The 132,690-nt window shown below is 40.8% G+C and overlaps 2 protein-coding genes and 1 pseudogene across 2 annotated transcripts; 2 read left to right on the top strand and 1 right to left on the bottom strand.

The window, feature by feature from the left end:
- The first annotated feature begins 64,328 nt into the window (after positions 1-64,328).
- TBPL2 (TATA-box binding protein like 2) lies at positions 64,329-90,642 on the top strand. The gene is made up of 7 exons (XM_030320224.1): positions 64,329-64,631; positions 67,537-67,997; positions 68,847-68,934; positions 71,576-71,667; positions 77,874-78,041; positions 82,586-82,680; positions 90,566-90,642. The coding sequence occupies exons 1-7, from the start codon at positions 64,329-64,331 to the stop codon at positions 90,640-90,642; spliced, it is 1,284 nt and encodes a 427-aa protein (XP_030176084.1).
- On the bottom strand, positions 66,780-67,210 carry LOC115517236 (annotated as a pseudogene).
- A 1,809-nt stretch (positions 90,643-92,451) lies between the features above and the next one.
- Positions 92,452-132,004, top strand: ATG14 (autophagy related 14). Its single transcript, XM_030319171.2, has 10 exons — positions 92,452-92,674; positions 105,940-106,002; positions 107,589-107,631; positions 110,021-110,102; positions 114,358-114,595; positions 118,172-118,401; positions 120,070-120,187; positions 121,561-121,651; positions 121,729-121,814; positions 129,030-132,004. Exons 1-10 carry the CDS (start codon positions 92,454-92,456, stop codon positions 129,334-129,336), a joined length of 1,479 nt encoding a protein of 492 aa, XP_030175031.1. The 5' UTR covers positions 92,452-92,453; the 3' UTR covers positions 129,337-132,004.
- Positions 132,005-132,690: the final 686 nt, after the last annotated feature.

Genomic DNA, 132,690 nt, shown 5'->3' with positions numbered 1-132,690 from the left:
GCACAATGCATTTGAAAGTTATTCACGTTGTGTATATCAATAGTTCACTCCTTTGTGTGGTATTCCATTGTGTGGGTATTCTTTTCCTGTGGCTGCTGTAACAAATTACCATGGACTTGGTGGCTTAAAGCAAACAAATGTACTCTCCCATATCTCTGGAGTCCACAAGTCTGAAATCAGTATCCCTGGGCCTAAGTCAAGGGGGAGGCAGGCCCTTTGGAGGCTTCAGGGAAGAAGACTTGCCTGGCCTCTTCCAGCCCCAGGTGGCTTCTAGCAATCCGTGGTTTATGGCCACATCACTCCAGTCTCTGGTTTTGTGGTTGCGGTACCTTTTCTTAGGTCTATCTGGAGTCAAATCTCCTTTCGCCTCTCTCTTATGAGAATACACTGAATCCCCCCATCTCAAGACACTTAATCACATCTGCAGTTCTCTTTTTGCTATATAAGGTAACATTCAGAAGGTCCACATTTTAGGACATGGATATCCTGAGGGGTGCCATTATTCAACCTTTGACACATGGTTATGCCACAAATTATCTATTCAGTTGCCCATTCGAGGACATTTAGGTCATTTCCAGTTTGGGACAATTAAAACTAAAGCTGCTATAAATATTTGCATGAAGGGTTTTGTGGGAACATAGGTTTTCATTTTTCTTGGGTAAATACCTAAAAGTGGGATTGCTGAGTCAAATCTTAATAGATGTTCAAGTTTATAAGAAACGGTCAAATTACTTCCAAAGTGGTTGTACCATTTCACATTCCCACCAGCAGTATGTGAGAGTTCCAATTCCTCCACTTCTTATCAGCACTTGGTATTGTCAGTTTTCCTGATTTTAGTCATTCTAGTAGGTGTTTAATTGTATTTCCTTGTGGTTTTAATTTGTACTTCCCTAATGACAGTGATGATGAGCATTTTTTCATGTGTTGAAATGTTAACGTTACATCATTTCATGCCCTCTCTCTGTTGGCTGCATTTTTACTTAGCTCTCTAAGTGTACTTTAGTAATGATGTAGAAATAATTAACCACTTAATAGGCAAAAATCTTAGAATTATTAACGCTTCATGAAATTAAAACTACCGAGTAATTTTCAGTGTAGAGGAATAGTAACCATCAAAGTGAATCAATACAGCAACCAAAAGCAAGCAACTGACCACAAAATGGGCAGAAGTCTGAAATAGATATTTTTCCAAAGAAGACATACAAGAGAGGTAACTGTGCTGCAGGTGGGCCGGGTGGGGGGACAGGGGACAAAACAAAAAAGAAAAGAAAAAAATAAGACATAGAGATGTCCAACAAGAACATGAAGAGATGTTCAATATCACTAATTATTGGGAAATGCAAATCAAAACCACAATGAAATATCATCTTGCACCCATTAGAATGGCTATTATCAAAAAGACAAGAAATAACTAGTGTTGGAGAAGATCTAGAGAAAAAGAAACCCTTGCAGATTGTATGTGGAATTGTAAATTGGTACAGTCACCATGGAAAATGGTATGGAGATTCTCCAAAAATTTAAGATTAGAACTACTGTATGATCCAGCAATTCCACTACTGAGTATCCAAAGAATAAGAAAACACTAATTCAAAAAGACACATACTCCCCTATGTTCACTGCAACATCATTTACAATAGCCAAGATATGGAAACTATATACACACACGCACACGCACACGCGTGCGCGCACGCGCGCACACACACACACACACACACACACACACACACACAATGGAATACTACTCAGGCATAAAAAAGAATGGGATCTTGCCTTTTGCAACAACATGGATGGAGCTTGAGGGTATTAGGCTAAGTGAAAAAAAGTCAGGAGGAGAAACACAAATATTGTATGATTTCATTCACATGTGGAATCTTAAAAACAACAAAAATGAACAAACAAAGCAAAACAAACTCAGATATAGAGAACAGATTGCTGGTTGGACAAAAGGGATAAAGTGAATCAATTGTAGGGTGATGGATGATAGCTAGACTTTTGGGGTGACCGTTTTGTAGTACATACAAATACTGAATAATAATGTTGTATCCCTGAAACGTACATAATTTTTTTAACTGAGTCAATACAATATTCACAAAATATACCCAAGGTGCATGGTTAGTAGGAGATGATTAGCAAGATGATTGATAAAGAGCATGTCTATATGGAGTTTTTTTCATCTTTATGAACCCGTTTGCATTAAGAATCTATAGTGACTAAAATAATTCAGGAGTGTTTCCTTTGAAAAAGTGGGTGTGATATGATGCATCTACCTCAGGAAGTCCATATAATTAGGTCTTCAGGGCATGCATGGATGTGAAGTCTAACAAATAAATTTGCTTTAAAGTAAGTTTCTTAACCTGGGAAAGACTTCCTCTGAAACTGCCAGAAACTCCAAATATCATCAGGGCCTGCTGAGGGACCTGGATAATAATAAGAGCCATTTGAACACAAATCAATCTTCTATGGAATGCCAAAACTCTCATTGACTAGTTCATGCATAAAATATGCATTCATGTTTCCAGTAGCTTCAGGATAAATATCCTGTGCCAGAGAAATAAAAGAGACAAGGCAACTACTTCAGGAGGCTTGGAAGATAGGGGAAGTGAAGATCTCAGTACAAAGGACTCAAATGTAGAATTGCATTCTCTTTAAAGAATTACGAGAGTAGTTAGTTAGCAAGAATAGTAGAGGAAATGGTGTCCCAGTATCCTGGTCACATATGTTAGTGAGAATAATAATTACAATAACTATCTTTTATTACATGATTACATGTTTACACCATTATGCCAGACACTATTGTAAATACTTGGCATAAATTGATTCATTTAGTCCTTACAACCACCCTAAGAGTAGATATTATCTTCACCTCCTTATAGGAATGAGGCAACTGATACATAAAGAGGCAAGGTCACGATGAAGGATTAATAGTCAAATGAAGGTAGATAGTCTCCATTACATCAGATGACAGCTGTCCAGGAGATGATACTGTGTCTCCTGAGCCTGGATGATGACCAGACTGACCTGTAGAGCTTTTTGAAATTATGATTCTCACGCCCCAGCCCCAGAGTTCTAGTTAATTGTTCTGGAACCTGCATTGCTTTTCAGGTTTCCCAGGCGATTCTGAGCATTAGCTGAGTTACCAATATCGAGTCAGTTTCCCATTGGTAATTTAGCAATGCCTTTTTGCTGGTTTCAAACCACTCAGCAGAGAGATCATACACTTTCCAAGGATCGTTATTAAGTTCCTCATCATGGTGATGAGGGTTTAAGACAGCACATATTCCAGATCTTAGATAAGTACTTTGTCAAAGACAGGCTACTATTTTCTTTTAAAAGTTTGAAATACTATGAGTAAAAGTCAGTATTTGTATTTGACTTTCACATCATACTTCTCATATCTGAGCTCATATTCATTGAAAATTTATTTTCAGTGTTATCCATATTATACATCTATAATTTGTTCCTATGGTAAGACTCATATTCTCATATTTATTCTCATGTTATGTTTCTATCCCAGACCTTGAACCCCTGACCTGAATATCAAATGGCATACTGGATGTTTCTTCCTGGACAAAGAGGCTCTGATTGAACTTGCCTGAAACAGATCTCTATACACCACACCCCAACCAAACCTGTTGCTTCTTCTGCATTCCCTTTCTTGGCAATTGGCCCCACCACCTGCTCAGTAATGCAAGCCAGATGCTAGGAGTCACTTGGACTCTACTCTGTCACCCACTTGCCATGACCAACAATCACCTACATCTCATGGCCTCTCCATTCCCCTTGCCACTGTGTCACTTTGTGTCCTATCACCTCTTGCCTGTACACAGCAGTGGTCTTCCAGCTCCCTATCTTGGGGCTACCTTTCTGCTTTCTCTTTTTCTTTCTTTTTATCGGACAAAGTGTATACTTTTGGATCCAAGCTTACATTTTTTTCAAGTTTATTTATTTATTTTGAGAGAGAGAGAGCGAGCGAGCAGGGAAATAGCAGAGAGAGAGGGAGAGAGAGAATCCCAAGCAGGCTTCACATTGCCAGTGCAGAGCCTGACTTGGGGCTCAAACTCAGGAACTGTGAGGTCATGACCTGAGCTGAAACCAAGAGTCTGATGCTTAACCGACTGAGCCACCCAGGCACCCCCAAGTTTAAATTTTTTTAATGTTATATGTCTGAGTACAGAGAATAAGCAACTGTGTTCTGACTACTAATTTTATCCAAATCTCAACATTGTCATATTTTCCCTTTTATTTAGAGAAATGAAGATACACAGCTACAGATATAGATATAAATGTAGCCATAAATACAGATACCTAAGCCCACCTTCATTAGCCTGCCCCCATGCCCAAGTCCCTCCTTCACTAGCACATGTCATGAATTGGCTATAGTCATGTATACTTTATGCTTTCTCTAGATATTTATGAACTGATAAACAATTTAGAGCTTTGCTCTGTAGGATTTTAACATTTACTAAAATGACCTCATGCTATATATTCTCTCTGCAGCTCGCTTATTTCACTAGATTTTATTTTTCCTTCCTGTTGACACATGTTGCCCTAATTCATTCACTTTAACTAGCATATGGTATACATTCTGTGACTACACCACAATTTATTTATTTATTCTCTGTTGAAGGCCGTTTAGGAATTTTGCTGCTGCAAACAGTGCAGCACGGCTGTCTTTGAACAGATGTTTGAGAAGCTCTCTAGGCTATATTCTCAGGAGTGGCATTACTTTCCTGCTCTCCTGAGCTAGGGAGACAAATCGTTTCCTGCCTCCCTTTCTGTAATCTACACTGCTGCCGGAGTGATTTTTCTGAAATGCAAATCTGCACACCCGCCATTCCTCGATAAGACTTTCAAGGCTCCCATATCCTGGCCCTGCCTCCTTCGCCAGCCTTCTCTCCCACTCCCCACCCGAGATGCCCAGCCAGGCTCCCTCAGAATGACTCTCCGCTTCCCCTCTCCCACCCCCTTGCCCAATCTTCTCTCTTTCTAAGACGGCCCCATCCTTACCCCAGACCCTCCGTCTTTCCTACCAGGAAATAATCTACTTGCTCTTCAAGGTCGCCAACTCACTGAAACCTTTCCTCACCTGCCAGTGGTCACCGGTTTGAATCCCAGTTCCTCTACTTACTAACTCGGGTAAATCTTTCAACTTCCCTGAGCTCAGTTTTCTCATCTACCAAATGAAGATAATAATGCCTACCTCATATGCCTACCCTCAAATCTGATCCTCAATATAGAGCATTTCATTCATATAGTCCTTGACAATAAATGTTTTCTTCTGTTCATTTGTCTAAGTATTTTTTAGAATTATTTCTTTTTGTTGCTGTTATTTATTTTTGACATAGATGCCCCCTCCCACCCCCAACTACTAGCACTCTGGGAACATGTCTAATTCACATTTATATCACCACCAGCACAGGGCCTGGTATAGAAAAGGCACACAATAGGAACACCTAGGTGGCTTAGTCAGTTAAACGTCTGACTCTTGGTTTCAGCTCAGGTCATGATCTCACGGTTCATGAGTTCAAACCCCACATCATGCTCCATGCTGTCAGTGCAGAGTCTTCTTGGGATTCTCTCTCCCCACCCCCCGGCCCTCCCCTGCTTGTACTCTCTCTCTCTCTCTCTCTCTCCCTCTCCCCCCCTCTCTCTCAAAATAAATAAACTTTAAAAATGAAAAAAAAAGAAAAGGGACACAATTTTTTAATATTTATTTTGAGAGAGAGACAGAGAGAGCGTGAGTGGGAGAGGGTCAGAGAGAGAGAGAATCCCAAGCACGTTCCATGCTCTCAGTGTAGAGCCCTACCCAGGGCTTGATCCCATGAAGCATGAGATCATGACCCGAAAAATCTAGAGCCGGACACTTAACTGACTAAACCACCCAAGAATCCCAGCACACAATAAATGTTAAGTGAATAAATAAATGAGCCTTTGGGCTCTCAGAGCTGCTAGAAACAAACAAACAAACAAAAAGATGTTTAATACTTTGTCATACATGGTATCTTATTTCCACCGAAAAATGCAAACTCTCATGACATAATTTTTGTTTTCCTTTCACTACCAAAGCTTTTTACAAAAGCTTCCTGCCCCATTTCCTAACGTTGGTAATGATTTATGCAAGCTGATCGGTAAATAGTATTAAAAGAATTTATTTTGTCACTTGGTTGTTGCCCAGGGAAAGGGTTTGCTATAAAAGAAAACAAAACCCCCAAAGCGTCATGGTTCCTTTGGTTTTGTTGCTTACTTACAATCTTATTGAGGCATGAATTAGTACCGAGAATTAAAATTAAAAAAAAAAAAAAGACAGTTTCCGAAAGCCACAGTTCTGTGAATGTAAATTCAACATTAGATAATACAAATACAGATGCTTCTGACCTAGAAGGGAGAGTGACTGGAAAGGAGGTATGGGGACAAGGAGATGACACTATTTCCACTTCCTTCCTCTGTCTCAAACTTCTTCAGCACTTAGAAATACGCCTCACAATGGGGTCCCCTAGGGCTTCTCAAACATTCTGTACGGCCAAGACCAGCATCTTCCCTTGGTTTCTGCTCAGTTGCCCTGCCCTGGCTGTGCTGCTGTCTTCCCACATACAGTGGCTCGCTCTGCATCCCTGGGTAGTGGGAGCTCCTTCCTCAAGCTGGTTCCTATTCTCCGCATACCCTACACCACCCCTCACAGTCATCCTGCCTCATAGAGACAGCTCTCCTGAAGCAGATTGCCACTCTAACTTCTGAAATTCAAATTTAATTAGACATCCTGTTTTAAAAAATTTTTTTTAACGTTTATTTATTTTTGAGACAGAGAGAGACAGAGCATGAACAGGGGAGGGGCAGAGAGAGAGGGAGACACAGAATCCGAAACAGGCTCCAGGCTCTGAGCTGTCAGCACAGAGCCCGACGCGGAGCTCAAACTCACGGACCGTGAGATTATGACCTGAGCCGAAGTCCGACGCTTAACCAACCAAGCCATCCAGGCGCCCCAGACGTCCTGTTTTTAATTGCTAATTCTGGTAACCCTAAACTGAGGGAGATCTCTTAGTCCCAATAAATCCTACCCCAGCCCTAGGGTAGACCCAGTTCTAAATCACTCAGGATCTTCTCACCCCACCCCCTTGGTTCATGATTGGTCTCATATTGGTTAACTATCCAGTTATGATCAGTGAGATGAGGGTAAATCTACTGAGAAGAAATGCCTTATGAGAAAACCCTATACTTTTTCCTCTTCTTTCTGCTTTGAAAACAACAATCAGAGGTATAATAGTCATCTTTTCAGTAAGAGTCAACAAACATAAGGAAAAAGAATCACCAAATCCAGTGGTTCTCAAAGTGTGAGGTCCTCCAAGGACCTCAGGTTCCAGGCCCTTTCAGGGGATTCTCAAGGTCATCTCTTTTCCAACTACATACCTGTGTGAGACCAGATTTCCCTCCTACACTACAATCAAATGACCGACAAATTGGCTGCAGAAGATCAGAGAAGCTACTTGTTCTTTATTAAGCCAGAGATTAAAGAAATTTGCAAAACAATGCAAATCTTCTGGCTGATTTTCTTTTTGTTTTGAAAGTATAGTTATTTTTCATAAAAAAATATGTCGGTATGTAATGGGCTTATCATTATTTTCAAATGAATTAGTAAGTAACTTTTTTAATTCATAAGTTCTCTTTCATGGTAAATATCAAGATACAACCCACATAGACAAAAGCCTTTTGGGGAGCTTCAATAATTAAAAAATATTTTTTTAATGTTTATTTATTTTTGAGAGAGATAGAGTGCAAGCAGGGGAGGGGCAGAGAAGGAGGGAGACACAGAATCCGAAACAGGCTTCAGGCTCTGAGTCGTCAGCACAGAGTCTGATGTGGGGTTCAAACCCATGAACCATGAGATCATGACCTGAGCCAAAGGTGGACGCTTAACCATCTGAGTCACCTAGGTGCCTCATTAATTTTTAATAATGTAAAGAGGTTCTGGACCCAAAGTCTGATGTCCAGACCCAACAGTGGTCCAACAACGACATACGCTGCTCAGCCAATGTCATTAGCCATAAACCTCTGGATTTTTTACAGTGAGGAAATGAACCCCTATTTGTTTGACTCCTCTAATAAGGAGCTGATCACAACTTCAAATGATTTATGAGCTAACTCAATAATGAGTAGTCATTGATGAGGCATTATTTAAAACTGATCAATTGAAAAGACAGTTTTAATCACTCATGGTTATTGATTAGTAATAAAATGAGGTAATAAAACAACAAGGTCACAATCATGTAAAATATGATTTACAGAAAGAAAGACCTGGAAAAATAGAAACCTTTCAAAGGCAAAAAAGGGTAACTGTAGAAGATTGGCCTCAGGATTTTCACTGACAGTTTCCCCACCTCCAGGGAATATCTCTGTAATAAATAAATATTCAGTATTTACATTAAATACATAGTATGAAACACAGAATAATAAAACAAAGCATGTATCCCATAGTCCTGACCTAAGGAATTTACCTTGAAGGCTTTTAAGATCTTATTTAGATTCTTTGATCTTGAAGCTTCTTAATTATGGTTAGTACCTTTGTGCTCTTTTTTCAATTGCATTTGACTCTCTGAGCTCCTTAATTTTGACACATAATAATTACCTTATTCTTGTAAAATACCTGTGACTTCTCTTAAGCTCTCACCCTTTACACCTGTACCTTTGTTCACTGAGTATCCATTTACACAGTATTAGCAACACTTAAGTGTTGCCAAATAGTTACATGAAATATTCTTGATTCTTCTCCATTTTAAGAACAAAGGTATAACTTCCTGTCACTTCAACAACAGCCCCCCCAAAAAAGAAAAAAGAAAGCAAATACCTATAGTGCACATGCAGTTAGCACTATTAAAGTTAATGTAAGATATAAATCTGGTCTCTATTTTCATGAAACTACTCATTAAGGTTTTTGGGCATAGAGAGAAGGATAAAAAATCTTGCGTTCAGCATTGCTATGCTTTCAAAAAACAGCTAACAGTACAAAATTCTGCCTTAGGCCATTAAACTGATAGAAGTAAACCACTGTCAATGTGTTTTTACAGCTCCGTGTTTGTTCTGGAAGGAACATACAACTATTGCATTCGAACTCTGCAAATGCTTACAGGTAAAATGTGGCAAATCTGGCATTATGTGAAAAATGGTTGACTAGCTTTTTCTATTCAGAAAGCTCTATAGTCTTCAAGGACTGGGTTTGGGGTTTTTTTTTAATGTTTATTTTTGAGGAGAGAGAGAGAGAGAGAGAGAGAGAGAGAGAGATTGGCAGAGAGAGAGGAAGACACAAACTGAAGCAGGCTTCAGGTTCCAGGCTGTCAGCACAGAGCCCAACGCGGGGCTCGAACCCAGGAACCATGAGATCATGACTTGAACTGAAGTCAGGCACTTGACCAACTGAGCCACCCAGGCACAACCTCCCCCCCGCCTTTTTTTCTTCAAGGACTGGCTTTAAAAGAGGAATTAATGGCTGCCTTTATTTCGCATTCTAAACGAATTTTCATAGAGAAGTCACACATCTTCCCATGTACTAATAACAAAGTTTGGCAAAGCTGGACTTTTAAAAACTTGTCTCTTTTAAAAATTGCAGTAAAATACACATAACAAAACTTATCATCTCAACCATTTTTGAGTGTGCAGTTTAGCAGTGTTAAGTATATTCATGTTGTTGTGCGACCAATCTCCTGAACTTTTGCATCTTACAAAACTGAAACTCTACACTCATCGAACAATAACAACCCGTTTTCCCCTTCCCCCAAGCCTCTAGCAACCACCATTCTGCTTTCTAGGAGTTTGATTATTCTAGATACCTCACAGAAACAAAATCATACATTACAATTTTGTGACTTGGTTTTTTTTAGCATAATGTCCTCAGGGTTCATGCACATCGTAGTATGTGTCCGAATTTCTTTCCATTTAAAAAACTTCAATCTGGGGCGCCTGGGTGGCGCAGTCGGTTGAGCGTCCGACTTCAGCCAGGTCACGATCTCGCGGTCCGTGAGTTAGAGCCCCGCTTCGGGCTCTGGGCTGATGGCTCAGAGCCTGGAGCCTGTTTCCGATTCTGTGTCTCCCTCTCTCTCTGCCCCTCCCCCGTTCATGCTCTGTCTCTCTCTGTCCCAAAAATAAATAAACGTTGAAAAAAAAAAATAAAAAAATAAAAAACTTCAATCTTATATTGTATTGTTGTAAAGCCCTATTTCGGGCTACTTTGGCATCAATGAGAAGGAAGAGAGAAACACTGTTTTGAAGCAGTGTTCTCGTAATCAACTTTTAAGTAAACTATGCAAATATGTACATGTACAGGGTATGTGTGTCTACATTATAATGAACACTTACCGAATAATGAAGTAAAGAGATATTCAGAAGCAACCTTTAAAACTTTATATATTTTTTGAAGATCTAATTGGCTTTATTAAACAATGGATGAATCGGACAGCACTTCATCTGGCAAGTGAGAGGCACTCCCCAAACTTTAATACTTTAAATAATGCAAGGATTTGTTATGTGGAGAGGAGAGACACTAAAAACCTGAAGCATCCCATCACAGACATGTCCCATCACCTCCCCAAAAGGGCAGTATAGAGACTGTGTTTTTTCTGCCCATAGGTGGCCAACCAAGAATGAAGGTCTTGGTACCCCTGCTTCCTCTACAGACTTCCTTTTCTGTAAAGTTTATATGGAGGAGAGTGGTCTCAGGGTTCCAACAGAGTTATTAAGGGACACCTGTGTTTCCAAAACTTATCAGCAATTCATAGCTTTGTGCATAATTAGTCCATTAGCCTGTTCAGGATATGAAAAAGAAAATTCATCAGTTGATCAATTATGAATTGTTAGATTGAATTCTGTGCAATTGCCAATATTTTACTATTTTGACATACAAAAACAGCCCTTCCACATCATTCAGCTTAATAAAATCCTACTTCTTATTTTCTTCATCTATCAGAGAATTAATGAAAAATGCGTGTTATTGTAAAATAAAAATCATAACTAAGCAACAGAATCAGGACACCTGGTTTGCATCCTGGCTCTGTCTCTTTGTGGATGTGTGGACTTGGGCAGTCCTAACCTTCCTGGGCCTACTCACAGGTAAAATGCAGGTAAGAATTCCACTCTCCGAGGGTGGGGAGGTGAGATAAGATACTTCAAGTGCTTTTTTTTTTTCTTTTTTTTTTTTTTTGCTTTTTTTTTTTTAGAGAGAGAAAGAGAGCGAAAGCAGGGGAGAGGGACAGAGGGAGAGAGAGAGAGAATCTCAGTCTCCAAGCTCACAGTGGAGCCAAGGTGGGGCTCGATCCCATGACCCTGGTGGGATCATGACCTGAGCCGAAATCAAGAGTCTGATGCTCAACTGAGTGAGGCACCCAAGATACTTCAAGTGCTTAGCAGAGTGCCTGGCACTTAGTAAGCTCTCAATTACTGCTATGATAGCAACAAAAATTTAAAAAGTTTCACAGATGATGGCTTCTATAAGGTAAGGTAATTTTGAATATGAGGACTGGACTCCATTTTGCTACTCTAAGCGGAGAGACTCTGAAATCGCCGCAAAGCACAGCAACGACCACAAAACTCGCAGTGAGTTCCCAGCACATACCCCAGCATCTATGGCTCTCCTTTCTGGAGCACATGTCCTCCAGAGATGGAAGTGCAGAATGGCCTCTCAATGCTGATTTTTGTGTACTTCCGTGAGAGAATGGCCTAGACTATAAGGACGAAATGACTCTCAGTTGCGGTTTTTCAGCTTTCTGCCTCTCTGGAAATCAGCTGGCTTCTGCTTGCTCCATTTACTGTGTACCAGCCAATACAAAATGAAATGCTCATGTTGTAATTTAAAAATTAAGCATATCCCAGAGGATAGCCACGCGGGATGCACATCAGTATTTTAACAAATGATCTGCGAGTCCAATCACAGGAATGGTTTAGAATTAATCTGCTCCTCACTCCTCAAAGGCCTCAAGCCCTCTCAGAAGTCAGAACTTGTCAAATGAGGAAATGAAGAAACTGCATCACATTCAGCTAACTGCTTCATTTGTGGTATAGGGCAGGGCTACATTTTCTCACTGAGGCCCTTTGTGTTAGCTTAGCACTCATATTAGTATATTACAGGACTATGGAGGCAGGGTGCCACAGTCATTAAGGGGAAGAGTCTCTCTAATGGGCCTGGGTTTGATTTGGCCTCGCCACTTACTAGCTGTGTGATGCTTTGCGAGTTATTTGACCTTTCTCTGCCTCTATTTCCTTAGCTGTAAATTAGAGAAAATAATGGAACCTATCTCATTATTGGCTGTTGGCAGGATGAAATGACTATATTCAAAGCACTTAGAAAAGTACTGACAAACAGCAAGTATATTACAGGTGTTTACTCCTATTGTTGCTTCTTTCTCATTTACACTTTTAATGTGGAGACAGATCCAGCTATATATAATGTAAATTTTTAATCTTTCTTTTTTTTTTTTTTTTTAAGTAGGCTTCAGGCCCAGTGCAGAGCCCAACATGGGGTTTGAACTCACGACCCTAAGATCAAGACCTGAACTGAGATCAAGAGTCGGATGCTTGGGGCACCTGGGTGACTCAGTCAGTTAAGTGTCCAACTCTTGATTTCAGCTCAGGTCATGATCTCACGGTCCTGGGATAGAGCTCCACCTGCAGTGCACAGTTTGTTTAAGATTCTCTCTCCCTCTTCCTCTGCCCCTCCCCCACTCACATTCTCCCTCTCTCTCTCTGTCAAAAAAATAAAAAAGACAAAGAATTTCATTCCTTTTTACAATTTTTTTAAAAATGTTTATTTATTTTTGAGAGAAAGAGAGACAGAGCATGAGTGGGGCAGGAGCAGAGAGAGAGGGAGACACAGAATCCAAAGCAGGCTCCGGGCTGTCAGCACAGAGCCAGACGTGGGGCTGCAACTCGCGAACCATGATATCATGATCTGAGCTGAAGTCAGACACTTAACTGACTGAGCCACCCAGGCGCCCCAGAATTTCATTCCTTTTTATGGCTAAATAATATTCCATTGAGTGTATGTACCATATTTTGTTCATTCATCTCTTGATGGATGTTTACATTAATTAATTCCATCTTTTGGCTATTGTGAATACTACTGCGTTAAACATTGATGTACAAGTATCTGTTTGAGTACTTGTGTCAATTGTTTGGAGTGTCTGCCTAGAAGAAGTGTAATTCCTGGGCTATGCGGTAATTGTATATTTCATTTTTTGAGGAGCTGCCTGCCATACTGGTTTCCACAGTGGCTATAATACAATTTTACCTTCCTGCCAACAATGCATAAGTGTTCCAATTTCTCCACATCTTTGCCGACACTTATTATTTTCTTCTTTAAAAAATGTTTATAACATGGGGCACTTGGGTGGCTCAGTCAGTTAAGTGTCCGACTTCAGGTCAGATGATAATCTCACGGTCTGTGAGTTCAAGCCCCATGTGGGGCTCTGTGCTGACAGCTCAGAGCCTGGAGCCTGCTTTGGAGTCTGTGTGTGTCTCTCTCTCTCTCTGCACCTCCCCTGCTCACACTCTGTCTCTCTCGCTCTCTCAAAAATAAATAAACATTAATAAAATAAAATTAAAAATAAATTTTTAACAGCCATCCATTAGGATGTGAAGTGGCATGTCTTTGTAGTTTTGGTTTGCATTTTCCTAATGATTGCTGACGTTGAGCATCTTTTCATGTGCTTATTGGCCATTTGTATATCTTCTTTGGTAATTTTTTACATACAGATTTCCTAAGTATTACCCCTAAGTAATATTAATGAGATTTAATCTATTACCATACAATAAGTTCCTTTTACTATGCCTACTACACCATATGTTTGCCTGGCATAGTTAATAACAACCCCAGCAAGGTGCTGTATTCTATTCCTCACTCAGCCAATTATGGTTGAGATGGCCAAGATGACAATGGTAAGGAAGTCTCTTGAGTGGAGGGAGTCAAAAGGGGAATTTTCCGGGCGGCCCAAGACTGAAACTTGTTCTCTTCCTGCTGAAACTCTTCCAGTTGCCATAGCCCTTGCAGAAGGCGATTGATGGCTGCCAGAATTCAGGGGCATTTCCTGGCAGCTGTAGCAAGGGTTTTGCAGAATTAGAGTCACATATATTATAACAAGAGCCTTAAAAATACAGTTCTTGGATATGCTGCACTTTAAATCTGCACTCTGAGCCATTTCACACAGGGGAAAAAAGGATTCCCTGCAAGGAGGGCTGCTGCTCTGACAATAGAAAGTGATGCAATCATCACTGGATACAGAACAGATCTGAAGACAGGTACAGGCAGATCTGAAGACAAACAGACAAGAGAATGGCTCAGAACCAAGGCAGATACATTTCCCTTAGCCACAGCTGCCTTAAGGTCTCACCAATATCTAAAGGATAAAGGACTCCAGATTAATTTCTTCATAAATTTATTTATCAAATATGAACATGCACCTACTATGTGACAGATGCTGTTTTAGGCTCACAGTGGTGAACAAAACAATTCCTTAAAATCTTAGCCCTTACATTTTATTGGAAGAGGTAGAAAATAAATGAGCAAAAATATATGCTTGAGGGCGCCTGGGTGGCTCAGTCAGTTGAGCATCTGACTTCAGTTCGGGTCATGATCTCACGGTCCATAAGTCCCAGCCCCGCATCAGGCTCTGTGCTGACAGCTAGGAGCCTGGAGCCTGCTTCAGATTCTGTGTCTCCCTCTCTCTCTCTCTGCCCCTGCCCACTCATGCTCTGTGTCTCTCTCTCAAAAATAAATAAACGTTAAAAAAAATGGAAAAAAAAGGGTGTGAGGGCGATCTGGCTGCGACATCTGTCACCCCATTGATCGCCAGGGTTGATTCGGCTAATCTGGCTGGCTAGGCGGGTGTCCCCTTCCTCCCTCACCGCTCCATGTGCGTCCCTCCCGAAGCTGCGCGCTGGGTCGAAGAGGACGACCTTCCCCGACAGAGGAGGACCGTTCTTCGGTCAAGGGTATACGAGTAGCTGTGCTCCCCTGCTAGAACCTCCAAACAAGCTCTCAAGGTCCATTTGTAGGAGAACGTAGGGTAGTCAAGCTTCCAAGAAAAAAAAAAGAAAAAGAAAAAGAAAAAAAAAAAACCATATGTTTCAGCTGGAGATAAGTACTATGCAGAAAATAGAAAAAATTAGAGTCATATTTAATTATATCTGTAAATTACAACTCTATACATACTGTATAGTTATACCTAAGCTATATACGCACATAGATTATTTCATAATATGGGATTCACTAATCTCAACTAATCTTCCTCTTATCTTTCAGAGCCCTAACTAAAGAATGTCTACAAGTATTAAAGAGAATAATCTGAACCCAAAAGAGCCAGCCTATGCCCACAACATGCGTGCCAAGCAAGCAACCCTCTCAGAATGGAGCCTGATATGAAAAATAATCAAGTAGAAGATGCACTGCTAAGTGAGAAAGGAACAATTTGAAAATAAAAGAGTCGGTTAAACGTCTGACTTTAGCTCAGATCATGATCTCATGGTTCGAGCCCCATGCTGGGCTCAGTGCTGACAACTCAGAGCCTGGACCCTGCTTTGGATTCTGTGTCTCCCTCTCTCTCTGCCCCTCCCTTGCTTACACTCTCTCTGTCTCTCAAAAATAAACATTAAAAAATTTTTTTTTAAATAGTAAAAAAGAAAATAAAAGAGTCAAGGGGTTCCTGGGTGGCTCAGTTGGTTAAGCATCCAACTGTGGCTCCGGTCATGATCTCACGGTTCTGTGGGTCTGAGCCCGGTGTAGGGCTCTGTGCTGACAGCTCAGAGCCTGGAACCTGCTTTGGATTCTATGTCTCCCTCTCTCTCTGCCCCTCCCCTGCTTATGCTCTGTCTCTTTCTCTCTCAAAAATAAATAAACATTTTTAAAAAAGAAAATAAAAGAGCCAAGAAAATGAGAAGACTAGCCATTGACAGGGAGAAAATATTTGCAAAAGACACATCTGATAAAGGGCTATTATCCAAAATGTACAAAGAATTCTTAAAACCCAACAATAAGAAAACAAACAGCCTGATTTTAAAAATTAACAAAAGACCTTACCAGACACCCTACCAAAGAAGATATACCAATGGCAAGTAAGCTTATGAAAAGATGCTCCACATCATGTCATCAGAGAAATGTAAATTAAAACAACAATGAGATATCACTACTGTGTAGGAAAAACTCAATTCTCTTCCTGTGTGTCTGTTTTCCTCTCATACTACTGCCACACTCACAACACTGACATCAGGTGTGTATGGGGGGGGGGTGTTTTCCCAGCTAGGCAATTCTCTGTGACACCAGCTGAAAGTCCTACAATTGAACTCAAATATGACACTATTTCTCTGGAAACAACATCAGCTCCCACAGCACCACCTCCCCCCAACTTCAGATTCCAATTGCCAAGATTGGATTTTCACCTGTGCTTCTGATCCATTGGCTATAGACCAGAGGTTCTCGCCACTCCCTCTTTGGGTTCAATTAGCTTGCTAGAGCAGTTCACGGAACTCAGGAAAAAACTTTCTTACTGTTTGCCAGTTTATTATAAGAGGATATGATAAAGGATACAGATGAACATCCAGGTGGAAGAGATTCATAGGTTAAGGAATGTGGGAAGGGGAGTGGAATGTCTTCTTGGGGTACCACTCTATTCACACCTCCGTGTGTTCACCATCCTGGAAGCTCTTTGACCCACACACTTTTGGGGTTTTTATGGAGGCTTCCCCACTTAGGCATGATTGGTCATTAACTCCATTTCCAGCCCTTCTCTCCTCTCTGCACAATTGGGGATTGGGCTGAAAATCACAATCTTCTAATATGGCTTGACCTTTCTGGCGACCAGCTCCCTTCCAGAAACCCACCAAGAGTTGCCTCACTAGAACAAAAGATGCTCCTATCACCCAGGAAACGCCAAGGGATTTAGAAGGCTAGTATCAGGAATGGGGATAAAAGAGCAAATATTAGAACAAAAAGTGCTCCTAGTGCTCTTATTACTTAGGAAATTACAAGGGTTTTCAAAGCTCGGTGCCAGGAACTGGCATGTATATATATACATATGCATATATACATGTGTGTATATATATACATATATGCATATATGTGTGTGTGTGTGTGTGTGTGTGTGTGTATTCCCTCCCCATTAGATCCCAACTATATACCTATCAGGATGGCCAAAATCCAAAACACTGACAGCACCAAATGCTGTCAAGGATGTGAGCAACAGGAACAGAAATCTAGTGGGAATGAAAAAATAGTACAGCTACTTTGGGAGATAGTTTGGCAGTTTCTTACAAAACTAAACATACTCTTACCATAAGATCCAGCAATCGCATTCCTTGGTATTTACCCAAATGAACTGAAAAACTTATGTCCACACAAAAATCTGCACATGGATGTTTATAGCAGCTTTTTTCATAATTGCTGAAACTTGGAAGCAACCAAGATGTTCTTTACCAGGTGAGTGGATAAATAAACTGGTGCGTCCAAACAATGGGACATTATTCAGTGCTAAAAAAAAAAAAAAAAAAAAAAGAGCTATCAAGCCTTAAAAAGACATGGAGAAAACTTAAATGCATATCACTAAGTGAAAGAAGCCGATCTGAAAAGACTACATACTGTATGATTCCAACTCTCTGACATTCCGGAAAAGGCAAAACTAAGGAGAGAATAAAAAGATCAGTGATTGGCAGGGGTTAGGGGAAAGGGAGGGATAAATAAGCAGATAAATAAGGGGAAAAAGCCAGAGGATTTTTTAGGGCAATGAAACTATTCCATATGTATGCACTACAATGGTGCATACATATCATTACACATTTGTCAAAACCTGTAGAATGTGCAACACCAAGAGTGAACCCTGATGTAACCCTGGGTGATAATGATGTATAAATGTAGGTTCGTCAATTGTAACAAATGTGCCACTTCAGTGGGGGATGTTGATAGTGAGGGAGGTTATGGGACAGGAGGGAAGAGGTGTATGGGAACTCTCAGTACTTTCCACTCAATTTTGCCATGAACCTGAATTTGCTCTAAAAAATAAAGTTTGCTAATAAATAACAACGACAACACAGTGCCTGAATTCCTGGCCAGCATAAATAGAACATTTGAGATTTCCCCAGAAATGCACTCCTGAATACGCTGACAAAGAACTCAGAGAGAGAGGCAAATAATGTGTTTAATTGATTGGCAACAAGGATCATACAATAATGAATATCCTCTGCCACTCTCTGTGCAGCGAAGACTGTTCTAAAAGCTTTACATTAAGTCTTCATGAACAGCCGATGAGGTAGATAGTCACATAGCAATTATCTAAAGTAAAATTTCACTTAAAAACCAGTACTGAGATTGAGTAACACACTGTTGTTAAGGATGGAAGAAACAGACACTGCCATGCCTAATAGGCTCCACTTTCCCAGAAGGCTGTTTGACACTATACGATCAATCTTTCACACCCCTTGACCCAACAGGTCTTGTTCTAAGAATGAATCTTACTAATATACTCACACTTAATTACAAAGGATATGTGTATAAGGATATTCATTGTAGCGCTATTTATAGTAGACAAACTGTATATACCTATCAAAATGGCTAAGATAAAAACAACTGACCATACGAAATGCAGGCGAGCATGCATGTATTGTTGGTGAAGAAACAGAGTGGTATAGTCACTTTGGAAACCAGGTGGAGAATTGCTCACTAAGTCAAACATAAACTTGCATAGAACCCAGTAATCCCACTTCGACATGTTTACCGAGAGAAAAAAAACATGTCCACGTAAACATCAGCATGCAATAATAGCAAATTTATTCATAATTACCCCAAACTGGAAATAACCCAATGTCTTATGATTGGTGAATGGATTAAAAAAACTGGTATATCCATACAATGGAATATAACTCGGTAATAAAAGGAACCAACCATTGATACATGCACAGATAAGTCTCAGTTGTGTTGTGCTCAATGAAATAAATCAGACTCAAAGGCTACACCCTAAATGATTCCATTTATGTGATATTTTGGAAAAGGCAAAATATAACAACAGAAAGCAGATGAGTGGTTGCCAGGGACTGGGGATGAATGCAGGGGACTGTCTACAAAGCTGCCCTAAGGAGCTTCTAGAGTGATGAAACTCTGATACATCTACCATAGTGTTGTGAACATAAAAGGGAAAATTCACTGCATGTATTACCTCAATCATCTTGACTTTAAAAAAAAAATACTGGAAATATCAATATCATCAGTGAGGGATTAAGTAAATTATGGTATAGACATAAATAAAAGATTGTGGCCCTTCTAAAGAAGACAGAGTTCTAAACATATATGTAAATAATTACCAAGGTGGGTAGATTAGAAATGTTTAAAAGCACAGTCCAGTAGACAGTGTAGTATGTTACTAATAGCTTAAAGAAAGGGGAAAAACTAAGGGTACCTGGGTGGCCCAGTCAGTTAAGGGTCTGACTCTTGATTTCAGCTCAGGTCATAATCTCACTGTTCGTGGGATTGAGTCCCACGTTGGGCTCTGTGCTGACAGTGCGGAACCTGCTTGGGATTCTCTCTCTCCTTCTCTCTGCCCCTCCCCCATTCATTCTCTCTCACTCTCTCTCTCTCTCTCTAAAAATAAATAAACATTTTTTAAAAAGAAAGGGAAAAACTAAGGTTCTGTTTGCATATAGGTAGGATACCTCTGAAAAGATATATAGGAAAGTACACACAAAAATTGCCCCTGGAGAGGAGGACTGGGTAACCAGAAGTCAGTGGTCAGACAGGGACTTATTTTTTAATCCATAGACTAATTTAAAGTTTTTTCTTATGTGCATGAAAAGTTTAAATTTAAATTAATTTTTTTTTTTTTTATTTACTATGCACCACCCAGCTGAGTGCACGTGCAGCTTGATGGTGCCTCCTCTTGGCCCCATTGAGTATTTCTTTCTTATTGCCTGGGGCCTCTCTGGGACACACTCCAGAAGCTACCTGTAGGAGTCCTCTCAACCATGCTGGCATGCTTCATTCTGGAAATGTGAGGGACTTAACACGGCCCCAGATGAAGGAGTGGTGGGAGCCAGTGAATCATCCACATCTGCGGTAGACATTTCTGAGGCATGGTCCACAGAATTCTGTAGCGGGTCTCTACTGGGATTGAGCCCCAGTCGCCCCGAGTAGGAACCAGCTCACTAACTCACCATTGCATTGGTTTTATCTCCTACCTTACTTATTTCATTCTTAGAAGAAACTCCCCTCCCCACTCCAGCTTCCTGGAATTCTTCCCCAGATGAACTACTTGCATGCAAAATATGTAAATAAATCATACACATGGAATAATCTCACATTTGTTTTAAATTATAATTAGAATTCGCTAATCTTCGCATCTGCATAGAGAGAAGAAAATTAACAGACTTGGCAGATTTGCCATGTGGTTCAGATTGAAGGCTCTGGAGTCAGGGTGGCTGGTTTGAATCCTAGCTCTGGCATCTTCTGGCTGTGACCATGAACAAGTTAACCTCTCTATACTTCCACTCCTTTATCTGTAAAATGGGGAGACTAATAGCATTTCTCTCACATGACTGTCTGAGTGTTACACCTGAAGATGCATGTAAATCACTTAGAGCTCAATAAACAAACACATAAATAAGCAAATACATGTTAGTTAATACGATTTTCCATTTTCTTAAGGAAGGCAGTCATTAAGGAGACTATATATGTCTGCAATACAAATATTTTATAGCATGAACATTTTTTATAATTAAAAAAAATTTTTTTTTAATTATAAAAAATTTTTTATAATTAAAAAAAACACTTAAAGAGTAGGGAGGGGCTATGCAAAGTGTATTCCTGTTTGGGTTTCCCCTCTGTTCTAACCTTTGCTGCTCAAAAATTGGCCTGCAGAAGAGCTGCAGCTTTTCCAGGAGCTTGTTAGAAGTGTGGAATTTAGGAGCGTCTGGGTAGCTCAGTGGGTTAAGCATCCGACTCTGAGTTTCAGCTCAGGGCATGATCTCACAGTTCGTGAGTTCAAGCCCTGCATGGGAGGGGCAGAGATAACCTGTGTCTGGTAGACCCTTTCTTGCCTTCGTCGCCCCCTTTCTCTTGCGTTTGGGATCTCTGTCTCTCTCTCTTTGCCTCTCTCTCTCTCTCTTCTTTCTCTTTCTCTCTCTCTCTCTCTCAAAAATAAATAAATAAACATAAAAAAAAAAAAAGAAACGTAGAATTCAGAACACAGCCCAGACCTCCTAATCAGAAGCTACTCATGACCCAGGTTATTTGGCCCAAGTTATTTGAAGCATAGCAACATTCTCTATGACCCTGTGACCACAAAAGAGTCAAACCATGATTTTACTACATGGAATTCACATTATTTAACAAATTATGAGATGAAATAACACCTTATTTAGTTCTCTCTCTCTCTCTCGCTCTCTCTCTTTTCTTTTTTTTTAACACAAGCTGGGCTTACAGCCTATATTTATCTTCAAATAAAATGTTGAGGGGCACCTGGGTGGCTCAGTTGATTAAGCATCCAACTCTTGATCTCAGCTTGGGTCTTAATCTCAGGATCGTGAGTTCAATCTCCATGTTGGGCTCCACGCTGGTGGAGCCTACTAATTAACTAACTAACTAACTAAATGAATGAATAAATAAAATGTTGAACCAAATAATAGCTTTGAAATTAGAAACAGTATCATTGTTTAGACCTATAGATGTTTTAACTCTTACTGGATATCATTTTTCCAAAATTTTATTTTTCTGACTGAATTAACTTTTAGAAACTCTAAAATGGGGGTGCCTGGGTGGCTCAGTCAGCTGAGTGTCTAACTCTTGATTTCGACTCAGGTCATGATCTCATGGTTTGTGAGTTCAAGCCCCTCATCAGGGTCTGTGCTGACAACACAGAGCCTACTTGACATTCTCTCTCTCTCTCCTCACTCTCTCTCTGCCCCCCTCTTGCTCTCTCTATCTCTCAAAAAATAAATAAATAATTTAAAAATATATTAAAAATAAAATAAAAAAAAAGAAACTCTAGAACATATTTTGGTGATCATTTTAAGTTCATTGCATAGAAGTTACCAGAATTCAAATGTTCTTGAAAGTCAACAATCATCCCAATAAAATTTTCATTTCCATTTTATATAAAATTATGTTGAATACGTAATGTTTCTATTTTTATTTTAAAAATATATTTTGAATGTAGATGTGTGTTTGTAGGTGAGTATACTGTGTTCACCATGTGAAAAAGTCTTGTAAGATGTATGTTTTAAACTTGGCCCCCAAGGGACTCCTGGGTGGCTCTGTCAGTTAAGCATCCAACTTTAGTTCAGGTCACAATCTCACGGTTCGTGGGTTCGAGCCCTGCATCGGGCTCTGAGCTGACAGCTCAGAGTCTAGAGCCTGCTTCAGATTCTGTGTCTCCCTCTCTCTCTGCCCCTCCCCTGCTCACACTCTCTCTGTCCCTCAAAAATGAATAAACATAAAAATTTTTTAAATAGGTAAATAAACTTGACCCCCAAATCTTTGTTATTTTTCCCATTGATGGTGGGGTCCCCTTTCTCTTGAATCTGGGTGAGCTTATGGTTGTTTTGACCAATAGAATATGGAAGAAGTGACACTATGTGGATTCTGAAGTTAACTCATAAATAGTCATGGATCTTCTGCCTGGTTGTCTTAGAATGCTCACTCTCCAGAAGTTCACTCTTTTTCTAAAAAATTTTTTATTTATTTTAAGTAGGCTCCATACCCAATGTGGGGCTCAAACTCACAACCCTGAGATCAAGAGTCACATGCTCCACTAACTTAAGCCAGCCAGGCACCCCCAGAAGTTTTCTCTTCTCAGAACCCACTACTATGCTGTGAAAAGCCCAAACCACACACACACATAGCAAGGAGGTTGAATTTCGATGCACAGACTCCAGTCAGAACCCCAGCCAAGTCCAGCCTCCAGTCCCAGCACAATCAGCAGACCTGTGACTGAAGAAGTCACCAGATGACTCCAGTCCCTGCTAGTGAGTCACCAGCAGTTCTCTCAGCTGAGGCCCAGGAGCAGAGACAGCCACTCCACAGTCCTCTGTCTGAATTCCTGAATTCTACACAGAATCCACATTCATCATAAAACGTTTTATGCCACTAGGTTTGGAGTGGATAATTATATGCAGAATAAACAACTAAACAACAGATGACTAAATGCCAAAGTATAACAATGGGATTGAGATAGCTTTCTTCTTTATATTTTCAACTTCTCTGTGTATGTATGTGTACATATATATATATATATATATAGGCCAAACAGTGTTTTATAAAGAATCTCAGGAATAATTACAGAAATACTCAGAGGCCTGCTCTCTCCAAGTTTGCCTTCAGCTCCTTATTCAAGGTCTCTATCCAAGAGAAATTCCAGAAAGAAAACTCCAAAGAGAAACTCTGAAACTCCAAACTAAGAATGGAAAAACGTGAAGATCAATCATTGGATTGCATAAATGACCTCGAAGTTGTTGTTTTTACCCACATTGAATTTACTTTCTCTTTTCTTAAAAATCCAAATGATAAAGTTTATTTCTTCCCAATTTTGAAGAATACCTAAGAGTTGTTGAGATGAGTGATTCCTACTGCTCAGATAGCAAGAAGAAAATTACAAACGTACGTTTGGCATAGTAAAGGCCACCAATTAATTACACAAACAAGTTGGAACAAGCTCAAATTATGTGAAGAATGTGTACAAGCCCATAAACTGACTTTAATTACTACCCAAACTATGCAAAGGGGGGAATTAGTGGATCAGGTTTGAAGCAAGAGCTTGGTAGGTTTTTTATATTTAAAAATAACTTACACTTGGTAAGTCCTTAACAATTTAAAGATCACTTTCAGATAGGCCATCACGGTAAGCCTCCCAACAACCCCAGTATTAGGAGCGACATTTTAGAAACTTTTAGAAACTGGGAGTGGCCCGAGGTTATATAGCAAGTAAATGGCAGCAGTTATCAAACTCGAGTAATCTGACTCCAGGGAAGAAAACGCTTTTCATCAGATTTTCCTGTGAACACACTCTTCTTTCCACAGCATCTCCAGATGTAGGAATCCACCAACGGGGAAGGGAATATTTTCTGCTTCCCAGTGTGTGGGCAGAAATTAAAACCCCATGTATTGTAAGTCAGTCAGGGTCCCAGTCAAAAGTATAAGAAGATGACTTTGGCTGATTTAAGAAACGAAATCTATTGAAAGACATTGGGCATCTCCTGGACAATTTGGGATCTATACTCATACTGGCACAGCAACCATAACACTGCAACTCATACCCCATCCCACTGACACTGGACACTGGACATTGTTGCCAGAGACACTATTCCTGTACTCCTAAAGGCTGCCAGACAACATTCTGCTGGATTCCTTCTTCACACCATTGTTTTCGTTTCAAAGTCTGGGGTGAGTGTCCTGATTGATTGGTGCGGTGCCTCTGCTCTGGCTGCAAGAGGCTCAAAAAGGGCACTTCTGGGATTTTCAGCTTCTAGAGTGAAAGCCTGACTCTGCCTCACAAGGATGCAGATTTGTCTGTCACAGGAAGTTCAGAGGATGGAAAGACAAAAGAAATCAGTGGCCTCTGCCCATGGTGAGGACCTCCTATTCCCTTCAGAAGGAAATTGGAGTTGGTGTGGATTTTGCATCCAAGTGAACCTGCTAACACTTTGTTTGTGCAAACAATGACTAGATAATAAATTAATGGCTATGTGATTTCATTTTCTTTCTTTTTTTTAATTTAAAAGAAGACTTTTTAATGCTTAATTATTTTTGCATTAGAGAAAGAGATAGAGTGCAAGCGGGGGAGGGGCAGAGAGAGAGGGAGACACAGAATCCCAAGCAGGCTCCAGGCTCTGAGCTGTCAGCACAGAGCCCGACACAAGGCTGGAACCCACGAACCGTGAGATCATGACCTGAGCTGAAGTCGGACACTTAACCGATGGAGCCACCCAGGCTCCCCTAATTTTTTTTTTAATTTGAGTGAGAAAGAGAGATCGAGTGAATGAGCAGGGGAGACGGGCAGAGGGAGAGAGAAAGAAAGAGAGAGAATTTTAAGCAGTCTCCAGGCTCAGCATGGAGCTTGACACAGTCTTGATCCCACAACCCTGGGTTCATAACCTGAGCTGAAATCAAGAGTCGGATGTTCAACCAACTGAACCACCCAGGAGCCCCAACATGATTTTATTTTCAATGGACAAATAATAACATGTCAGTTTTAAAAATGTTTTAAGATGTTTACTTATTTATTTTGAGAAAGAGCATGCACAAGCAGAGGAGGAGCAGAGAGAGAAGGATACAGAGAATCCCAAGTTGGCTCCAAACTGTCAGCACAGAGCAGTCATGGAGCTTAATCCCATGAGCCATGATCATGACCTGAGCCGAAACCAAGAGTAAGCTGCTGAACCCTCTGAGTCATCCACACACCCCTTAACGTGTAATTTAAAAAATTTTTTTAAGTTTATTTATTTATTTTGAGACAGACAGAGATGGCTCAGGTGAGGGAGGGGCAGAGAGGGGCAGAGAGAGACATAGAGAGACAGAGAGAGACAGAGAAAGAGAGAGAGAGAATCCCAAACAGGCTCCATGCTGCCAGCACAGAGCCCGATGTGGGAGTCAAACCCATGAAACCGCGACATCACAAGCTGAGCTGAAACCAAGAGTCCAATGCTCAACCAACTGAGCCATCCAAGCACCCCAACGTGTAATTTTTTAAACATCATCCATCAGGCATCTTCAGGGGCAGGTTTACTATATAAAGGTAAAGAAGGATAAGCTTTGAGGCTCTAACAGGGGCCCTTTCCAAAGTCTTATACTTAATTCCGTTTTTGCAATTTTGTATTCTTAAAAAGAAACCTACAAATTGTATAAGCTTCTGGCCTGACAAAACTTGGATCCGCCTCCAAGAACTCTACTAGGTACTTTATGTACATTAGCTCTAATCTGCACAACTACACAAGGTAGGTAATAAGGTTAAACAATTTATCACCATTTGTGATCACCTGCACACACACACACACACACACACCCTCTTTTTTAAAGAGGTCCCTTTGTTTTTTTTTTTTTTAAAGAGGGAGGTTCCTTTGTTTGCCAAGGTTGTCCAGTTCAACTATATTTCCCAGCCTCCCTTGCAGTTACGTGGCTCAACTAGCTTTTGCTGCATAACAAATAACCCTAAAACTTGGCAGCTTAAAATAATGTGGCACACATGGAGAGGCACCACTCAGATTCTTCTCCAAGTGAAGACTCACTGCTTGACAGGAAGAAGTAGAGTTACCTGGCAACTTTCAAACAGTCATTCTCATCTCAGGTTGGTACCGATCCAGTGACAGAGCAAGGCTGTGGTCCAGCCATTTCAATCCAGTTCGAGACTTGGCTAATGGACAATCTTTACTTTGGAACTCCTTGATGGAGATGTGTCAGGAACATCACGCTCTGATGGCCGCCCCCAGCCAAACCCTGCTTCCTACCCTTTCCCTCTCACAGGCATTTTGTATGTCAATTTCATCTCAGCATCTGCTTCCTAGAGAACCCAACTTTCAGCAACCATTTACTGAGTTCGTAATTCTGTGGGCCATCAGTTTGGGCCAGGGTCAGCTGGGAGGGCTCATCGCTGTTCCACATGGTCTATCGTCCTTCAGCCGGGCTGGTTGGACTCACTCACTTGTTCACATGGCAGCTGGAGAAGATTACAAAGGAGAAATAGAACCCTTGAAGTCTAGGCTCTGACGGCTTCAATAATACCAAATCTACCAGAAAAATAAGTCACAAGTCCAAGCTAGATTCAAGAGGAACAGAAATAAACTCTACCTCTTGATCAGAGGAACTGCAGAGTCACACATTCATGCAGAATGATGAATTGTAGACAATTTGCAAACTGCCACGTTTGGTGTAGTCAAGTGATTAAGCTGTCACCAGTAAATGTTAGCAGAAATGAAATGTGCAAGACTAGGTCTTCCGACACAGAGCTCTCCCTCCTCCACATTCTCTTCTCCTTTCCCTCCAACTGGAATCCATCCGATTTTATTACGCATGGCATGTGATATCAATGCAGAGCAAAGTATTAGGAAGAACCTGGGTTCTTGAATATCCTGCCCTGCTGAACAGGATCATTTACATCCTAGCTGTTAAGGGACAGAGATGGGGTAGGGGGAGGTGCACAGACAGACAGACAGATAGAGAGGCAACTTTTAGACCACTGCATTGGAGTATCTTGTGAATACCCCAACTAATGCATACGAAAATTGATGTAGGCACTGAAATGTGGTGGAAAGTAAAAATGTTTAGGATTTCTTTCAGAGAGCCTTACTGTATGTTGTGTAACATAATCCCCTTATTCTTTCCTAAGTAACCTTCATTCAAGGTCTTCATTACTTTTCAATGCAGATTTTCACTCTCCCACCCCAATAAATGTCAACCTACTGACCTTAAGAAAGCCCAGGTCAATGAACAATGACTATTTGCACTTTTACTCCGTTTTCAGTCAGGGACACTGAAGTTACACAGCAAATAGCTGCTAAAAACAGTATTCCAATATTGACTTATGAGATCTCAAACCCACTTCCCACCTGAACAGTTATTAGCTTTATTTTTCCCTTGTAAGTATAACAGAGGTTTTATTTTCTGTGTTGTCATCTTTAGAGTGGGTAGAGAAGCCTCTCATTCTGTCCAATGCCAGGTAGTGGTCCACAGGGATGCATTACAGAAATGTGGCCAGGTCTCCAAGACTAATATTCTCTTTGGAGAAGGAGATGTAAGAGAACTCAGCCAAGCATCCTCTTGCCAAAATTACTCTTAGATAAAATTATGACTCACTTGGAATCTTTATTAATTAATTCAATGAGGGAACAGCCAGACTGATGCCATCTATGCAGTATGACAAAGGTGGTTCATGCTTCAGCCACAGATCAGAAAAGGAATAAAAGCAGGTTTAAAAGTAGCAAAATACTTTAGCAGTCTCTCAGTCTTTTGCCGGGGTCTTCACTTCTGCCCAAAACTGTAATATATTTAACAGTATTTGCATATCCCTTTGAGCAATATATTTATGTGCGTGTGTATGTGTGTGTGTGTGTGTGTGTGTGTGTGCATACATGCAAAGGATTATCTGGAAAATATAACATTTTATAACTGTACTACTAGCTCAAGATTTAGTATCTTATACTTTTCTGCAACTGAGCAGGAGGGAAAAAAAATCTAATGCCTGGCACTAAATTTTGCTTTCCAGTTCCCAATAACAGTTTTAAATCTCAGGGCTTAAACAGCAAGGGATTCAAAAAGAAATTTATATGCATAATTAACTACATAACTGATTACACTTGCCTGAATATCACTTGATTGGTTTAGTGTTTCTTGAGTGTAAGTTTCCAAGCAATAGTACGTTTGGTGAATTGGAACAGGAATAAATAATGATAAGGAGTTTACCGACGGCTAAATAAAAATAAGATTTTGCAAACATCTTCATATAATTCAAAACTATGTCCACAGGAGTAACTCTGTTGTATATTTCACGTAAAACATTCCAAGTTACAATGCTGTTGGAATTTCGCCCAGGCAAATACTGAAAGTTAGTGGCTCTTCACTAAAACTTGAAGCTGGGAGGAGCTTCACACAGCATCTAGTCCAGCTCGTTGTCGTATTAAAGATGAAGCAGCTGACTCCCAGAGAGGATTATCAATGATTTCAAGATTATTATCTTTTTGCCCACCTTTATAAATCATCCCTCTATCCTTAGTGCGTGTATTTGAGCATTTTCCTAATTAAGTATTGATATAAAGAAGAAGTGAAATGAACACTAGATGCAAAAATGATCTCAGAATCATAAATAAAACTATCTCCCTATATTGTTAAGAGTATTTAATACAACGTTCTTTCCACATACAGGGTATTATCTCTGCCTGGCACGTAGTGGAGTCTCCGTATCATTTGAATCAGCAAATTCTTCCAGCCTAAAGACAAAAGCAAAGAAAAACAAATTCACCCAGCATCCACCTGCGGGTTCCTTGTGGAGAGCTCTTTCTTTCCACCCCACCTGCTGCTGTTCTGCAAGTCTCCATCTGAACGTCGCTCCCCAGGAAAGCCTTTGCCTCCCTCAATCTCCAGTCACAAAACTGGGGTATTTGTAGTTGTACTTATTCTTCACAGCCTCGATCAGAATTTCAACTTGAATTATGCATGTAAATATACATTTCATGGGTCTTTTTCCCGCAAAATCAAAAATTTCTTATCCTTTACCATTGTACCTCTAATCCCTGGCACTCACGTTGCTTCATAATAATGTCTCTGTAAACCTGTGCCCAATATGTGAATAAAAGAATGAGTGCATGAGCAAATGAACAAGCAAACACCATGTGGCAAAATCACATTTGGCTAGACAGACCTACAAGAGAATATACAATTTGTCTTTCCTTGAGTTGTTTAAAATGAGATAGGGAAGGAAGTAAAGAAACCAATCATGACAGACACCTGAAACTCAAGAGTTCCAGCTCAGAGGAAAATACAGGCAAAATTATAGCAAGGACATAAAGTCGTGTCAAAGAAACATATTCAGGAAAATGGCTATGGCAGTACTTTTAAATATGGTAAACCTGCCATTTCCCACAATAAACAGGAGCAGTTGACCCTTCAAGCAGCCCCAACGGTACTGAAGTAGCAACAGCATCTTGCCCATGAACACATCTTGCACATCTGTTCCCTGAATGCACAAAGGGTAGTCAGTCTTACGCACGCTTTTCTTCATCCTTCTGTGTTGGCAACTGTTATGTAAGGATTGAGGAGGGGACAAGGACCGTCTTACCACAATTTTAAAATGAGATTCAAGAGTCTTAAGGCAAAATGTTCTTGAAAATCCTTCATAGCGACTCAACCTTCTCATTGAACAACCAGCCAAAACGAACTCAAATTCATGGCTGTCTCTATCAAAATAAGTGAGGCAAGAAATTAGAACTAGCTGTTCAAAATGAAGTCAAAAGCTTCAAAAGCAAAAAGGAGGGATGTCTGGGTGGCTCAGTTGGTTGAACATCTGACTTCAGCTCAGGTCATGATCTCACGGTTCGGTTCGTGAGTTCGAGTCCTGCATCAGCTCACTGCTGTCAGTGCCAAAGCTGTCCCACCCCCTCTCTGCTCCTCCCCCGCTCTTCCTCTCTTTCTCTCTCTCTCAAAAATGAACATTTTTTAAAAAAGCAAAAAGGAGATGTAAACCTAAAATTAAAGGCTGTGACATTAAACAAAGAAAGCAAAAATGGGCTATACTTTCATGAATTATAAAAAGAAACTAAAGTAAGTGGCATACAATGGTTTATGTACACTGTTTAACATGCATCTTGCAACTGGAAGAATCACGTTCCAAGGAAGAAACATGTACCAAATGAAGCTTTTAGCATCAAAGCCCAAAGCAGATTCATTATAGCAAGGTTTCTGGACACAAGGATCAAAGACAGAATCCCCAAAGAAGGAAGGTTTAGGGGACTCCTTATATGAATAAAATGAGTATATCACAAGAGACATAAAATTAAAAAGATGAATATGGTAGTGATAACCTTCTGAGGAATGTGATATAGTGGAAAAAGTTTGGCTGTCAATGCTCAAGGTACTTAGTGTAGTGAAATTAAGAGGGAAGAGGAAAAACCAAAATGAAACAACTGGCAAGGAGGCAAAATGAAACCGAATGTACCTGAGTAGTCACTATAGCTATATTTGGGTCTACATGATACCTCTGGGCTTCTGGCTTAAGTTTCATGAAAACCCCGTGGATAAAGATCTTGATTCAGAAACATGACATTCCTTCATGGCTGAAAGTTGATTTGTGCGTGTGTTTTCCAATGCTTTGTAAGCCATCGAGCATTTACTGACCTAGGATAGATAGCCAAAAAGATAATCTTCTAAAAAGGTAATTTATTGGGGAGCCGTCCATTAAGCATCGAACCCTTGATTTCAGCTCAGGTCATGATCTCACTGTTTGTGGGTTCAAGCCTTGCGTTGAGATTCTCTCTCCCTCTCTCTCTGCCCCCTCCAACCTCACTCATGCATACATTTGCACGCATGTGCACTCTCTCTAAAAAAAAACAAAACATTTTTTTAAAGGTAATTTACCTTTCTTGAGATTCAAATTTAGAAGTCCCCATTCCTAATACTTTGATTCAGAAAAAATAACAGTATCTAACAATAAACCAATAGTTTAGTTAGAAGAAATTGTTTCAGAATTTTAAATGCTTAGAGTGGAACAATAGTGGTTTAGACCAGTGCTCCTCAAACTATCTGTGATAAGGATTTCTCTAATCTGTTGCAGATTGATACTTTTGTAAAATACAAAAAAAAAAAAAATTAGAAAAATAAAATGAGAAACAAAAACATACTACCCATAAGAGAAACATCAGACAAATCTCAATTAAGGGACATTCTGTAAATAACTGACCGGTTCTCCTCAAAACTATCAAGGCCATCAAAAATAAGAAAAGTCTGAAAAACTGTCACAGCCAATAAGAGCCTGAAGAGGCATGACAACTAAATGTAATGTGGCATCCTGGATGGCATTCTGGAACACAAGAAGGACCAACAAAACAGAAAAAGTTCAGACTAGGGAAATCTGAATAAAATATGGAGTTTATTAACAATGATATATCAATATTTGTTCATTAATTGTAACACATGTACCACACTAAAGTTATGATGTTAATAATAGGTAAACTGAGATGGAAATGCTCTGTACTACTTCATAATTTTTCTGTAAATCTAAAACTGTTCTAAAATAAAAGATACATTTAAATTTTTAAAAATCCAGAGACATGCAAAGTACAAGCTCCCCAATTTTTAAGTTATTACATTCAACAGACATAAAACTACTCTGTTGAATCTCCAAGTGCTGTAAAAAGTTTCTAAATTCTTACTCTCAATTTGTGGACTTATTTCCTTATAGACTGATAATGAACAGTTCATGGACTGGCACTAGCCTAATATGGACCACACTTTGAGCAGCACTGGTCTAGACCAGTGCTTCCCAAATACCATGGTGGAATTTTCACGGGGTATACAGTTAATGAGAAAAACTAGGATAATGAATTAATTTGTCCATAATGCTAATATAATTTGAGGTAGAAGATCATCTCATACCCTGAGATTATCTCCTTTTCACATATTTAGGGTTCTACTGTTCCCACATATTTGTGCGTGTTTGTGTGCGTGTGTGCACGCGTGCACATGCACGCAAAACAATGGAGAGAGTAGGGGTTAGTTGTTTTTGTTTGGATCCCTTTGACAACCGATTATTGAAGAGTGGCCAAAACAATACACATAGTTATCATTTTTCATAAAAGAAGCCTGCACTTAAAGGACTTCCAAGGTTGAGAAATCCAGGCGCTATGATCCCAACACAATTCCTTTCATCTTTGCACTGTGCTTTCCTCAGTGTGTTGTCTGTTCCTTTACACTGGTTTTCCTCATGGTCCCAAGACGGCTGCCATAGTTCGTCCATGAGAACAACATGTTCAAAAAAAAAGGCTGCCAGTGATGATTTACAGTGAAACTAAAGAAGCTTAAGCTTTAGAACCCTTCACTTCCACAGGATCTTTCAAAGGCCCTGGAAAACACCCTTGGAATGCCATCACATGATAATATATTTTTGTAAGCTATAAAAAAGCAAAACAGTGTTATGAACTTTTTCTTAAAGACGGCCCCCCAAATTGTATAAATTTCAAGCCCTATAAGCTGGATCCTACCCTAAAGAGCATTTTTTCCTTCCTGTATCTCTCTTTTTAAGAGTAAAAAAAATCTTGGGGTGCCTGAGTGGCTCAGTAGCTTGAGCATCCCACTCTTGAGTTTGGCTCAGGTCATGGTCCTAAGGTCCTGAGATCAAGCCCCGCCTCCAGCTCTGCACTGCCTGTGGAGCCTGCTTAGGATTCTCTCTCTCTCTCTCTCTCTCTCTCTCTCTCTGCCCCTCTCCCCTGCTTGCTCTCTCTCTCTCTCTCTCTCTCTCTCAAAAAAAAAAAAAATCTTTCCCAGAACTTCTGTGTTATATCTCATTGGCTAAGACTAAGCCAAGTCTCACTCATAGACAAATCATTGACAAAGGTTGAGGTTATATAATCAGCCTATACTAATCAAGATTCACTTCTTCCTTCAGGGGAGGAGCCCAATTTAACTTGAAGCTGCTGGCTATGAGATACCTGAACAAAATTGGGATCCTGAAAACAAGGAGGAGAAGCATGAGTAACTTTTGTGGTTTCTTCAGAGTTTTCCCAGTCAGAGCTCTTTTTCATGCAACTTTCTTCACCTGAGAAATCATGTCTTACATCTGTGAACTCCTTACTCCTTCTATAGCCCCCAGAAACCTGGGGATTTCTCTGGCAATCTCTGCAAGGCCCTTGTCATCCCTCGAGGATATTCTGTCAGATAGTGTGTGAGATAGGTACCCATACCTCTTTCTCTTTTTTCACATCTATGTCTTGGGAAACATGCAGTCAGTCTTGGCTCCATTAAACTTTTATTCACAACTAGTCAGCTCCACCATCATCCTTTAGATTTCTGGAACACAGTTTGTCTCACTAGCCTTGGGTTGAGAGGCATCCATCCACTAGCTCTGCTCTTTGGTAGCAGTTGGGGAATGCCCATCATAACTCTTTCTCAACCTGTCTATACTCTGTGTGGGTGAAGTGTTGAAGAGCCATTTAACCCTGTGCTAGGCTCCACTATTTCAGTATAAATTAATCAAACTAAATAAAATTAAAAATTCTGTCACACTAGCCATATGTCATGTTCTCAATAGCGACATGTGACTAGTGGCCACCACAGTGGAAAGCACAGACAGAACATTTTCATCATTATAGAAGGTTCTATTGGCTCTTGAACACAAACTTTAAAGTGTCTGCATGGTGGTCTCAGAATTTTTGGTATCTGAAACTCATCATACCTTAAGGCCTCAACAAAACCTAACAAACTTCCACATACACTTAAAATGTGAGACATATTAATTAATTAAATATAGCTTTGTTGTGAATCTTGTTTCATGCATAATAATCATTGTATTCTTAAAATTGTAAATACGTTACAAGGACTACTTCTATCAGTTTATTTCAGCAATCACACACGTGCACGCACACACACACCCTACTTTTCCATTTCTCTGGAGAGCTCTGACTAATACAAGCTCCCTGGGTGACCTCTGGGAAGGTAGACCCCATGCCCTGCTGTACAGCATTTGTCCAGGTCTGGAAGTGACAGGATGAACCAGGATTCCCAGGCACAAGGCGGGGTTGGTCTGGAGGCAGGATAGCAGCACGGAGAGTGACTCAACTTTCAGTGAGAGGCTAGTCAGACCCAAGAAGCAGAACCAAGTGGGCCACAATGAAGTTGGGTGGCTTTGGCTGTGGCTAAGGTAAAATAAGTAACCGAGGGTTCTCATGTGACATCTAAGGAAATCTCAGGAGGAGCAAAACGTATGTCTGATAATGACCCTAACTAACTTCAGGTGTTAAGTCAAGTAGCCAGATTTTCAATGTTGAGAATAAAATAGCAGGATTTCTTTTAGAAGACTGAATTATATACAATTGGCTCACCTGCTAAAGCCTTAAATGTTCACTAACTCTCGATGATTCTTCAGACCTTTAGGAGATAAATCAACGATGTATTATTTGGCATATTGTAACTCATATTCAAAAGCTGCAACAGGGACACCTGGGTGGCTCGGTCAGTTAAGCATCCGGCTTCGCCTCAGGTCATGATCTCGTGGATCACAAGTTCAAGCCCCTCGTCAGGCTCTGTGATGACAGCTCAGAGCCTGGAGCCTGCTTCAGGTTCTGTGTCTCCCTCTCTCTCTGCTCCTCCCCCGCTCACACTCTCTCTCACTCAAAAATACATAAACTTTTTTTAAATTAAAAAAGTTGCAACAGTGAAACCATCACTTTCAGATTCTACCGTGACCAAAGAATGAACAAAGAATCCATTTACCCTCTCTCTTAATCCAATACATTCAAATTTCATTTTTTTGCATGTGAAATGCTACAGTGTTAGCATCTGAGGCAGTCCTAAAAATAGTTTTCTATTTCTACATGACAGACCACTCCAAAACCTAAAGGCGCAAAACAACAATAATCAGCTGGGGCTGGCCCTGGGACACCTGGGTTCTCCACATGGCCAGTTTAAGAAGGAGCATTTCAAAGGGATAGACGTGGAAGCTAAAAGGCTTCGTTAGGCCTAGGATCACATTCTTCTGTCTAAACCAAGTCATAGGCCACCCCAGATTTAGTATGGTAGGCAGAATTTCAAGATGCCTCCTATGATCTCTGCCTCTGGGATTGCTCCCGTGCTGATGTTACATGGAAACATAACACCATTTGTTACACGGCAAAGGGATTTGATTAAGCTCACTAATCAATTGACCTGAAGATAGAGCTATTATCCAGGTGGGCCTGACCTAATCACATAATCCCTTTAAAAGCAGAGATTTTTCTCTGGCTGACAGCAGCAGGGCCTGTCAGAGAGATCGGAAGTGTGAGCGCAGTTCCACGAAGGGGAGGTTCTCCATTGCTGAGGTGGTGGGGACACATTACAAGGACCTGAGGGTGGCATCTAGGAGCTAAGAGTGGTCCCTAGACAATAGCTGGTAAGACAGGGGGATGTCAGTCCCGCAACCAGAATGAAATAAATTCTGCCAACATCCCAGAATTGGGAGATGGGAAATGGATCTTTCTCTGGTCAAACCAGAGAGGATACAGCTGGCCCCACCTTGATTTCAGCCCTGCGAGACTCAGAGCAGAGGCCCCAGCTGAAATGCTCAGGACTATTGACACAAGAAAACTGGGAGATAATAAATGTGTGTTGTTTTAAGCTGCAGTTTGTGGTAATTTGTTACACAGCAAGAGAAAACTAATACAGAGGGGACAGAGGTTAGAACAGAGCTCACCTCCTGAGGAGAGCAGGGGCAAAGATTACCGCAAATGGCTGTGAGATGGAGATGCTGTTGTTTGAGAGCAGGGGGTCCACGTCAATCCAGATAATAGCTAGGATTATCTGAAATAAAAACCAACACCCACTGCTATTCTCGGCCACCTATGGTTGTGAGTTTGGGTTTTCTAATTGAGTGGAAATAGAGAAGAAACCAATGTGACCAAGAGCTCAAGTTATCCATTGTCATGCTGGCTTGACAAAAATTGTGTACAACAGAAACCCTCTCACACATATGAAATGATCACCATACATTTTGAATATTATTTTTTATTAGCGAGCAATCCTTAAAAATTTTTCACCTGAAATGTTCAGTCAACAAGCGTGCCAAACACTGATAAGGGGCCCAAGGAGGCGTAAAGTGTAAGAAAAACTGCCTTATGCATGTCTATAAAATAATCACAGAGAAAATGGTCTCATGTAGCATTATGAATTTTAAGATTTTAAATATCAACTCACTGCTGAGGGTCCTTAAAGCCAGAGGCTTTGCCGTACCAATAGCTAATATATCTCACAAGAGCTTAATACTCATTCACAGCGAGGTTATGCATTCATTAAAGGCAATTAGAGACACAAGTCATCGCCATTATATTTATTCTCCTAGAGATCTCAAATGGCATTCATGTGCCAAAATCTAAAAACATACCCTGCCACTAAATGCATAAGGTCAATAGGTAATTCATAGAAATTAGAATAAAAAATCTCTATCCCTAAAATTCACAGAAAATTGGCTTTGGGGATGGGCATAATGATCAGAATAATGATTGACATGCATTGAGTGTTTACTGAGTTCTACGAGCCATGCTAAGCACGTAATTCTGCTCTAACCTCATTACAGGCACACCTTGTTTTCTTGTGCTTCGCTGTTTCGCACTCCACAGATACTGCATTTTGGAAGATTTGTTGCAACTCTGCACCGAGTAAGTTATCAGCATCATTTTTCCAAATGCATGTGCTCACTTTGTGTCTCTGTTCAACTCTTTGGTAATTCGCATAGTATTTCAAACTTTTTCACTCTTATATTTGTTATGGTGATCTGCAACCAGTGATTCTGACTCACTGAAAGCTCAGATAATGATTAGCATTTTTTTTCTTTAGCAATGAAGTATTTTTTAATTTAGGTATATACGTTGTCTTTCTTGACATCCCGTTGCACACTTAATAGACTACAGTATAATGTAAACAGTTTTTATATGCGCTGGGAAACCAAAACATTCATTTGAGTCTCTTTATTGCTACATTTACTTTATCTGTGGTGGTCTGGAACTGAACCTGGAACATCTCCCAGGAACGTCTGTACTACTGTCTTAGTTTTAGTCCATTCTGGCCCTTTTAACAGAAATACCATAGACTGGGTAGCTTATAAACAACAGAAATTTTGTTCTCACGGTTGTGGAGGCTACAAGTCTGAGATGAGAGTGCTATGCACAAGGTCAAGTTCTGGTGACTCCCCCCTCGTGGGTTGCAGACTGCTGACTTCTAGTTGTACCCTCACATGGCAGAGAGCAGAGACAGAAAGCAAGCTCTCCCATGACTCTTCTGAGGGCACTAATCCTCTGTTAGATGACCTCATCTAGCAACCTCCTACAGGCCTCATTTCCTAATACCATCACATTACGGGGTAGGGTTTCAACATAGGAATTTGACGGGGATGAAAACATTCAGTCCACAACAACTACCCTGAACTATAGGAATCATTGTTCCCAGTTAACTGATGAGAAATATGAGCAAAAGACATTGAGTAACTTGCCCTGGGCCCGTGATGGTGCTGTAGTTCTGAGTATGTGCAGGAAAGATTCCATGGTCTGTTGGAAACAAAGGGCCTCCAGAAAGGGCTGGAAGTGATGCCTCCATTGGAAGTAAAAAGATAAACTCAGAGAAGGGAGAAAATAGGCAAATCAGCAAGAATTCTGCAATTGTGATTCATAGACATCTGGGGTAGAGATCATTTACCTGATCATGAAAGAAAAGGACAGCTCCTGGAACGTCAGCAAGTGCGTCAGAGGTCACAGTGAGATTAGTGAAATGACTTTTCAGGCATCAAAAACTAACAGGCAGATTTTCACATCTAAACTTGAACAGCAAGCAGAACAGAGAGAAAAAGAGGGCTGAGTTTACAGTTTATTTCAATTAAATATATTGCTCTTAAATTCTATCATAAAGATTGCATTTCAGATTTCAGTTCTCTTGAATTCAGAGAGGAGGGGTTATACTAACTCAGTCATAGACGTAAGATTGTTTAAATGAAACAATTGGGGCAAATTTATACTGATAGGGGAAAATACAAGAATTTCTCCCCATCTGTAATTCCTAGGGATGCTGAAACCAAACCTTGCTATGGCTGATGCAAGAACATACTCTCAGAAGACTGATGGAAAGTTCCAAATGTAGCACAAGGGATGGCCACCTTTTTTTTTAAGTGTTTTTTTAATGTTTATTTATTTATTTTAGAGAGAGAGAGATCACGTACACCTGTACATGAGAGGGGGTGGGGCAGAGAAAGAGGGAGAAAGAATCCCAAGCAGGCTCCACGTGGAGCCTGATGCAGGGCTCAGTCTCATGACTGTGGGATCATGACCTGAGCTGAAACCAAAAGTCACACACTTAATGGACTGAGTCACCCAGGAGCTCCAGATGGCCACTTTTATTAGCAAAGATGAAAAAGAGAATTTAAAACAGAGTTCTATTGAACTTTTATCACCTGGGGTAAGTTCAGTTATGTCAGCTGACCTAGACAGAGCTCACCATAAACTCAACAGTTACCTTAAATTGGCTACATTTGTTTATATAAATATTTAATGGATGAGATCACAAAATACTTTGCTGATATATTCTGCTACCTACCACAAGCTTCTGAAATTAATCATTTAGTAAATCCCACAGAATTAATAAGTGTTTCTGTTCATTCAGTTCTCTAGAAGAGTTTGCACTTAATGTTTGTTAGAGGTTGTCCTCAATATTATCTGAACCTGTTGTTTTCTTTTTGAGAATTTCATTTAAAATAAAAAAATCCATACGTTTCAAGGAATCCTCATGGGTTTTTTTGTTTGTTTGTCTGTTGTTGCTGTTTTTAGTTAACTTTGGTAAATTCATTTTTTGTAGGCATTTGTTTTTATTTGTTTTAAAATTTGTCATGAAGTGTTTTTCCTGAATTTCCTTCTAATCACTATATTTCCTTGGGTTGTATCCCATTTATTATTCCCAATATGGTGTTTTGTGTACGCTCTTGCTCTTTTAAAGTTTATTTATTTTGAGAGAGAGAGAGTGAGGAAAGGGCAGAGAGAGAGGGAGAGAGAGAATCCCACAGAGCCTGATGCAGTGCTTGAACTCATGAACCATGAGATCATGACCTGAGCCGAAACCAAGAGTCAGATATTTAACTGACTGAGCCACCAAGGTGTCCCTTTCTCTTTTTTTAAACCAATTTTCCAGAGGTATATTAATTTTATTAGGTATTTCAAAATTTTGCACTTCTTAATCCTTTTTAAACTTAGCTTTCTATTTCATTAATTTCTACTCTATTCCTGATTACTTCCATACCTCTACTATTACTGGGTTTATTCTATCATTACTTTTATAACTTTTCAAATAGCTTCTTAATTTATTAGTTTTTGGTCTTTTGGCTTTTTTAAATTATCAATTTAAAACTATAAAATTTCCCTCTATTCATTGCTGTACCCGAGTCTCCAAAATTGTTATATGTAGCATTTGTTTTTATTTTTCACTTCTACATTTTTTTCAATTTCCCATTATGATTTCCTCTTTGACCTGTGAATTATTTAGAAGTACATTTAAAATTTGCTAGCATATAGGATTTTCAGGGTCATATTTTTACAAAGTGATCTGAATTTTAATTGCGTTGTGGTCAAAAATAGTGGTTCCAATTCTTTAAGATGTATTACTACTTGAATTGTGGACCATTAAGTAGTCAAATTTCATAAGGTTCTGTGTGGCATGAAAAGAATGTGCATTCTCCAACTGTGTTATGGGGTTTTATATATGTCCATTAGATTGAGCTTGTTAATTGTCTTATTCAAAACTTATCTTTACAGATATTTTCATCTACTGTGTCTATTTATTACTGGGTAAGTGAGCTAAAATCTCCCGCTATAATAGGGGATTTATCTATTTCTTTTTGTAGTTCTATTCATTTTTGACTTATATATTGCAAAGCTGTGTTATTAAGTGCATATAAATTTAGAATTGATATAAACATCCTTCTGGTTAATTTATGCATGTGTGTAATATATATTATATACATACATACATACATACATATGAATGCATATACATAGTCACACACATATATGTACTTGTGGTAGCCAGCTTCCAAGATAACCCTTATGATCCCTCCCTTCTGGTATTCACACCCTGTGTAGTCCCTTCCCACACTAAACCAGGATTTATCTACATGACCAACCAAATATAGAAGTAATAGTACATCATTTCTGAAATTAAATTGTGAAAGAATGTGGTTTCCATTTTGGATGCTCTCTTATTCTCGCTCTCTTTCTTTCTCTTTTTCTCACATCTCATTCTCTGTGGGGAGCATTCTGCCATGTGCTACCAGCCTTATGGAGAGACTCACGTGGGAGGAAACTGAAGCCTCCAGTGAATAGTCAGCAAAGAACTGAGACCCGCCAGCAATCATGACAGTGAGTTTAGGATGGGATTCTCCAGCCCCACTCAAGCCTTGAGATGATTGCAACCTCATGGGACGCTCTGATCTAAAACCTCCCATGTAAAGCATTCCTGGATTCCTAATGTCATCTTTAGACAGGGAAATACTACAATTCCAAACAAGCATCATGAAAAATACTTGCCAACCCCTTTCAAATTTGAACAGAAATGATGGTGAACACTGACAGCCTTGCACCTCAGGCAACATATATGTACTTCTGAGAATAAATGATAGTTTCAAAGAGTCTTTAATTAAAGCACCAAGATGGAGGGATATGAGGAACCCATGGGAGAAGCAGTAAGTGCCCTTAGGGAGACACAAATTCTGCACTGAAAAGCTATCCCTGAGGTGGGATAGCTGAAGGAGAAACCCTGATAGCAATAATTTGTATTATCTATAATCTTGTCTGGTAGCTGAGAGAGAGTTTAAGAGATTTTCCAGAGGTGGTTTAAGGGACTTACTATATACCGTACTACCCTCCTGAATGCCAAATATGAAGAGTATATGAATGCCTAGGAAAGAGGAAGTCATCGTTATAGGAAGCTGAAGACTGCCCAACTTCACTGTTCACTTCATACCTCAACTAGCTTCTCCCTGTTGGTATCAGAAATAAACCATCCAGGGGCCCCTGGGTGGCTCAGTTGGTTAAGCATCCGACTTCGGCTCAGGTCATGTTCTCACTGTTTGTGAGTTTGAGCCCCACATCGGGCTCTCTGTTGTCAGCATAGAGCCTGCTTCAGATCCTCTGTCCCCTCTTACTGCCCCTCCTCTGCTCATTCTCTCTCAAAAATAAATAAACATTAAAAATATTTTTAACAAAGAAATAAACCATCCAGGCTTTATGCATACATACTGTAGGAAGAAAGTAAAAAAGAATAAAAGAATGTAATCAACCTACAGATAAAGAATATAGATGTAAGAGGAATTATCCAAGATAATAGGAACAGTTCAAAAAACAATAAAGGTAAAAGGCAAGTCAGACAGCCTTGAGGGGAGCAGAGCCCGGGGAAAACACTGGAATAGGTATAGAAAACCATGACTAAAAACACTACATGAGAAATGAAAATGGAAATAACACAATCAAAAACACAGTAAAGGACATAATTGACAGACTTTTTCAAAACCCCAGAAAGATATGGGAAGGGGCAATGATACAAAATATATTGGAAATGATAGACACTGAAGTCAAAGGAGATCTAACAGACACATAATTGATATTCCTGAAGAATAAAACCAAATGAGTTTTTAATTTTTTCCCCAAAAAGTGACAGGAGAAAATTATTCCAAAATAAAGGTTTGAATCTTCGGACAAAAAGCCATAACATGACCTAGGATGCCCAAACCAAAATATATCCTAAAGAAAGGAAAAAGACCAATCTCAACAGAGAAAAGCAAAAGTTATATACAAAGCAAAAAAGAAAAAGTTACACACAAGAGAGAAAAATATGGTGGGCCTCAGACACACCACAAAATCATCTACTTCAGAAGACAGTAGAACAATGCCTAGAGGGTTCTGCAGCAAAATGTGACCTAGAAATTTGTATTCAGCACATTTGCTCTTCATACAAAGGCAAAAGATAGACACTCTCCAGCATGAGAGAACTTAAACAAAACAACACCTACATGCTCTTCTTGAGAAAGAAAAAAAAAATGTTGATGACAAAATTCAGTCATCCAAGAGAGGGCAGAATCAAAACAAAGCCTTCATAAATAAAGGGGCCCATGTAAAATGACTGGTAGTGAGTATAGACTCTGATGACAGACTATGTGGTCTTGAATCACATCTCTTTGTGACCTAGGATAAGTTATTTAAGTTCTCTGTACGTGAGTCTCCTCATTGTAAAATGGGAACAATAGTCTGATTTAAGTCCTAGGGTTTTCTAAGACTTCATTTGGCCCATGTATGTAATGTACTTAGAACAGTGCCGGGTACAGAAAAAGAGCCATGAGCTCTTTTATGTATAAGCTAGTATTTGATTTTAGACATAAGGCTAAACAACCATGAGGGCTGTTGCTACAAATCAGAATGTTGGGTGTCTTACAGAATTCCTGAGAAGGCTGCAATGTTAACAATGTTAACAGCTTCATGGCTAAGAACATTCAGAAGAATGCAAGTCTGGTCTGGTGACGACAGGCCCATTGCAGCAGCCAAGCACCAGAAGCTGTAGCTTATGACCCCAACACGCCTGGCACTGGACACTGAAAGCCACCACTGGCACTGCTACCCCTGGTTCTCCTGGAACTTGATCTGACTGTGATAACCACCAGAGAGTGCATCTGATTGGTAAGCCTTGTGAAAATTAATGAAAGGAAACCCCAGTTAGAACAGATTTGGGAGGCCGGCGCGGGGCGCTTTCACTCTCAGCACTGGTCCATTACAAATCAAACACGAAGAGATGCACTTCTATGTGAGTGCTACTCTACTATCCCAGCGGGAGGAAGGAAAGTTTCTTCCTCACCCTGGCAACAGCCCCGCCAATGAGAGACAGTCACAGCTCAGCCAATGAGAAGCCACTATACTTAGAACTCTAGTTTACCCCAATACATTTTTTGTTTGTACCAGCCTTCCCAACTACCCGCATCTCCTGTATAAAAGAGCTTTTTTCTCTATTGTTGTATGGGCTTTCCCAGCTTGCTTATCTCCGGTTGCAATTCTCTGCTATTCTTGGATAAACCCATTTTTGCTAGTAAAATAAACTGTTTTATTTTCAAGGTTAAAAGTTTATTTTCAAAGTGGCATCAATAACATGTCCATACCTGAGGTGCAAGAGAAAATGGGAGGTAAGTATCTGTACTTTTAACTTTGTAGAGGCAAGTGGGCTCTGTCTTCTACCCAGAGTCATGTGGAAGAGAATTCCCCAAGCAACCTGAAAGAATGATATGTCTCCTCTACAGTAAAATAAGAATAACACTTGGATTAAGAACATGCCAAAAAAAAAAAAAAAAAAAAGAGAGAGAGAGAGAGAGAGAAAGAAAGAAAGAACATTCAGGTGTGCCTGGATGGCTCAGTCAATTGAGCATTGGACTCTCAATTTCTGCTCGGCTCATGATCTCAGGGTCGTGGGATCAAGCCCTGCATTGGCTCCATGCTGAGTGTGGAACCTGCTTGGGATTCTCTCTCTCTATTCCTCTGCCCGTCACCCGTGCTCATGTGCTCTCTTTCACGCTAAAAAAAAAAAAAAAAAAAAAAAAAAAAAAAAAAAAGCATGTGAAGGATATACAGAACACCTGGGAGCAAATGCTCTGCAACTGTGGCCAAGTTAATTAAGCTCTAGGAGCCTCAGTTTCATTTGTAAATGGAGATAATAATAGTACCACTCTCAGTGCTGTCGTGAAGATTAAATGATTTAATTCATTAAATGAGTTAATTCAAGTGCTCAGTAAATGTTAGATATTAAAGGAATTAGTTTTCTTCTTTACATTCCACTCCTTCACTGCCCAATATCAACATACACCTTTTTTCACATACTTGTAGTCCCCAAAGTGTTCTTACCTAACAAAATTAAAGTATCCTTATGGAAACAAAAATATATTCACTCCTTCTTTAAAGTCTCAGAGCCTAAACCATTGCCAGGTCCAGTTTTAAGTCTAGGATGTCTGGGAGATATCTATTTCTCTTTTGTTCCATCACAGCCCTTATTAATAGCCTATAGCATGCAAACTAAAATTTAAAGTTAACTGCCTCCCATTTGCCCTATATGTACCTGTAAGGGGAAAGTGGAGAAGAAAGGGAAATTGAAGTACATAAACATATCCATGACATAGCGGAGGAGAAAACACATGTTCCTGAAATTGTTCTTACTTCTGCAATGTTGTATAAATACCATAGTTGGTATTTTTGATTTATTTCTTGTGTTCCCTTGGCTTTCTACCAGCATCTCAGCTGGCTTTTTTCTTTTCTTTTCTTTCTTTTTTTTTTTTTTTTTTGTGATGAAGTGAACCAGACCTTAATTTCTGCAGGATCCAAGCCTTTTAACCGTCCAGTTTCTGTCGAGTTACTGTAGTGTTGCACTGACTGGTACCATGGGCAGTGGCAGTGGCAGCACCGGAGAAAGCCCGCTGGTTCCCCTGAGCCCCACGGGTAGTCCTTCTCCCCTTCACGGTGAGCCAGGTGTGCCGATTGGATTATCTGGAAGCAGATACTGAGGTAGAGCCTGGGGTGCAAGGTGTTTGTTAGGGGATCAACACCCGTGATGTTAAGAGAGCAGAAGCAGAATTGAGCCCAAGAATCACACTGCAGCACAAACCTAATGCCAGCCTGGTGGGGAGCTCTGGAAAGAGCATTGCCACACAGCTCTGTCACCGGCTATTCCAGGAACGATGTGGCCACAGGCGAGCTGGCTCTCTGCTGATAGTTGGGAGGACCTGATAGTTGGAAGCTGTCTGCTAACTATACTGCTCCTAGCACGGTGGCAAGTTTTTCCTTCAGAGAAAGCTGGGGGGCTCATGTCCTTGTTTTCCACAGCAATTCCATTTCTCTTCAGGAGGCGGGCACAATCATCCCATAAATGTTATAAACGGTCTTTTTTTTTTGGTCTGTTTGCTCAGTGGCATGTGGAAACCTCACCTTCCAATCCATTAGAGCCATTGTTGTGTCTGCTGGTAGAAGAATTCCTCCCCGTGGGCATGAGGCAAATCACTGAGCTTTGAAGATAGGCAATGAGAATTTTCCAGTTGGGTCATTGCGTGTAATGGTCAAAGGTGCCTTCTCGATCCCTTTGTCATTTGGAGCATACAGCTCCAATATTGTAGTTTTAGGAAAACAGATGGACGTGTTTACGTTATAGATGTGCTCCTAGAAAAAAAAAAATCTGTGTTTAAGCCAAATTGTGGCAAACTGAATTGTGTTTTAAAAACATTCAGGGAGCTTATAATGTACAGGAAATTGTTCTGCAAAAAGAATATTATTTTTATTAATCACCCTCTAACTTCCCTTTTCCATTTCTCTCTACCTCCAGCAAAAAGAATACATTTTTTCAATTAACTTGTTTGATACTGAGTTTTAAAAATAATACACACCTGCACTGTTAACCACAATGTAATATCCCATAACGTTTCCTGGAAATAGTGGTTTCTTACTCCTAATGAGATAACTAGGGCTTATGAAATTATCCCAGCAGGAGGTAATAGAAATGTGAATGTTAAAACCTTTCCATTAACGAATGAGAAAAATTAAATAAAAGTTCCCATCAAAGGGCCCAAGCACTTAATCTCATTAAGAGAAATTCACAGTAGCCTGAAGAGTTAAGTGGAGATATGTGCATGACGAGTTGACTACCCTGGAAAATGGAGTATTTTGGAGCTTCAGGAGTAAAATGAGTAAATGTCTTAGAATCATTATGATTCAACTTGAATTTTAGTATACTGTGGTTCTTAAACAGACTCTTTAAATTCCCCTTACCTTGGTAAGTTCTGTTTTTGCGATGTTCTGTAGTGTTTGTACATTAATTCAACACTTCAGACCAAGGGCTTATAAAATACTGCCCTTCCCCCACGATGCTCACGATCTCATGGGCATACAGAAAAGTAAATAAAAAATTATGATGGTGCCCTAGTAGAGGTATGCACGAGATTGCCTGAAGGCGAGCCACGGAGGGTGGTCAGGAAAAGGGGCGCATGGACTTATCACTCAAGCCAGACTGTGAGGCTGTGTAGGAATTACCAAGAACATGCTTCATTTGTTCCTTCAACTGTAAGAATGCTCCTTCAGCTCGCCCTGTGGGAAATAAGAGTTCAGCTGTCTTTCACCCCTACCTTGTTGCCTGCCACTCCCTCGAGAAGCTCCTACTGTAATTTTGGTTAGATCAACTTCCGTATTTACATCATAGTCACAACATAAAGGCCATTCGTAGTTGAGCCGTTTGGCATATCAAAACTTCTCCTTATTATCTCTCTCTCCTCATTTGCTTGATTTTCAGCCGAAAATTCTGTTTGAGTCTCTGAATCTCCCCTCCACGTGTGATATATCAGGTTTCGGATTGATTGCCTTTTCATCTCTCCTGGAGTCTTATGATCTGTTCCCACTCCAAACCAGTTGCCCTCCACGCCGGGGCCAGCAGCACAGATTGCAGCGGGCCACAAACTGGGATTTCCAGTCATGCCCATGCTGAGGGTTCCACGTTCTCTCTCCTGGGTTCCCTATGCCATTTCCTTCTCTCTTCACTTACCCCCTCATGTTGCGAGGCACATCTCCTGTCATCTCAAAAACGTGTGTATAGGAAGTAAAATTGCTGAGATCTCTCACGCTTGGAGAGAGGACTGGGGAGCAAAAGTTGGATTACAGAGGAGCATGAGGACACTTTGGGGTGAGATGGATGTCTTCGTTATCTTGTTTGTAGTAATGGTTTCATAGTTGTACATATACAGGCAGAACTCATCAAATTGTGTGCTGTATATTTTATGTCAATTATATCTCAATCATGCTGCAAGAAAATAAAAAGCATATAAAATTCAAAAAACTTTAAACTTGTATTGTTAGCAAGTCTGTGACAAAGCAGATGTTGTCCTGTTCCAAAGCGCAGGAGGGAATACTAATGTACAATCTCTGTGGAGAGGAATTTGACAATATCTAGCCAAACTGCAAATGTATTTAACCTTTGGCTCAGTAATTCCACTTCTAAGAATCTGTACCAAACATACACTGGCAGAAATGTGAAATGATGCCCACAAAACTCTTCATTGAAGCACTATTTTGAGCAGCAAAAGACTGGAATCAATCTAAATGTCCATCTGCAGAATATTGATAAATGATGGTATAGCTACATAATGAAGCACTACTCAGTAGTAAAGAAATCAAGAAAGTCTCAACATCTTGCCATGGAATGAACAGGATGTATTATGAAGTGAAGATATCAAGTTATGAAACACTGAGGATATTGTTACTTTTTGGTCCTGGAAATTCTCTATATCTTGATCTGGGTGGTAGCTACATAGGGTGTATGAATATGCAAAACTTCATTGAGCTGTGTACATTTAAGACTAGTGCACACTGCCATCTGTATATTAAAATCTCAACTTAAAATTTACAAAAAAAGGTTGAGAGCAGATTGAGTACAGTGGGAGAAAAGGAAATGGAAACAGCAAGATTTTTGGCCATGAAGAGGAAGCACTAGCCGGAACAGAATAGAATGTTGAATATAATTTCCTCCTTCCCTGTGTCCCTTCCTTCCTTCCTTCCTTCCTTCCTTCCTTCCTTCCTTCCTTCCTTCCTTCCTTCCTTCCTTCCTCCTTTCCTTGCTCCCTTCCTTCCTTCCTCCCTTCCTTCCTGTAATGGGAAAGACTCAAGCAAATGTAAAAGCTGATGGCTGATGAGCAAGACCAGCTGAAAAGTAAGACTGTATATACGAAAAAGAAAGTAGGCGCACCTGGGTGGCTCAGTCAGTTAAGTGTGGGACTCTTGATTTCCGCTCAGGTCGTGATCTCACAGTTGTGAGATGGAGCCCAGCGTTAGGCCTCATGCTGAGCATGGAGCCTGTTTGAGATTCTCTCTCTCCCTCTCTCTCTCTGCCCCTCTGGCCCTCTCCCCTGCTCGCACTTTCTGTCTCAAAAAGAAAAAAAAAAAAGTATAATTGACAGCATAAGGTCCTTGGAAAGTTGGGAGGGTGTGGGAATGAAAGTACAAGTGGAGGGATTGTCCTTTGATGGAGGAGAAACATATCCACCATCCCAACAGGGGAAAAGGAGTCTCGAATGAGGGCAGCTATAGGAGGTGCAGGACTGGGCACGCCAGGCACACTGTGCTCTGTAAAGGAGCTAGGCCGGTAGGGCATGCAGTGGGAATGGAGAGAGGTGGTTATACAATCCAGAAAGTAAGAAGAGTTTGAAGTAGTATCACAAGAAGGTGGGAGAGTAAGAAGTGTGCTGACAGGAAATACGGTGGGATTATCAGATATTAGGGGCCTATTTGGGGTTCATGGTCCTATAGCTTTCTCCAGCAGGGCTCAGAGGAAGCAGAAAGCTGGATTCATCCACAGTTGGGGTTTTCCAGCTGAGTACAAGTAAGAGATAAGGGGGTTTAGATAACTGGCCAAGCGTGACACTAAAATGATGAATCATTCAGTCTAAGGTGGATAAACAGGGAAGTAAAGAAATCAGAGGGCTACTGATTAAAAATAAACAGAGGTGCTGGAAGGATTGGAGTTTCAGTTAGGTTGGAAGGTGGTTGCAGTGGGACTGGTTGAAAGCTGTGAGTCAGCGTTTCCCAGTGTGTGCTGAAGAGTTTTATCAGATAAATGGCTCAGGCACTAATAATGCATCATTAAGATTCTGAGATGTCTTACATCACAGAAACCTGTTTACCGTGTTTAACCAAGAACTCCCTGAACCCTTGAATTACTAAACCTTTCTCCATGTAACATCTATTAACATTTTTCTAAGCCAGTGGCTCTTCCAAACATCCTTTAGCAAGGATGCTTTCTAGGTCCCATGCTGAAACTCTCACATTAATGGGATGAAGTGAATAATTCGCACAGCATATGATCATTGTTTTCATATCTGCCTTAATGTATTTCAATATGAAAAGATGATTTTCCTGTTGTAAGTATGTATAAGAGTACAACATATTTCTAAAAGGTTGAGAGGGCTGTGGCTCAGGAGGCAGTACTGTTGGGTTTATCTTATTCCACTGTGAAGGTAAATAAAAGACAACACTATTTGGGTGCCTGGGTGGTTCAGTTGGTTGAGTGACTGACTTTGGCTCAGGTTATGATCTCACGGTTTGTGGGTTCAAGCCCCACATCGGGCTCTGTGCTGAACGCTTGTTTGGAGCCTGGAGCCTTCTTCAGGCTTCTTCTTCTTCCTGTGTCTTCTCTGCCCCTCTCCCGCTTGTGCTCTGTCTCACTCTGTCTCTCAAAAATAAATAAATGTTAAAAAAAAAAAAGACAACACTATTGTGTTGGATAATTAGAGTCCAGATTTAGCCACTAAGATTACTATCTTGGTCTGTGTTAATAGACCTAATTTTGACCGTTAAGCAGCCTTCTGTTAAAACGAATTACATCCCAGCTGCAGAAAAGATATTGAATAAGAAAGATCCTGATGTTAATGTGTATTTCTATTCTTTAAACCTCATAAGATTTCTACCATATATAGTAAGAAGAATAAAGAATAGCCATTAAATTTTGATAAATAGAAAAGGTCTCCATTTTCCTTCACTTCATTTCTGCGACATTTAAGAACATTAAAGAAGGAGGTATCTGATGTAAACTGAATTCATGTCTTTGCTCTCCATTCCTGAGGGAAGATTACTCTTGCCTACGTCACTGACATTAGCCTTGGCCAATGAAATGTGAGTGGAAGTGACAAGAATTACTTAAAAGTAGAAGCTTTAAGAGTCAGCGCATGGTTCAACAGGATCTATTTCCTTCTGCCACTAGGCCAGCAATGTTCCGGATACAGGCTGCTCTGCCAGCCTGTCTCCATGAAGAAAGGTGACACAGCAGAGCTTCTGCTGACCCTAAAGGACATGTGACATCAGCAAGAAGTACCAAGATTCAAGGGTCGTTCATGACCACAGTATAACCCAGTTCGTGCTGACTGATACAGAAATCACATTCCCCACACTCTGTTCATTTCCCCAAACTGGCAACTGTTAGTGAACAGAGAGAGAAGCCATCACCAGAAGCATAAACTCCCTCCACACAATGTCTACAAGTGTGGTGGCACATGGGCTTCATTCTTCATGTCAACTCTACTGGACTCCTAACAATGGCCTGAATCAATTCCGTAGAGAAGGACTCTGAAGCCGTGTCCTTTCCCAGCAGAAAAAAGGTTATCACATTTATCAGTATGTTTTGTAGTGGAAGGAAGAATAATAAGCTGTCCATCCCTCACCTGTGAGTCACAGCCTACGTTCACCTTTATTTCTGTTGTTTTTTTTTTTCTCATTTTGGGTGGGAAGCACTTTTTAATGCACTCAGATATAAATAGAAACTAGTTGACAAAAATATTTAGATCAATAAATAATTTCATCTCATTTACTGATGAAGGGAATAAAAAAATGTTCCTATCAGAGCTGGTCACAGAATTTCCCCTCAGCCAGAGAACAGTCTTTGTGAGAAACATCTCAAATGGGGCTTTTAGTTATCAGGATGGTCCTGTATAGGCCAAGTCTGGAGGGTTTGTGGAGAGAGGAAAATAGTTAAACTGTTTTGCTTCAGAAACACACAGTAATTTTTGGAGTTATAACTGGATGAAACAGGAAGAAGCAAGGAGAGGTCCAAGAAGAACATCAGAAGGGATCCAGCAACATGGCAGGAGGCTGGGGGAAGAGGACCCCAGGAAGTTCCCCAGAGGATGGAATGGCTGAGGAACTTTTAAAACCAAGATGGTTAAGGAGTGCCTGGGTGGCTGAGTCGGTTAGGCATCCTACTCTTGATTTCAGCTCAGGTCATGATCTCACAGTCATGGGGTCATGGGATCAAGCCCTGCATTGGGCTCTGCACTGATGGCACAGAGCCTGCTTGGGATTCTCTCTCCCCCTCTCAGCCCCTTCCCCGCTCACGTTCTCCTCACTCTCTCTTCTCTTTCACACACAAGCATTAAAAAAAACAAAGCCTGAGATGATTAAATATTCAGTTGCGAGTGTTTTGCCTTTCCATTCTTTCAGGTAACACCCCTGGCCCTGACACACACACACACTGTTATGGATTGAACTGTATCCCCTCCAAATTCACATGCTCAAGTCCTAACACCTCTGACCTCAGAATGTGACCTTATTTGGAAATAGGGTTGTAGCAACGAAGACAAGGTTACACTGGAAAAGGGTGGGCCCCTGTTCACATATGACTAGTGTCCTTCTAAAAAAGAAGAAATTTGGATACAGACCCACACACAGGGAAAACACTCTGTGTAGAGAGGAATTATATTGCCATAAACCAAGGAACTACCAGAAGCTAAAAGACAGGCTGCAAATGAATCCTTCCCTCCTGCCTTCAGAGGAAGCATGGCCCTGCTGACCCCTTGATCTCAGACTTCTGGCTTCTAGACCTGTGGGACAATAAGTTGCTTTTTAGTCCATTCTGTGTTACTTCGTTATAACAGCCCTAGGAAACCACGTGCACAGGCATGCGTGTACACACACACACACACACACACACACGCATTCCATGGCCCAAATCCTCAGTGAAGTCTGAAGCACACACAGATACAAATAGTGGCATAATGGGGCCTGAGGGTTTGTTAGGAGTCCAGTGAGCAGATACTATCTGCAGAAGGAACAGGGTGTGCAGGAGGCAGAACACAGAGGCCAAGAAAGCAGTGCAGAGACTAGTGGCAGAGGGAACACAGACTCCTTCTATACACCTCACCAGCTAGGATTCTCAGAGCTATTGGAAAGTATCTGGGCATAAGGGCTGGGCATTTGAGACAATTTTTACTAAATCACAAAGGACCAGAGGAGCTCAGCAAGCTGGGGAAATTAGAAACATCTAGTGGCTGACATCTGGCTCACACGACTAATGATGTCAAGTGGGTGTCTCTGGTTCACCGTCAGTGAGTAGCATAAAAGTCACGGGCGATTGAAAGAAAGTGGCTCATTGCACCATCCCTGAAAAAGAAAGCAGCCCCTGCCACAGTCCAGGCTGCCCTGTCCTTGGCCTAATGCTCATTATCTCCTGTGCAGCGATAACAAGTTTGCTGCTTTGTGGGCTTTAGAGGTAAGGGGGAGAGATGAGCTTGGTTTAATGCCTGCTGACTCATAAGACACAGGGGCCCTGCCCTGCCTCTGATGCAACGTGTGCACTTGATTTGGGGACGATTTCCGTTTCTTCCCTAGCAGGGAGAGGTTGCTAAGGAAGGCCAGCTAAGCATCAGAGATGGAGACCTAAGAACCCTGTCTCTGCCACCAGGGAGGATGTGAAAGAAGAAGGAGCAGGTACATTCCCTGCTAGGTTTTAGCTCCCCTTCTAGCTCCTCTCCAGGCCAGCAAGCTGCTGAAAAGCATTAGAGCTGCTGCTGATTCCTATCAGACAGGAATTACACCGAGCACAGCCAGCCTTAACGAAAGGCTGCTCATCCTACGTTAGGCATTAATTGGATGCAAAGGTGAGTCAACAACTTTGCCTTCTGCTCCTCAGGCAGAGTGCAATCCAGAAGGGACGGAAACAAGGAGATACAGGACAAAGTTAAATAAAACTCAGGCCAAACTGGGCGAACATGACATGGTACAGGCATTCAGAAGAAAAACTCTCTTCACTGTGTCTTGGGAGATTAAGGAGGTCTCCACATAGAAGGTGGCCTCTGAAGGGCAGGAAGAATTTCCAGGGCAGAAAATCTGGAAATGATATTTCCAGCTGAGGGAATGGTAAGAGCAATGATAACCCAGTGCTTAGTCAGAGCCTGGAAGAAAGAATAGTTTGGAAACTAAACATGGGGAGTTTTGTTTTGTTTTATATTTTGCTCCTTTTGGGGGGGGGGGTTAATTCCATGCTCAGGAATTGCACTTTATTCTGTCCCCAGTGAGGAAAGTAATGCAGATTTTATAAGGTAATCTGTGTTGTAGAAATGTGTCTGCAATTTACAGATGCAATCAATAATTAACGCCCCCATTGAATGCCCAGCATTCTGCCAGGCACCGCGAGGCCAAAAGGAAAACTGAACTCCCTACGCTAAGAGGCTATAGTCAATTAAAGAGAGAATGCACAGACCCAGAATAAGAAAGAAAGCTGGGAGCAACACCACAGAAGCAAACTGGCTGCAGGAACTCAGTGATGGAAAGCAGACCAGGAGAGGCTTAGTGATGTGGGGCTGAGCCATGAGCAAAGTTTAGGATTGAATTGCAGAGGGAAGGGAGAAGTACCTCCTGGGAGTGAGCAGGAGAAAGGTGGGACAAATGCAGCATGAAGAGAGGTGGGGTTAGAGTGGTGGGCCTTGGGTCCTGAGGATATCGGCCTGGGTCTGGAAACTAGAGAGTTGGAACAGGGGTCCTAGCGTCACAGGTATTGCAGGCAGTACCACCGTGATGCTGTATCCAGGCCATTTCTTTTCCCTGAACCAACATAGAGATCAAGGCTACATAAGAGGACCCATTTTATTCATCCTTTCCAATACAATGACACCTAGAGATGCAACCAGACAACTGCAGACTGTAACCTGATGCTAAAACACACTTTAGTTTCCTTTGGGAAACAGCCCAAGTTTATCAGCCTAGAAAATTCTCAAACATTCCTGAAGCCGATGTCCAGGAAGTGCTAGGTCAGTGCCTGGGCTCTAGGAGGGACCAGGGGAGACATGATGATCCAAAATCATGTCACAAAGTGAAAAGGCAGCATGCATCAGGGAAATCCTGCACATATGCCAGAAACTGAATTCTACCATTTTAGTAGCTGACAAAAAATAATCTCCTACGTAGGAGGCAGTGTGGTATCTGGGAAAGTCCCAAGGTTGAATCCTGGCCGCACCACTCACCGTGTGACCTAATTGCTTTGAGCTTTCATTTCATCATCTGTATAAAGAGGATAATAGCACCCGCCTCATGGTTCTGACATGAAGAAGAGATGAGATAACATAGGCAAAGCGCCTCGCACGATAAGTAAGCCCTGGGTAAAGGCTGGTTCCTCTTCTTCCCCTTTCATTCGTTCCGGATTCTAAAGCCAGATGAAGAGAGTCAGTGTGATTTGGGGAAACTATCGAAAGGAATATGATGCTAATGAGGGTTGAAGGTTCAGACCACATTAAAGGTCTCCAGGGCACTGGCAATGTCCAACTTCTGACATGACTGGAAGATCTGTTCCAGATGTCACAGCTTGATCAATGCCGCCTCTACATCACCCTTAGCATCAAATGTTAAGACGGGATCTGTAACAGAATGCTGGAGTGAGGCCAGCGCGGCGGCCCTGAAACCCTGCCTCCTGTGCCCAGCTCAGGCAGAACAGGAGCCAAGAAGAGGTGACTAAGGGTACTGAAGCCGTTTCTAAAGGCGTAGCTCACATAGGAGGAACAGGGCAGAGAAGGCAAAAGAAAGGTTCCCTAAGATTCCAGGAAAGAAAGTCGTCTACACGGAGCACAGCTGGACTGCCAGAAAGCCAGGACAAGTTAATAATCCAACTTGACAGGCAGCCAAAAGACTTAGGATAGCTCATTTAAAGTGTGGGTGTTCGGCATCCCCAGAAGACAAAGATGCATAAACAATAGCAGGTAAAATATGAATCAAGCTACTTAGCAGGAGTCAGATCGAGAATCTGCTGATTGCCAAGTGTCTTAGATTCCTACAAGATACTTTCCCTCTGTCCCTTCTCTTCATTCCCACTGCCCTCGCGCTAATTCAGGCCCACATTACCTCCTGCCAGCTCAGGGACACCTTGATTCTCTAAATATACAGCACTCATCAAGTTCCTTATTGCTCATCAAGGAAAATCTATCTAGATTTCCTAACCTGACATTCAAAGCCTCCATCATGTGACCTTCGCCTCAGAAAGCTAGCTCCCTTTCAGGGTCCTTGTGCTTCAGGCAAACCAAAACAGACACTCAAACCTCCGTATTTTTTCGTTTTGCTGTCTTTGCTCGAGCCAGCGTTTCGGAGCAGTTCTCGCACACCCTCACATCCCCAGGGCTGCCATAACAAATTACCACACACTGGGTGGCTTAAAACAATAGAAATTAATTTTCTCACAGTCCTGGAAGCCACAAGTCCAAAACCAAGGTGCTGGCAAGGTTGGTTCTTGCAGGAGGCTCTGAGAGAGAATCTGTTCCCTGCCTCGCTCGTAGTTTTCGATGCCTGCCCGTATCCTTGGCGTTTCTCGGCTTAGAGCTGTCAATCTCTGCCCTCCAGCTTCACGTGGACTTCTCTTTGTGTGTCTGAGCCTGGCATCTCCCTCTGTCCTTCTTTTATAAGGACACCTATCATTGGCTTTAGGCCCCACCCTCAGTCCAGGGTGACCTCATTTTGAGTTCCTTAACATAATTACATCTACAATAACTTTTTCAAATAAGGTCACATTCACAGGTTTGGGGAGGGCGTGTCTTTTGGAGGGGCCACAATTCAACGCCCTACACCCTTCAAGACTTTGTTTCTCCTACCTCCTCTGGAAGTATGCCCTGATGCCCATGCACAGGAAGTGATCTTTCCCTCCCATAAACTGCCAGGACATTGAACTGAATTCTGCTTGGTGTTATTGTGTGTTTGTATGTAGGACTCACCTTTGAGTGTGTTCTCTAACCTCCCCAGGCCTCAGTCCCCTCATCTTTGAACCTGAGATGATCATTACACCTATTTACAGCATTGTTTTGATAAAAAAGGGGTTTCAAGGAAATTGAAGAGTACCTGGGGTAAGTAAATCATCACTGAGTGCCGTTATTATCACTATCCTTATTATTATTGTTGCTATCGTCTTCCTTACCATGTTGTAAGTTGCTTATAAAGACTGGCATCTCTGGGGCACCTGGGTGGTTCAGTCAGTTAAGCGTCCAACTCTTGGTTTCAGCTCAGGTCATAATCTCACAGTTCGGGGGTTTGAGCCCCACATCGGGCTCTGTGGTGACAGCATGAAGCCTGCTTGGGATTCTGTCTCCTTCTCCCTCTTCTCCTCGCCTGCTCACTCTCTATCTCACTCTCTGTCTCAAAAATAAATAAATAAACATTAAAAAGAAAAAAGACTGAAATCTCTGCATCGTTTATGGTGTCTAAGGAGGGTCTTGCACAGAGTATTGGATGAGTGACCATGGTATGGGGGGATGACAGATAACTTGTCTTGAAATAAAATGCTCAACGCAGACACCTGTCTGGAAATGTTCCAAAGGGAATGAGTCCCCTGCCCAATTCTCTGTCAGCAGTGGTATCGTCCCCAAAGACAGAGAGTCTCTTCTTGGTCACTGCTAAGACATTTCTGCCAACAGTTACTGCCTCAGACTTACACGAAGCACAACTTGCAGAGACACCACTCAGTGGCCTTTCTGAGGAAGCACAGCATATCCAAAGGAGAATTCATTTTCACAAGGAACATCGTTTGCAGATTTGTCATCATGGTAATTATATTTTATTATTCCCATTATACCTCTTAGCATTAACTTCACTCTGAAATAGAAAGAGAAAAAGGGTGGAGGAGGGGCTGACTCCTGGTTTAAGGGAAGAGTGACTCAGTGGCCCTAGGGAGCCTTCTCTCAGGAACTGGGTAGGTGTGCTGACTCACCTCAGCCTCCAGCTTGCTCCCAAAGGTTGCTCCCTCGAGGGCCTCTCAGGGGCTGGAAGCTTTCAGTGCAACTGCACCCACAGCATTCTCTCCCCCACATAATCCCAGGGGCTACCTTATAAAGTTGCCTCCTAAAGTCTCTTGACGTATGGTTCTGACTTTTGTTTTAGAATCCTCTGAAGTTTTCCACGGGGCGCCTGGGTGGCGCAGTCGGTTAAGCGTCCGACTTCAGCTCAGGTCACGATCTCGCGGTCCGTGAGTTCGAGCCCCGCATCGGGCTCTGGGCTGATGGCTCAGAGCCTGGAGCCTGTTTCCGATTCTGTGTCTCCCTCTCTCTCTGCCCCTCCCCCGTTCATGCTCTGTCTCTCTCTGTCCCCAAAATAAATAAACATTGAAAAAAAAATTAGAATCCTCTGAAGTTTTCCAGAAGATTTTCACTATTACAAATGAGGGCTAAAAGTCACCCCCACGTGGCTGCAGGTAATATTCTAGCAACCCCACCACACTGACCGGGCACTGTACTCCGTGCTCTACTGATTATCTCTCATGTAATACTTACCATGACTTTAGGGTTAGCTCCATTTCACAGGGGGAGAAAGTGATGTTAACAGATGTCGAGTAACCTGCCTAGAGTCACAATCCTTGTGCGTGATTAGGCAAAGATTTGAACAAAGTTCTAACTCTCAAATTCTGGCTCTTAACACACTGTACTCCCTGCCTCCTAATATGCATCTGCTCAACAGGAAAGGCAGATTTTCTCTCTCCACAACTGCAAAAATGAGGCCCACTTGACACGGAAGTACTGAATGAAAATAACAGTCTCCTTGCGTTTCCCAGGTTAGAAACATAGAGGCCGAGCGTGCACAGATGAGCAAACAGCCGTGATCTCAGAAGTTTACTTTTTTACCTAATAAATGTAAACGTGTTCCAAGTTTCCTGAGAATGCCTATCCGAATTAAGATGTTAAATGTTAATCCTCGGGGTGGGGAAGATGGTATTAGAAATTCACTCCCAACTTGACTCTAATTATATAGTATACAAGTGCAGGCACGTACAAAGTTTAGTTCGGTGAGAAGACTGAAGCCGAAATCCGTTTATGTACTTTGCTGAGCAAATTCTGTAAACCCTGAGCTGCTGTGCATGGCAGGGGGCCGGCAGTTGTCCTCTGGGATGGGACTGCCCTGGATGAATTCAGTTTGACAAATGGTAAAGCAACTCTCTCCTGCCCAGACTCAGTGCTGATGGTCTCCATTCCATTTTCATGGAACAACAGCCAAAAGTGTGCCCATAAATAATCCTTCTTATTTACAATATGCTTTTAAAAATAACATGTTCTTTATTGTAGAAACCCTCTCACGGTAGATGTCCATACAGAGAGAAAAGAATAAGGATTCATCAAAACGAGAAAAGGAACTTGTGAAATTTTAATTCTTGGCTTTAATTTTACATGAGATCGAGCCATTTTCCTGGGAAAATGACAATACAGCAGGTCTCTTTTACATTCGGTGCACAGTACCACCTGAGAAGAAATGCACGAGTGTCATTAAGGGGGAACAGTGGTGACGTTATCATTCAAGATTTTCAGGGGACTGAGAATGGTGAGCTGCGGCTGGGGTGACTAAGAAGGCTGTCTGTGACAATGCTTCATCACCTCCTTGATTAAGCCATCACACAGGCTCCTTCCCAAACGCTGGCATTGATGCTGCGTATCCAATGAGAAGGGGAAGGCTGGGTTATTGTGGGATCTTTTTATTTCAAATGATGACCGAAAGGATAAAAAGTCACTAAGTTTTGACCTCAAAATGACCTTCAAGCAATGCTCTGGTGCACTTTCATATTCTCGTGTATAACATCCCTGTCAGGAAACTTACAGCTCAATGTAGAGATTAATTGCAATGAACCTCCACAGCTCCTAAGACAAAAAGAAGGCTGCATCTAGAAAAATTGCCACAGATCAAAAATGTTCTCTCCTAACATGGCTTCAAGAAACCTAAAAACATTTATGAAAATCCTTGTTTTTCAGATTTTTTCCTAGGTAGCAAAATTGCTTCTCATATATAACACCCATCAAGATAGCATGAATGTGGATTACTGTACAAGCACTTTCGGTTGGTTTAGCCACAGTTAGGTTGAATCTCCTTGTATAAATATGTGCAAATGCATTTGCGTTAATTGGTACAGTGACTAATCCTATATTTTGGAAGTATCCCTTGGTCTTCTGCCACAGAGAAATATCCACGTTTTATTTTAACAGCTGGGGATGCATTGACCCCTTTGTTACCTGATTCCAAAAGTTGTTTGCTCCCCAACCAGAAGATATCTATGGAGAGAAAAGAACGCCCCCTAGTGAAACAATGTTTCCCAACATCCCTTCAGCCCTGAAATTCCATCTTCTTCCTGTCAGAGAATAAATAATCTGGCCCCAATAGGGGCGATTGCATTGTATTTTTTTTTAATTTTTTTAACGTTTATTTATTTTTGAGACAGAGAGAGACAGAGCATGAACGGGGGAGGGGCAGAGAAAGAGAGGGAAACACAGAATCGGAAGCAGGCTCCAGGCTCTGAGCCATCAGCCCAGAGCCCCACGTGGGGCTCAAACCCACGGACCGCGAGATCGTGACCTGAGCTGAAGTCGGACGCTTAACCGACTGAGCCACCCAGGCGCCCCTGCATTGTATTTTTTTATGTTTATTTATTTATTTTGAGAGAGAGAGAGAGGATGAGAGGAGAAGGGGCAGAGAGAGATGGAGACAGAGAATCCCAAAGCAGGATCCATCCAACCTGTCAGCACAGAGCACTGCACAGGGCTCCAACTCACAAACTGTGAGATCATGACCTGAGCTGAAACCAAGAGTCAGACGATTTTACCCACTGAGTCACCCAGGCACCCAAAAAGGCGATTGCATTTTAGAGGCCCAGTGCTCTTGATTGTTTGAGAGATGAGATGAATTTATTGGCTCCAAAATGTTTTTAAATTCCAAAATTAAATTAGTAAATCTGATTAAATGTCTGCAAAATGGGACATATCAACTGGTCATAAGCAACTCAACTCTTAGAGATTTATAAATTACATTTAATGTGGGATATTGGTTCATTTTAATATTTTCAATGATGAAGGACAGGGCCTATTAAAATAAGAGTTAAAGGCCTACTCTCCAGAGTTGACCTCTCTTAAATATTCTTCATAGCTATTGGCATGAGCCATCTAAGTCTTGACATTACTCTCTTGAAGACGTTAAAAACAATACTTTAGTGGCCCCTGGGTGGCTCAGTCAGTTAAGCCTCCAACTTCAGCGCAGGTCATGATAACACAGTTCGTGGGTTCGAGCCCCTCATCAGGCTCTGTGCTGACAGCTCAGAGCCTAGAGCCTGCTTCAGATTTTGTGTCTTCCTCTCTCTCCACACCTCCCCCACTCACACTCTTTCTCTCTCAAAAATAAATAAACATTAAACAAATTTTTTAAAAAAACAATAATTCAGGGGTGCCTGTTTGGCTCAGTCAGTTGGATGACCAACTCTTAATTTCAGCTCAGGTCATGATCTTGCGGTTCGTGAGTTCAAGCCCTTCATCAGGCTCTGCCGTGACATTTGGAGCCTACTTGCAATTCTCCTTCTGTCTCTGCCCCTCCCATGCAGTCTCTCTCTCTCTCTCTCTCTCTCAAAATAAACTTAAAAAAATTAAAACAAACAACAACAAAACAGTATTTTATACTTTCTGAGTGCTTGCTAAAAGCTTACACATACTCCCATTAATTCATTTAATGTTCACAACAGTAAATTAAGAAAGAATAACTTGAATAAGGTTATTTTGTTTTCCTTTATCTTTTGTTGCCAAAGTAAAAAATATAAAAATCTGAAGAAAAAAATCAGAATCAAGCTGATCAACAAACACAGTTCAAATGAAACAAACTACTAATTTGAAATGGCATATGTAGACTTTGGTGGGGAACAACACATAGCATGAGGCTCAAGAGTCAAATACTCTGAATAGAGCTGTGTTATCAGGGACAAGTTACCTCCCTCTCTGTGCCTCTGTATCTTCAACTGTAAGTGGGGATAAAAGAGTACTTACCTAAAAAGAGTGTGGTAACGTTTAAATGTGTTCATGTCTGAAACACTAAGAATAGTGTTTGGCACATAATAAGAGTTCAGTGAGTGCTCGCATTTAATATTTAATCAAACCATATCAATCTTTGATTCTCAGAAATACAATTTAAGATTTTGGATAAATTAACTCTCAATGAAACAGCTAAAAACATCCACCCAACAGTCATGCCTGTTTTATTCTAAAACTTTATTCAGAAGCGATTTCAAACTTAGAACAAGTTACAAAAATAAAAGTAGTACAAGAACACTCATGTACTTCTTACCCAAATTTGCTTGTTGTTAACATTGTATTCATTTGCTTTACCATTTACCACTGAAGATCACTGCAAATCTGTGTCCCTACTTCTTATTTATAATTTATGATGTATCACAAGTTTTGTGGCTTAAAACAACACCACAAGGTTGTATAGCTCAGAAGTCTGGGCCCAGCATTACTGGATTCTCTGCTCAGGGCTTCCAGGGCTGAAATGAAGATCTTGACCAGGCTGAATTCCTTTCAGGGATTCCTTTCTTTCTTGTTGGCCAAATTCAGTTCCTTGCAGCTAGAGGAGGAGATCTCCATTTCCTTGCTGGCTGTCAACTCTGGGCCACTCTCAGTTCATACAGGTCACCCACCTTCATTGAGACATATCTCCAGTCATCTCCAGAGCCAGAAACGGAGAACCTCCCTCATAGTAAAACCTTCTCAAGCTTTGAGTCTCCCACACTCCTAGTTCCTTATACAGTCTCACCTGATTGGGACAGGCTCACCCAGGATAGTCTTTCTTCAAGTTGACTGATTTAGGACCTTAATTAGATCTGCAAAATCCCTTCACAGTGGCACAGTAAATTGGTGTTTGAATAACTGGGAGAAACTGTATGCATCAGGGGCTGGGAATTTGGGGAGCCATCTCAGAAGTCTGCCTACCACATATGATGAGACCCTTTATAATTCGATGTATTAGTTTGCTACGGCTGACATAGCAAAATAGCACCGACTGAGTGGCTTAAACAACAGAAATCAACTCTCCCACAGTTCTGGAGGCTGGACATCCAAGATCAAGGTGTCAGCATGTTTGGTTTCCTGAGGCCTCTCTCTTCAGCTTGTAGATAGCTGTCTTCTCACCATGTCCTCACATGGCATTTTTCTCTGTGCACATGCATCCCTGGTGTCTCTCTTCTTATAAGGACAACAGTCATGTTGGATTAGGGCTTTGACATATGACTCTGAGGGAGAACACGATTCATTACATAAGAGTCTAATAACAAAACCAAGAGCTAGTATTTCAGCTACAAGGCAGGTATCGTGCCAAACATTTTTTGTAGGCATAATTGTAACAAAATTACATGCCATTATAAACCATTATATAAAATTCAACTTTATCAAAACGTTTCCTATATTCTTGATTAGAAATTCCGTAAGATTTCTATTGTGATCTGATAGAGCCATAATGTGCTTCGCATGCTCCATTTTTTTTTCAATATATGAAATATATTGTCAAATTGGTTTCCATACAACACCCAGTGCTCATCCCAAAAGGTGCCCTCCTCAATACCCATCACCCACCCTCCCCTCCCTCCCACCCCCCATCAACCCTCAGTTTGTTCTCAGTTTTTAACAGTCTCTTATGCTTTGGCTCTCTCCCACTCTAACCTCTTTTTTTTTTCCCTTCCCCTCCTCCATGGGTTTCTGTTAAGTTTCTCAGGATCCACATAAGAGTGAAAACATATGGTATCTGTCTTTCTCTGTATGGCTTATTTCACTTAGCATCACACTCTCCAGTTCCATCCACGTTGCTACAAAGGGCCATATTTCGTTCTTTCTCATTGCCATGTAGTACTCCACTGTGTATATAAACCACAATTTCTTTATCCATTCATCAGTTGATGGACATTTAGGCTCTTTCCATAATTTGGCTATTGTTGAGAGTGCTGCTATAAACATTGGGGTACAAGTTCGCATGCTCCATTTTGAAGGCAGTTTCATTCACCAATGAATTTTGTTGATCATCTATGAGCTTGGTACAGAGACACAAATGAGCAATTAAAATTCCTGCTCTCAGAGAGTATAGTCGAACAGGAAAGACATATTTTATGTGTGTCTCCTGCACATTTTGAAATATCTTACATAGAAAGTGTCAATTATATTTATAGAACCATCCTACACATGAAGTTCTTATGAAAGCTGAAGCATTGAAAATTAATGATTTCAAGAAAGGAAACTCTTGGGGAGGCGCCTGGGTGGCACAGTCGGGGCTTCTGACTCTTGACTTCCGCTCACGTCATGATCTCGTGGTTGGTGAGTTAGAGCCCCACGTGGGGCTCCTTACTGGCAGTGAGGAGCCTGCTTGAGATTCTCTCTCTCTCTCTCTCTCTCTCTCTCTCTCTCTCTTCTCTCTCTCAAAATAAATAAATAAACTTAAAAAGAGAAAGGAAAATCCGAATATTTGATTTTTGTATTATTTTCTTGAGCTGCCTCAAACTACAGCAGCAATTCAAGTGTATGTAGCTTTATTTTTTAATTCCAGTAGAGTTGACACACAGTGTTGCATTAGTTTCAAACTGTATGGAGTTGTAGGCTGAATTCTGTGAGTGGAGAAAAAAACACCTGGGATTTGAGGGTGAAAAGCAATCATAACATAAAAGTACTGCACCTGATTGGGTAAGGGTGTTTGAAATTTCACTTGCTCTGTTCGGGAGAGAAAAAGACATCCCTTGAAAAGAGGGGTGGGGATATCCTTTGTTTTCTCATTGGCCAACGTGTTCACCTTTTTTTTTTTTTTCCACAATGCTTTTTATTAAAAACTGTTTTAAGATAGGTAAAACTAAATTCATGCAATTCACAATACTTCTTGAGAGTCTAATACACATACAGGCACTAAACACATTATTAATAAATTGATCGCTCCCTGTCTCAGTCCTTCAGCACAGAATCCTGAGGATTAGTGATACCAGTTGATTTCTATCTATCTATCTATCTATCTATCTATCTATCTATTACATTTAAATCCAAGTCAGTTAACATACAGTGCAGTCTGGGTTTCAGGAGTAGAACCCCAGGATTCATCTTACATATGTCACCCAGTGCTCATCCCTAAAAATGCCCTCCTTAATAATGCCCATCTCCCATTCAGCCCACCACCCCCGCCCCCACCTCCCTTCCAGCAACCCTCATGTGTTCTGGAACCCTAATGTGTTCTCTGTATTTAAGAGCCCCTTATGGGGCCTCCTTCTCTGTTTTTGTCTTATTTTTCCTTCCCTTCCCTTCCCTTGTGTTCAAAGTTTCACGTCCTTTGCTGCTAACACGGAGACCTCTGCCCTTTGGGGGCCAAGGCAGCCCTTGGCAGGTACTGAAGGAAATCTCCAGATTTGTGGGCCAAGCGGCTTCTCAGCTGTAGGCGGAGTGCGGTGATTGCACCCAGGCGAGGGCCCCTTCCCTGCGGTCTCCTCGCACGCTCCCCTCTCCCTTTCTTCTAGTGACCCGTGGGCAGGCGGCTGAGTTCGGGTGCCCTCCCTGGCTCTTCACATGGCTCCCACGGTCTGCAGCGCCTTGGACCGGGTGGAGGCGGAGGCCCAGGGGAGGGACCTGAGGGGCCCCTGCCCAGCCCCTTCACGTGCCGACCCCCAGCTCGGCCCCGCCTCGCCATTTGCGCCCGCGGGGCTGATAAATGGCCCGTGCGCCACGCGCGCTCAGTCGGGCTCAGCTGCAGCTCAACTCGCCTGGGCGCTTCCCCCTTCCCGCCTCTCAGCTCTCCTAACGGTGGGGCCTCCACCCATGGAGGAGGAGCGGACGTACCTGGAGCTCTACCTGGACCAGTGCGCCGCCCAGGTGAGCCCGGAAGCTGCCGCCACTGTCCCAGAGGACAAAGCGTGTCCCCGCCCGGTTGCTGAGCGCCCAGTCCCCAGCCCAGAGGGTTTTGCCTTAATGAAGGCTTAATGAAGAACTCCTAGCGACCGTAAGAGGTGGGCTTGATTGTCCTCCTCTTTATGTTGAAAAATAGAAGCTTCCAGAGGGGGAATAACTTGCCACGGTTGCCAACCAGAAGTGGAACCTGGCATAGTGTGACTCCGGAGCCATGGTTCGATGGCCCCATCACGGTTATAAAGACGCAGACGAGGAGAGCTTGCTTCTGTGTCTCCAGTAGCGACCTCTGGTCCCAAACTGTCTCTGCTTTGCTAGGACAAACGTACGCGGGAAGCGTTGATAGTACACTTTCAAGGGGGTAGCAGCCTTGGATGCTAAGAACAGGCCTCAAAAAACAGCCTCGAGGTGGCTAGGGTGGAGTTGGCCGTCCTCGGAGTGGGGGGTGGGGGACAGACAAGGGTGGCCAAACTTGAATTGGAAACACCTGTGGCTTCTTTCAGTTCGAAGTTAAGTTTTTGGTTTTTTTTTATGGAAGGCATCTAGGTTTTTAAATTTTAAAAAAATGTTTATTTATTTCTGAGACAGAGCATGAGTGGGGGAGGGGCAGAGAGAGAGAGGGAGACACAGAATCCGAAGCAGGCTCCAGGCTCTGAGCTGTCAGCACAGAGCCCGACTCGGGGCTTGAACTCAAGAGCCGTGAGATCATGACCTGAGCCGAAGTTGGTTGCTTAACCGACTGAGCCACCCAGGCGCCCCTAATTTTTTTTTATTGTAGAAAAGAGAGAAGGAATCTTCAAAAAGAAAGGCAAAAGGGCAACTTTCAGGGGCAGGGGGATTTTTAAAAAGAAGATAATTAGCACTAAGGTAGAAGTAGTGAAGCCTCAGCGTTTCACAAAGCAAATGAAAGCCCATGCTGGAAAGATGAGTTGATGGTTCTGCAAAGACAGTGTAACAAAACATTTCTTCTGATGCAAGGCCGAAGATGCCGTGAATATGCTGTAAGTACATCCTCTAAAGTGTGTTCCTAGGGTAAACTTGAAAGGAGGCTGTCAAGCTTCCATTGCCATAAAACATCCTCCTTGGATATCCTGTTGGCATTGCCTCAGGAAGCTGGGTTGCCTGGGTGAGAGCTTCCTCCCAGCTAAAATGCCTTGAGGGAAGAAGGAGGGGAGGGAGACCCCAGAGTGTTGCAGACAGTAGTGCTTTGGTGTAAACTGGCTGATGAGATAGATCCTTTCCAGCTAGTAAAGGAGAGGCCAATAAAACAATGGGGAGGAATCCAGGCCATTGTCCCCACCTCACTTTTCTTAAAGGCCACCTGTGGGTGAGGGTAAATGGGGAGAATTACATAATTCAAAATGAAACATAGTGCAAAATCTTATTTCAAGAGAATGACTGCATTCTTCTAAACAAGTGTTTTCTTTGAACAATTAGCCACCCCTGCCATCTGCTGGACTTAGAGTAACAGAACAATTCAGTAGGATCTAACCAGTTTGTTAGCTCGAGGTAGCTTTGTCACCAAGAAGATCCAATCTGAGACGTTCATGAGTGTTCAGTTGTTAGAAGTCTGATCTTCTAACAGATGAGGTTATCCTGCAAGCAGTGCTCAAAGTCTAGAATGTAGGTCTGCAACTTGGGCGAAGCAGGTGGCAATGTATGTATCAAGGTAATCGATTCTTTTCCATAAAAAAGCCCATGAATTTTACATTAGCTGTTTCCTTCAGTTGCACACCTCATTCCCTCAGTTGATATTAATAGAGGTTGAACAGCCTTCCCTGGGCTGGAAATACAATACATTGATTTAAACTATTCTTGTCATTTAAATTTCAATAACTGTTTTCCTATTGTAAATTCATGAAACTAGAACATTTACTCATCTCTCCTTTGACTAGAAGGAATAACCTTAGGTCTTCAGTGGAGTATTGATTAGCACTCACTACTCCATCTTAAACTTTGTTCACTTTTCTCTTTGAAATAGGAATTTAAAACTCTAAAAAATACCTAAATTAACTAAAGTTTATAATCAACTTATGGCATACAGTAAATCTATTCAAAGTACATACAAGTTTTAAAAATTATTTTGTCCATTGAGGCATTTTATTTGCACGTATATATTACATCTCTAGAAAAAGAATCCCAGGACTTTCCCTCCTGTGTGTTTTCGTCTGTCTTCTTCATGGTCCATGATGCCAGCTGAGGTTGTCAGTATAGTGAAACCAAGCTCTTTTCTACAAGCTGGTGGGATGGGAGGAGGTCATTCTGCTATTTTTCTAGATCTTGGAGTTGTCAAATCTGGGGCTGATCACTCCACGCTTGTTTAACCTGCCTATGAGGTTCACAACAATTTTCCCAGCTCTGGGATCATCAATGATTTCAAATTCGCCGATGTAACCATACTTCATCATCATAGTTACGAACTGGTTGAGGACTTTGGAACATGGCCTAATAAGGACCTGGTGTTTGCCTCTCTTTTCAACATTGTTCATGCTCTTGAGAGCTTAGGCTAGGACATTCATGCACACCATTATGGAGGCACAGAAAGAGGACTCAGAGTACACACAATTTAGAGTATGATTGCTGTGTCCTTTATTATAAAATTACAGTGGTAACTTCCTACGGATCTAATGTAGGAAAAATATTTTATGAAAAATGCTGTCTCTGCATTTTAAGATCTACTTTCCTGTTTCTGTTAAGTGTGCTATAACCCTGTAATATAACTTAGTGATACCTTACGGAAGGAGGCTTGAAATGACTAGAAGCTATCTTGGATTGCTTTGCATCTTGAACATGCTGCCTGCTAGCTGTAGTGGTATCCTTTTGGTGTGACATGCTATTCTGTTTCTTGCATTTTGTTTTGGAAATGGCCTAGGATGATCTCGCTCCACCTGGGTCACCGCTGCTCAGCCCAGTTGTACCTGATGATGGGTACATACCTAATACATCCAGTTCAGAGACTGTGTTTAATTCACATCTTCAAGAAGTCAAAGGAGCATCTGGCCATTTCTCATCTGTGGATCTTAGCTTCCTACCAGATGAACTTACCCAAGAAAGTAAAGACCAGAGTGTTATTAGAAGCAAGCAGGACATCGAAGAAAATTGTAAAACTCAAAGTCAGCAAAGTAGGTTGTCATTACCCAGAGAACAGGACATGGGTCTGGGGTTAATCAGTGACAGCACTTTGTCAAAGTCCCATTCACAAGCATACCCTGGTGATGCTGACTCAGTCCAGCCCTCTCCTGAGAAACCAAACTCCACGCCTCTGATGTCCATAACTCCCATGACACCAGTGACCCCTGTTTCAGAATGTTCTGGAATTGTGCCTCAACTACAGTAAGTTGTTTGTGTGTGTATATGTGTGTGTGTTTTTAATGGGTGAGCTCCTGGGTATACCGTTTATGTTCTTGAATGTGAGGACAACTAATTTCAGAATAATAGTGTGGGGAAGAGAATTTTAGATTTAATTATTCTTTTTTAAAATATTTTTTAAATTTATTTTTGAGAGAGAGACAGACAGAGTGTGAGCAGGGGAGGGGCAGAGAAAAAGGGAGACACAGAATCTGAAGGAGGCTGAGCTGTCAGCACAGAGCCCCACGCGGGGTTCGAACTCATAAACCGTGAGATCATGACCTGAGCCAAAGTCGGGCACTCAACCGACTGAGCCACCCAAGTGCCCTATTAATTATTCTTTTATCAGTTTTTAATGGATTGTGTCTTTAGACAGTTTGGTTATCTGTTAAATGAAGTACCAATTCTTGATCTGCTAAGAGAGGGTTAAGAGTTAGTATATACATTCTTAAGGATTATATTGTTTATACTAGAGCACTGTAATTGCTGAGAATTGTGTTTGGGGTAGGATAAACACAAAGAATATAAAGATGTAAAATTGGATTCAACTTGCAAATTGATTTAGGATTACGCTTGCTATTTTGAGACATGGTTTTGAAAAAGATTTAAAACTTGCTTTTATTCAGCTACTCACGACATTACAGAAAAAACTATTTTAGTACTTCACTTTGGAATTTTTACATTTTACTAGAGTTCTTCATGATACAATGTATTTCACATTGAGAATAATTCTAGGAAGTTGCTAATAGATACTTATAAGATGAAGTTAATACATTTTAATTTTTTTTACTTCTTGTGTCTGATATAATTTTCTAAGTTGACTTCTTTCTTCAGGAATATAGTTTCCACTGTAAACCTGGCCTGTAAATTGGATCTGAAGAAAATAGCTTTACATGCAAAAAATGCAGAGTATAACCCAAAGGTAAGATTTCTCGGTATTTCATTCAACAATTAGCTTCTATTTAGATTTACTTTAGTGCTTGCTTTGGCAGTACATATACTAGATTTACTTCATATGATCATGTTATTGACTCATTCCTTTGGTGTTGTTTTTTTTATTAAAAATTTTTTTTTCAATTACATTTATTTATTTTTGAGAGACAGCGCGAACGGGGGAGGGGCAGAGAGAGAGGGAGACACAGAATCCAAAGCAGGCTCCAGGCTCTGAGCTGTCTGCACAGAGCCCGACACGGGACTCGAACCCATGAACTGTGAGATCATGACCTGAACCGAAGTCGGACACTTAACCTACTGAGCCACCCAGGAGCCCCGTTTTGTTATTGTTTTTAAAACAGGAAAAAATTGTTAGTGCAGAACTGTTAACAACTCAAGGGATTAATTGCCTCATTGTCTGTTTTGAAGTTATAAAAAATAACCTCATTCCCTGTGCTGAATAAAGCAGTGGTTGAGCGGTTCCTAAAAGTTAAGATTTTTCCCTTGTCATTCAAACAGATTTTTCAGTATGACCACTTTGAGCCTACAAGGATGCTAACTTTCTTAATTTTTTTTTTTTAATTTTTTTTTCAGCGTTTATTTATTTTTGGGACAGAGAGAGACAGAGCATGAACGGGGGAGGGGCAGAGAGAGAGGGAGACACAGAATCGGAAACAGGCTCCAGGCTCTGAGCCATGAGCCCAGAGCCTGACGCGGGGCTCGAACTCACGGACCGCGAGATCGTGACCTGGCTGAAGTCGGACGCTTAACCGACTGCGCCACCCAGGCGCCCCGGATGCTAACTTTCTTAAAATGCCATCATATTTCTGGAAATAGTTTTTTCTAAATGTTGTTCCACCTACCTGACACATACTTTTCCTATTACAATTTCTCTTGTTTGAGAAAGCTGAATTGTTTAAAGTGTGGAGTTCAAGCTTCTACTTACTCGAGTAAGAGTCAGGGATTTCTTTTCCCTCAAAGTTTAATAAAGTCTACTCTTTGTTGTGTCCTGCCAAGGAGAGGCATCCAATTTTTAATGGCCTATCAACCTAAGAAGTAGGTTTATTCATTCAGTCAACATTTAGTAATTTGCTGGCCTCTGTACTTATGAGTACAGTGTAAGATCTGGTGCCTACTGGGGAGAAGTTCACCATCCTGGGTGGTGGAGGATTTATGGCGTTAGATGAAGAAGGCCGTGCAGAGTTCCTACAGAGGAACCCAGTGGACCTTGTGAGCATCAGCTATGTATGGATTAAGTTGTTTTTACTGTTTTGGTAGTGTTCTTGCTGACATCTGAGTTTAAATGTACTTCAATACTACCCAGATATTTCCTTTTCCCCTTTCATGTAGGCGGCTATGATGAGCACAGAAACACAATGCTAAGCTAGGATTCGTACAGCTGCATCCATGATTGACCACACTATTAAGTCAGCATATTTAAGCATATTTTATTGCCCATCATGCTCAGTGCTCCCTCATTTTATTTCTGTGTATAGGATCTATCCAAACTTGGACTTGATAGCCAGAGAAATTCTGGCTTGGCACTTGAGCTATCTTAAGATAGCTCACCTTAAGGTGAGGGCATCACCTTAAATGTTGGAAAACATTCACAAGATTCAATCGGCTCTGTGCGGTGCTGACTCGGGGTTCTTTCACTCTCTGTCAACACTTCAAATCTGAAATTTCTAGTCCCACCTTGGTTCTGTGGAGGAGCTCTGACCCAGGGGACCTGCAGTCTTGCATACTACCCACCCCAGTTTCCTTCCCGGCTTAATGGGGGAAGATGAGAGCAGGAGAAGGGAGTGCGTGTGTAGGACCAGAAGGAGAAGCAGGTCTTTGGTGACATGTCAGTGTGGCAGCCCTCCCTTGCATCAGTACCACCTGAAGGGCTTGCCCATGCTGCTCATGTGGGGGAACCGCACTTCGAGAACTACTATGGTAGGCAAGAACTTGACAAATATATATGTATATATAGTTATATATATATAGCTATATATATATAGTTGTATATATAGCTATATATATATATAGTTATATATAGTTATATATATATAGCTATATATATAGTTATATATATATAGTTATATATATATATAGTGGCTACTAGTACATTATAGAGTCTTGGCAAGCCTGTAACATACCTCATACTTCTCCCCCCTCCCCAAATATTCTTTGAAAGAAAAAGGAAGTATTTCAAGGTAAAAAAACAGCATCCAATTAGTCATGGTTTTAAATCTCAACCTTACCATTCCCTGTGTAATGCTGGAAGCTGAATAACCACTTAGTTTCCCTGTGCACTAAATGGTGATAATCATGGACTCAGTTGAGATCTAGCATGAGGATAAAGGTGACAAAACTTTTAAACCTCTTAGCATTGGGCTTGAAATATAACAGGCATTCAAATTTTAGCTCTATTGTTATTATTCTTACCTGTTTTTTCTGAGTACATTTTAGAATCATGATTGTTTTTGTTAGCATTAGCGCGGGGAGAATAGAGACCCAGACATTTTTTCCCTTTCCCATCCAAAATCAATTTATTCAAGACCGATTTCATGTCCAGCTCAGCTTTTCAATTGGAATAGTGTTACATCCTGGCAGAAGCTAATTGTTCTTTTGACTTTTGTGTATAGAGGTTTGCTGCTGTCATAATGAGGATCCGAGAGCCCAGGACCACAGCCCTCATATTTAGCTCTGGGAAAATGGTCTGCACGGGAGCCAAAAGGTATGCGGAACCACCTTCACTGTTATCAAACAAATAATTCCGTATGTAAAACAAGGAAGGATAGTATTCATGTTCTAAAACACATAGTAGGAACAAAATACTTTGCTAAAGAGTTTTAAGTTCATGAAATGCCACGTAAGACTGACTTAGGTGTCATTTTGCGGTTCCCCTGTTAAAACTGAGGGGACTTAGCTAGGCTGCTAGAACTTGTTCTTAAGGTGCATTTAAAAACTATAGTGGGGTGCCTGGGTGGGTCAGTTGGTTGGGCAACCGACTTCAGCTCAGGTCATGACCTCACAGTTTGTGAGTTCGAGCCCCGCGTCAGGCTCTGTGCTGACAGCTCAGCCTGGAGCCTGCTTTGGATTCTGTGTCTCCCCCTCTCTCTACCCGTCCCCTGCTCATGCTCTGGGTCTCTCTGTCTCTCAATAATAAATAAATGTTTTTAAAAAATTAAAAAAACTATAGTGGTGACAAAGCCTGTTATAAGCCTGGGGAAGTAGTTATTGTATATTTTCCTCATTGCAGATAAATGGATAGAACTTTTTAAAGGAGGTAAATTAGGCACTTCTTGACCATTAGCTTGAGCATTAGCTCAGAAGGCAACTCTTAAAAGGCTTGTTTTTTTTCTTAAATCTCCTGCAGAGGCAGCCCTGTACTGATATAGATCCTTTCAGCATAAAACTGTGGTAGGAGCTGCTTTTCCCTCTAAGTGTTAGAAGATGAGTAGTAAATTGTCCGCCTGAAAGGTTGTACGAATTTCTCCTCACTCTAGAGATTCATCAAGTATTCATTTTCTCCAAACAACACTGGATGTTAATATTTTTTATATTTGTGTTTTTTATGTTATTTATATTAAATTTTATTATAATTGTTATTAAATATATATTTATATATGTTTATATTATATATACTATATATATATATATATAATATATAAATTAGTACAGTTGACACAGTGTTACATTAGTTTCAGGTGATTCAGCAAGTTTATACCTAATGCTATGTTCACCATACCATGTTACCATCTGTTCCCATACAACGCTGTTACAAGGCCATTGATTATATTCCTTATACTGTGCCTTTAATTCCTCTGACTTATTCATTCCATAACTGGGGAGGCTGTGTCTCCCACTTCCCTTCACTCATTTTTCCCATCCCTCAAACCCCCTCCCCTCGGGCAACCATTGGTTTGTGCTCTGTGTTTCTAGGTCTGCCTCTGATTTTTATTAATTTTTTTAAGATTCCACACATAAATGAAATCACATGGTATTTGTCTTTTTTATATGGTATTTATTTCACTTAGCATAATACCCTCTAGGACCATCCATGATCTCTCAAATGGCATGATCTCATCCTTTGTTATAGTTGCATAATCTATTGATTTGTATACCACATCTTCCTTATCTCTCTATCAATGGACACTTCGGTTGCTTCCATATCTTGACTATTGTAAATACTACTGCAGTAAACATGGGGGTACATTTATCTTTTCAAATTAGTGTTTTTGTTTTCTTTGGGTAAATACTCAATAGTGGAATCATTGGATCATATGGAATTTCTATTTTTAATTTTTTGAGGACCCTCTATACTGTTTTCCACAGTGGCTGCCCCAGTTTACATTCTCACCAACAGTGCACAAGGGTTCTTTTTCCTCCACATCCTCACCAACACTTGTTATTTCTTGTCTTTTTAATTTTAGCCATTCCAACAGGTCTAAGGTGATGTTTCATTGTGGCTTTGCTGTGTTAGTTCCCTGATGATGGGTGATGTTGAGTATCTTTTCATGTGTCAATTGGTCATCTGTGTGTCGTCTTTGGGAAAATGTCTGTTCAGGTCCTCTGCCCATTTTTTAAACAGATTTTTTATATATTTTTTTGGTGTTGAGTTGTAGAAGTTCTTTATATATTTTGGATATTAACCCCTTATGAGATATATCATTTGCAAATATCTTCTTTTATTCAGTAGACTGCTTTTTGGTTTGTTGATGGTTTCCTTATTGTGCAAAAGTTTTTAAAAATTTTTTTAAACATTTATTTATTATTGAGAGACAGAGAGAGACAGACCATGAGCAGGGGAGGGGCAGAGAGAGAGGGAGACACAGAATACGAAGCAGGCTCCGGGCTCTGAACTATCGGCACAGAGCCCGATGTGGGGCTCAAACTCATGAACCGTGAGATCATGACCAGAGCCAAAGTCGGATGCCCAACCGACTGAGCTACCCAGGCGCCCCTGTGCAAAAGTTTTTACTTTGTAGTCCCAATGGTTTCTTTTTGCTTTTGTTTCCCTTTAGGAGACCGATCTAGAAAAATGCTGCTATGGCTGATGTCAGAGAAATTACTGCCTGTGTTCTCTTCTGTATTTTTTATGGTTTCAGGTCTTGAATTTAGATCTTTAATCAATTTGAGTTTATTTTTGTGTAGGGTGTTAAAAAGTGGTCCAGTTTCTTTTTCTTTTCTTTTTTTTTCTTTCATGTAGCTATCCAGTTTTCCCAGCATTATTTATTGAAGAAACTTTATTTTCCCTGTTGTATACTCTTGACTCCTCTGTCATAGATTAATTGGCCATATATTTGTGGGTTTATTTCTGGGCTCTTTGTCCATTGATCTAAATGTCTGTTTTTTGTGCCTGTTTTTGTGTTTTGATTACTACATATTTGTAGTTTATCTTCAAATCTGAAATTGTGATACCTCTAGCTTTGTTTTTTTTTTTCTCAAGATTGCTTTGGCCATTTGGGGTCTTTTGTGGTTCCATACAAATTTCAATAGTATTCTAGTTTTGTGAAAAATGTGGTTGGTATTCTGATAGGGATTGCATTGAATCTATAAATTGCTTCGGGTAACAGGGACATTTTAACAATATTCTTCCAATCAACGAGCATGGAATTTTTATCCATTTGTTTGTGTCATCTTCAGTTTCTTTCATCAGTGTTTATAGTTTTCAGAGTACAGGTCTTTCACCTCTTTGGCTAAGTTTATTCCTAGGTATTTTATTCTTTTTGGTGCAGTTTTAAGTGGAGTTGTTTTCTTAATTTCTCCTTCTACTTTTTTTTATTAGTGTATAGATACACTACCGATTTCTTGGTGTTAATTTTGTATCCTGCTATTTTACTGAATTCATTGATTACTTCTAGTAGTTGTTTGGTGGATATTATATATAGTATCATGTCATCTGCACATGATGACAGTTTGGCTTCTTTACTAGTATGAATACCTCTTATTTCTTGTCTGATTGCTTTGTTTAGGACTTTCAGTATTATGTTGAATTAAAGTGGTAAGAATGGACATCCTTGGCTTGTTCCTGATCTTCGTGGGAAAGCTCTCAGTTTTTCACCACTGAGTATGATGTTAGCTGTGGGTTTTTCATATATGGCCTTTATTAGGTTGAGGTATGGTCCCCTAAACCCACTTCGTTGAGAGTGTTTTTTATCAAAAATGGATGTTGAATTTCGTCACTGGTTTTTTCAGCATCTGTTGAGATGATCATATGATTTTTATCCTTCATTTTGTTGATGTCATGTGTCACATTGATTGATTTGTGAATATTGAATGCTTCTTACATCCCCAGAATTAATCCCATTTGATCATCATGCATGATCTGATTAATGCACTGTTATATATGGTATGCTAATATTTTGTTGAGGATTTTTGTATCTATGTGACAAATCTATTCTTAATCCATATTTTCCCCTACCTGTTTTTACATGTTCTTTATATATATCTGGGTAAATTTCTGCGCTGTCTCCTCTGTTGATCCATGTATTCTTGGACCTAGAAGTCTCCCATTAAAAAAAATTTTTTTTAATCTTTATTTATTTTTGGGAGAGAGAGTGTGAGTGGGGGAGGAACAGAGCAGGAGGGAGACTCGGAATCTGCAGCAGTCTCCAGGCTCTGAGCTGTCAGCACAGAGCCCGACACAGGGCTCAAACCTATGAATTGTGAATTCATGACCTGAGCCAAAGTTGGACACTTAACCAACTGAGCCAGCCAGGCATCCCCATAAATCTCCCCTTTTTAGGTCCTTATTGGACGACTCTGCAAGGTATCTGCAAGGATGTTCATTTCAGCATTGTTTAAAATGGGGGGGGGGGACAAATACCTGATAATAGATCTTTGATTAGATCATTAAATTGTATTTAGCTATTAAAACATACACATTTTGAGTTGGAAGGATGTCACATTGTGTTACGCTGTAGGGGAACAGGAAACTAAATTGTAAGTTTATTATCCAACTTTCACTTTAAAGTATGCTTATATTACACACACTTTCATGAGTATCTTTCCCTATCTGAATTTATTTGGTTGCCAAAATCTAATGGTGAAAATTCAGATAGTGAGTTCAGATAATGAGATACTTCTTCCCCAAATCTATTTGGTTCTTGAGTCTTGAACAGAGATTTGTGAAATTTTGGTTAGTCTAAGAGCTATCAGAATTATCTCCAAAAATTTATCCAAACCTCTTCTCTTTAGTTGTAATAATTGGAGTTTGCTAGTGAAGGTTACCTGTGTTTGCACAGGGAAAGTACACAAACGTCAAATTTAATCAGTGGTTATCACTGACAATTTAATCAGTGTCACCACCACTGGTTCTTACTCTATTTTCTAATGTTTGTATAAGAACATGTATGTAGACTTTAACCGTAAGTTGTTTGGGAATTTCTATGTCCCATTGACAGCTGATTTCCAACAAAACTACAGGGTTCCCCAAACTCTTAAATTTTGACCTTATAAACATCAGCACTATGGGAAACATCAGCAATATAGCCAGTTAGGCAAATGTATGTTTTCGAAATTGAGACTGTATTTATTTCCTTGCTAACTTGGAGACATGGCCTTGGCAGGGACATCTCAGGAGTTAGAAGTGGGTGAGGAGAAGAAATGTGAAGTGAAATATGTGATGTAATTAATACACTTAAGAGGGGCAGTGTTGTGAAGGCTCTAGATAGGAAAGAGAATGGAGTGCTTCCTTTGGTCCAAATGTTCAATCTGGCTCTTCCAGGTGCTTCTGATTTTCAACATAAAGATGAGGGTGGAGTTCACATGGTTCACCCACCAGGTTTCCATTCTGTTTGGCAACCCCTGCTGAGACTCCTTGTTTTGTTTTGCCAATGGCCAATGAAAAGCACGTAATGAAAAATAAAGCCTCACTTCTCAAGACTTGACATTTTCTGACCTGGATTTCAGGTTGGAGCAGGACAAACACTTAGAAGAATATGGCCACAAAGTGGAATAAATTTCTTCCTTTCTCATATGGGGTGTGAGTTGAGTGATAATTCTGTGAGAAAGCCTGAGCAAAATTTGTTAGGTTTTGAGGTATTTTTGTGCTTTAAAAAAAAAAAAATTATATATAATTTGTCCCATAAAGAACCTGGTCCTGATATCTTGTCTTTGCTACCCAATTGGCGTACCTCTTACTTCATGTTGATTTTTTTTTTCTTTTTGTATACACGTCTGAATTTTTGTTGCTGTTGTTCCCATCTACGTGACACAAACTTTTAGACCAGATGGATGGTTCTCAAACTTGACTGAGCATTAGAATCTGGAGGGCTTGTTAAAAAACAGACTGCTGGGCCTCAACCCCCAGAGTGCTTGAGGCTGGGACCTGGGGCTTTGCATTTCTAACAAGTTCTCAGGTGCTGATTCTGCTACAGGTCTGAGGACACATTCTGAAACCAGTGGAATAGTTAATTTTATCTTCTAGCATTTAAAACAATTAGAAGAGAAAAATAGGGGCACCTGGGTGGCTCAATTGGCTAAGTGTCCCACTTCAGTTCAGGTCATGATCTCGAAGTCCCTGGGTTTGAGCCCTGTGTTGGGCTCTGTGTTCACCGCTCAGAGCCTGGAGCCTGCTTCAGATTCTGTGTCTCCCTCTGTCTGTGCTCCTCCCCTGCTCATGCTCTGTCTCTCTCTCTCTCTCAAAAATAAATAAAGATTAAAAAAATAATTTAAAAAAAGAGAGAAATACCCTATATGTGTAAGATGACAAATGAAGACGGAAATGTGTTTCTGATTTGGTTTTTACTGGGTGCTAGGGACAAAAGTAGGGGAGGTTGGTCCTTGTCTTCAGCATCTATATGTGTGTAGTATACATTGAAAGACCAACATGGTACAGATGCTAAAGATACAATCAGAGAAGTGTGTGAACACAGCCCAAGCAGTAGAGGGGACATAGTGATTAAGACCTCTTTAAATACATTTGCCCCTCCCCAGTGAAGAGCAGTCTCGACTTGCTGCGAGGAAATATGCTCGTGTGGTGCAGAAGCTTGGGTTCCCGGCCAGATTCCTCGATTTTAAAATACAGAACATGGTTGGAAGCTGTGATGTGAGATTTCCCATCAGGCTGGAAGGTTTGGTGTTAACCCATCAGCAGTTCAGTAGGTATGACGGTTATAAAACTTTCTGAGTTTCCCGAGGTATTGAAGTTGTATTACAGGCAGGCTGCTTACATAGTGTATCTTTCAGAGAAAGTGTTGTGCTTTTTTTGTTGTTTTTTTTAAGACTGTAGGTAAAAGGATTAAGATGCTGTGCTTGAGTCTTTACTGGTTACTGTATGTGTTCAATCTTCTGAAATAGTGGGTCTCAAAATTAAATTGCATAGTAATCACCTGGACTGCTTATTAAAGCACTTTCCTGGGGGCGCCTGGGTGGCTCAGTCGGTTGAGCGTCTGACTTCAGCCCAGGTCATGATCTTGCGGTCCGTGGGTTCAAGCCCCGCATCGGGCTCTGTGCTGACGGCTTGGAGCCCGGAGCCTGTTTCGGATTTTGTGTCTCCCTCTCTCTCTCTCTCTGACCCTCACCTGTTCATGCTCTGTCTCTGTCTCTCTCAAATAAAAACATTAAAAAAAAAAAAAAAAAAGCACTTTCCTGCCTAGGCTGCATCATCATTGATTTTTGCCTGAATCTGCAGTTCCAACAGGCTCACAGGTGATGTCAGAACTTCTTGCCAGAGGCTTGAGACTCCCTAGTGTGCAGATTTCTGAAACAGGCACACCCAGCTTGGCAGGGGTGGTGGCAATGGCCGGGAAAGAAGCAGTATGAGATGGGTAGGCAGGATGGAAGGGGCTGATGACTGGCAGGGGAGAAAGGGTCAGAGAGAAGATGGAAAAAGAATGGCCTAGCACATTCTATGAAGGCAGTCCTACCTAGTTTTTGTCCTATTGAGTTTGAGGGGGTTTTACACGTGTGTAGCTATGGCTCCCACCCTACAATTTGTTCGTTAGTGGAGTCCTGGGAGTATCTCTAGCCTGCTTCTTCAAATGTAACTTCCCAGCTCAACAGCAAATGTACCAGGTCTGCTTTCCTCAGTTGCATTGGTGCTTCTCCCAGCCTGTTCAGGCCCTCAGCAGTGATGGAGGCTGACTGGTCAGCACCAAAAAGCCCCCTGCCCTGGGGCATATATACCTGGCCAAGGCCCTGTGAGCTGCTTAGAATCACAGATGCTTCACCTGCGAGTGATCATTCCCATTTACAGAGTGAATAGGGATCCTATAGCTGTGCTGTCTCTGACATTTGTTAGCTTTCTTTTTCAGACATGGTCTGAACAGCCGTTAAAAATTGCTTTGTTTTTTCCTAGTTTTTCAAAAATCTCAGTTCATTCTGAGATTTAGCTTTTAGGATATTCCTCAGGCTATGTTTATTTCCCCTTGACTGTATTTTCTTTTCCCCTCTGCATTAATTTTTTTCAACATATGCTTATTGGATACCTATGATGTTACCATTGAGTTCAACTGTGAAGCACCCCATGCAGGAAACGCTGCCTTTTTAGGTACCTTTCTCATTCTTCAATCTTGGGAAGGGTTGTAGATTAATAGCAAAGCTTTGTTTTTAAGGATCTCTTAACACATGAGGCATCTTTTCTTCCAGATTCTCAACCATGGGCCTCTGGTTTGTCTCTCAACCAACTTTTTCTGATGAAAGATCTCTGCCTGGATTCTATGTCTGTATTAGACTTACCACTCTGCTTTCTGGCCATTTAGGCCTCTAAAATGATGTGTACATTGGGGCGCCTGGGTGGCACAGTCGGTTAAGCGTCCGACTTCAGCCAGGTCACGATCTCGCGGTCCGTGAGTTCGAGCCCCGCGTCAGGCTCTGGGCTGATGGCTCAGAGCCTGGAGCCTGTTTCCGATTCTGTGTCTCCCTCTCTCTCTGCCCCTCCCCTGTTCATGCTCTGTCTCTCTCTGTCCCAAAAATAAATTTAAAAACAAAAACAAAAACGTTGAAATAAAATGACGTGTACAATTTCTCCCAAATTTCACTTTATTTCTTTTCCACCAACATTGTCGTCTTTGTAGGTCAGATTTAAGTCTAGGGTAGGAGTACCCCTTGTCACTACTTGTGCTTTCCGAAAGATAAAATTGCCACTAGGGGAAGATGAGAACTCATCCTATGCACTGATTTCAGCCACTTGGAGTGGGTCCATTACTTGTTCTGTCTTCCTTCCAAAGCAGTTTTAGGATCTCATCCATCTTTTTTTTTTTTTTTTTAACGTAGCCATACAGCCTGCATTATATTCCCACTACTATCTATTTCTAGTCTTATCCTTGTCTCCTCCAAAAGTTTGCCACTTGGGCTCCACCCTTAGGATATGGATTATAGCTCCAATGTGTGGACTGAGGGCATTGAGGCATGAAAACACTTCTTTTTCAACAGGTTTGTATCTTTAAAATGAGACCTTTCTTTAATTGTCTGCAACCCTGTCAGGGAACCATGGCATATACCAGTTGTAATTATTAGGTTAAGTTTGCCCATGTTAAAACCTCAAGTTCTTTTCATTCTCCTGGATCTACAAATTTGTGTATCAGCATCTGATACCTTAAGTATCCCCTAGTTACTGGGCACCTCCTCTGTCAACATTTCTATGCCATAGTTGTTTCCAGTTTTCTCTAAACATTGTTCTCCCTTCCTTTACTTTCTAAATCAAAGATATCGTGATAACAAATACTAAGTGACTAATAGCTAGGAGGCTACCATGTAGCATATGCTATGGTGATCATGACAGTCATTACAGCCATGGTCCCTTGCCCTCATGGAGCTCACTGTCTTAAAGGGAAGACAGAGAAGCTAAAGTTAATATGGTAACTATGAGGGTGAACACCCCTTGGAGTGCTATGGTACCATTAAGCAGGATATTTCACAAGGTGGGGGGAATGTGGAGGTCAAAGTTCTTACGGGAGGTAACACTGAAGCCAACACTTGAATGATGAGTTGAAGTTGGGTTGGCTAAGAGATTGGCAAGTGTTAGTTATTCTTTATCCTTATAAAATTCTGTCTCTAACCAAGTCTCTTTTCTTTTCCCCTGGCCTTAACCTTCCTTTGAAATGAGGCAGAGAATAAATAAAATGAAGTAGATATCTTACTGGAAGTTCGTTATGCTGGTATCTTAAAACTATGGTTCTGAAAGCCAATTGAAGTTTGCCGTCATTTATATACTGAAGACTTTGGTTTTCTTGTTTCCTTTCTAGAATGCTAAGATTCTGTTGGAAGGGGAAATGGGAACATTTCTTCTGTGCCCCTAGCTTTCACTTTCTTGGCTAGAACTTCATAGCTCCCATACAAGTTTTCCAGGGTTCCCGCCAGTATCGTTGTCTCCCCAGTGTTGAGAAGTGGTAAGTGAATAAAGTCTTAACAGGCTCTCTGCACGAAGAGTGATGTCCTAGGAAGACAAGTCCACCCATAGTAGCCTCCACACACTTCAGCAAGTAGTCTCACCACTGCAGTGCATCTTTCTAGTACCAATAAGAGACTTCACATCTGCTGTTGTAGGAGTCTTACTCATTGCAGAATGGAATGGAGTTTTTCTCTGTGGTCTGGATTTACCCTTTAAATGCAAAGATTTATGTGTATTGTGTTTCATTTGTCAAATTTCTTCTTTTTCTTATATCTGTTCTTCATTAGTTGTTGCTTTTATTTCCTCAGCCTCCTCTTAACTTTTGACTTCTTTTTTGAAGTCTCTTCAAGACTTTTCTAGGAGTCTCTACTTCTCTCTGCCGGAGCCTGGATAAGCAGTTCTTAGCCCTATCATCCTTCTACATTTGGTAGTAAATACAACTGAGTTACCATTTATAGGAACAAATCCTAAAGTTTTTAAAGTTTTTTTCTTTTTTTTTTTTTTAAAGTAATCTCTGCACCCAACGTGGGGTTTGTACTCACGACCCTGAGATCAAGAGTCCCATGCCCTTCCAACCCAGCCAGCCAGGTGCCCCACAAATCCTAAATTTTTAACACTTGGGACAGTTTAGTTTTCTTTACAGCACCTTTCCAGAGACAAGTGATAGTGGTCTAGAAAATTTTTTAGGTTCTATCTGCTAAAATTGTTAGCTTTAGCAGTTTATAAATGCATATAAAATGTGCTTATTGAGAAACTTGGAAAACTTAGAAAACACGTTTATGTATTTTTATTGACAGGTTTTTTTTTTTTTTTGGAAAGATGGAAAACATTTAACCAAGAAGATCTTAATACATTAAATTTGATGCCCTAAGTTATCTTAATTTCTAATAGCTTAGGATGATCTGCACTTTGAAAAAAATCTTAGGACCAAAGATGAGTTTTGCTCTTGACTCTACCGTAAGAAATTGCCTACAGCACTCCAGAGTACTTCTATTAAGACTGGGCTGGGTGGCTCAGTCTGTTGGGCGTCCAACCTCAGCTCAGGTCATGATCTCACAGTCCGTGAGTTCAAGCCCTGCATCGGGCTCTGTGCTGACAGCTCAGAGCCTGGAGCCTGCTTCAGATTCTGTGTCTCCCTCTATCTCTGCCCCTCCCCTGCTTATACTCTGTCTCTGTCTCAAAAATAAATACAAACATTAAAAAAAAAAAGGCCAAAAGTTCTTGGTAAAATAGCTTCAATATTCTGGGTCTTGAATATTATGGGAAAGTGGTTGAATAGTACTATTTTTAACTTTTCCCTTTTATATCTTAACAGTTATGAACCTGAACTTTTTCCTGGCCTTATTTATAGAATGGTAAAACCACGAATTGTGTTGCTTATCTTTGTATCTGGAAAAGTTGTGTTGACAGGTGAGTTCTAAGATTATTTTCTGACTTTCCTAAAATTCAGTAGCTGTGTGTATGCTTTGCTTTTCCTCTTAAATAGCTTTGTTCACCATTATAAAGCCTTGCTATTGTAGAACACCTGGAGGAAAAAAATGAAAAGTAGAAATGATTATAACATCACCCATTGGTCTCAATATCCAAAATGATATTTTTTTCATGTTTTTATTTTCTTTTTATATGTATATTTATCTTAACATCCTTAACATCCTCTTAGAATACTTTTAAGAGTTGAACAGTATTCTTTTTTTTTTTTTTAATGTTTAGTTTTGAGAGAGAGAGAATGACAGGGTGTGAACAGGGGAGGGGCAAAGACAGAGGGAGACACAGAATCTGAAGCAGATTCCAGGCTCTGAGCTGTCAGCACAGAGCCCAATGCAGGGATTGAACTCGTGAACCGCAAGATCATGGCCTGAGCTGAAGTCAGTGGCTTAACCAACTGAGCCACCCAGGTGTTCCTTGGCTACAAATGTTCTAACAGAGGGGTCATCAAACCTTTTTCTGTAAAGGGCCAAATACTAAATATTTTAAGCTTTGTGGCCCATAGGGTCTCTGTTGCAACAACTGAACTCTGCCATTATAGTATGAAAGTAGCTATAGGCATTACCTAAAGGAAAGGGCTCTGAAATGTGAATTTAATATAATTCATATAATTTACATGTGTCATGTAATATTTTTCTTCATTTGATTTTTTTTTTTTTGCCCCCAATCATTTAGGCCATTGAATTTAAAACCATTTTTAGCTCACACGCTATACAAAAACAGGACTAGATTTGGCCAACAGCCTGTTTCCTACTTCTGTTCTCACACTTAATCATATCAAACTTATTTTCCATTGCCAAGCATTTAAATGTTCTTTCTTTGTTTGCTGCTTATAATGGCACAGACTTTGGCTATTTTTATGTGTGGAGAATTATATTGTTAGTGTGGATGCTCAGAAATGGAACTTTTGTTTAAGGATATGACTACTCTTAAGGTTCTGAATACAAATTATCAAATTGTTTTTTAAAGGGATACACAATATAGTTCTCCCATATTCTATGTTCTTAACAGCAATGATTTAAGTATCAACCCTCAGTAGTATTCAAAACAAAAATGGCATAAAAAAACTTTTACTTTATAAGTGAAAATGACCTCATTGCTTTAACTACATTGGCAATCAGAAACAGAAATTGATGACTTTTCTAAGATAGTCAAGAAATAGCATTTTGTCTTTTGTAGACATTGTGTACATGACTTAATCTTTTTTGTCTAGTGTTTTATTATTTTTTCCCTAAGGTTTTGTATGAGTTTGCCATAATACTAAAAGTAATTACTCTTTGTTTTATACTTATGGCTTTTTCCAGTTGACTTATTTTTACATAAACAAGGGTTTTTCAAACTCTTGAGGTAAATGGTTGAGATTCTTTCCATACCATTCTACTGACGTTTGCTATTCTTGTCTAATTTTGTCTTACTTTTTACATATTTTACTTTTCTGTACCAAGACGAATGCCAAATTTATATAGCAGGGGCCAAAGTGATTAGGGCCCACCCTCACATAGCCAGCCAGCCATCTTACCACTGCATATTACTCTACTTATTCTTAATTTGTGATCATTCCATTTGACCTTTATATATGGGTCTGTTCTCTAGTCTTGCCTTTGCTCCAGAATTCTGTGATAATCCTATTGTATATATTACTATTGTGGTATACGTGTGCCTTAATTTTAGTGGTCTTTATTTCTGCTAGGGTCAATTTCCCCTCTCAGTTTGCTTCTTAGCTCCTCTTGAATATTTAGTCTTCCAAATAAGCTTTAGAATTTTACAAAATCTTGTCCCATCTAAAAAATTTGAGATTTTTGTATCACCTGAATTAATTTGGGGAAAAATGATAAAGTCATCACTCAGCATCCCAAAACATGGAATTTCTGTTCTTAAGTCTTCTTTTAGAACTCTCAGTAAAGTTTTATAGTTTGTTTTACTGTAACAACTAATGTGTCTTCAAAGTGAGGAAAGCCTGTTTGGAATTCAAGAACGTTTTGAATACAGCAAAGCTATAATTTCTCAGATGCTGCCAATTTAGAGTCTAGAATAATGAAGACCTCCTAGTGACTGACTTAAAGTTTACTTCTGTATATCCTGAAGGAAAGGGGGAAAGTCTGCCAAGTAAATTGAATAGTATAAATACTGGAGCAAACATATGCCATACTATATATGCCCTACATATGCCCTACATATAGAGGGGACAAACTTTTCAAGACCTTTGGAAGATACTTTCATGTACATGCTTATATAATTATTAATCAGTCTTATTAACAGTGCCAATTGACAAGTACTATAATAGGCTAAATCTTTATTAGGAGTACACAAAAACAAATCTCTTTAAATATCTTTCATTAAAACCAGCTTGGGGCGCCTGGGTGGCTCAGTCGGTTAAGTGTCCGACTTCAGCTCAGATCACGATCTCGCAGTCCATGAGTTCGAGCCCCGCGTCAGGCTCTGGGCTGATGGCTCAGAGCCTGGAGCCTGCTTCCGATTCTGTGTCTCCCTCTCTCTCTGCCCCTCCCCCGTTCATGCTCTGTCTCTCTCTGTCTTAAAAATAAATAAACGTTAAAAAAAATTAAAAAAAAATTAAAACCAGCTTTCCTACTTACCCCAATTAAAACAAACAAAACTTGCATGTACACATTTGCTACAAGTTTCAAATCACACAAATAAAGAATTGTCCACACGTTATACTGAAGACCATGCAATACACTTCCCTTAAAATTTGTTACGCATTCAGCATGTAGAACAAACAAAGCTAAATTTCTCCATTCTTGCAAGATGTAGATCATCACTTTTGTGAAGAGGAGCGGGGAGGATGAGATGTATTAACTGAAGGGCCCACCACCTTCAGGTACTCACTTTGTCCCTCAGCTCTTTGGATGTCTGTGCAAACACCTGTGTGGGTTTCGGAGGCACCTTCTCCCTTTTCCTTCTTGTCAGATGAAGGAAAGAGAAATACTTTTAGTGGTGAGAGGCAGCAGGTCTGGTGGCTAAGAGGCTGGGCTCTGGAAACCAATGGTCTAATTCAAACCCAGGCTTTACCATGTATTGGCTGTATGACCTTGGGTGAGTTTAAGTTCTCCACCTTGATTTCCACATATGTAAAGGCAGGTGGCCATAGAAAATACCTGCTAAATGCGAGGAGGCAGAAAAGCAGTGCCTGGTGTATGGTAAATGTGGTATAAATGTTAGCTGTTATTCCCTTGGTGAAAGCCCAGTCTTATTTTTTCCCCTAGCATTGAAAGATTAGAATTTTGCCGTGATGCCTTGCCCTGATGATAGGAATATGAAGTCTAAAGAGGCTTTAGTCTATGGTCTAAAATGCCTCACATGTATCTCTTTCCCTCTAGCATAATGGACTTCTTAAGAAGCTGGGTTTTTGTTACGTAGGGTCACTCTCAATCAAGCAATTCTTGGAAATGAGGAGGTCAGAGGGCAACATACAAATGGCAAGACTTATTAGTGAGTAGGCCAGAGAGATAACAAGATCCCTGTCAGTGGTTACCAGGAATCCCCCAACAATAGCAAGTTAGTATGTACTGTAAAATGTGTACTTTGAAGGGTTGAATGATATTTTTAACAAATTGTAAGACTTTCCCTGATGTAGGAATAGAATTGGAAAATCTAAGTAGTATTGGAAATTGATATTTGGGCTGGCCAAGGGGTAGGAATGAACTTTTAAACCTTATTACAGATGGTAGATATTTCATAAAGTTCGGGTGACTACCAGCTACACATACTGGACGGGAAAGCAAATATAATACCCTCCCCCCACCACCTCACCCATGGCCGGAATCAGCCCTGGGGAAAGGTGACAGACAAATTATGTGCCACTGGCTCTTACAGAACCAGATGATAAACTATGTGTACTTGGACAAGCCAGCCATCCCAGTGTCCCTAACCCTGAAGCACATTCTCCTAGGACCGTAAAAATAGCTTAGATTTTATAAAATGATATGGTTTGCAGAGGACTTCTTACAACATTCACTCATGTCATGCTTACAGCTGCCCTCTGAGAAGGCTATTGTCCTTATTTTACAGGTAAGGAAATGGAAACTCCGAGGTTAAACAATTTGCCTGTGATTTCAAATCTAGTTAATGGTAAAGCTGGTATTTGGGCTCATATAGTTTGATTTCAATGCCAGTCCTTTCTTCATTATGCCAGCCACAGAATTTCCTCCTCCATCACCCTGGTCAGGAACGGTGTTTATCCCCAAAAGTGGTGGTCATTTTCTCCTGCAGGAAAAGACTGAGAGGCCAGTCACCTAATTGGAGCCTGGTGTTTTAAATTGGGATGTCTGATAATAGATTAATAGGACTAGAGGACCAATCTGGGTTCCCATAAAGTTGTGATACCAATATTTCAGTGAGGAAATATTTGACTAGATTGACCAAATCACCTCATTGAAATACCCAGTTACAACTGCTGGCAAAGTTTATTTGGTGACTTTTAGATGGGACACTGGATACGTGAGGTCTTCACCCATAGCTGTTATTCATGATTCGGGGGAACTTCAGCTTCTTGGGCCTCATTTTCCACATAGGAAATGAAAGAAATTGTATTAGCTAATTTCCACAAAGCTCTTTTGTGTCTACTGATGTTATTCTATCATATAAAATAATGATCACTGTCAATGTCTGTTCCCTCCTGGGCAACGGGTGTGTTTTGCTCTTCAGGGGATGCCAGAATGCTAAACTTGCTGGGGCTTGAAAATCCTCTTAGGTATGATTTTTTTTTTTTTTAATTTACATCCCAATTAGTTAGCATATAGTGCAACAATGATTTCAGGAGTAGATTCCTTAGTGCCCCTTATCCATTTAGCCCATCCCCCCTCCCACAACCCCTCCAGTAACCCTGTTTGTTCTCCATATTTATGAGTCTCTTCTGTTTTGTCACCATCCCTGTTTTTATATTATGTTTGTTTCTCTTCCCTTATGTTCATCTGTTTTGTCTCTTAAAGTCCTCATATGAATGAAGTCATATGACTTTTGTCTTTCTCTGACTAATTTCACTTAGCATAATACCCTCCAGTTCCATCCACGTAGTTGCAAATGGCAAGATTTCATTCTTTTTGATTGCCGAGTAATACTCTATTGTATATATATATATATATATATATATATATATATATATATATATACACACACACACCACACTTTCTTTATCCATTCATCCATCAATGGACATTTGGGCTCTTTCCATACTTTGGCTATTGTTGATAGGGCTGCTATAAATATTGGGGTGCATGTGTCCTTTCGAAACAGCATACCTGTATCCCTTGGATAAATACCTAGTAGTGCAATTGCTGGGCCCTAGGGTAGTTCTACTTTTAGTTTTTTGAGGAACCTCCATACTGTTTTCCAGAGTGGTTGCACCAGCTTGCATTCCCATAGGTATGATTTTTAAGTGTTATGAAAAACTGAAGTACATAGTTATCTTGAATGTCGGACCTAGATCCTCCATTTCTCAAATATAAAAAGAACCTTGATTTTGGTGGGTGGGGATGGAGGTTGAATGGGTGGGTGAGTGGGTGTTTGCTGTATCTACTATACTTTACTGTCTCCTATTAAAGCTTTCACATTCAAATGTACCTAAAAGGGGGAAAAAGTCCATCAAATCAGAGGCAGAATTTTTTTTTTTTAATAAATGTTTCCCCAAACTCACTGTTTGGTTTCTACAAAACAACCACTTTAGAAATGAAAATTTTAGTGCTGTAACAAAAATCTGAGGCTTAAGGGATTTTTCCTGCCCCAAAGGTACAGAGTTTCCGTTACCCATGTCAGTAGTTTCCCGTCCTCCCCTTCCTTCTCCCCACCCCACGTCTTTGAGGATGGAGACTCACATGCAGTAAACTCCTTGGAATAAGTAACTTTTTGTCCTTGTCTCTCAAAAAAAAATTTTTTTTTAAGCTTATAAGGACTTCATCTTTGATTCTTTAACATTTTTTAAAATTTTGAGTTGAAATTCACATAATATAAACTTAACCATTTTAAAGTGAATAATTCAGTGACATTTAGTATAGTCATAATTTGTGCAACCCCACCTGTATCGAGTGCCAAAACATTTCCATTACTCCAAAATAAAATCCCATATCCTTAAGCAGTTTGCTCTCCATTCCTCCCTCCCCTTAGCCCTTGGCAACCTCTGTGGAATTACCTACTCTGGATATTTCGTATAAATGGAATCATACAGTATGTTACCCTTTGTGCCTGGCTTCTTTCACTTAGCATAATGTTTGTTCCTCCCTACCCCCCCACCCCCCAAGAGAGGCGGGGGACAAAGGCTAGAGGGAGAAGAAAGAGGGAAAGCGAGAGAATCCCAAGCAGGCTCCAAGCTGTCAGTGCAAAGCCTGACACCGTGCTCAGTCTCACAAACTGAGACCATGGCATGAGCCGAAACCAAGAGTCAGACACTTAACCAACTGAGCCACCGAGGCACCCCTGGCATAATGTTTTTGAGGTTCATCCACACTGCAGAATATATCACAACCTCATTCCTTTTTGTGGCTAAATAATCCATTGTTGGGGGCACCTGGGTGGCTCCGTTGGTTGAGTGTCCCACTTCGGCTCAGGTCACGATCTCACAGTCTGTGGGTTTAAGCCCTGCATCGGGCTCTGTGCCGACAGGTCAGAGCCTGGAGCCTGCTTCAGATTCTGTGTCTCCTGTTCTCTCTGTCCTCTCCCACTCATGCTCTGTCTCTGTCTCTCTCTCAAAAATAAACATTAAAAAAATATTCCATTGTATGTGTATATTACAACATGTTTATCCATTCATCTATTGATGGACACTTGGGTTTTCACTTTTTGGCTATTGGGAATAATGCTGCAAGGAATCCGTGTGTGCATGCATGTTGTTGGAGTATCTGTTTTCAGTTTGGGGACAAATACCCAGGAGTAGAATTGCTGGGTCATCTGGTCATTCTTAACATTTTTGAGGAACTGCCAAACTGTTTTCTACAGTGGCTGAATCATTTTACATTCTCCAGGAAGAGTCTTTATCAGTGTAAGACTCTTCATGCTAATAAGTTCTCTTCATGCTAATAAGAGAATTAACTTGCTTCTTGCCAATGATAGCAGATAATAGTTTCCCAATTAGCTGAGAGCTCCATATGAACCTAAGTACTACCAGTCTAGAACCCTTAATACAATGTGCCTGCATAGCTTTGAAGGTGGAAGCAGTTGGTGGCAGTGAGTGGTGGTGAGAGATAGATGAGCAGGGCCTGACTGCTATCTCTCAAGGGTAGGGACCTTGTCTAATTCATGTTTTTATCCATTTTAATCCCTAGGACAGTTACAATGAAAGATCCTTGAAACTTCAGACTCTAAGGAGTGACAGTGGCACAGTTTTCCTCTTCTAATAATCTCTCCTTATACAATGAAATGTAAAATTTTTGCTGCAGTTTGTCTCACTCTGCTAGGCAATATTAGGGAATCAAGGTGTCAACTAGACATGAGGGGATCCAAGGAAGTCCCTTGTGCTGGCAGCTGAGTGCCCACAGGTGCTGACAAAAGTCATGTTCTCTGGTCATGTTCATGGCATGCTGAGAGATAACATTCCATATTTCATACTCTGTGAGACTAAAGATGAACTGATATACCCACACAGCAAAGTACTAGAAAGCTCTGCTCTAGGGTATGTGTTCATGGGAATGTGGCTGTCCTCACCAAATTCTTTTGTATTTACCAAAATGTCACTTCTCAGGTAAACCTAAAGAGATATCTTCATATTAAAGGTAATTGGAGGTGACAGATGAAATTTTATTCTTAAAACAATTTTGGTATTTTTATATTAAATATTATATAAACTTGGATTTCTTTATAGGTGCCAAAGAACGTTCTGAGATCTATGAAGCATTTGAAAACATCTATCCTATTCTAAAGGGTTTTAAAAAAGCCTGAGTACGTCATTCAACCATTCAGCATCTCATAATATATTGGTTTGAGAATGTGCATAAGCCCAGCACACAAACACGCACATTTTGACTTTATTTGTTAAAGGATGATTCTATATGAGTATTCATGCCTAAAAACTAAAGAAACTACTTTTTCAAAATGACACCCATATTACTTTGAAAATTGAACAAGTAAACTTTTCAGAATTTGAGAGATTTATGGCCTTGCTAGGATGATAATCATGTTTAATCATCAAAATGTAATGTTCTGCTAGAGATGTAGTATATTAACATGTTCCCCGCAAATATATAGCGATATATAGAAATTTCAGATAACTGCATAGACTAGATCATAACTGCAACATCACATAGCAGGATAGAAACTAATGTGTCTATTTTTTTCCTTTTAAAATATCTTTGTGCTTGAAATGATAGAGGAAATTATTCCTCTTGTTTAAAAATAAACTTTCAGGAACCATTCAGGTTTAGTGTAAGCTCTATTTTGAAAACAGTTTAGGGACTTCTTTTTCGTATGTGTTTATCATTCTGTGTCCTTGTATTACAATGGACCAGATAAAACTAAAAGAATGGAGCAAAGGGTTCAGATTCAAGACCTAAAGAGATTGTGGAATCCTCAGAATTTGATGGAGATGTGCAGGTTATCAGTGGGGGATGAGGCTAACATGACTCAAGACTCTTGTTCCCAAGTGCTCAGGGATTGTGTCTTTCACCAAGATGAGTAAACAGATTTGTGAGGAGCAAGCGTTCAGTTCCTGACATACTGAGTTTGTGGTGGCCACTGTACATCACTTTATGCCTCCTAGGGAGTTGTGAATCTTTAGGTGTGGAGCTTGAGAGAGAAGTCCCAGCTAGGGAATTCAAGGGAGTCATCAGTTGACAGCCTACCAAAATAATCCTGGAGAATCACTTGTCTAGGTAAATTGACCTATAAACACACTTTCCTTTTTTTCCCTTTTGTAGTTTGGAGGCATTTTCAAACACTAATTATTCTGACTTCATCCTCCGAGCCACCCTATTTATCTACACAGAAAATAGTCTGGAGTAATCGAATTAGGTTAAATTCTACCTAGTTCAAATTTTCAGAGCATGGCCCAGAGTAGAAGAATGTTGGACATTAATTTAAAATTCAGTTTTCAGAAAGATAACTTTGATTTCTTTGGATTGATTCCACTGGTTCGCTATTATCAGTAAAGTACTGTCAGATTGCTAACAGATTACTGTTAAACGTATTTTTAATCCTCCCAACGTTTGGTAGGTAGTGTTCACTATCTCCATTTAACAGATAAGAACACGAGTACAGACCAAATCACAAAGCTATAGAGGAGGTGAGTGAGCCGAAATACAACCTCTTTCCAAAACCCAGACTCCTCGCCCAACTTTGTTTGCTGTAGTTTTAACCAAATTTAAAAGCATCCATAGCGAATTAAAGAAATTCTCTGATTTTGTTCCCAGCCCGTTTTCCCCAAATCCCTAGGGCATTGTGTTACTATTTCTTGCACAAGTTTGTGGCGTTAACTTGTAGCCCTGGAACGATAAAGCGGATGATGACATTTTGTTTGGCTGACCCGACCCTCTAACACAATTCTCCCCGCTGGGGGCGCGCTGCCCCTCAAGCCGTAAGGAAAAGTAACAGCGCCTCCCGCCAGCGGGCCTGGCAGACAGCTCTGAGAGGCTGGGCGAGGGGCTCGCGGGGATCCCGCCCGCCCTCTCGGCACCACCCCAGGCCCCTCCTCCTCGCCCAGGATGCACCTGGTTGAAAACAAAATCCCACGTGACTGGCTCCGCTCTCAGGCCATCATGGCGTCTCCCAGTGGGAAGGGAGCCCGGTCGCTGGAGGCTCCTGGCTGCGGGCCCCGGCCGCTCGCCCGGGACCTGGTGGACTCCGTGGACGACGCGGAGGGGCTGTACGTGGCGGTCGAGCGTTGTCCGCTGTGCAACACCACCCGCCGGCGGCTGACCTGCGCCAAGTGCGTCCAGAACGGCGATTTCGTCTACTTCGACGGCCGCGACCGGGAGAGGTACGGCAGCCGCTCCGGCTCTATTGTTTCTTTCCCGAGTGTCTCCTCCCGCTCGGCGAATAGTGAGGTTTGAGCCTGGGGCCCGCGTCCGGGGCCCGGAGAGAGGAGGGGAATGGGGAGGGTGGGTAGCTGCTCTGCGCCGGCGCTTTGCTCCCAGGGGTCAGGGTCGGGGGGTGGGGACCAGATGAGGAAGGTCGCGGTTTCCCCGTAACCCGCGGGAGAAGAGACCCCACGGTGCTCCTGGGTACAAAAGATAAAGGAATAGATGGTGACTCTGGATAAGTCTTCCCCTATTGCTCCCATAGAGTTGCATTTTCGGCACTTTGCTGCACTTCCATTCAAAAGCTTGGTTTAACCTTTGTGTTCTAAAGCACATTCATTCTCTAGAGGAGACACCAGAAGAGAATCAGATAACTGGTTAAGAAGGATTCGGGGCCGTGATACCCTGTGTCACAGCTGGACCTTGTTATGAGACACGCTTACTCTGATGTATGATTAGGACTAGCTAGTTGCTCCCTTTCCCCCTATGCCTCCAAGGATGCTAAGGCTTTTGGCAATGTGTTTTGGCTTCTGTAAAAATCCAGACTGGGAGCCACAAGCCCTTAGTTAAGAGAATTGAATTTAGGAACATGTTTTGGCCTTGTTTTGAAATCTAAACACAGAGCTACAAGTCCCTGGTTAAGATAATTGAAAAATTAGTCTGATTAACTGCAGGGTCTCAACGTTTGTTTCAGTGATTTAGTGTCATTGATAGTAAGAGCTTTTTGAGCGTGAAAGTTCGGGTATTAATTCATTTGCAACAGCCCAATATGTTATTACCTCCAACTTACTCTTGAGGAAGCTGCACAGTAAGTGCCTTGTCTTGGTCACACAGATAATGAGCATAAGAAGCAATTAAAATCCAGGCAGCATGAACCCATATATTGTGCACCTAACCACTGGATTGTACCACCTCTATATTTGGAAATATTTTGAGTTCCTAGTATTTCTCTGATCATAAATGGAGTTTCTCTTTTGAGATTTGTGTATCTTTTTAGTTCATTGCTGTGTCTCATTGATGCACTTGATGACTTTAGAAACTGCTGGTGTAATAAGTGATAGCTTTAAAAATGAAATCAGTTGCTTTCTTATAAGACTACTAGGCATGCAACGGAAATGTCTAACTGATGGAGTTTATCAGGGCTTCAGTTGTGGACTCTCTTCTCTGTCTATACTTTTTCCCAGATACATTCTCATGAATGCTAAAGACTGCCAGACTTGTGTCTCCAATCCAGACCTCTCTGAAATCCAGTAAACAGCTGCCTACTCAACATCTGTCTCTAAATTTGTAATAAGTATCTCCATGTTAATATGGCAGACTGAACTCATGGTTTTCCATGATAAATCTGTTCTTCCTCCCATTCTCATCCCAACCCAGTAAATGGTCATCTCATTCTTTTTTGATACAGGTCAAAAAACCCTGCCAGCCTTTCTTGACTTCTCTCAAAGCCACCATATCTAATCCCATCAACAAATCCTATTTGTTCTTAAAAACCTGTCTAAAACTGACCCTTTCACTAGCTCCTGGTCTGATCTGCCAGAGGATTATTGACTCTTGAGTTTCTGCTTCCACCCTTGCTCCCTCATAGTGTAATTTCGAACGTATTGCGGCTGGAGTAACATTTCTCTTCCATTCTTCAAATCTTCAATCTTGGAAGGGTTTCCTGTTTTACCCAAAGTATTAAAAAAAAAAAAAAAGGCAAAGTCCTTAACAAAACTTCCATGCTGTCTCTTCTTCTCTGATCTCCTATTTTTGACTTACCTCACCTGCTATACCACCCTGACGTTGCCAGTCCTCAAACATACCAAGAACACTCCTGTCTCGGAGCTATTGCAGTCTTACTCAAACTGTCAGGAACTCTTTTCTCCAAGAAATCTTCAGCCTGCTTCCTTTGTTTCCTTTAGGGCTCTGCTCATACACTGGAGAAACTCTAACCATTTAATTAAAATAGTAACCTCTTTTTCCACTTAACCCGCTTTGTTGTTTTCTTTAGCACTTAGCACTATCTTATGGTTTATATATTAATTTGTCTGCCTTGCCCCACCCCCACCCCAGTGATAGAAGCTCTGTGAAGATGAAACTTTACCAGTTTTGTAGTCTGTTTCACATAATAGAAGCTTAATAAAGATTTGTCGAATGATTGAATGACTATCCCTTTTTCCTAAACTTAGTCTGATCCTAAACCATTTCATGATTATCCATCATGATCCATTTGTTACTAAATCCAGAAGCTTAGGAGTTGAGACTTTCCCTTTTTTCTTATTCCATGTATCCAAATCATTGGCAAGGCTAATTTTATCTGCTCCAAGATAGATCCTGAATTGGTTTACTTCTAGTCCAGACAGCCATCATTTCTCTCCCAACTGCTTATTGATTTCCTTTCGTTTACACATACAACTCCTCCACACAGCAGCCACAGTAGAAATGTAAATCAGATAATGTCACAGTTTTGTTTAAACTTCTCAGTGGCTTTCCACTGCATTTAATTTTTTTTTTCAATGTTTATTTTTATTTTTGGGACAGAGAGAGACAGAGCATGAACGGGGGAGGGGCAGAGTGAGAGGGAGACACAGAATCGGAAACAGGCTCCAGGCTCCGAGCCATCAGCCCAGAGCCTGACGTGGGACTCGAACTCATGGACCGTGAGATCGTGACCTGAGCTGAAGTCAGACGCTTAACCGACTGCGCCACCCAGGCGCCCCAACTTTCCACTGCATTTAAAATAAAATTTAAGCCCCTTAATGTGGCATTTGAAGCTCCACTTGATTTGTCTACTGTTTATCTTCTAACTTTGGCTGTAAGTTTGAGTTAAAGTGTGGGCTTTGGATTCATGCTGCATTGAATCGAATCCACACTCTACCACTTGCTGCGTGATTTTGAACAAGTTTCTTAATATCTCCTATGCTTGTTTATTTCATTTTGAAAAGGGGGAGGGGACCCTAACTTCATAAGTTTGGTAGTGCTCATGTAAGGGGGAGCATTAAAGTACTTAGCGTGATGTCTAGCATATATTAAGCACTCAATTAAGCACTCAGGAAAGAAACTTCTGCCGTGCTCCTTCATACTTCTCCATAGTCAGGGACCTTCTCTCAAATCCTCAAACACATGAAACTTTTTCCACCACTGGGCCTTTTCCCTTACTGCTCCTTGTGCCTGAACACTTTTCCTCTTGATTGCCACTTTGTCTTTCATGTCCCTACTTAAAAACGTCACTTCCTCAGCAAGGCCTTCCCTGTCCTTTACTGAGGTAGTTTTGCACTTCCGTCTCTCCCCATTCTTTTCTGTTGCAGTATGCAGTTCTTTCATGGTGCTGAGCATGATACAAAATGTTGTTTATTTGAGGACGATATCTCCATCCAGAATGTAGTTCCATGAAGGCATGAATTCTGGTTTTGTTCAGTCGGATCACCAGTGCTTTGTGGAGCAGCAGTGGGTAGTACATAGTAGGCATACTGTTGAGAGAATGGTAAAGGTAATACCACTTTAAAAATGGAGATAGAAATTTTTTGCTAAATCTGAAAATTAAAGTGAGTTTTCAGAAGAGGAGTGTGTAATAGTGGGTTTCTTTTTCTGACTAAGCAGAAATACCAGAACCATTCAAAATTTAGAGATAAAAAAGGCATTTTTTTTTTTAATAAAAAACGGCATTTTAGGGCTCAGTGATAACAGGACTGCCACAGTGGTCTGCGTAGCTAGCTTCGCTTCTCCCACCATCTCTCCCTTTTCCCAACTGTGCGCTCCTTAACAAGTGGACTGTTTTGTTTTGTTTTGTTTTGTTTTCCTTTGTTCCCAGAACAGTGCCCTGTATCTAGTACGATGCAAGAACCTTTTAAGACCCAGGACCAGTGTCCTAATAATCAAATCATTCTCAATGAGCTCTCAATGGATACAGCTATCTCCATGAAATATCCTGGCAAGTTACAGAGGAGAAAGGTCTCTTGCTCTCAAGGATTTACACTTACTACTAATAAGCCTTCAATTGTGCAGGTCATAGCTTGATTGTGAGATATTTCACTGTCTTCAGTATTATAAAACATTTTTGTCTTCTTTGCCTTCAGACTTTTTTCCCCTTTACTTTATGAAAAGCCCCTCACCAACTGTGGGGAAACACTTGGAAATAAAATATGGACACTTACAGCACAGTTTAAAAACACTTGTTTAACCTCTGATTCTTTTCAGCAAATTAGCCAAATTAGCTGTGCGTACGTAGATCTTGAACATTACGATGCATATCAAAATTCTTGTAAATGTGTTTTTTCAGTTTTTGTTAATAGACTAGCTAATTGTAAAGGTTTTAATTGTGCAGTTCAAAGAAAATTAGATATTAATGAACAATCTACCTCACCACAATTAGTTCCTTTGACTCCTAAGAAGGGAGCATGTGTCTTTGTATAACTCTGTGGACTAAATGAGTTTGGCGGGTAGATTGATTGAAAAATATCTGAATGATTCTTTTTCTGTTAATGTTCAGTGGGAAGACTTAAAATCTTGGTATCCTCACCAATGCTATCCTTTCCTCACCCCCCACCTTGGTCCCATTCCTAAAACAATATCCACTTTTTTCTCTGATTTTCATCTGCCTTTTACCTTGTGCACTGCTTTTTTTGTTTGTTTGTTTTAAGTTTATTTATTCTGAAAGAGAGAGTGAGTGAGGGAGGGAGGGGCAGAGAGAGAGAGAGAGAGAGAGAGAGAGAGAGAGAGAGAATCCGAGCAGGCTCCATACTGTCAGCACAGATCTTGACACAGGGTTCAGTCCCACAAACTGTGAGATCATGACCTGAGCCGAAATCAAGAGTCGGATGCTTCACCAACTGAGCCACCCAGGCGTCCCAGCTTGTGTGCTTCTTTAAGAGATGAAGAGAAATGATATTAAGCAGTACTCTCAACACAATCTTCTTTGGATCTTGTACTGGTGAACATTTTTAAATTATGGGGCTTTTTATGGGAACATAATTTTCTGGTGTACATTATTTGACAGCAAACATAATACTGTTACCCAATAGATAACTGACAAGTTAAATAATCTTTCCGCTCAAGACTGGAAAGAAATTGGTTACCAGGTTATGATAGGTGTAGGAATGGGACGGGAAACATAATCTGAGTACAACAGACAACATAGCACTCCAGAAAATCTGCCTGTAGGTTTAGGAACCAGTTATCTTAACTTGGATCAAAAAAGACATTTATAAGCATATGGCTATTGCTTTTATAAGTAGGTTTTCAGGAATGATGTGGCATTATCGTCATTGATGAGTTTTAAGAATATATGTTATGCTTTTACCAGGAAACAAATAGGGGTGCTAAAAAGAGTGGTGGGATAAAAGATGAGCAGAAAATCCTAGATGTTACTGAAAATTTCAAGGGGGAAGACACACCCAACATCAAAAAAATTATTCTTTAGATATTTCTGTTCTCTCTCCAGGATCTTTTTGGTTGTCAATCATTGTAGCCTATAAGAATGTACTGTCTTGGGGCACGTAGGTGGCTCAGTTGGTTGAGCAGCCGACTTCAGCTCAGGTCATGATCTCAAGGTTTGTGAGTTTGAGCCCTGCATTGGGCTCTCTCTTGTCAGTGCAAAGCCTGCTTTGGATCCTCTGTCCCCCTCTCTCTGCCCCCTCCCCTACTTGTGTTCTCTCAAAAATAAATAAACATTAAAAAAAATCTGTCTCGAAGGGGGCATCTGGGTGGCTCAGTCAGTTAAGTGTCCGACTCTTGGTTTCTCTCAGGTCATGATCTCATGGTTGTGAAATTGAAACCCATGTTGGGCTCTGCACTGGCAGCATGGAGCCTGCTTGGGATTCTCTTTCTCCTCTCTCTCTGCTCCTCCCTCATTCACACGTGCATGCTCGCTCTCTCCCTCTAAATAAATAAATAAACTTAAAAAAAAAAATCTACTGTCTTGAGAATTCATTTCTGCACCCACGTTTGTATACCTTCTTAGCAGAACAAAAGCTCTATGGGTGGCTAAACACTCCATCTTTAGATAAGAGTTTATCAACCTTACTGCTGTTTATGTCCTTCAGAAAGGGTCTCAACTCCCATCCCATGCAGCTTATTAATTGTATTTGTGCCAACGTCTGTGGGTCTGCTGAGAAAATACAACTTCTGTTTTCTGTCAGTGTCAGTGGCTGCTCTTTCGTTATGCCTTTTAGAATTTATAAAAGGCTTTCACATAATCTCGTTTGTTCCCTACCGCAGACCCATGAGTTATTAACCTATTTTCAACATGAGGCAATTCAGAGTATTTGTATCTTACTCCTGGGCTATGCTAATTCTTAAACTCACTTCCAGATCTGAACTATATTGTTATATATGTAGTTTATTTTAATACATTAGTAAGATTAAGTACAAAATCACTCATTGCAGTGAAGAAAAGGGAAACTAACATGTATTACACACTAATAAGTTGTACCTTATGTTCGCATTTATCTTATTTAATCCTTGCAACCAAGTAGGGTAAGCTTTATTCCCATTTTACAAGTGAGTAAACTAAACAGTGGTTTCGTTTCTATTTTCTTTTAATGACTTAGCCTTCATTCCTGCTAGCGGAGTATATTTTTACTGTATTTTCTCATATTCTAACATAAAAGAATCGTCCTGATCTGGACCACATCTTGTTTTGTTTTGTTTTGTTTTTTCATATTACATTTGTCAGTAAACATCATACCCTTGTATGCCTGAAGAATTTAAGGAAAAAAATTTGGTGACTAGTAATTCTTACTGGTTAGTATTTTAATTGAAGAAGTATTTAATTCTTCAACAATCTCTACTTGTATAAGGGAGATTGCTGTGTTCTCTTTCCCAGGCACAGGCTGTGCTCTCTCACTTTTGCCTGGGAAGCCAGAAATTATTAATTCTTGTAACAAACCTAATGTCCAAATCAGAGATGGGGAGTCTTCCCCACCAGTGACCTAAAAGCTATTCATGCTCATTTCCCTTTTTAGATTTAAGGAACCCAAGGACTATAATCTGTCTCAGGAGACCTAAGAATTTAGGTACTTTTAGGGGATTATGTATATATTTTTATGGTGTATGTGATCCTCTAAGAAGGAGCATGAGAAATTTTGATTAGCATCTTTTTTTTTTCTGATTATAGATGTACATGTGATTATTGTAGAAAACTTATAAAGTACAGAAATACCTAAAGAAGGAAACACTTTATCTGTATTCCCACATCTCTGTTAATAATTTGTTGTATCTCCTTCCAGCCTTGTGTGTGTGTGTGTGCACAATACATTTTTTCATTTGGAATCATACCATGTGTACATAGTGTGTTGTGCCTTCCCCCCCCCCCCCAACATCTCCTAAAACACATGCTTATGTCTTGTCCTCAGAAATGTTACAGTGTCCTGCATGGCAGTATAGTATCATTTAATAAATCATTCTCCTATTGAACATTAACATTGTGTCCAGTTTTTGCTGTTATGACTGATTTTGTGATTGGTGCCTTCAAACATAAATATTCATCTCATCTCTCATCTATTTCTTTGAACTGCAATAGCTGGTTCAAAGGGTTTAATATTTTTTAAGTCTCTCAACTCCATATTTGAAAGGTTTTATTATTTGCCTTTCTCAAAATTCATTAGTATTTCTCAGACTTTTCTGTTGCCATATTCTTAGGCATAAACATCTCTAGGATGAGGGTAAGCACTGGGCAGGCAGATGGAGGGATTAGAGTTATTGTAGGAAAGGATATGCTTAGGACATAGTACTCTAAGTTACGGGTGTTATGAGGATGTTATCACCTAGAATTAATAGAATGAATAATATGGATCCCTGATAGAGTACACGCCCTGGTGCTGTTTTCTCGTGGTATGAAGCAGGTTTGTGTGAATAGTCCAGCCTGTGAATAGATCCACTCAATCACCCATGATGGTCTGTGGCCCTGGAACAGTGTGGAGTGACGGGGCTCACACTCTTGACTGATGCCTCAGCAGCAGCACACTCCTAACCCTGTTATCCTACCTGCTGTGTTGAGATGCATTGGTGCGGATAAAGTAGCTCTTTGCCTTGTGAAACAGCAACATCTCCTTTGCTTTTAATGCCTTCCTTCCCTTCGCAGGGCCGGCTCTAACCCATCCCCAGGTTAGCCCAGACAGGCGTAATGCCCCAAACTGGGCCATGTGCCAACTCTGGTACCACCCGGGTGCTGTGTGACCACGGGCTCCTAATTCTCATCACTCTCTGTTGCAGGGGGACTGTTTGAAAGTCAGTTTAAGGGAGTACTTTGTTAATGGGGGAAAAAGATCATAGTTGCAAAAGTATGGAAGAATTTAGGAGACGAAGTCCTTTTAAGGAAGTGCTTTTTTAGGGAAAAAAACAACTCTTAAGTTTTGGAGGAATTTGGTAAATAATATACAAGGTATTTTTAAATTGGGAGAGAAAATATAACAAATAGTGTTGTAAAAGCCCTGGTGCTTGGTACAGGTTCACTGGCAGACTCCTTTCAGAAAACAACACAAAACTAGAGTCATTCGACATCAAAATAATTGCTAAATGTATCTGTGTAAAAGTTTGGAAAGTTCTCTAAAGCAGAAACATAAGTAGGCAGAAAGCAAATTGAGAAAAAATAATGTCATGATGTTGGAAAGAAAAATGGCTAATTTCCCTAATAGCCCTTAAAAAAGCTATTAGAAAAATGAACAAAAGACATAGGGGAACAATAAAAGAGAAGTAAGTAGTCAATAAGGAAAAGGCATTCCAACATTTCTAATAGTGAAATAAAGAAAGACAAATAAATGAATTATGAACTATCTTTGGGGGAAGGGGTAGGAGGCCGATTAATTTAGTAAAGACTAAAAAGAAATGTGCAGTCTTTGGAGAGAGTGAGATAAAACAGGTTCTGTTACTCCCTGTTGGTGGGGTTGTAAATTATATGAAATGATTGCGAGGAAATTTAAAGCCAACTGCCAGAATTTAGCATGTAAGTATTTGACCCAGCAGTTTATTTTATTTATAGGAATTTCTGAGAAATAAAAGCTTTTAAAGATTTGTGCACTAGGATATTCACTTATAACATTACTGATAAAGAGTGAAAATTCAGAAATGATGCCCATGTTAATCAGTAGGAGTTCATATAAATAAACTATAGGATGTCCACTCAGTGAGATTCTGTGTGTTTGTTAAAGATTGAAATTAGTGTGTATGTTCTGACCTGGAAAAAGACCAGATATTTTACGTGATCAGCCCTCCTTGAAAGGCAGTACATAAAACATTTCCTTCTTCCCCCCTTCTTTGGTAAAACATGTATCCTTAAATCTAGTTGAGTGTGATGATTGTATGAATCTTTCTACCTCTTGGAAACCAGATTGAGAGAGCACAAAATTGTGGAGTGGATTTTTTTTATCTTTCTATCAGTGGTGTGATGGAGAATGCAGAGAACGGATGAGTGTGCAGATGAGCAGTTGAAATGCTGACCTGGCCACATTCCTTGATCTCATCCACTCCACTGTTTAGCTTTGTTAACACCACCTATTTTTAATTTCCTTCCTGAAGAATAACATGACTCAGAAGTGTTTGATACGGTAGGAATTGTTGTTATCTTTTGTTTATTATTCCTGCTGGCAACTGCATATTTACATTTTAAGTTTGTTGTTAACAAAGCCGGAGAGAACCTGCTCAGTATAAGGCTGGGCATGGTTGTTTGTCTTCCCAATTTGTTTTAGTGCCAAGTGGCATTTTTACAACAGATCTGAAAGAAGAACTTTTATAGTCTCTAAAAGCAAGATTTCATCCTCCATGTCAGTCATTTGTTTGCCTGGTCTGATGAGTCTTGTAAATTTGTCATCTTCAGGTTATTAGGACATGAATCACCACGTAGCCTCAGTGAGGTAGAAGTAAATACCATTAGTTTCTCATTTTTGATACATGGAAATGGAAGCATATGTCAATAATGTGTCCAAGAATACACAGTAATCTATGTAATTAGATTTCTTAATATTCTGGAAGATGCTTTGCTGTAAGTTGCAGACACAGACTAAATGCCTGATAAATTAACTGGTGAATCTATGGGTTTGTCTAGATTCCATACTGGTTTTGGAGTGTTCTAGTACTGTATCAAGTCTAGTAGTAACTACTACCTTACTCGCCATTGCAGTGCTCTTGGTACAACTTTCTGCGATGATGTTTTGTATCTTTCCCGTCAAGTAGGCTAGCCAGCAGCTGTATGTGGCTCTTGAAATATGGTTAGTACAACTGAAGAACTGAATTTTTTTAATTTTAATTTAGTCATACAAATGTATAAAATTACTTGATTTGCTCTCTTAACATATATTTTACATTTTCAGTGACAATTAAATGGTAGGGTCATAATTAGAATTTTTTATCCCTTCTTTTTTCTCTTTTTAAAATTGAAGTATAATTAACATGCAATGTTATATTAGTTTCAGGTGTACAACATACTGATTTGACACTTCTATTCATTACTCAGTGCTCATCGCTGTAAGTGTAGTCACCATCTGTCACACCATACAATGTTATTACATTATTGACTATGTACTTTTTATCTCCATGACTTATTTATTTCATAATGGGAAGTTTGTCCCTCTTAATCCTCTTTATTTTGCCCCTCCACCCCGACCCACCTCCCCTATGGCAACCACCAGTTAGTAATCAGTATTTAAGTATTTTCTTGTCTGTTTTGTTTTCTAGATTCTCCATATAAGTGAAATCATACGGTAGTTGTCTTTCTGTGTCTGACTTATTTCACTTAGCATAATTCCCTCTAGGTCTATCCATGTTGTCCCAAATGGCAAGGTCTTACTCTTTTTTTTTTTACAGGGAAATAATACTTCATCACGTATATTTACCACATTGTCTTTATCCATTTGTGTATCAATCCCTTCCATTTTGAAGTAGAAATGATATTTCAGACTCCTTTTAACCTGGATGATTTTAAGGAAAGAGATTTCTGGGGCTGTTACTATTCTCTTGTTTTCATTTAGGCTAGGAATTTGGGAGACAGCCAAAAGCCTAATCTTGGACTCCATACTATGTTACTTACTATACCATATAGCATTATCATTGTTTTTTTTTTTTCTTTGAAAATAGCCACTGTTAACTTGTTTAAAAATCGGTTGTGTGATGTTAGTCCTATGATTTTTTTTTTTTTTTTTTAACCCAGATCCTTATAATGCAGCAAGGCACATTTTAGGTATTCTGTAGCACATGTGACTGGTGACTACCTTAGTGAATAGCACAGATCTAGAAGATCTGAATGACACTGTTAGTCACCTTCACCTGGTTGACCTTTATAGAACACTGTATCCAACAGCTATAGATACATATTCTTTCAGGTGCACAGGGAACTTTTCACCAGGGCATACCAGATACAAGGCCATAAGACCCTCTCAAATCAAAAGATTGAAATCTTATAGAGTATATTCTGTGACCACATAAAAAAAACAGAAGACAATAAGTTACCTAGAAAAGCTCACATATCTGGAAATAAAGCAATATACTTCTAAATAACTTACAGGTCAAGGAGGGAATTTATGGAAAATTAGCAATTCCAAACTAAATGATGATCAAAATATACCCTATCAATAATTTGGGGTTTAGGGTGCCTGGGTGATTCAGTTGGTTAAGCATCCAACTCTTGGTTTCAGCTCAGGTCATGCATGATATCATGGTTCATGAGTTCGAGACCCACATTGGGCTCCATGCTGACAGTGCAGAGCCTGCTTGGGATTCATTTTCTCTCCCTCTCCCTCCCCCTCCCCCCTCCCTCTTTTCCTCTCCCTCCCTTTCGTTCCCTCCCTCCCCCTCTCAAAATAAGTAAATTTAAAAACTTTAAAAAATACTTTAACTTTGGGGGTTTAACTAAATATGACTTTATATGGTCATATTAAAAAGGCTTAAAATTGATTTAAATTGATCTAAGTTTCTACCTTAAACTGCAAAGAAAAGAAAAGAAAAAAGAGGGGGAGCAAACTAAACTCCAAATAAGGGAGCAGGAAGAAAATGATAAGGATAAGGGTAGAAGACTGACAGAGAAAGTGAACTGCAGTGTGATATCCCTTCCTTTTGATAACTTGTTCTAAGTAACTTGTTAGCCCATAATGACTGGCAATAAAATTAGTAAGGAAAAAACGTTATACTTTAAAAATTATAAGGAACCAATTTATAGGTGAGAGCAGGATTGAATTAAGCTAAATAATTAAAATCATGTTTATATTAGAAGCCTTAGTTTCCTTGAATTCCATTCACTGTAGTGCTCTGATGTGCCTGTTTTAGAAGATAATTTAACCTTTGGGGTGGGGCTTCTAGACATATTTTATAAACCCATGAAAGAATTTTACTGACTGAGCCAGCCAGGCACCCCTAAACCCATGAAAGAATTTTATTTATCTTTATTAAAAAAAAATTTTTTTTAACATTTATTTATCTTTTGAGAGACAGAGCACAAGTGGGGGAGGAGCAGAAGGAGACATAGAATCTGAAGCTGTCAGCACAGAGCCCGATGCAGGCTCAAACCCACCAACCATGAGATCATGACCTGAGCCAAAGTCAGACGCTTAACCAACTGAGCCACCCAGGCACCCCTATTTATCTTTATTTTTAAGGTTGACTTATTTATTTTGCATGCACAAGTGGGAGAGGGGCAGAGAGAGAGAGAATCCCAAGCCCAATATGGGGCTCGAACTCAAGAACCTCAAAATCATGACCTGAGCCCAAGTTGGATGCTTAACTGACTGAGCCACTCAGGTGCCCTTCCCATGAAAGAATTTTAAAGCTGAGAATTTGAACTTAGTTTGGAAATGAGCAAATGGCATAAGCAGCTGTGTGTGCACCCGACTGAGAAGATGTGTACTTACTTTCAGGACTGTGACATCTCCAAATGACTGTGCAGAAATGATTGGCTCTCAGGGGTTTGCAAAATCTCACTGAACTGAAAAGAATGAATATTTAAGGGGTGCCTTGGTGGCTCACTTGGTTGAACATCCAACTCTTGATTTCAGCTCAGGTCATGATCCCCAGGGTCATGAGACCGAGCCCTGTGTCCATCTCTGCACTGAGCTTGGAGCCTACTCTGGATTCATTCATTCTCTCTCTCTCTCTCTCTCTCTCTCTCTCTCTCCCCCCCTCCCTCCCTCCCTCCCTCCCTCCCTCCCTCCCTCCCTCCCCTGTACGTGAGCTCTCTATCTGTCTCTAAAATAAAAAATAAAAATAAAATAAAAATTTAAAAATGAACATTTAAATAAGACAATACATTTTTTTCTTACAGGTTTATAGACAAGAAAGAAAGGTTAAACCAACTTAAGAGCAAGCAAGAAGAATTTCAAAAAGAGTGAGTTTCCCTTTTGTTTTTCCATGTGTGGAGGTTCTCTTGTCACCCTGTGGTTTAATTCAGTGCTGTGGTATGCAGATATATGGATTGCTAACTTGCTGAAGTAAGGATACAATTTCAAAGTATGGAAGAGCAGTGCAAATGGAAGAAGCAAAATAGAGATTATCAAGTTCCTAGAAAATATTGGGATCAGACCCAGTGCCTGGTACACAGTAGGCACTCAGTGACTAGATGGATGAATCAAATCCCTGGCCCTAATAATTGATGTGGGGCAAATGGGTCCAGAACAGTAGGCAAATAAGTGTCCTGTAGGGCATCACCCCTTCCATTTATCTTTCTTCTTCAGGATCAGCGTTTTTGCAAATTGTGGTCTGCATATCATCTACATGCATTAGCTAATGTTACTACCTTAAAAATGCAGATTCTTGGAATCCTGTCCTCAGATACTCTGACTCACTGGGTGTGGAGTGGGGGAAGGGGCTGGAATCTGAGTTATTAACATGCACCCCTGATGAATCTCTTACTCTCTGGATTTGAGAATCGTCTTGTAGAATCTTCTGTCCCAAACTGACCCAGTCGCTTTCCTCCAGATGCACCCCAGGTCTGATGAACACATTTGTAAGCAGATTAAATCTTCTGAGACTCCCCACCTGACAGAAACCTGCTTAGATTTATTTAAGTCATTTCTCTAACTTAATCACAGGAACTTCTGTTTCTTCCATAGAACCTTTCACCCCACAGAACGGATTTGTACAGATGTCAGGTTGTGCCGTTTCTTTAGAAACTGAACATCCACATTTTATATCATGAATACTCTTGGAACTGTTATTAATAATTATGACTGATGGAAATGATTGATTATGACTGAGGACAGAGGCTCTGGTTGTTATGGAAATTTACTATGAATGTTTACAGAAACGTTCTGGGCAGTATTAAAAGTGTAAAAAGTGAGGCACCTGGGTGGCTCAGTCAGTTAAGCATCCGAACTCTTGATTTCAGCTCCAGTCATGATCTTACAGTTTCATGAGTTCAAGCCCCACATGGGCTCTGCGCTAACAGCTTGGAGCCTGCTTGAGATTCTCCCTCTTTCTCTGCCCCTCCCCCAGTTGTACTCTCTCTGTCTCTCTCAAAATAAATAAACTTAAAAAATTTATTTATTTATTTATTTTTTTTTTTTTTAATTTTTTTTTTCAACATTTTTTATTTTTTTTGGGACAGAGAGAGACAGAGCATGAACGGGGGAGGGGCAGAGAGAGAGGGAGACACAGAATCGGAAACAGGCTCCAGGCTCCGAGCCATCAGCCCAGAGCCCGACGCGGGGCTCGAACTCCCGGACCGCGAGATCGTGACCTGGCTGAAGTCGGACGCTCAACCGACTGCGCCACCCAGGCGCCCCCAAAATTTTTTTTTTAAAGCACAGAAGGAGGTGACGAAAAAAATTAGAGAATGGGGAATTTGGAAAACATTTTTAAATGCCCAAGTTCCACTTTGGTATTTCCAGCCATTTTGAAGAAGTTACTTTAAAAACACATTGATTTTACATTTTGGAACTTTACAAAATTTATTATTGTCTTTTCTCTGTACAGGGTGTTAAAAGCTATGGAAGGAAAATGGATAACAGATCAGTTGGTAAGCTGTAAGAAGTATTTAAAGAATACTCTTTCTATGTGAGGTTACATGCTTTTAAGTTGGTAGTGCTTAAAAATTCATTTTGAATTTAAATTTATTTTGATCATTTTTTGGCAGTCTTCTATTTGAATATATTTGTAGTGTGGGCCCTCACATATTTTATCTAGATACCAAACACCGAATATTGGCAGTTAATTTTAGAGCCATTATAAAGGATAAGTATCAAGTCTGGTGTTGACATAGGAATACAAGAACCATAAACTGTCCTTTTTGAAAAAAACTTACTCATTGTAAATATACACTCCCTACATGGATTGCTGATTAAATGTGAAAAGTAAACTCCTAAAAATATTAAAAGAAAATATGGGAGAGTATTTATGTACTCTGCAGATAAGCAGGCCTTTATAAGCCATAAAGGAAAAATTTTGACAGACTACATAAAAGTTTAAAAGTTCTGTGTGTTGGAGACCCTGAGCAAAATGAACATAAACTGGGACAAAATGAGTACAACATATGAAAATAGGGAGTTTGATTAATAACACTTTTACTCAGTGTTGGTGAGAATATATACATTGACATATTTGTTTGGAGGGTAAGTTGGTGGTTTGGGTTTTGTTTTTGTTTTTTGTTTTTTATTACACATGTGGTATTTAGCAATTTTCCTCCTAAAACAAATGCATGAATACAGGGATTAATGGATAGAGAAGCTGATTGACTACTGCATGGGTAGTAATCCATAAATAACTTAAATGCTCAGAAGACAGGATAAGATAAATAATGGATACCGTGTAGTTGTTAAAAAAGAATGTGATCAATCCATATGTGTTGATACGGAATGATGTCCAGGATAAATTCTTTAATGAAAGAGCAAACAAAAAGGCTAGAGTAAAGTATGATTCCATCTGTGTATGTGTTTTAAATACAAATATACTCTAAAAAAAATCTGAAAAGATACATATTAAACTTTGAGATTACCCTTGAAGAATGGGAAGGAGTCAAGCTAACGATCATTTTATTTTTTCTCTTCTGTGATGTTTACTTTTTTTCACAATAAGCACCACTCATAATTTTTCAATAATACTTGAAGAATATATGTGATATAAGTGAATTCTTATGCTCTGTTATAGAAACAAAGTATGTCGTATAGAAAAAGATCGTTAAAGGCTATTTATAAAGAATCCCATTTCCATGTTTCTAAATTCCCTGTACTGTTTTCTAGTTTTTCTATCAAAAACTTCAGTACTGGTTCTTAAAGACTAATACCCTATAAAAGTGAAGACATCTCATTGCTATTTCATCTCTCAATCCATCCATCAGTCCCCATGAATCTGTTTTCAAATGTCTGTCCAGCAGAGAGGTTAGCACTTCGCCAGCTGGACTATCTCTGCAGTCTGCTCTACCTCTTATACCATCAGGATTAAGACCAGTGTTAAACACCATAAACATTTGAATGCTGTTTTAAGCTTTGAATTATCCACGTTTACAGAACAGATAATCATATTTTTTTTAACTGACTACCAGGTTGCATTTTTACTGATCTTTTATTCACCTTAGGGGAAAAAAACTTCTGTTTTTATTGAGTTTTTTATTATTTTGCAAGTAATAGTTTCTTATTGTATTAGTGAGATAATACAGTGATGTTAATGGTCTCCTCAGGGAATAGCATAAAGAGTTTCAAGCAGTGAAGTAGTGGAATCTTCTGTGGTCTGTCTGTATCTGTACTCACCAATATGGTAGCCACATGTGGTGTTGAACATTTGACATGTGGGTGGTGTTGAGTAGGAACTGAATTTTATTTTATGTAATTCCAAATTACTTTTAAATAGCCACATGGGATCACTAGCTATATATTGGACTGAGCAGGTTAAGAGAATATCCTGAGAATATCCTTCACCATTTTTCTCTGTCCTCATTAACACATAAAAGAACTATGTGAGAGAGGGAGGCAAACCATAAGAGACTCTTAAATACAGAGAACAAACTGAGGGTTGCTGGTGGGGTCTTGGGGTGGTGTGGGGCATGGACTACTAAATGGGCGATGAGCATTAAGGAGGGCAGTTGGGATGAGCACTGGGTGTCATATGTAAGTGATGAATCACTAAATTCTATTCCTGAAATCATTATTACACTGTATGTTAACTAACTTGGATTTAAATTAAAAAAACTATGTGAATTTCTTTGTCTTAATTTCCTACAGAATGACATTTTTTTCTGTTTTGTAATCCACCATTGTTAGTTACAAAAGTTATAATAAGTATAATTATATTGGTCTTTTCTTCATTGTGTTTTCTAAGATATGCTTCAAAATAATAATGATCCTGGGTAGATAATCATATTCATCATAAGAGACCAACATTTGTGATATTTATTGTATATATATTTTTTTAAGAGATGGAAAATAATGTCCTGCAAGATGAGGATTGAACAGCTAAAACAAACAATATGTAAAGGAAATGAAGAAATGAAGATAAGTAAGTATTTTGCCCCTCTTCTTCTAGACCTAATAAAGCGCCAGTGTGGAATTTTGTTGGATTAATAAGCTAGAGAGAGAGAGAAAGAGAGGAGGGGGGAAGGCAATAGCAACCTGGAAAGGTTTCCTGCTTGCCTTCTCCTCTTGTAAAACATTTCTGTAAGGATTTTAAATAAATAAATATATTTATATATTTTTTCAAAGAGATATTATATATATACATGTATATGTATGTATAAAACTACTTTGAATACACTACTTCTCTCAGTTAAAAAAATTAAGGAGTATGTATTTTACATTTGCCTTTGCTAACAGGAAGCTTGGTACTCAGTTATAATTATTAGTTCATTCCAGAAGCACAGAATATTGGCTTTTCTCCATGAGTGAGTCTCATACACATTTTAATCTGTATTAATCTTACATTATATTTGCATATATTATACTTTATCATAGATGGTTGTCAAAATTTTGGAGAGCCCTCTTAGAAATCTTGTATCCTTAGAAACATTACATGTATTTTTGAAAATCAGTGTTTAAAGTTCAGAGTGAGTCACCATCATACCTCATGAATCCCTTTCTTGTCTGCTCGTTGTGTTCAGAAGCAAGTATTTTATAGTGGTATGTAACAGAGTAAAAGCTTCCTTTGAAAATGTCCTACTAAGGTGCTCCTGTGGCGTTTCACAGGGTTACTAGGCTAGAATGGCAGGCAGCCTGGTGAAGAGGTGCTGAGCATGTGGACAGCTGGTGACCCACTGAGCTCCACATGCATCTCCAGAGGCCCTGGTTCAGGAGCAGTGTAGAGACTCGTGACTTAACATTGGTTCATCCTCTTTCCACAGCCTTCTGTGATGCTCACACCAGGGGTTTGCCACCAGGCATCTGTGAGCTCCCTGAAATTGCTGGAGTTACTGAGTTTCTGCGTTTTCCCTAATGAGCGAGTTTAAGACTTTGATCAGCTGATTTTAACAGATTCCTAACCCCCCAAAACAAAATCGCCACAGAGAAGATTTGGTACTAAACGCAGTGGGCCTGCCTCCTACTGTGGTACCTGATGGAGACGTGGCCACAGTACAGCAAGCTGTGCGTACGCTGAGCAACAGGAGGCCTGGGCTCACCTGGACCATGAGTTTGGCCTGGTGTAGGCACAGCGTGCCTTTGTTCACTGGTATAGGGGTGAGGGCATGGAGGAAGGAGAGTTTTCTGAGGCCCTCAAGAAGGATTATGAGGAGGTTGGTGTGGATTCTGTTGAAGGAGAGGATGAAGAGGGAGGAGAGGAATACCAGTTACCATTCTTTTCAGCCCTGTGGCACGTCACACTCAGAACTTCAACATGGGCTGACAGGCAACAAAGCTTTCTGGTTAGACTGTCTTCTCTTTTAACTGTGATCATGTCTTACTTTTCCACGTGTGCCTGTCACATTTTTCCATCACGTATCGGAGTAAGGGCTTTAAAAAGGAAAACATTAAATAAAAGCAGTGGACCCTGTAACAGTGGGTTCTCTCCCTAGCAAGCCATCGGAGTCACCTGGTGACCCTTGTGAGGTCGAGAGAGAGCCCTAGGGCCCACCCTGAGCATGAGAAATTGAAATCTCATGCATGGGGACTGCGTCAGTGGTTCACAAACTGTCTGGAGTAAAAGACCAGTTTTTTCCTCTGTGGTGTCTAATCTGTCATAAACTGACACCAGTACTTTTATAAAACAATAAAATACTGGAAGCATGATTGGACACTTGGATATCATGGCACTGGCATATTGCCACGTGAGATAGGCAGTATCTGTAGGCTAAACTTACTCTGTATTTCTGTACTTCTCTTGTCTGGCTGGTAGAAGTTTACTGATGGGCCCAGATCCATAGGCCGACTCTTGAGTAGCCCTGCTCTGGGTGGTACTGCTGAACCTACCAGGGTTGGGAACCACAGATGAGACTCAGAAAATTTTGCAAATAATTTTAAGGAAGTTAATGGATTCCAGAAACTATGCATGGTCTCAAGTTCACAGATTAAGAGCTTGCTACCCAGTAGATAGTATATTTTTTTTAACTTTGTTGAAATATCACAAATATTCAGAAAAGGTTATATGTTCTAAACTATAGAGCCTGATGAATATTTCTCCGGAATCTTTTGATTTTATGTGTCATGATACAGAATAATACAGACATTTTATATATATGCATACATATATATGAACCTTGAATGAAGGTTGAGTTGATCTGTGCTACAGACTTCCTTATCCAAACAACCAAGAGTAGATGACAGAAAGAGCATCGAAGTGCTTTTATGTTTAGGGGAGATGGCATGGAGAGAAGGACAAGTGAAACTCCTGAGTGCTGAGTCTGCACTAGTGCAGATTAGGTGACTGATGATTTCCTGCCACCTGTGGAGGATCTTGGTATTAAGTTCTAAACTGTTTTTAAAACGTCTGACCACCATATGGCCAAACATTCAGTTGAGCACTTGGCAAAGAACTCAGTAGAGATCATGAAAATGAATGAGCTTGCTGGAAAATTAGTGTGATGGAACCAGAAAGACTTAAACATTAGAACATCCACATTGAGCAAGAATGGTAAAGAGAATGTGCACCTAAGGAGAAGTAAAACTGCAAGAAACTTTATGGCTACAGTGAAATACCTAGGTTCAGTGGGCCTCAGTCAGAGGACATGTCAAACACGTATTGGATGCTTATATTTTAGTCAGAGGACAGCAAAGCTTTGGTTGGATCTGGTATAAGGAACTAAGCCGTGTGCCATAGGTGACGTACCCACAGTGTCATAGGCCTCTGAAGAGCAAGAGGTCTGTGGAGCATTTATGGAGGGGGGCCTCGATGAATGAGAAAAATTTGGACATTTGAGGAATAGAAGCTAATAGCATTCCTAGAGAGACATTGATCTGAACAGGATAGGAGTGAGACCTCATAAAGGGAATGATGACTGGTTCTGTATCCATGCATGTGTGCATTTAAATAGTTCCACTTTGGAGAGCCTGGGTGGCTCGGTTGAGCATCCAACTCTTGATTTTGGCTCAGATCATGACCCCAGGGTTGTAGGATTGAGCCTGGTGTCAGGCTCTGCACTGAGTGTGGAGCCTGTTTGGGATTCTCTCTCTCGCTCTCTCTCGCTCTCTCTCTCTGTTTCCCTGTCTGTCTCTCTCTCACCCTTTGCCCATCTCCCCTGTTTGCGATCTCTCCCTCTCTCCCTCTCTCTAATTAAAAAATAGTGTCACTTTGTGGAAAAGGTCTGGAGTGTCTAGTAATTGAATGAGGCTTGAATGAAGGGTGTGCAGAAGGGAACAGTGGGGTATGTGCCGGTGTGGGGGTGGCCTCAAGTCCAGGGAGGTCGGTCTGTGTTTGGCAGTGGAGACCTGCCAGGCACTGGTTATGGTTGAAGAAGACTGAGCCAGTGACAGCATGGAGTGGAGCCAAGCTGGAGATGGAGTTTGGGTGAGAGTTAATAAGACTGTAACAGTGGGAATGAAAAGAAAGCCCTAGATCTAAGGAACTGTCATGGAGTGATCAGCTCATGGAATTGACCAGCAGGGGACTGACTTGGGCAGTGGGCGGGTCAAGTGTAATCATTAAGTAGAGAACCTAGGTATCAAGATGAGGCTTTTGTGGGAAAATGATGAGCTTGATTTTGAACTTGTCTGACCTCCTACATTGTTTCTGGGCGTCTTTCTGAGATTTTACAACTTGTTTTTGCCACTTTAGAGAAGTTTAGCCACAACCTAACACTCTAGCAGGTCTTAATCCCAAACCTGAAGGAGCTCCGTGAAAAGGACACACATCAGACAGGATGAGCATCTGTCTCCTTTCCTGGTTGTGTGGCTGGGCTTTTGTTGTCTCTGCAGAGCTTCAGATGTGGCATAGAATAGCTGCTTGCTGGACAGGAAAATCAGATGGCCAATAAGTTTTTCAAACTTGCACTAGATACCTTTTCTGCCCAACGTGGTTATTCTTCAGTGCTTACCATAAGTCAGGTACTGCCTGGTCTGAGCTTAAACTTGATAGCTGTTGAGTGGTTCTTGCAAATGATGACTACAGATGGAGACCCAGAGTCCTTTTAGTGGTGGTCCACATTGATTTATGTGTAAAGTCTACTTAAGCTGAACTCTCAGTTTCCATTTAGCTTTATCTAGTTAACCTGAATGAGCTTTTGCTTTCAGTTAAACTGCAGGAAGACGCTTAGGCTTGTGTGGTGGGTTCTGCACTGCCCAGGAACTATTTGTAGTGATAATTGTTGCATGTGATTTATTTATTTTAGATTCCGAAGGCCTTCTTAAAACCAAGGAAAAGAATCAGAAGCTTTATACTCGAGCACAGCGGCATCAAGAGAAAAAGGAGAAGATTCAGAGGCACAACCGCAAACTGGGTGACCTGGTAGAAAAAAAAACCATCGACTTAAGGAGTCATTATGAGCGTCTGGCAAATCTTCGGCGATCTCATATATTAGAGCTCACCTCTGTCATTTTTCCAATTGAGGAAGTAAAGACTAGTGTGAGGTACGGTGAGTCTTTTGACTCTAGGAATAGATCAGGTTCCAAAGATCAAGTATTTTTCAAATATGTCAGCACCTCATTTATTGGGTTCATTCTAGGGTCATTGGCTTTCCTGGTAATGAAACTGAAGTCTTATCTGCTTCAGCAAACAGTACACGCTGCATGAAATTGGGGAGGCAGCCAAGGTGAAGGGCGGTGGCCCTCAAAAAAGTGGGGCGCTTGCTTGTTGACTGATCTGAGCCTTTTCCTGGTAACTAGCCACCACGGTCAAGCATTGGATGCTAAGTTTAGTCTTAGGCTGTAGTGCATGGAGACCCTCTGGAATCACTGGATGGACAAGACAGTAGTTCCCCACCTGGATGTTCATTAGAGTCACCCAGGAATGTTTGAAAAATACAGGTTCCAGAGGATACAACTTCAGCCTCCCAGTCCATCTCCCATTACTTTTATTTATTTATTTTTAACCTTCCCCAGATGATGATGAGGTTTGAAAACTGCCACTGAGGAGTTTCATTTGCTTTCTCACTAACCATCAGGCTCTTCAAGTTGAGGATTTTCCTCTCCCTTTCAGTTGCCCTCACTTCCCAGCACTCTTCCCTGGACCGTCCGTGGACTGTTGCTAGTTAGGACTGTTACTATTTTTTGCTCTACTTTACTGTATCCTTTTGGCTCTTGCAGAGTTAACTTCCTAAAAGCCTAAAGGTCTGGTTTTTGCTTCTGACTTGAAAACCTGCTCTCTGACTCTTACCAAGTAATTTTTCATTAGTAATACTTGTTAAATATGAAAAAAAGAGGCAGATTCAAAATAGAGCAGAACAGAAAGTTCAGAAATAGACTCTAAGGTAGCCTTTTGGGTCTAGAATTTGGGTTGTCTAGAAACCTCGAGCACAGCGGCAGGGGTGCTTGGGTGGCTCAGTTAAGTGTCTGACTTCGGCTCAGGTCATGATGTCACATTTGTGAGTTTGAGTTGAATTATCTGTCTCCCTCTCTCTCTGCCTCCCTCCCCCCACCCTAACACGCATGTGTGGGCTCACTTGCTCGCTTGCTCTCTCAAACATTAAAAAAACAAATAAAAACAGGTGATCTGGTCTTTGGGGAGGAAAAAGCTGAAAAAACAGAAATGTTATGCTAGATTCATTTTTTTTTTTTTAAGTTTATTTTTTTAGTAATCTCTGTGCCCAACATGGGTCTCAAACTCACAACCCCAGGATCAAGAGTCCTATGCTCTTCCGACTGAGCCAGCCAGGTGTCCCGATGCTAAATTAGATTCTGATAGGGGTGACTGGGTGGCTCAGTCAGTTGAGTGTCTGACTTTGGCTCAGGTCATGATCTCATGGTTTGTGGGTTCGAGCCCCTCACCAGGGTCTGTGCTGACAGCTTAGCCTGGATTCAGATTCTGTGTCTCCCTCTCTCTGCCTCTCCCCCACTCACACTCTGTCTCTCTCTCAAAAATAAAATAAAAAAAAATTAGATTCTGGTAGGCGAAGATATCATTGTTAAAACACATTACAGTAAACAGAGACACTGTCTTTTTTTTTTTTTTTTTATGTTTATTTTTGAGAGAGAGAGAGAGAGAGACAGAGTGTGAGCAGGCGAGGGGCAGACACAGAATCAAAGCAGGCTCCAGGCTCTGAGCTGTCAGCACAGAGACCGACACGGGGCTCGAACCCACGAACTGTGAGATCATGACCTGAGCCAAAGTTGGATGCTTAACCGACTGAGCCACCCAGGCGCCCCAACAGAGACACTGTCTTAAGACACTGTCTCAGATTTTAGGAGACTAAGAAGACGGACAATGGCATACAAAGTTGCAAAAGAGAAAACATGGAGAAAAACTTTCTCATCTGTACCTGTGCTGCTTAAGTCTTGTGTAATAGTGTGTATTATTATATGCTATGACTTTTTTTAGGCGGATAGTTTTGAAATTATTCCTATAATAAGATATCTTGTTCATTCACATTTCTCAAACTTCCTTAAGTGGAAGAAGGAAGTAGAGGTACAGCTTAGAACTGGCAGTGGTGCCCTCACGCCCAGTCTTCCCCGTGCCAGCCAGGAGGAGTTACTTTGCAGGTGCGCTGTGGCAGAAGGAGAAAGGATTGAGAGCCACTGGCTAAGAGAACAGAACCTAAACTTAGAGCAGTACGGAAGACTCTTCCCAGTCTGCCAGTTTCCCACCTACTTTTCCAGCACCATTTCCTGGCACTTCCCTCGTGAATCCTACACACAACCACACTGATCATCTCCCCTCCCCAGACACACTGTGTTCTTCCAGCATGGTGCATCTGGGGCTGTTTGGATCTGTCATTCTGTTCTTCTCTTCACGCCGGCCATTCTCAAAGGGTCGTCTGTGGACCTCTCAGGGCGTCCGTGCAATCACAAGTATTTTTATAATAGTAACACTGTTCCTTTTTCACTGTGTTGACATTTGCACTAGTGGCTCGGAAGCCATCGTGGGTAAAAACTCTGGTGCCTTAACAGATGTCTAGGCAGGGATAACCAGCTGTGTTACTAGTCATTGTATTCCACCATGTACTCGCAAGTTTTGAAAAAGTGTTTCCCATCAAGAATGTTCTTGATGAAGCAGTAGAAATTATTATTTTTATAAATTTTATTAAGTCTTGACCCTTGTGTACTCATCTTTTTAATAAACCACATGATGAAATGGGAAGTATGCAGAAGCTCTTTTGCTCCTTACTGAAGTGCCACGATTGGCTTAAGAAAAAGCACTTGAGTGAGTTGCAAGTGGAACTAGTTGGTTTTTTCACGGGACCCTATTCTCACTTGACAGAACATATGCAAGATCTGGGTGTTCAAGAGATTTCCAGAAGTCCTGACCAGCAGCGCTGTGCTGTGCTGTGTGTTTCAGCCCGTCAGCAGACAGTGTCACTCTTCACTAATTTTCTTGTTTGGAAAAGTACAGATTTTTTTTTTTTTTCCTTTAAAAATAGACTATGATAGGGGCACCTGGGTGGCTCAGTCGGTTGAGATCCGACTTTGGCTCAGGTCATGATCTCACGGTCTGTGGGTTCGAGTCTCGCATCGGGCTCTGTGCGGGAGCTCAGAGCCTGGAGCCTGCTTCAGATTCTGTGTCTCCCTCTCTCTTTGTACCTACCTCATTTGTACTCTATCTCTCTCAAAAAATAAATATTAAAAAATTTAAAAAAAAAACACAAAAAATACTATGTTAACTTGTAATAGCCTTATTATTTCCAAATGAATTAATAATTTAAATTCTTTTCTGATTTCTAATACAAGTAAATATCCGTAGTTTAACCCACGTACACAAAAGCTCTTTGGGGTCCTCAAAAAATTGTAAGCATGTGAAGGGGTCTTGAGACCAAATCGTTTGAGGCCTTGATACTTGAGGCCCTAGCTTTGGGTGGCATCTTTGCCACCCTGCTGGGGGCTTCTGTGCCACAGCTGCTTTGAGCTTCATCTCTGATAGAATGACTTACCTCTGTATGTCCCACTTCGCTTCCTTGTGTGTGCATCTTCCATCATTCTGTGTACGAGGCAAGTATCTTGCATGCTCTTTAAAACCTAGTCCCTTGAAATCTGTATGCATGTTCTGATTTTTAGAGATCCTGCAGATGTGTCCTCAGAGAGTGACAGTGCCATGACCTCCAGCACTGTGAGCAAGCTTGCCGAAGCCCGGAGGACGACTTACCTCTCCGGGAGATGGGTCTGTGATGATCACAACGGGGACACCAGCATTAGCATTACAGGGCCTTGGATTAGCCTTCCCAACAATGGGGACTACTCTGCCTACTACAATTGGGTAGAAGAGAAGAAAACCACACAGGGGCCTGGTGAGAAACAAAATAGTCTCTGAAAACTTTTATAAGTATATGTATTTTTTTAATTGAGCTAGAATTGACCTAACAAGATGAACAGTTTTAAAGTGTAAAAAATTCAGGGACATTAGTACGTTCACAGTATTGTGCAGTTACCACCTCTGTTTAGTTCCAGAGCACTTTTATCACCCCAAATGGAAACTCCGGGGCATGAAACTGTCTCCCCTGTCCCCTCTCTTCCCAGCCCTTGGCAACCCCTACAGATGATCCTAACTTACAGTGGTTCACCTTAGGATTTTTTGACGTTATGGTGGTATAAAAGCCATACACATTCAGTAGAAACCACGCTTTGAATTTTGATCTTTTCCTGGGCTAGCGAGATGTGGTACATACCCTCCCGTGATGCTAGGCACTGGTGGCCATAGCTCCCAGGCAGCCACGCAGTCATGAGGTCAACAGCTGGTAGACGCACTGATGACGGTTCGGTGTTCCCCTTTCTGTATGGTATTCATTACGTAGCATGAGGTACTCAACACTTTATTATAAACAGGCTTTGTGGTGGGTGATTTTGCCGAGCTGTAGGCTAATGGAAGTGTTCTGGGCCTGTGTAAGGCAGGCCAGACTAAGTTATGGGTGTATCAAGGCACAGCCCCATCATAAGTCAAGGAAGATCTGTAGTTTTGTTTTCTGTCTCTATAGATGTGTCGGTTTTGAATATTTCATAAAAATAGGCTCATATATGTGTGGCCTTTTGTGTCTCGATTTTTTTACATAGCATGATGTTTTCAAGGTTCATCCATATTGTAGCATGTATTAGCATTTCATTCTTTTTATAACTGAATAGTATTCTATTGTATGTAATGTGGATATACCACGTTTTATATCCAGTCAGTGGATGGATTGAAATATTTTTTAGATATTTCACCTTTTAGGGGACGATATTGCTCTATTTATATAAAAGACTTCACTAGTTAGTATATTTAGCGTGTTGTGAATCCCGTTTTTAGAGTTTCTTTGTAAAGAACTTGTTTTTAGCAGGCCTACATGGAGATAGAAATACCCTAATAGAAAAACCCTTAAAAACCCCTATAGGTTTCTTTGGTGGAAAGAAGATTGTTCATTTAGTCATGTAGCAAATGTATAGTGAGTATATGCTTTCTGTCACGCACAGTGCTGGGTGCTGGTGACACAAAGGCGATGTCACCAAGACGGGTGTAGCCCTTTCCCTTTCTGTGGGTAGAAGGACAGGAAGCAAGCACTGATCAAAGGCATCTTACTGAGTGTGTGTCCTGGACAGATCCAGCACCATTTGTGGGGTGGGGCTACACAGGAAGGGACTGCTTTTCCATAGGGCAGTCAGGGGAGGCCTCTCCGAGAAGGTGACACTTAAGTTGAGCATTAACTGACTGCTTTGATAAATAATACCTCCTCAGGTCCAAGCAGTTCAGACTTTAATTTCATTTATGTTGTGCCTGCTTAGGCCCATATGCTTAGGTTACATTCTACTCAGCACAAAACCATAAATGATGAAACATTAATGTCTGGCCATGAACCTTTTGTAAGTAAGGATCAAAACATAACCATCAACAGCATAATGATTAAATTACAAATCATGAAACCTAGGTTCATTGGTATTTTTTGTTGAAATTAAAGTTGTTTGTGTATGATTGTTTTTCTACTCAGACATGGAGCACAGTAACCCCGCTTACACGATCAGCGCTGCGTTGTGCTATGCGACTCAGCTGGTCAACATTTTGTCTCATATACTTGACATAAATCTTCCCAAAAAGCTGTGCAACAGGCAAGTAATTAAAGGTGGCGACGTCATCCTTATCTTAGATCTCTTGTGTTCCTGTTGTCTTCTTATTCTAACTAAACCAAAAACAGGAATTTAAGTATTACTAACTGTGAAAAACTGAGATTAATTTCAAAAGCCTAATGTGCAAGTTTGCTTCAGTATCTTATAATTGCACATGAACTCTTTAAAAAGACCACAGAGAATTCTCCCACTTAGAAAAATAATTGAAAGAAAACCCAGGATATCCAGAGGGTATGCTCATGTGGAAGAACTGGGTAAATTGTGACACTTAGGTATTTTTTTTCAACTTTGTAAAAGAAAAAAATATTGTTTAAAATTAAAAAAAAAGAAAAAAAAGTTAGAGGTGCCTGGCTGGCTCAGTCGAAGGAGCATGTGATTCTTGATCTCTGGGTTGTGAGTTCGAGCCCCATGTTGGGTGTAGAGACAACTTAAAAATAAAATCTTAAAAAAAACAAATGTAACAGTTTACAATCTACTCAGTTCCTACTATGACCTTCCTACCCCTGTCCAGTTATCCTTACATTTCAAACCAATGTAAGTCTGTATTACCATCTCTCTCCTCTTTTAAACAAAAGGTATTATACTATACTAAGGTGTTTTGCACCTTGCTTTTTGAGTGTTTCATAAATATTTGAGCCTTGTTCTGGGCACTGAGCGGGTACAGGGGTGATGAAAACAGAATCCCTGCCCAAGTGGCACTTTATTCTAACAGAGGGATGAATGATAAATAAGGGGTGTGTGTGTCAGATGGTAATAAATACTGTGGAGCACGTTCAAGCAGGGTGAAAGAGTGGGAATGGGGAGGTAGGGAAATGCTTGTGCGTGAGTGGGCAGGTGTGTGATCACCTGTGACCCTGAGGGAGGAGGGGAGCAAGCCATGGAGGTCCCCGAGGGAGAGGCTGCGGGCAAAGAGAAAGCCCTGCGGAGAGTGAAGGTGGAGGTGCACATCTGGTGGGCCTCGGAGGGCCGTTGTGAGCCTTCGGCTGTCCTGCATGGAGTAGACAGCAGAGGCTTCTCCATGTAAATGTGCCAGGATCTTACCAGTCCCCTATTTATACTTCACGGAATAATCTTGTACATTTGTCATTTCATTACTGTTCAGAAATTTTTCAGAAGCAGAATTGCTTGGTTAGAGGGTGTATGCATTTGTAATTTTTATAGATGGCGGTGAAATTGCTCATGAGGGCAGTAGTTCATTTTTAGAAAGTTTCTGGTTAGTATAGCTTATAAAGAGGCAAAGGAAATTCAGTTTTGTACTGAACTGTGGGGTAAAATATACTCCTCAAAATAGATATTTTAACAGAATTTCCTCAAAAAAAAAAAAAAACTTTATGAATTGTGTGTTTGTTTTCCAGCGAATTTTGTGGGGAAAATCTCAGCAGACAGAAATTTACTCGAGCAGTGAAGAAACTGAATGCAAATATTCTTTATCTCTGCTTTTCTCAGGTATGGAAATACACTGTGAGCTAATTTTTAATTTGATACATGGTTGAAAATATTAATCAATTTTTTGCTTTTTCTAGCATGTAAATTTAGATCAGTTACAACCACTGCATACTCTCAGGAATCTCATGTACCTGGTTAGTCCGAACTCTGAACACCTGGGCAGGTAAGAAGGGTGTTTGCTTTTTTCTAAATGGTGGTGTTGTGAATACTTCTAAGGAGAGTTGTATGTGTCGGCAGAGTACAGGGGCCTGTCCCCCACCCCCAGAGTCTCCAAAAAGGATAAAAATAATCCAGTCCCGCACAGGAGGAAACCAGAGGCTAATCCTGTTTGCGTCTTTATGGTCCTTAAAAAATCATTTCTCAGAAAATTAATATCCAACATTTTTAACACCTAAAACAAAAGGGAAGAACCCAACTGTTTCTGGAGCGGGGCCTCCTGGTGCTGTCCTTGAAGACCAAAAGCCCTTTCTTTGAATCCACGTCAGTTTCTTCCCAGCCCCGTGGAGGGGTCTACCCCATTTCCTGTGCATTTGCTTTCATGCCCACTCGCTCCTCCCACCATTCTTCCCAATTTTCTTTTTCTTGATGTGGCCACCATTTGTTGGATGTAAAACTTGTTAGAAGTTTATGGAGTGAAGTAGTTTAAAATCTATTAGCTTAATGGGGCGCCTGGGTGGCGCAGTCGGTTAAGCGTCCGACTTCAGCCAGGTCACGATCTCGCGGTCCGTGAGTTCGAGCCCCGCGTCAGGCTCTGGGCTAATGGCTCGGAGCCTGGAGCCTGTTTCCGATTCTGTGTCTCCCTCTCTCTCTGCCCCTCCCCCGTTCATGCTCTGTCTCTCTCTGTCCCAAAAATAAATAAACGTTGAAAAAAAAAATTAAAAAAAAAAAATCTATTAGCTTAAAAACAGGTGTCAGTAACAAAAAACACCAACCAGGACTAGTCAGTGGGCTCTTTCTAGTCTCTTGGCCCATAAAAGCAGGACACAGATGAGGCTTTTCTTTGGTGTCATCCAAGCAGCCCTCTCTGAGCACTTCTTCCCTTGCTCTTGACGGTCTCCACGTTTCTGCAGATCTGACTTGGTTAAGGTATTGGCACTTTTGAAAGAGAACAAAGAAAAACAGAAGGTGGGAAAGTTATTTTGGGGAGGCCCTTTCCCATGTTCATTTGCTTTGACACTGGAACCAAGGCTCAAGGGGTACCCGCTCCACTGGCCAGGATGTCTGGCTTCCTCCACGTTGCAGTGAACTTTTGTGGTGATCTGCCCTTAACCACTGGCTTGTGTATCTCCCCCCACCTAAAACAGTAACTTTCCTAAGACATAGAACTCTTTGGAAAAAGCTATGTACTCTCTCCAGGAAATAGCACACACACCAGAATTTTGTGCCGTTTTATAGGGGAGTTCATGCCCCTCACCTTACATTCCATTTATTGGTTCACGAGCCACACAAACCTGTTAGAAATCCTCTCCAGTTTTAGTGGCTGATTTCTGTGGGTTTGCTTGCCATTCTCTCTACCTTATTTGTAAAGGGTTCAACGTTAGGATATTGATCCTTTATAATAAGAACAAATATTTATTGAGCCAATATTTATTGACACTGGGCCAACTGCCTGACATGCCTTAAATCACAAGTGGGATTATTACTCCTATTTTACAGAGCGGGTGGAAACTGAAGCTTAGCACGGTCAAGTAATTCATGCCCATGGTCACAGAGGCATGAAAGTAGTGGAGCCAGGGTCCCAGCACCCATCTGACTCCAGAAAGTAGTAGACACTCCTGCTTTTTAACCAGTATATACCACTTCATCACATTAACGGATTAAAGAAGAAAAAACATGTGAGGTCAGCTTGATAGATGCCACAGAAGCAGTGAATAAAATTCAGTTCCTATTAATAGTTAAAACTACTTGCAAATTAAAAATAAATTATAAACAAATATCTATAGATATCTACCATAAACCTACAGAAAAGGCTATGATGACATTTTACTTATATAGATGTTTGATAAAAGAATTCCTCTCTAGTCGGGAATAAACAAGGATGCCTGTTATCACTGCTATGTTAACGTTGCTCTGGGGGGCTAGGTGAGGCAAAACATTTTTACAGAGAAGTAAGCTATGTTTATATTGGAAAGAAACTAAATTGACATTATTGTAGAGGATATGATTACTGAACTGGACACTTAGGAGAACTAAAACTATTAGAAATGATACTTCAGAATGGTGACCGGATTCAAGGCCACCATACAAAGAGCCGCTGCTTTCTTATACGCCAGCAACTAGTCAGAGGATACAATGAAAAAATGAAAAACAAGATTCCTTTTATTGTAGCAACAAAAACTATGTATAGGAATAACCTTTACAAAATATATGCAAACCTATATGAAGGGAATATGAAACTTAAAATTATGCAACACACATTTCTTGAATGTTTGCCAGGCACTGTATGAGGTGTGGGACTGAATGAAAGAATGCCTGAGGCAGTGAAGACCCTTAGGATTGTCTAGAAATAGGAAGGCTGAGTATTATAAAAATGCTACTTCTCCCCAAAAGGAAACCTGATCAGAATTTCAACAGATGTTTATTGGAACTTTGACAGGCTAATTCTGAAGTTGAACTAGAAGCACAGTCTGCAAGGAAATTGTGAAAAAGAATAGTAAAGGATGAGCTTAGCCCCTTTTAATGCAGCATATAAAGGTAATGAAAACAAGGTGCTGTTAGCATGCAAGTAGGTGAAGCAGTGAGACGAGAATAGAGTCCAGAAGCAAACCCTGTATATGCAGAGAATAGGTGATAGGGGTAGCGTGCTGCGTCAGATAATAATAGCTCAACAATGGTGAGCTTAGTTGGGTATTCATACAGGGAGAAAGTCGAATTCATACCACATTCCACCCAGATGAAACAAAGACCTTATTTTATTTTAAAAAAACAAAAACAAAAAACCTAGAAAATAACTAGGAGAAAAGACAGTGTTTTATAATCACAGGGTGGGGAGGGAATTCCCACACAAGCCGCAAAGTACAAAAACCATGAAGGAAGGAAAAGAGTTACATATTTTACTATGTCAAACCTCTAAATGCCTCTGGTAGAATACCAGATACCATACACAAAGCTAAAAAGACAAGCAACAGATACCCTTTGGAATCTATATAGCAGACAAGGGATTCAAATCTAGACTACTTGAAGAAATCTTTCAAAAAAATCCCTTCAAATCTGTAAAAGAAAGGCAAACCTAATAAAAAGTAGACAATGGATTGATATAGGCAGTTCACACACACAAAAAATGCAACTGGTCCATATTCAAATGAAAAAAATCTTCAGCCTCAACTGAGAATAAAGTGTAATTCAAAACAGCTTTCCAGTTTTCACCCATCAGTTTGGAAAAACGGAAAGGACTGATGCTACTCAGTATTGGTAGTGGTTCAGAAAAACAGGCACTCTTCTACTTGGGGCAGATTTCTTTGGAGGGTCTGAAGCTTTCTGTGGACTCACCCTTGAGTCAGTGTTCCAGTTAGCACCAGGGGGCTCTGTCTGACGGAAGTCTGTGTACACAGCCAGGCTCATGACATTCGAGTCTGTGGTCTTTGAGCCAGGAGGAACTAGAGCTTCAAAAGTCCTCTTTCACACCTGCCTCAGCCACAATCAAGGCTTTGGAGAGATTGTTACTGGAACTTGGGTGGGATTTTCTGTTTCCATTGAGATCAACTGAACTGAGGATCCCATCCAGAATCCAACATAAACTTTTTTTTTTTTTTGAAATACAAACTTGCAAATATATTCAAAATTGCAAAAAATAATAGTAGTACAAAGACATATACCCTTTACCCAGACTCACCTTTGTTACTGTTCTACCCTGCTTGCTTTATCATTTGTGTGATCTCTCTAAAAATACACACTTTTTTTTTTTTTCCCTGAACGCTATGAGGATAGGTTATGTATACCTCATGGCTCTTGACTCCTAAATACTTCTTCATCTATCTCCTAAAAATAGGGATATTTTCCTGCTTGACCATAGTACAGTTACCAACATTAGCAAATTTCACACTGATAGAATATTTTAATCTACCGCCCATCTGCCCATTTTGTCTATGGACTAGATTAATGTCCTTTATTGTACTGTCCCCTCTAGTACAGGATCCAGTCTAGAGTCTGGTGTTGGACTTAGTTGCTGTGTTTCTTTAACCTTCTTTAAATCTGGAACGTGCTCATAGCCTACTTTGTCTTTTACAACGTTAACATTTTTCCCTTTGTTTTAATAGAACTTTGATTCTGAATTTGATGTTTTCCTGTATTGAGACTCTAGGAATTCTGTGCATTCTAGGCTGGAACACTGCCTGGGCAGGAGTGTTTCCTGGACACTCTGGAGGCCACAGTGGCCTCCTGTCCCCTCATTGGTGATGTTAATTTGATCACCCACTCAGGATGCTTTTTACCTTCTCCATTGCAGAATTCCTGTATTTGTCTTTTCTTGCAGCTGAGTAGTCCGTGGAGAGACAGACCATGCAGTTACCCTGCTCATTAGAATTTTCCCCAGGATTTAATATCTATTGATTTTTCTTATCTCATTCAATCTTTATCATGATGGCGCTTACCTTAACACATCATTATCGTCCGAAGTGCACAGAGTTTATTCTTGAAGTTATATATTCTGTCAGGTAATATTTTTGGAATAAGATAGTTTGCAAAAGAGACTTTAAAAAAACCAAAAAGATCATTTTGTTGCCTTAATTGGTAAGAATAATTCCCTCCAGCATCATGAAAAAATTAGTAATCTTTATTCTCCAAAGACATTAAGCATAAGACACTTAATTCTTTTGCTAATTTTGTGTAACGTGTGTGGCTCAGGGTATGCTGGGCAACAAAAATTGTTCCAACTGGCCGCTTTGGGAATCATTGACTGCTTTTTCAGTTGAAGTACTTAAATGAGCACCCATCCATGCCAAGTAGACTCTGCCCTGTGAGATTCCAAGCAGAGAAGTACCCAAGTGGTTTCCAGGGGAGCTCCGCCTGGAAGAAGTATCACCCCCCCCCACACACACACACACACCTCCCCTTGTATCACTTCTGCCTGTCCCCTGGGAAAACCCTTTAGGAGGGGGGTCTGGGGACCGTGGCAGTCTCCCACCAGTTGGATAAGGTAGCATCGAAGAGGGACAGAAAGCAGGCTGTGCCTCTGAGCTAGCAGAAAGGAAGGGTTGAAATGGCGCCCGGTGCTGAGGCCCCTGGACAACAGAGCTCAACAGGACAGAATGAGAGAGCTCTGTGTTTAGGAAAGGGGGTAACCCAGCTAAGATACTTAAGTTGTGAACAGTTTTAGTAGGCAGCCGCCATGAGAAGAGAGAGGTGGCTCTCTGGCAAGCTGAGGCCGGTGGGACTGACTGGAGGCAGACGCTGGCGAGGAGGAGGCAGTAGTGAAGTAAGGACCTGAGCTGGAGGGACATGGTAAGGATTGGAAGGGGACTTAATTTGGTGATATGAGGGAGGAGGCCCGCCTGGCTTGTTTTGAGACTGGTCAACTGGCTCAGATACCTGAGATGAACCTGGGAGGTTCGCCCTTGGATGGAGAGCTCTAGCAGGCGGTGAGGCTAGGAGGAGAGGTATCAAAAAAACAAAGAAAACGAAAGGTAAGGAGAATCTTTTAAGGAAACAGGAAAGGGATACTCTGCTAAGATGCTGGTTTCAGTAGTTGTTGATTTGAGAATCAAGCTGCAGGGGGAGGTAGAAGGGTTGTGAGGAGAGTCTCCCAGTTCCTGCTGCCTTCACCCCTTGCAAAATTACCCTTCTCCTGGTAAACTTGGGAGCCCCTGGTCTGAGGGGCTTTTTGAAATGTAAATTGCTCCCAGGAGACCAAAGGGAAACCCTGTGGTGCATCTTTCAACTTAGTATTTGTATAAAGCCCTAAAAACAGTGCCTGGAACAGAAATGTTAGCTGTTACTCTTGCTGTTTCAGCTGGGAAGCAGGGTTGTCTTGGAGGAGCAAAGGCTACCTGACCCTGGAGCAAGTGATTTGGAAGGTGCGGGTGTAGTGAGGTGCACTGGAGGCCAGCGCTGTGCTTTTTCACAAAGGCTGTAAAGAATTTTGGGCCATAGGCCAAATTGGCAGGCCGTACTCTAGGGTATTTCTCATTTCTGTTATTTTTGCTAGCCCCTGTCATTTTCCCCAATGTAAATATCACTGAAACTGGTAAATGAACTGAGGCCTGTGTCCTTATCTTGGGGGTGGAGAGAGAGGCCGCTGGAGGGACTTGGCCCCACCCCGTGGATGGCCGCAGGGAAGAGAAGTGGGTGGGTGACTGTGCCCCCCCCCCCCAGCCAAAGAAGGAAATGGCTCTTCTGAGGCAGGAGCTGACTGACACTTGAAAGGGGCAGGGGAAAACAGCAGCAGAGCTGGGTGGAGTTTGCTGACACAGTTCCACCGTGGTGCTGAGGAGCTGTCAGAGGGCGAGGCCTGAGAAAGGTTACTAGATTTGGAGATGACGACGTCATTAGGGACCTCTGGGGAATAGTTTTCTCCTAAAATATAGTGCAGAAGTAGGCACTATTCCAGATGAATACAATCTAAATAGTTATATCTCATTCTGTTATAAATGTGTCCCTTGAAAATTATGGGATATCTTAAAATGTGTGCAGGAGCCTGCTGATGACCCCCATCCAAGGGAGCATTGCTAACATGCATATAGCCGTACCGTTTAGTTCTTTTGAGTCATAGGAACACAGTAATTGGAGGCTTCCATAAGGCAGAGAACATCTGTACGGTTTTTTTCCTTTACGTTTATTTCTTGTTCCACCAACTAATATACCAGAGTATATATCAAGTGACTGTTTTTGTCAGAATTGTCTCATTAAAATGCATAGATGATACAGTAGTATAAAACAGGGAATTGTACTTTGGACCAGCATGGTTAGTCTCAGTGGTTGGGTTTTTCCCATCCAGGATCTTCACAAATCAAGTAGGTAGAGTTGAGGAAAAGTGTGGTATTGTGGTTTTGTTCATTACTTGGATGGCAGTTATTTAGGTAAAGAAAAACTCAATTATAGACCAACAGCGAGCACAGGACTGACTTGGGAAACAGGTGGAGTGGTGGTTCCGGACCTCCTATCCTGTCAGGCCTTATGTCATGTGTTGTCACAATGCTGGTTGTTTTTTTTTTTTTTTTGACGTTTAGTTTTGAGACAGAGCACCAGTGGGAGAGGGGCAGAGAGGGAGAGAATCCCAAGCAGGCTCCATGGTCCATGCAGAGCCCGACTTGGGGCTTGATCCCACAAACTATGAGATCATGACCCGAGCCGAAATCCAGAGTTTGGACACTTACTGGCCAAGCCACCCAGGCGCCCCAACAATGCTGGTTGTCTTAAAGACTCCTTCACTGTGTGTGCATAGGTCGGGACCCTTTGAAGTGCGAGCGGACCTTGAGGAGTCCATGGAGTTTGTGGACCCCGGCGTTGCCGGGGAGTCAGATGAGAGTGGCGACGAGCGCGTCAGTGACGAGGAAACCGACCTGGGCACAGACTGGGAGAACTTGCCGAGTCCCCGGTTTTGCGATATCCCTTCCCAGCCTGTGGAAGGCTCCCAGAGCCAGAGCAGCCAGGTGTCCCCGCCCATCGCGAGCAGCAGTGCCGGTGGAATGATCTCCTCCGCCGCAGCCTCGGTGACCTCCTGGTTTAAGGCTTACACTGGACACCGCTAACGCACCCGGACCAAAACATGCCAGGTTTGCATCAAGATAGTTGTTCTTCCACTATGTTCTAGTAAAGTTTATGTATTCAGTTAAAATAGTGCCTGGAACAGAAAGAGGTTAAACCATTGTGTTTTTGGTAAAGCAGGGAGACAAGCATTTCTGTTTATCAGATGGCCGATGGGAGTGACCCACATGCTTATAGTAGAACAGCAGGGTCAGAGGTCCTTCTGCCCAGACCAGTGTTGGTGGAAGAAAGACCAGTGTGTGTGTTCTGTTGAAGCAGAAAATTCACTTGGGCTCCCTTCAGTCACACGCCACAGGACCCACAGATGCAGGTTGACACATTGGTCCTTGTGATGTGGAGACTGTTCCTGAACACTTCACATTTTAGAGGCAGAATCACAATGAAGTGATTCTTGATGATCAGGACTTGCAAGATACAGACTGTTTCATATGTGTTTGTTCTTATGCCATCATTTTTTTGTACAGAGAACCAGCAGGCAATTTGAAATACTTGATTTCTTTAGGATTTGGTCATGTTTGGTTTTTAGGTCAAGGATTTTGGTTTGTTTGGAAGGGGGGGTGGTGTTTTGGGGGAGGGGAGGGGTAGTTTGAAAATTATCTCATTCATGCTGCTGCTGTCGTAGCTTGTCAGACATTCCTCTTTTTCTTTATCCCCACACACCAAAGAAATGAAGGTCTTTTTTATTTTTGGACCTACATCCATGAACAGAAGAATTCCCAGCTGCAGTGATGGCCTGGAGATTGAAAAACTGTTTTCTTACATTCTGAAGGGAATTAAGTTCATTCTCAGATTATTGAATTCCTACCATCTACACTATGTGCATTTTGAAACTGAACTTTTCTTCTGAGTGAAAAATAAGTTATTAAGGTTGTTCCCTTATGTAAGTGAAATGCCTGCCTGGGCACAGGTTAAAAGCCACTTAATTAAATGGCCTCTGGTCATTCTTCTGGTGTCCCAATTTCTTTCTAAGGGATTCAGTAGGTGGCAGGTTTTCCAAGAGAAAACCATCCTGCTTGTTTTCTTAGAGGTCTTTGTTGCTCTAGGGACACTGTCTTCACTCAGAAATGCAGAGCAAATCGTTATAGCTGATACTATTCTCTATCGTGGGGAAGGCTCTGACAGAATTTTTCCTCACCAGGAGATCATTTTCAGCTAATGTGTCTGTCCTGCCATTCTCTTAGTGACAATCTCATAAGAAAACTGTAGAGGCATTATGTACAAATATGTAAGTAGTTTTTTATTTTTAATAATTGCAAAAAAAATCCTATGTAACAACTACAAAAAGAAATCCTATGAAAAATTCCTAACAGGCATTATTACCGTATCTTGTTAGTGTGATTAGCATGACAGTACCTCAGATAAAAATCATTCAGAGATTTGCCCTAGCTTCTTTTCTTCTTGTAATTATCATAGTTGATACTTTGCCTCCAAATCCGAGGTGCTATATAGCTTTTGCTGTTGGTATATTTAGTGTTTGGTAGAGTTGCAGAAGAAGGGTGTTTATTTCTATCCAGGAGTCACAGGTTCCCAGACTCTCTGGATTTTCCACTTAGGGAGGAAACGTGTGGGTTCTCAATAGCAGGTGTCTGTTTTAAGTGCTCAGCTTCATGATTGCTGAGCTGGCATTGTACCACGCAGGTCTGAAATTCAGAGAACGGGTACGGCAGACTTGAACAAATACCAAATGAACTTAAAATCCCATGAAATGAGGGTTGTCTAGGCATTTCAGACCCTCAAAAAGAAGAGCTTAGTCTCCAGTTTTGGAAGACGCATTTGGGGCTTGGGGATAGAGACGGGACTGCAGCTAAAAGATGCACAGTCATGGTTTTGCTCAAGCCTCTTAGGAAACTATGAATGGGAGATTGAGCTAAAGAATAGAATCCAGAGGTCAGAACTCATATCTAGAGTAATTCAACAGAACTTACAAGAATATGGGAAATTAGGGATTGGTAGGGTGTATTTTGTTGTTTATATCAACTAGAGGCACTTTATTTAGGGTTAAATGATCAAACCCTTTAGTGGTTTCGAACACCAACATACTGGCTTACACTGCTGAGATATTTTGGTTTTCATTATTTTGCACTGGATCCACCCTGTAAATATTCTTAAATATACATTTCAACCACTGTTTTTTCCTACTCTCTTTGCTGCTCATTAAAATCTTTCATGTAGGTGCCAGAACCATATGTAAACAGCTTTTTAAAAATTGAAGCTGGTATTTTTTTTTTTTTTTAAACAAAAGCCATAGAACTTGGTCATGTTTTCCATATAAAATGATTTGTCAAAACAAGGTAATACTAATAAAAACCTACAGGCACCAAATAGGCTGCTTAAAACGGTCTGTTACTTTTTTTTTTTTTGTAATGGAATATAACTAAGAGAAGTTTTGCACATCTTTAAGTTAAGGGGAAAAACAGTATGTCAACATTGGGTGTTGTTGGACAGGATTCATTTAAGGATTCGTGTTTCGATAATTTGGTAAAGAGCATTCAGGAGCATGCTGTTTTTAAAAGAACTACAGTGTCTGAGAATCTCCTTGTGGTGTCATGTTGCAGGAATTTCCCATTACTCTGTGACTTCCAAACCAGTTTGAGTCATAACAAATGTTTTCTAAACTTTTATTGTATTATTGCAATAAATCTTTTAACAGTACTTTGCTAATATGTATGTCTTTTTCAAGCTCTGATTGCTCGTTTCTATTGATACATCAAGGGTAGCAAGAATGAAATTTAACTGAAATACTTCATACAAATTATAGGGTAATCTTTTTAGAATTTTTTGCTAGGTAATGAAAAAGGCCTGGTAATCTTAAAAATTAGAGCTTATGGTGGTATTAACAGTAACCGTCTATCTTTAGTAAGCTGGGAAAAACTAGTTGCTTACCAGTTACATACTTTCTGGAAAGATGCATCTATGATGCACATGCCCTGCGGTGACTTGGTGTATGTAGCACGGCAGCAGCTCCGTGGGAAGGAATGCACGGGGGCCTACAGGGTGCCCATATGGAACCTGCCCAGACTTTCTTCAGGACAGGAGAGAAAGAGAAATGTCAGAGGTTGGAGGCGATCTGTTGAGAGAAAATGCAGATAGTTTTGAAGAATCACTCTTCCCCTTTTCCCCCACCCCCTTTCAGGTTAGATCCTGGAGAAGAGTGATTACTGGGGAACTGCTGCGTGGTTCGCCCTATTGTTTCACCTGCAGAAAGCTACCAGGTAGCAGGAGGAAAATGGGCAAGGAGACAGAAGGGTCCCAAACAGGGCACGCGCTTCAGTGCCAGTGCCCTTCCTCCTCCTAGTAACACTTCCAAACACGCTCCTCCTATCTAGTGTATACTGCTC

The sequence above is a fragment of the Lynx canadensis genome, chromosome B3 (assembly GCF_007474595.2).
Source record: "Lynx canadensis isolate LIC74 chromosome B3, mLynCan4.pri.v2, whole genome shotgun sequence".
Taxonomy (NCBI): Eukaryota; Metazoa; Chordata; class Mammalia; order Carnivora; family Felidae; genus Lynx; species Lynx canadensis.
This window is presented reverse-complemented; position numbering and strand designations above follow the sequence as displayed.

Excerpts from the sequence above, each read along its gene's own strand:
- TBPL2 (XM_030320224.1), top strand. The coding sequence starts at position 64,329 with ATGGCTCCCACGGTCTGCAGCGCCTTGGACCGGGTGGAGGCGGAGGCC. Across the intron at positions 71,668-77,873 it reads GTCTGCACGGGAGCCAAAAG|TGAAGAGCAGTCTCGACTTG; the intron begins GTATGCGGAACC and ends GCCCCTCCCCAG. Across the intron at positions 82,681-90,565 it reads TGGAAAAGTTGTGTTGACAG|GTGCCAAAGAACGTTCTGAG; the intron begins GTGAGTTCTAAG and ends ATTTCTTTATAG.
- ATG14 (XM_030319171.2), top strand. The coding sequence starts at position 92,454 with ATGGCGTCTCCCAGTGGGAAGGGAGCCCGGTCGCTGGAGGCTCCTGGC. Across the intron at positions 114,596-118,171 it reads GAAGTAAAGACTAGTGTGAG|AGATCCTGCAGATGTGTCCT; the intron begins GTACGGTGAGTC and ends TCTGATTTTTAG. Across the intron at positions 118,402-120,069 it reads GAAAACCACACAGGGGCCTG|ACATGGAGCACAGTAACCCC; the intron begins GTGAGAAACAAA and ends TTTTCTACTCAG.